Source organism: Liolophura sinensis, chromosome 3, assembly GCF_032854445.1.
Source record: "Liolophura sinensis isolate JHLJ2023 chromosome 3, CUHK_Ljap_v2, whole genome shotgun sequence".
NCBI classification, from domain to species: Eukaryota; Metazoa; Mollusca; class Polyplacophora; order Chitonida; family Chitonidae; genus Liolophura; species Liolophura sinensis.
The window spans coordinates 22,897,508-23,027,663 of NC_088297.1; the positions used below are offsets into that span (position 1 = coordinate 22,897,508).

Below are 130,156 nucleotides of genomic sequence, written 5' to 3' on the forward strand. Positions count from 1 at the left end.
TTCATCGTAAGTGTTCGTGACAAAAAAAAAAACAAAAAAAAAACAACAAAGACGAAATGGGTCAATGGAGTTTTGTGAAAGTAGTCTTTAGTTTGTAAACGCGAATGGGATTGTGTCATCAAATCATTGTGGTCTTTTATCACGCGTGGTGTCTAAATGCGAATGTTTTGATAACAATTTTAAGACTGCTCCGAACAATCAAAGAATAATAAAACCATATCTGAGACAAAATATCTTCCTGTGGACACACTGAGAGCTCTCCTTATTATTCTTGTAAGAAGAAAGTTTTTTCTATCAAGTAATTTGCTCGGTGAAAGTTCATTGGCTCTTCTTCAACAAATATCGCATTGTGCTATCTTAATCAGGGTTTATATGGATGCTCAGCCGGGTTTGAACGATTTAAGCCGATTGATTGATTGATTGATGGCGGTGATTTAGTATGAACGCATCAGTCGACAGGGGGAAAGCAACTGAAAAACAACAAAACATGTTTTTTTGCGATTTTCACATTTCTACGGTGGTATCACATTCGGGGTGTCCTGCTACGGCAGACCGCTCTCAAAGTCAACGCTTACAACCCCGCCACCAGACGATCACGCTTAGGACACCAGACTTGACACCTATCCCAATCACATGACACAGACACTGGGTTGAACAGCAGGCCTATCTGGCCTAACTCCTTTGATATCTGATATCTGTGATAAATTGCTGTAGCGCTAGGCTTCAAAATAACCAGTACTCACTGTTGAAATAGGGCTGAGGTAGCGGTAGCTCTGCATGGAAACTGAGCATGCTTGACAGGGCGTAAATGCTGTAGTTATTCGCTGTTATTTTGTTGAGGTTAGCCTTTCTTTGCGTATGGTCACTGATAGCGTCCATCTTGTCCATCTTAGTGACCCCATCAAGGGTGCGAATGAAATTAAAGATGGAATCTGCGGAGTGCGCCGAGGGCGCAGAAGTCACGGTTTAAATAAAACCGCGTCCTTCATTACCTCCGCGGCCCCAGTAAACGCGTGGAGCATGAAAGGGACGCGGATCCACAGGGTCGCTAAGGTCGCGGTGTAAAATGGACGCTATCAGCCACTATATTTAACATGAAAGGGACGCGGATCCGAGGGGTCGCTCAGGTCGCGGTCAAAAATCGACGCTATCAGCCACTATATTTAACATGAAAGGGACGCGGAACCGGGGGGTCGCTCAGGTCGCGGTCAAAAATCGACGCTATCAGTCACTATATTTAACATGAAAGGGACGCGGATCCACGAGGTCGCTAAGGTCCCGGTGTAAAATGGACGCTATCAGTCACTATATTTAACATGAAAGGGACGCGGATCCACGAGGTCGCTAAGGTCCCGGTGTAAAATGGACGCTATCAGTCACTATATTTAACATGAAAGGGACGCGGATCCACGAGGTCGCTCAGGTCGCGGTCAAAAATGGACGCTATCAGCCACTATATTTAACATGAAAGGGACGCGGATCCACGAGGTCGCCAAGGTCCCGGTGTAAAATGGACGCTATCAGTCACTATATTTAACATGAAAGGGACGCGGAACCGGGGGGTCGCTCAGGTCGCGGTCAAAAATCGACGCTATCAGCCACTATATTTAACATGAAAGGGACGCGGAACCGGGGGGTCGCTCAGGTCGCGGTCAAAAATCGACGCTATCAGTCACTATATTTAACATGAAAGGGACGCGGATCCACGAGGTCGCTAAGGTCCCGGTGTAAAATGGACGCTATCAGTCACTATATTTAACATGAAAGGGACGCGGATCCACGAGGTCGCTAAGGTCCCGGTGTAAAATGGACGCTATCAGTCACTATATTTAACATGAAAGGGACGCGGATCCACGAGGTCGCTAAGGTCGCGGTCAAAAATGGACGCTATCAGCCACTATATTTAACATGAAAGGGACGCGGATCCACGAGGTCGCTAAGGTCCCGGTGTAAAATGGACGCTATCAGTCACTATATTTAACATGAAAGGGACGCGGATCCACGAGGTCGCTAAGGTCCCGGTGTAAAATGGACGCTATCAGTCACTATATTTGCGGGAGCGGAGAACTAGTTGGTCAGTCCTATCCTTTGTATGACGGTTTGAGCGCTGATATGTGACCATTTGCAAACAATATGGTTCAGGAGCTGATGTAATATTGTGTCCTAGGTAACTTTTTAAACATATTTTGAGAATTTTGCTGCATAATTGTACATTTGGAACAATTTTCTCATGATTATTGTATGTCAGTGTTTTATCATTTTAAGGGTATATTTTAGAACGGTGGGGGGGGGGGGGGGGGGCTGACTGGTCATTACATTTACCTGAGTATTGCGTCAGATTTCTGTCAATTTAGGCATATGGACCTGTGTTCACTGGGTTCTATTTTCTTGACATTCTCAGGAAAACGGTACCATATGGAGAAAACCCTAAAGATCACTCGCTATTCTCCCGTAGTCGCGGGCTGTTGCCTCGTGAACGTGGGGTTTTGTGATTGTCACGATGTGGGATAGTATTTTGTAATTGTCACGACGTAGGATAGTATTTTCTGATTGTCACGACGTGGGATAGTATTTTCTGATTGTCATGACGTGGGATAGTATTTTTGTGATTGTCACGACGTAGAATAGTATTTTCTAATTGTCACGACTTGGGACAGTATTTTCTGATTGTCACGACGTGGGATAATATTTTCTGATTGTCACGAAGTGGGATAATATTTTCTGATTGTCAAGACGTGGGATAGTATTTTCTGATTGTTCACGTTATTTTTCACGTTCACTGTCATTCATCACTCCACCATTCCATATCCTCGGCATTCATCACTCCACCATTCCATACCTCTGTCATTCATCACTCCACCCTTTCATAGCTCCGTCATTCATCATTCCTCCACTTCATACCTCTGCCATTCATCACTCCACCATTCCATACCTCTGTCATTCATCACTCCACCCTTTCATAGCTCCGTCATTCATCATTCCTCCACTTCATACCTCTGTCATTCATCACTCCACCATTCCATATCCTTGGCATTCATCAATCCGCCATTCCATAGCCCCATCATCCAACATTCCTCCATTCCACATATAGCTCCTTCTCTCATCACTCTATCACTCGGCTGATCAAGTGCTTCATCAATCGCATCAAACCTGGAGTCACAGCTTACTCTGGGAAACGTGCCAGACGTGATAAGACAGCTGTAATTAATACCTACTTAAAAACAGCCTAGGTCACCTTTGCACATGTGCGATGTCGTCCATCCGATGTTCCCTGACAAATCCAGAACGCATGTGACAGATGTTATTAACACTCTGGTTTCAGTCATCTTGCCCCGTGTAAACAGCAGAGAGTTCGACAACCTGCATGTTCCACGAGCCCGGATAATGTTTAGTCAGGTCACCTACATAATAACTCGCGGACAGATGATTCAACAAAACAAAGCAAACTTCTCAAGAGGTCATTATGGATATAATCACGTCATTTTAGTTATGTTAACATGAGGACACGTGTGTGTTATTGATTTCGTTTATATGAAAAATGCTGTATGTATATAACGCGAATTTGAAACACACACATAGCTTTATCATCTGAAGACAATCAAGGATGTGGCTGACGATAGCTCTGTTGATTGGATCAGGTTCGTTCATTTACGAAGTATCAGTGTAAGATAAAGAATAATTTCAATGCGGTGTCTAAATTTCCCGCCCATCCAAAATACAACTCGGGTTCAAGCTGGAATGGCCAATCTTATGAGTTTAATATCAAAAAGCCCTTTCGACAGTCAAAATTTGAATTAGGATTTTGCGGCTTTTGGGTCCAAAGAATTAAAATTTTAAGAATTTCATCAATGCTATTTTAAGACAAATGTGTCAAAATTTAAGTTCCCATTACCCAAAACTAAGTATTATGACATGGTTCACGTTGGCTTCCTCTAGGGTCGAAGATGTACTTTACTTTAGCCAGGAAGGGTTCGTCACTCACTACATTTATTCGAATTCTTTAATTCCAAAATGTGGGTATTTATATCTTTCCATGAGACATGCCATCCTTTTTAAGCGGGAAATCCAATCGGTGTTCAATCCCGATTCCTGTCTTGACTAAGACATCAAATACTGGTAATCTTCGCACTGCCTTGCCTTGGTGTTCTTGCCTTGGGGTATAGGGCAAATACTAGATGGGGCCTCCATGGCCGAGAGGATTATCACGTCAGCGCGAGGTAATGACCCAGGAGCCTCCCACCAATGAGGTAGTTCTGAGTTCAAGGTTAGCTCATGTTGGTTTCCTCTCTGGCCTTACGTGGGAAGGTCTGGCAGCAACCTGCGGATGGTAGTTGTAATTTTGGTAAAGATAAGTGGTCGGCGGTGCTCTCCATTCTGGTCTCACCAATATGACATACATGTACACTGTGAGAACGTTTCCCAGTGACTTGACAACAGTCAGTGGTTTACTCCGTGCACAGACCGCCACCGTGTAAATCAAATGAGTATTTGAGTATTGCGAAAGAATCGCCCTTCATCGGATATCTGACAAACTTCTTGCAATCAAACTGGGTAGAGTTTTAATCGTCTGAACCGACAAAGTGACTCAAAAGATTGTTATAAATTAGGGGCATGATATTATGTGACGGTAACAGAGTTTATGTTTAGTAGCCAGTGAATTCAAGCTCTCGGATAGAAAGGCAAACGTTACTAGGTCTATTGCTTCCCGGATGTTTGACAATTCATTGTATTCTCTCACACGATTATTTAGAAATGGATAGAGATGTGACTAGTTAACTCTTCTACACAATTGGGTCTTTTAACGTGGCTTTTAATTTCAGCGTTAGTTCGGTCACATTACGACCATGCTTCTTTGTAGAAGACTAGTTCCGGAAACAGATAAGGTCATAGAACGTTGGGATTGAAACCAAGAAGACTACACCATTAAAAGGCGATTGATATCCCGCTAGCAAAGGAGTCGCGAAAATTGGAAAATGCTGTACAAGCGAATCGGCCCGTTATATCTGTGGTAATTCCTACATTATGATCCTAATAATTCTCGCACAATGAGGTGATATTAATTCAGAATTACACCTATTTAGTATCACGAGAAACTTTCGTCGCGTACACCTTTTGCACTTCGAGGACAGCACAGACGATCCAGACTGGTTAAGATAACCATTCAGAGCGGATGTGGAGGCTGAGCCGGTAAGATTGTCAACCGGTTTCAGACCACATAACTCTTACAGCGCATGTGCCGCTCTCTACGCTCGCTTTACATCACTGCCACCAATACTGTAATAGACAAGCTTGACCTTTGAAGTTTATATGACACACGCGGGCTTGCTTAGGCTTATCCTCATCACTGTGTCCTCGCGCGGATTTATTTAATTAACTTTCATAATTAAAATTGTTTCAAATGTCGGCTAGAATCATGTTGTACATACTATATATAAAGAGAATGTATTCCTGTCACTTCCTGTCTCATCACCGTGACCCTAATTATGTCTGGTCAAAATTTGCTGTTGGTGGCACTGATGTGATGCGATCGTAGAGAACGATGGATGTAAAGAGTATGCTCAGAGCTAAGTAGAGGTCTATGGATAATATGCTGACAAATGCATCGTCGAGGAGAGATTGCAAATATCACTCATAAGACTGACAGTATTCTGATAGTACGTTTAAACACTGGACAATTTCATGACGATGACTACAAGCTTGTATTTTGTTTTACTTCTAATACATTTTTGGTTGCGATGAGCAGAACTGTTGGAGGCTTTGTTCTTGTTTGTTCTTTCTGGTGGTGATGGTGGGAATGATATACATGTTGATCTTGAGCGTGGGGTGCAGTTTTGAAATGTGCATGCGTCTTACGTTTTGATCGCACACTGGTGATTTTTTTTTGTCGCTTGAGCATTTTTATGCGCTTATTTTGTCGTTCTCCGCAAGTGTCCAGTCTTCTACACTAGACGTCTCTGCGTATACCCGTTGACAGAGAACGCAATTTTCGCTTTATGCCATTGTGTAAAAATGGAATGTTTACACTAGAGAATACGTCGAGAATCGATGCACTGCGCGATATGTGGTTGAGATTCAGACGAGACTTGGTGGAGAAATGATCAACGAGGCGAGATTCGAGTGAGGGCGAGAGATTTAGTGGAGCACACGAGATTTAGACGCAAACGCGAGATTTGCATGGAATTCTCGACTGAATGTAACTGTAGCCTGGTTGGAATCTCGTTACGATGTCTTGTTGTCCTTATGTCGACATAGTCTCGACTAAACCTGGCAGTGTCGTTCGAATATCGTTGTTACTCGTTTAGGGTAAGTATGTGAAAGACAATATGCCAGCATCCAACTTCCATACCAGACAGCTATATTGTTGACGTTTTTCTGAACCAAGTATGTGTTTTTATCAAAGTGTTGTATTTCAGGATGTCTGGCTGGGGCCCAGCACAGCACCAACTGTCCCCCGGGGCGTCACGTGATCGCTCACCTGTTTGAGTGGCGGTGGACGGACATAGCGGTGGAGTGCGAACGGTTCCTGGGACCCACAGGTTACTGCGGGGTGCAAGTAAGATGATCAAACAATTAAGCGGATCAATAATTTTTGAGAAATCAATCGATTGATACTTTAACCGAACAAGCACAGTTCATGCTTGAATTTGAACCACACAAGAAATTCTCTTTTTATATTTCTTCATAGTACGTGGGAAGATCTGCAGCAACCTGCGGATGGTCGTGGGTTTTCCCCAGGCTCTGCCCGGTTTCCTCCCACCATAATGCTGGCCGTCATTGTATAGGTAAAATATTCTGGAGTACGACGTAAAACACCAATCAAATAAATAAATATTTCATCATATATTTTCAAGCCATGAAAATATATGTGTTAGAGAAGTTACAATATATTATTGTATATCTATACAGACTTTATACAGTATTCAACGCTCTTTACTTCAGCTTACAGCATATCGTGAAATTACAGAAATCTTGAACAACGCCGAGGATACTGCGGTCACAGTGATAAGGCAGGAAGTGATGTCAGAAAATACAGACAATCCGTCTCAACTGTCTCTAATAATAATTTATACACATGCATTCTCTTTATCCAGAGGGGACATCCGTGGCTTGGTCGCTGTGACTTAAAGTCCAGCTCATGGCGGCTTCCTCTCACACCGTACGTGTGAAGGTCTGCCAGCAGCCTGCGGATGGTCATGGGTTTGTCTCAGTCTCTTGCGAGTTTCCTCCCATCATAATGCTGGCCGCCGTCATATAAGTGAAATATTCTAGAGTACGGCGAAAAACATCAAATAAATAAATGGATAAAACATTATGTAGAGTATCAACAACACAATTCTAACCAAAACCTTAAACAATTTTATCGATGAATCCTGATTAAACAAGTCCGCGTGAGGAGAAAAGTGATGCGGCTAAGCCTTAACAAGTGCGTCTCACAGGCTCCTAAGTCTCAGAGGCTTTCGCAGACGATCTGTCACTGTGAGCAGGTTGGCAATCGACCTTGGGGACAGGGGGACCTTTTCCCATCCAGTTGCAATTGGCCCTTTATGAAAAAAAATTAAGTTCTACACGGAATTGCAATTAATAACCACTGTCGCCCAATCATTCAGTCCAATCAGCCTGTTTATGTGTCTGTTATTACCGCCCATGTTGATTGTTTCGTTAACTGCCTTATTCCTGGAGTTCTATGGAATAACTTCAAATAACCGTGATCTTGTAGGTCTGAAATGGTTTTTGCTGAAAGTTTAAACCATTTATGTGGCTTATATGGCGGTTGAAATCTGAAAGATGTTATATTTAACAGCAACTGAAAGAAAGTTAATAGATAGGGGGGAAAAAACTGGGCCGGATATGATTACGAAGAAATGTATACTGGCAGGCCAGTATGACATTCGATGACAAACAATAAGGATTAACAACGACAACAATGAACCAGGATAATAACATTTTCGTGACATACCGGAACCAAAGGCTTAACATAGCCCAAAGTACAGATGTTTAAAATAATGAAAATTTATTTCATAGATGTCATGGACAGATAGAACAATTTATTCAGTTTATGACTGAAAAAACCGGGTCGTCGATGGTTAAGTTAAAGCCGTTAACCAGGTAAAAGAATAACACACACTTTTAACCTCCACAATAAGAGGTCAGGGATGGGTCTGCTACGCCTTTTTATATAGAGACCCTCCTCCTGCTCAGGAGATATTATGATAATACATGCGTATAATCAAACGTCTTTGAAAAAAAATAAAACAGCCTTGATTTTTTCTTAAAGGAGAAGAAAATTTAAATATCAATCAAATATCATTGAAAACAGTATGCATTTCCTTGCAGGTGCAGACCATAAAATTTCGAATATGTACCTCAAGTTAATAAATTATAAATAAAGTCAGCGCCAAAATCCGATGTCAGCGACTCCATTTTGGCCTGAGAACTAGTCCTGAAGTCTTCTGTGTTAGGGGAGAATTGCTGTCGGAAACAGCCGAAGTGCAGTTCGTACATTTCCGGTGGAACTCTTCTCCCCAGAGGGTAGCGAACAGTACAGTTCGTTTTCCACTTGGCGATCGGGAAATCGGAATGTTGGGTGTGGGTGTCGAGTCTACACAGCAAGCCGGCAGTTTTAACGGCTACCATTGGCTGAGAGGCAACACACCCCAAGCATAAAATATAGGGTGTTAAAGATGGAGGACGCGATGGACACAGCGATTTATGCCAGCTTTGCCGTTTTCAGGCTTTACGTGTATGGCGAGGAAAAATCGCAAAATGATGCAGCAGGCACCACCAGATAGAAAAAATGTGTCATGTTTTTAAGTTTTCTTCCCTTTTAAATGTTCATTGATAGTTGTTAGCCATCTATACAACATTGTATGTTTCAAACATATACGGACAAATAGTAAATATAAATCTCACCATCTTGGAATGGTGTAAGGCTTGTTTTATGTATTACACATTCTGTGTTCAACTTTTTATGTATAGGATTGTGCTAAATAGACTTGTATTTCTTATTTGTGTTTGTATTTATGAGCCGTGTCTTCTAATAACCGTTATCTTTCATGTGTTTATGACATACATGTATTTGTCACAATACTGAGGCGCGTTGGCCACTGGAATGAAAAGTGCTAATATTATGTATATAACTGCATTGCATCGATTCCATGAACGAGACAACGTATAGGGCCGATTATGAAAGGGGGTTGTGCCCATTTCACTTCCCCAGCATCTGACTGGTCTATCTCTCGGAAACATATGATGTCAGTCTTTGGCTCCGCCCTCAGAAACTATAATCTGGTCATGTGATCATGCTATAACTATTGCGTAATATGTTCAGTGTCTCGTTTCATCCAGCACTTACAAAATTTGCTAGGTGAGGTTTCGAAAGGTATGAACTGTGGAGTATAGAGATATTCCCGCTACATAAATACATAATGAAATTAATATCTCCTTGGCTTACGGCGCATGGCATGACGTAATTGGACAAATTTTCTCGCTTGTTGCAGATCTCTCCCCCTAATGAACACCGGATAATTCCGGAAATTAATTTTGATATCCCGTTCAGCCGCTTCACCCCCATAACCCGACCCTGGTACGAGAGATACCAGCCCGTCAGCTACAAACTTACCAGTAGAAGCGGCACCGAGGAGGAACTCAGGGATATGATCAGACGCTGTAACGACGTCAACGTCAGGTATGTGACGTCATTAGGACGATAGACAGGTACGCACTATGTGGACGCCAGGTACATTACGTCAACGTCAAACACATGACGACACAAAGACGATAGACTACAGCAATGTCAGATACATTACATCAACGTCAGGTACACCACGTTATGGTCAGGTACATGACGTCACAAGTCGGTAGACTTCACTAGTTACACTACATATACGTCGTTCCGCGCCGGTTCTTTCCTCGCTCTGAAAACAGCATGACACTATTATTGAGTATTATGCAAGCTGTGGACGCTTGTTTTCAGTTCAGGGCGGTTGCGTTGTATTTTGCAACGAGCGGTGTGTATTTTGCAATGTGCGGTGTGGTGTGTATTTTGCAACGTGCGGTGTGTATTTTGCAGCGTGCGGTGTGTATTTTGCAACGTGCGGTGTGTATCTTGCAGCGTGCGGTGTTTTCCTCCAACTTTTGCTCAGTTTCGTCTTCTCATAATCATGACTACTGTGATAAATTATGGGAAATAATCGAGACAATGGCGTCAAATACCAGACAAATATATAGACACTACTTTGAGCCGAAAGCAAAATTAATCGGAATACATCAATGTTGGCAGAATCTACGTGGACGCCGTCATTAATCATATGGCCGGTGAGAACGCTTATGGAACCGGAAGTGCCGGAAGTATTTGGAACTCTGCATCTCTCAGCTTTCCTGGCGTGCCCTTTTCAGAGCACGATTTCCACAGCGGGTGTGGAATCGAGAATTATGGTGACGCGTACCAAGTGCAAAACTGCCGGTTGGTCGGATTGGTCGACCTTGACCTTGGCAAAGATTACGTCCGTGGGAAAATCGCCGATTACCTAAACAAGTTGACGGCCATGGGCGTGGCCGGCTTTCGCCTTGACGCATCAAAGCACATGCATCCAAACGATTTGATGGCAATACGAGCCAAACTGCACAACCTGAACACCACTTACTTCCCGGCGGACAGTAAACCTTTCATATACCAGGAGGTTATCGACATGGGTGGGGAGGGTATATCGTCTAGCCAATACGTGGGTGTGGGTCGGGTGACGGAGTTTAAGTATGGTAAAGAGCTGGCACGGTTTTTTCGCGGTAACGTTCAGCTGAAACACTTGTCTGGCTTCGGGGAGTCCTGGGGCATGGTGCATTCCAATAACGCTGTAGTGTTCGTGGATAACCATGACAACCAGCGTGGGCACGGAGGGGGAGGCAACATCCTGACGTTCAGAGACTCACGCCTTTACAAAATGGCGAACGCCTTTATGCTGGCCTGGCCGTACGGCTTCACCAGGGTTATGAGCAGCTACTCGTGGCCAACACACTGGGAGCGCGGAAAGGACAAGAACGACTGGATCGGCCCACCGGCGTCTGGAAACCGCGTTCAAAATACCCTGGCTGTGACCATAACCGCGCAGGGCGAGTGCACCGGGGACTGGATCTGTGAACATCGTTGGCGTCAAATTGCAAATATGGTCGCTTTCCGGAACAGCGTGACGGGCCAAGGAGTCGACAATTGGTGGGACAACGGCGCGAACCAGGTGGCTTTTGGGCGAGGCGATAAGGGCTTCCTGGCCATTAATAACGACGGTTTCTGCATGGTTACCGAACTTGACACAGGGCTTCCGGCTGGCACTTATTGTGACGTCATATCCGGTGAGTTCAGAAGAACGCACTGTACCGGAAGAGTGGTACGCGTAGGGCATGATGGGAAAGCGTTGATGGATGTGGCCAACTGGTTGCCAGATCCCGTCCTAGCTATTCATGCAGGTGAGTAAATAATTTGTCAAGTTAAAACTGTATTTACTTATTTATTTCTGGGGTTTTTACCGACAGCGCGCGATACAGATTGATGGATGCCTCAGTGCGTTGTACATAGCTTTGTTCAGTGGCTTCGAAGCCGTAAAAGTGACATGGTGGAAAAAAAATATTTTGGACGAGAAAAAAAATTACATAGTGAAAAAAACAATTTTGGGAGAGGAAATTGTTTTTCATAACCCCTAACCTCAAGGCCCCGACTTTTAAACAAATTTTATTTTCACCATGTCATTTTTCACTGCTCCGTAGGTGCCTAACTATGTCCGGCTATCTTCTGTCTTTTGGCTGATAAACCTAGTGTTCAGTGTTCAGTACATATGTAAGATTTTTCCTTTGGGTCCAGGGGCTTAAAAATTCCTGCTATACGCCAATATTTAATTTTGCACACAATAACGTCCTGTACAAACATACTTATAGATTCAGCCAGTAACTCTGTGGGTATATTCTTAGCATTATGTGAAGTTCTGTGAAGGACTGTGTGTGTGTGTGGGATGGTGGGGGGGGGGAAGGGGTCATTTGTTAGACCTGAATGTTTCCTCTATTTGCTGATTGAATCTTATTTGTATTTGTATCATCTGGTTTGTTGAGGAGAGCCTCTGTAGTGGCCACTGGATATGGGCTTTCCTCGATATAAATATATGAAGCTGTGAACTAAAACATACACCGATAAATACGACAGCTGACAAAATAATAAGCGAAGTGGCAAATTCTTGAGTAAAATTAACTGAATAAATAAGTAAATTAAAATCACTAACACCGCTGTTTTTATGATAGTATTACGGTTGGTCAAGTAAACCTTCCTGGCCAAGGACAGTGGTATATTCCCGTCATTTATGTGTCCATTAGCCATAAATCTGGCCTCTATCAAAGACACGTATTTTGTGACATTATGCAGCTGTAACTACTCGGCACTGCTTGCCTGCTGAACAAATATGCTTCAGCCGGTATGCATACCGTATGGCTAATCTTATAGTCCTTTAGAATTACTCTGGTTCTCCAGCTATTGTAAACCACTAAAATCAGGCGTCTTTTTGTAGTTGTATTTTGTATACATTTGCAGGATCGCGGATCAGTGACTCTGTTAGCCACGGCGCCGAGGCGGGTACACCTGACCTAAGACGTACGGTGATCCTCATAGAGAAGCAGACAACCCCCGGGCAGGACATCTTCATGAGGGGCGGGATTGACCACGCCCGGCGCCCAGGTGAATATCATTGTCCGTCCGCCTTAATCTCGCGATATTACAGTTTCACGCGGTTTGGCTACGTCACACTTTGCATGGTTTAGGTTTTGAGAAGAAACTATGGAGGTGAAATGAGCCGGTCTCATTAAACAGCCGCGTTATTACAGAGGTGAAATGGGTAGATCTCAGTAAATAGGTACGTTACTATGGAGGTGAAATGGGTATATTCATTAAATAGCTACGTTACTATCGAGGTGAAATGGGTACATTTCATTAAACAGCTACGTTACTATAGAGATCAACCGGGTAGATCTCATTAAATTGCTGTTACTGCGAATATTATCAATCAAGAGCTTTCCGCTTGAACTGATAAGTCATCACTGAACTATTCACAAAGTGAGCCACCAAGGACCAACCCTCCGTCGATCAGGTGGCAGACTCCAACACAGCGACTTGAAGTGGGAACGCTCATCCGTACAGGGTTAATGATTTATCAAAGCCTTTTAGGACTTTCTGCGATAGCGCAGCTCGCGGTTAACGCGCATTTAACCCGCTGTATTTGTAAGGAAAACATGAATCTAAGATTAAGAGTAAGTTGCACCTCGATACAAAGCTCTAACTCAAACACAGAACTAAGTCTCACCTTTAACTTAAGGCCCAAAACAAACTTTTTAGTTAAAAATGGATACATTTTTAATTTCTGACTTGTGCCAAAGGACGTAAAGTTTACTCTGTTCTACCACTTGGGGATAATTTTAATTGCTGTTTTTTTATGCACGAATCGGTCGTGATCACTTATTTTATACACTCTCTTCGTTCTTTGGTACGTGATGTTGAACGTGTTTTGGAAATTGATTTTGAGATTATTGACCCGGAATGTCCAGTTTGACAGAAATACCAATTTCTGTTTCGACGCCTAAATTCACAAAACTTTGTGCGGCAAGTTTTCGTTGTAAATGACTTTGTCGTACGACACTTTAAAGATAGCACGACGTCATTTAGCCTCATTTGACTCAAATTTGATCATTATGACGAGGCTTTACTGTACATGTGTCGTTTGTGTAGTCTGCAAGCAGAACCCAGTTGAGTGTGCGATCCCAGTGAGGTATCGACCTATTGGAACGGGTAGCCATTACCAGAAATACATCGACTGGTGCAAGGGGGACCAGATGCTCGACTGGGAAGGAGCGGAATCCGGACAAGGCAAATACGAGAACATGTCACCCCACGGGTCCCCCCTGGTCTGGACAACAAATGACGTCACTAGCTCTGCTTATCAAAGCGTGAACAGGTGAGTTAGAGATGGCTTTAAATAATGACATTCTAGGTTCATTTATAATGAACATTTTAGATGTTAACAGCTACCGGAAACTAACTGTAAACGCAGATGTGAAGTGATATCCAGCATATTTGCCTTAACGATGTATATAAATGCTCCTAACAACATATGACAGAGGGGTAGGGGTTAGGTGGACGGGAGGGGGGGATTTTGAACTTGAATTGAAAACTTCATCAGAAGTTCAGATAATGATAGATTTGTTTTAACGAAAATAGTCTTTTAGGATATATTCAAAGGAAAAGAAAACACTAAACAGATGAAAGACCATTTAACACTGTGTACATTTGATTTTTTTTAGAATTTGTCTAACTGACTTAACTGCATTTAAAACATGGGATTGTATGGTGGTCTGTTTGGGACCCCGGGGTATCAGTAACGTCACAGTAATATTTTTGGCTTGAAATAGTTCGTTTCCAGGACAGAATGTTGAATGCATTCATAGCTTTAAATGAAGATGCGTTTTGAATGATGACATATAGCAATTTATGTGTGTAAAGTTGTAAATAGCTGAAGTGACATCGCTGGTCCCAGTATAGTCAGAAAAGGCCACCATAAAATCCAACGTTTTAAATGCATTTTACTAGGTCGAAAACTATTCTAATAAATAAATCATAAATTCCCGGACAATATTTAATGGTCTTTCGTCTTACACGTTCTTCATGCTAGTGTGTTCTTTGTCTTTAAGGCAAATGCAAATCAGCCTGCGGGGCACCTATTGTCACCTGCTTATTTTTTACCCAATTTTGTTACCCCTGCTGCACAATGATCGACGGATAGCTTTCAAACTTTGGGTCGACTAGGTCGCGGCTGTGAACGTTTGCGAGCGGCAAAGCTGGTTTTTGTGGGTCATGTGCTTCGTTGGCCATAATGAATTTCGTGCAAAACATTTAAACATTTTCTTCTTACGAAGCAATGGACGGATTGCATAAAAAATTGGACTGGCCCAAGTTACAATAAGTTTGAAAGTAAGCATTCTCTTACGGTAAAAACTCTGGAAGTTCGTCGTAGGTGGAATATATGACGTCAAAGATAGTACCCAATTAGAAGATAACTTTTGTGTATTCTGGTGTATTTTGGGCCGATGATTCTGAACTTGGTTTTGTTTTTTGTTTTGTTTACATAATTTATTTGACTTTTAATTACACAAATGTAAAACCCAGAAAGGTGAAACTTGCACCAAACTGTAGCCCGAGATGTATTCTTTTCTAAGTAACACTGATTTGAGCCACGACAGTTTTCTACCTAGAACTGACTGCACACCACTGTCCCTGGATCTTTGATGAATACTGTTCATATGGCCCAGATCAATGAATTAACCTGTTTAATATAGGACAATTTGACATGGACTTTGTTTGTACTCAAAGGGATTTGACCTGACAGTCAACCTAGAGGTGCGAATTGCCGTATTAAAGGAAAATAGCCTACAATTTGTAAACGTTACCTATCTTATAGTACACAAAATGGCCAAAATGTCAACCCAATTCAAATGTGGAAGTTGACCAGACAGCTCTAACTGTAGTTACAACAGAAACTACCCGCTGCTCGGCGTTTGCATACGCGCATTTGTAGTTATGAAGGCTCAATGACCTAGGAGCCTCTCACCAATGCGGTCGCTATGAGTTCAAGTCCAGCTCATGCTGACTTCCTCTTCGGTCGTACAACCAAAATATATGAGTAAAATAATAATTGAATTTTCTCATATGAAATAATGATATTAATGTGGCTGAACATGCATACCACTGAATGAATGTATGTAACCTAAAAAATATATATGCCCTAAATTTCGCTTGGTACAATGTCATACCACCACCTGCATCTTGCACTTTTCTGGACAACACATCAAAAAATCAACCTAGCATAACCCCCATTTTCTGTGGTTGCTGGAAATGAAGTCATGTTGACAAAATTGTCATATATTTTGACCAGGTGCAAAATAAAAGTGCAGAAATTTACAGTGCGTCAACAAGCTAAAAATGTCTGCATGGCAATATTATCAAGCCAGAGCTCCTTCACTCTTCAGTTCGGAGACAAATCTTGGACCCATTTGCCTGAATTGCGCATGTGAAAGGGGGCCGGGATAAAGCTGAGCAAATGGAGAAGAACATCAGTGTGCCTCAGAGTTCCGTGTATATTCTGTCAACCTTGGACCGTGTAGCGAATACAAAAATAGCATTCATTACAGACAACGTACTCAGGAATGTACAGAAGTAAATACCTGTTATGAGTATAGCAGGTTATTACAATATTTTACATATGAACTCACAAATAACCATAAACAAGCAACTATAGGAATATCGTCTTTCGTACTCTATCAGTGCCGTGACACACACTAAAAGCCTCAATAGTGGTATATTTACATTTAATACTCCTCAAACCGGTTTTACATTTCGCTGTGTGCCTTTATTATGAACAATTGCAGTTGTGTCGGCTTGTGACAATGTTACCTATAGAAAGCTTACAAGTTATTGTCTTATTGTGCTCCATCCATCAAACACATTGCCTAAACCACAGCTCGTGAAATACGCAACCCAGTTCGTGAACACTGTTTACCGCAAACAATGAAACTGATGTCGTACCCACCGAAGAAAATATTTGCGCCACTTCGAAAATCAGCATAGAAGGCACAAGTTGCAGCACATCCTTTATGGTTTTAAAACATCCCAGATTTACTCCGACTTTATAAAACTATATATCCGCTCCAGGAGATATGTCACAATAAAACCGGTCAAGTCACCTGAGCAAACTTGGCGGTTACACTTCCCACGCCGCACGAAATGCACGGCCACCGGGCAAGGGCCGCTAACCACACCACACGACCAAGGGCCGATAACCAAGCACATGACCAAGGGCCGATAACTCATCCACTTTGCCCACATCATGCAGTCAAACGACGACCAGTCACACATGTGTAACCTTAACAATTTTTCAGTCACATGACAACGAGGAGCCATTAGGCGTCTTCATGCAGCAGAGGTAGCCCATGCCGCCAAGGTGCTCAAGTGTCATGCCGAAGACACCAAACATGGCACTCCACCCCACATTATACTGACACCGGGCCGACCAGTTATGTTTCCTTGCTCTAACTTCTCAGTGTTCAGGGAAACATGACACAGCAACAAGTCCTATTTGTACCGGTAAACCCCAACCAGGGTTTCATCCCGGGTCTCCCGGCTTCGAGGCGGAGGCTCAAACCATTAGGCCACCGAAGCCGTTTGTATCCTCCTGTATACACAATCTGATAACATACCAGTATGTATCAGCTTGTTTTCTTGACCACGAAACGATATATTTAGTTAACAGTTACACGAAGTGTACGATATCAGTATTAATATAAAGCAAAATCAAAACAATTTAACAGCTGTAGAGTGCACCTACCAAGGGGACACAACTCTGCACTGGTCTTGAAGCATTCTGAAATGTACCTACTGCCACCGTTGAGTTTACATCTCAAATATGCTAGAGATCCATGCTTTTTATAACAGTGACGTCGAAAGCGAGGCTCGTGCATTACATCACCTGATCTCGGATGACTACATGTACTTTCGCCTTGTCTAAACAACTGATGAACGTACCAAACTGTTGAGCAGTGCGCTATTTACAGGCATTTGTGGGTGTTATTATCATCTCCGTCAGGGCTCAAGCTGACCCATAGCAATTTAAATATATTTACACACTTAACACTTGATTTTGGATAATAAAATTCAAAGGGGATACAACAACAGTTAACGTGGGTTCGTCACTGTTCTCGACGCCGGATGACCCGTGGCATAAGCTGATATAGGCCTATAAGACTTTTACCATACCCAGTCGATTAGACTGCAATGACATCTCTTTTCTCACCTTCTGCGGTTACTTCTTCGAACTGTCTTTCGTGAGTGCCGCCATGTTGAATAACTTAATATTCCTTGTCTAATACGTGAGTAAATAGTTCTTTTTTATTGTGGATGTTTTTGATTAATTCGGATACAGGTAGGTGCTTGATTTTTATACCATTAGTAGAGATTTAGAAACAAGGAACTGAAAATACTTTTTAAATGTCTGTTACTCAACTATCAACCATTATCTCCAAATTGTGGCGGGAAATCACCCCGCTGATGGTGCAGATCTACAAACGATCCTTGTCTAGGTACCGTAGGATTACGTGGAAAGGCGCGTGAATTCGAATGGGCTTTAAGGATAAGGAGTATTCAATCGGACAGAACAAGGGAAATAACTCTTTGGTAGTGAAACAGTAAAATAACTCACTCACTCACTCCATTTACACAGTTTCCACAATATAAGTGCAAACTAGTTTCTGCAAAACGTCAGAAGTTAACACTGATTAACCTGCAGCATGTTGCGAGTGACAACAATCTTACGAGACGTACTCAATAAGTTTGAGAATTACTTCTTCTTCGCGCGACAAACAATATGGCGTCTTGGCGGGATTACATAATGCCGGGTAACAGAGTAGACTTGTCAAACGCAGTTACAAAAATATATCTCTTTACAACAGTAAATCATGTCCACTAAATATAAGTATTTTGAGAGAATATTGGTCACATATTTAGCAATCAGACATCAGGCAAAGTGTGACAGTACATACACTCGGCTATTACCTTAAATACTCGGAAGAATAAACAGACTCGTGTCCCTTGCCTATTTGTAGTTATAACTGAGATTACTGGCTACATAATGTTGCTATGCATTGCTCTGTTTCTACTTATAACTCAGATTACTGGCTACTTGATGTTGCCATGCATTGCTCTGTTTGCGTGTATGACGGAGAGCAGCCTTCTATCAAACAGGTGTTTACCTGTAGAGCCTACTGATGTATTGGTAGTTATAGAGGAATTTATCAAATATTTAATGTTGAAATGAATTGCTCTATTTCTAATTATTGTAAAAATTACCACTTGATGTTGAGACATGATACTCTATCGTAGTTGTGATGGAAATTACTGCCTATTTGATTTTAAGACAGGATACTCTGTCATTGTTATGGTGGAAATTACTGCCTACCTAATACTGACACGAAGTGCTCTATTTGTAATTATGTCGAAAACTACTGCCTACTTGATGTTGAGAGAGGATACCCTATTGTAGTTATGGAGATTACTGGCTACTTGATGTTTAAGATGACGCCGAAACTCTTGTGACGCCAGCCGCCATGTTAGTCGCCGTTATTGTTAGATGGTGGATCCCTATAGGCTGGCGACAACGATGTTTCCGCATAATCGTAAGCGCCAGTGGATTGTTCCATTTCTAGGTATGGTGACAATTACTGGCAAATTGGTGTTGACACGGATTCCTCTGTGTGTAGTTACAGTGGCAATTACGGGTACTTGATATTGACATGGATTGCTCTGTTTTCAGCTATGGTGACAATTACTGGCTTCTTGATGGCTTCACGTAGTTTTTGCTCTATTTGCAGATATGGCCGCAGTTACTTGTACTTGATGTTGACATGGATTGCTCTGTTTGTAGTTATGGTGGTAGTTGCTGGCTCCTTAATGGATACTTGCTTTTTTTTTGCTCTGCTTGTAGTTATAGTGGTAATTATTGGGTACTTGATGTTGATGTTGATTACTCTTCTTGCAGTTATGGTGGCAGTTACTGGCTTCTTGACGTTGACATGGATTGCTCTAAGACGGAAAACGGATGGTTTGAGGTGAAGGCTGTCATAGCGAGTAGGAATGGAACTGAAGTCACGTGGGAGAGTAATCTCGTGCATAGCTCTGCAAATCCCGCAGGATCTGCCAGAGAGACACTTCCAGGCTGTTCGGCAAATCACATTGTAAAGTGTGGTAAGATAAATGTGTTAAAATTCGGAAGACCCGACATCAAGATCAACAATTTCAGCTGATTGTTGCAAACAAAAGCGAGAAAAAAGGAAATTAAACAAAAAGACACCGCTTGAAAACTACAACGTTTTTATAACTTTATTGTTAAAACGCGTTTTAGGGTTGTCGAATGAAGATGACCCATTTTAAACATATAAGAGCATAGATGGTAAGTCCACCAATATTCGTGTATGTATATTGATTTATTTAATTAATGTTTAATTCCTTAGACAAGAACTGTTCTTATACGATAGCCGGAAGTAAACCACCAGATTTTGGTGAGGGAACCGGCAGATTTTCTTTTCACAAAAGGTGGCGCTAGTGTGACCTAGGACTTGCACGTCACATGTCTTTCGTTGCGCGACACAAGACATGTTGAGTACTGCGGTTTCATCTTCGATGTACATGTATTTGGTTTACCCACTGTGACGTCATCGCGCTGTTGACGCTCTTGACGTGGAAAGTCCAGCGTCACTGAAATGACGCAAAACGCCCCACTTCGGACATCTGCCGCTATCTCATTCTTCTTACTTAAATATAATAAAAGACTTCCAGCACAGAGAGTAAACCCTGAACAGCGACAACAGTGTGATAATTGGCAACTGGTCACACGTAACGGGTATAATACAGCCTCTTAATTGTCAGTTTACCTCAGTTAGATATTATTCTAACTTTTAATGTAAATGCTTAAACAGAAAATTACACACCTCCTAGCAGAAAACCACTGCCTGTCGTTTTTCGCAGGATACTGTCACCCACAAGTATCCTGTCATTTACGGAGTTTTCAAGTAAAATGACGGCAAAAAAAAAATGACATAAAGCAAGGATAGTTAACAGTTTTGTGTGGAAGTGTCACGAGAGAAACAAATGGCTGAACAAATGTTCAGTATCACATCAGTGTGTGCGGGCATATGCGGTTTTCTCTCAATTTACGATAATGGCTGGATAGTCCAGCTATATATTACTTCAAATGCAAACGAAAAAGGGAAATAAAACTAAAAAAAAAAAACTGGGAACAAGACGCTCCCCATTCTTCCAGAGACGTACTGAGTAATTTCAAGGACAGGAGTTACGCTGTCGATTGGTTCATATCGCGCCCTTTTTGCCCGCCATATTTGACGAAGAAAGAACCGTCGTCGTTGAACGTGACTGAGTCGGGTTCCCCGTAGTCATCCAGGCTGTCAGTGTCGCCACCTAGTGGTGAATCTTCAGCAAGAGACATATGTTCCGGGTTTCCGTAAAGCCTCTTCTCGTCAGGGGCATCACTGAAGAAGAAATTTTAAACGAGTCTCAATTATCAAAAAAGAAAGATCCAAACAAATGCCGTAATAATGCCTTTTGAAAGAATCGCCCTCAAGCATATGAATTATTTGTTTGCCAACATTTAGCCAAGACATTCTGGATGAAATCAGCATGAATGACAGATATTTGAGCAGATTAACTGTCTTAAATGACTCAGTTGTTCTAAATAGTTCAGCTACACAGGTGTGACTCAGCTGCTCTAACAGGTGTACTTACACCCTGAGAAAGATTGACTCAGCTCTTTCAACTAGTGTATCTACATCCTGGACAGGCCTGACCCAGCTGCTCTAACTGGTGTACTTACACCCTGGCCAAGGATGACTCTTTCAACTAGTGTACACCCTGGACAGGTCTGACTCGGCTGCTTTAACTAATGTACTTACACCCTGGGCAGGGTTGACTCAGCTGTTCTAACTAGTTTACTTACACAGTTTTGACCAAGCTGTTCTAACTAGTTTACTTCACAGGTAAGACTCAGCTGCTCTAACTGGTGTACTTACACCCTGGGCAAGGCAGACTTTTTCCACTAGTGTACACCCTGGACAGGTCTGACAGTTGCTCTATACTTACACCCTGAGCAAGGTTGACTCTTTCATCTAGTGTACACTCTGGACAGGTCTGACAGCTGCTCTATACGTACACCCTGAGCAAGGTTGACTCTTTCATCTAGTGTACACCCTGGACAGGTCTGACAGCTCCTCTATACTTACACCCTGAGCAAGGTTGACTCTTTCAACAAGTGTACACCCTGGACAGGTCTGACTCAGCTGCTCTATACTTACACCCTGAGCAAGGTTGACTCTTTCAACTAGTGTACACCCTGGACAGGCCTGACCCAGCTGCTCTAACTGTTGTCCTTACACCCTGGGCAAGGATGACTCTTTCAGCTAGTGTACACCCTGGACACCCTATACCCAGGTAAGATTCAGCTGCTCTAACTAGTGTACAGGCAAGGTTGACCCAGCTGCTCTAAGTAGTGTACTTACACCCTGGGCAGGGTTGACTCAGCTGCACTAACTAGTTTACCTACACAGTTCTTACCCAGCTGTTCTAACTAGTTTACCTACATAGGTCTGACTCAGTTCTAACTAGATAATTTACACCTTGGACATGCATGACTCAACAGCTCTAACCAGTGTACCTCCACCCTGGACAGGTTACTGAGCTGTTCTAACTAGTGTACTTACACGCTAGGAAGGTCTGGGTTTTTTTTTTGTTTTTTGGGGTTTTTTATTCCATAGGTGGTTTACGCTTTGCTCAACAATATTTCACTTATACAACAACGGTCAGCATCATGGTGGGAGGAAGTCGGACAGAGCACGGGGGAAACTCAAGGCTAACCGCAGGTTGCTGTCAGACATTCCCACGTACAGCCAGAGGCGAAGCCAGCATGAGCTGGACTTGGTACTCACAACAACGGCATTTGGAGAGAAGCTCCTGGGTCATTTCGCCGCACTGGCACGCTAATCATCTCGGCCATGGAGTCCCCTGCAGTACCTACACACTGAGCCCGTGTGCCCACACCCTACACACATCTATCTGAAAAGTGTACTTACGCCCTGGATAGGTCCTGGAAGCCACTGTTGGCTAGCTCTTTCTCGGGATCATGACCCATCTGGCGTTCCTTCGTATCCACTAAATTACAACAAAACACAATTTTGAGACAAATTGGCTAAAATTTCCTAAGAACTTCTGAACTGTTTGCTTTGTTAAATTATTAACCATTAGAATCTCTGTTTTAATGCAAATTGTGCAAATACGCTTAAACCGCTATGACAAAATCAAATGGTAGTGCTTAAACGCGAACCTAAAACCGGAAATAATAAAATAATTATAAATAAATAATTATTACCGTGTGGGACATTTTTAATAATGATTACCGTGTTGATTCATTTATTTATTTATTTGATTGCTGTTTTACGCCCTACTCAACAATATTTCACTTATACGATGGCGACCAGCATTATGGTGGGTGGAAACCCACGACCATCCACAGGTTCCTAGCAGACCTTCCCACGTACGGGTTACCGTGTTGAATATTTACTAATTATTATAGTGTGGGACATTTAATAATGTTTATCGTGTTGATTCATTTATTTATTTATTTGATTGTTGTTTTACGCTGTACTCAACAATATTTCACTTATACGATGGCGACCAGCATTATAGTGGGTGGAAACCCACGACCATCCACAGGTTCCTGGCCTTCCCACGTACGGATTACCGTGTTGAACATTTACTAATTATTATCGTGTGGGACATTTAATAATGATTATCGTGAGGGACATTTACTAAAGATTACCGAGTGATACATTGGTATTACTAAAGATTACCATCTGGAACCTTTGTATATTCGCTATCATCAGCACACTCTACTGTAGGTGACCATCTAGAGCTTTTTCTATTGCTTACCATATGGAACCTTTAGAACTGGTTACAATCTGAAACCTTTACTAATGGTTACCAGCTGGGATTATTATAGCAACCATCATTTGGTATTCCTTTGCTTTACCTTTACTATTCTTTAACATCTGGAACCTTTACTAGTGGTCACAATCTGGAGCCTTTATTTTTCTGATTACCATCTGGAACCTTTACTATTTGTTATAATCTGAAACCTTTAATCGTAGCCACCATTTGGAACCTTTACTATCTGTTACCATCTGGTACATTTACTAGTCGTTACCATCTCAAACCTTTATTAGTGACCACCATCTGGAATACTTACTATTGCTATTATCAGAACCCTTTACTATTTCTTATCATCTGGAATCTTTACTAGTGGTCACCTTCTAAAACCTACCACTGGTTACCATCTGGAACTTTTTCTATTTGTTATCATCTGGAAACTTTACTAATGGTCACCATCAGAAACCTTTTACTATTGGTTACCATCTGGAACTTTTTCTATTTGTTATCATCTGGAAACTTTACTAATGGTCACCATCAGAAACCTTTTACTATTGGTTACCATCTGGAACTTTTTCTATTGGTTATCATCTGGAACCTTTACTAGTGATCACCATCTGGAACCATTACTATTTGTTATCTGAAACCCTTACTAGTGGTCAGCATCTGAAACCTACTACTAGTTACCATCTGGAAATTTTTCTTTCTATATCATCTGGAAATTGTACTACTGGTCATCATCTGAAAACTTTACTGTTGGTTATCATCTTGAACTTTTTCTATTGGTTATCATCTGGAACCTTTACTAGTGGTTACCATCTGCGACGGTTACCATCTGGAATCATTATAGCAACCATCATTTGGTGCTCCCTTACTTTACCTTTATTAGTGGTTACCATCTGGAATTATTACCATATGCAATCATTATAGTAACCATCATTTGCTGCTCATTTAGTCAAAGACAAGTGTAATGTCCAATTTACACTTGGTTCAGAGTAATTTAACATTTCAGTGGCGCATGTAACCTGTTTTAGGGTAGATTCTGTCCACTCAGTAACTTACCCGGGTAGGTTTCGCCACGGTTCCGGTAGAGCAAGCAGCAGATGAAGATAATGAGGAGGATAAGCACGATAACAACAAAGATGATACCGATCCACCACAGCTCCATGGGCCGTTTTGTGTCTGTGGAACAGAACACATCACATGTTAGAGCCGAAACCTTCTGACTGATGTGTGTTTAGGTCTCCTTACATTCATTTATTTGATCGTTGCTTAGCAAAACATTTTTCATGTATACCAATGCTGTCGGTTTTTATGGGTGGAAAAAACACGGAGTGCTCGGCGTAACCTGTTCACATTTGGCAAGTTACAACAAACTTTCCCACACCATTATGTTGGTCCAAGTCGAATAAGTGAAATATTCATGGGTTTTGTGTAAAACAACGATCAAATAAATAAAAAAATAAACTTTTCTACTTGTGATCCACAGATATACAGATCATATATGTTAGTGGAAGACAAGATTTATTTATTTCATTGGTATTTTACGTCTTACTCAAGAATATTTCCCTCGTACGACAGTGGCCATCATTAAGGTGGGAGGAAACAAGTTCACAGGTAGACTACTTTAGAGCACAATAATTGGTTTTTTTTCATTCTGCTGACATGTTCTTCACGATAGTCAGTAATTTGCAAATTTATACAACAGTTAGTTTTATCAGTGAGAGGGCAAAACATCCAGGACATTGGTTTGCATGTGAAATGGTTGAACAGCCTGAGACACGAAACAAAGCATTTACCCTTAAAAATTGTCAAAATAAGTGCAATTTAGAGGTAATGAAATATTTCTTTGGGTGTTAAAACTGTCATTTTTCCGGCGGAATATAAGCCACAGGTGTGTTAATTCTTCCGCTTGCCATAACAGATGCTTACATTCGATATTAAACCAATCGTACCTATATTTCACTTATGTAATACCAGTGTGGTTCATGGTATGAAGGAAAAGTCTTGTTATCTTGGCAGGCACCTGGCAAACCATCAAACCATTGATATTTATGTATTAATTTCTATCGGGGTATTAACCCATTGTGGACAATGTTTACATGAAATTTCTTCAATTCTTCAAGTGGCCGTGCAGCGTGGAATATAATTTCCGTTAAGAATTCTTGAAGTATGTTTAAATTCTTTAAGCCTTCCTCACTGTGGAATGAATGGGTCGAATACAAAATTCTCCATTTACACTTCTTCAAGAATGCTTAAGCCTTCATCTCTATGGGATAAAACCCCAAAGTATATACATGAACCGTTAACATTAAACATTACCATTCCTCCCACTCACCAGGCTTAATTAATGGTTCGGAGGCAATCTGCATATAGATGACCACGTCACCCTCGCCTTTCTCCAGCCCAATCGACACCAGACAGCTGTAATTGCCCAGGATATCCAGGAAGGCCTGATCTCGATCAAACCCCGTCGCGTTGACGATCAGGGTGTTCGACACATCCACGTGAACAGCATCAGCGGTGTTTTTACTGACCGCCTGACCATCCTTGTACCACCTGTAGGTGAGACGCCTGTTATAGAGAGGGTCGGCCTCCGCTCTTATAGGCAACTCCAGCAGACTGCCAGGGTCAACAAGATATCTTCGCTCGGGCCTCTCAACAAGGGTGGTTTCATCTGAAATTGAAAGAACACAACCGGTACATGTATCGCCTCCACCACAGGAACTTACATTTTTTGCGGACGTTTAACTGTCTGTTTGTCTGTTCGTCTGTCTGTCCGTCTGTTTGTCTGTCAATCCTTCGGTCGGTATACCTGTCTGTATGTTTGTTTGTCCATCTGTCTGGATCCGGATTCACGGATAAAAGTTATACAATGTAGTAAACCCCATCGTCTTATCATTAAACTATCCTTCATCCAAGGCTTTTTTTTTCTTTGTTAATAATAAAATGTAAATATCATTAAACATTTGTCCCTGCCGATTAGTACCTAATTATGTTTTGATGGTCACATAGGGAATCATTCACATAGATTAGTACCTAATTATGTCTTAGTTGATGGTCAGACCACAGGATCATTCGCATAGAGTAGTTAGTATTTAAGTTTTTTAGTGTAGTCCAGAGACGTCACCTACTTTCAGGCAGATCTATCGTTATACCGGCTCACTATAAAGATTAAATGTCTTCTTTGCATTCTTTCTCTTTCACTGAGAAGGCACTTCAGGTCTGGCTTTATTGAAGGTCATGTGAATTGTCTGTTTTTGGTAAGTCTCGCCTGTACACAAGAACTCAAGAATATTTCACTTATACGACGGTGGCCATCATTACGCTGGGAGTAAACCGGACAGGGAACGGGGGAAATCCATGAAAACCCGCATGTTACTGGCAAAGCTTCCCACTTATAACCGGAGAGGAAACCAGCATGAGCTGGACTTGACATTCAACATGTTATTTATTTGATTACTCAAGAAAATTGCACTTATACAACAGCGGCCAGCTTGATGGTTGGAGGAAACCGGGCAGAGCCCGGGGAAACCCATGTTGCAAGGCTTTCCTACTTACGGCCGGCCAGAACATTCAACATGTTAACCATCACACGTAAAATTATACGACTAAATACGACCACAACATAAAATGTACACTTTTCCTCATATTGTTATCCTTTTCTGCTGGACATATTTCATACAATTCTTATGGCCTAGGGCTGAACCCATCTTTTCCTGTACATTTTTTATGTCCTAAGCGTAAAACATCCGCCAGCTGATTGTCAATGCTGTTAGACACGCTAATGTCTTACATATAACTTTACGGAGAGCACCCGCCAGTTGATAGCCAGTTCTGTTAGACACGTTATTGTCTTACCTATGATGTTAAGGAGAACATCCGCCAGCTGATTGTCAATGCTGTTAGACACGCTAATGTCTTACATATAACCTTACGGAGAGCATCCGCCAGCTAATAACCAATGCTGATAGACACGTTAGTGTCTTACCAAAGACGGAAAGGAAAGCAACCGCCAACAGACAGCCAATGCTGTTAGACAGGTTAATGTCTTACGTATGACGTTATGGAAAGCATCCGTCAGCTGACAGTCAATGCTGTTAGACAAGTTAATGTCTTACCTATGACGTTCAGGAAAGCATCCGCCAACTGATAGCCCATGCTGTTAGAAACGTTACACTGAATATTCATGAGATCTTCAGGTTTACGGACGTTGGTGACACTAAGCGTTGTTCCAGACACAGTTATTTTGTCCGTATGTCCAGCTGAAAGTGAAAAGAGCGAAGACATTAAACACAATACTGAAACTGTTTACGACATAAATTTGAGGTTGTTTCATGAAACAAGTGGTCTTTCAATAGTGACGTCATTACGGAGAGCCTATTTTATAGTCTAATCTGAGTAAATCAACATCTTCATGAAGTCGTCTTTGAATGCGCATCTCCATGTGTTTAATCAAATAAGTTGCCTTGAGATGCCAGAGGGTCACGCGTGACAGACTTATAAGCGCAACAAACTACATGTGGTGTCACATGAAGTTCAGCGGAGACGAATTGTCCTCACCTCATATTACAGTGCACCACCAGCTTAAAAAGAAAGTTAGGGATGTTTGTTATCATGTTTTGAAAAGTTCATCGGTTACATGTGCTTGCCATCAGTAGGCGGTTTATTCCAGGGAGGTCGACGACCTAAAAATGAACTAATCTTGAGAATGGCGTTAAACATCATCTTGTCACTTAATTATATTCACTCGCCATAGAACTTTCATTTTTATTAAAAAAAAAAATAAAAAAACCATTTTAAGATGACACTTTGAGAGTTCTCTCTATAGATTCCCTGTGCAAGGTCAGTGAATATGACAAGTTGTAAAGGAGAGCTAGGCGTACAGTCCATTGTAAAATAGGATGCACCGGTTAGAACAAATAGTTCACATGACTGCCCTGTCTCCCAGTATAAGGGGATCAGCTGAAAAGGTACGGCATATATTAAACAACTTCAAATGTCGGTCCTACGATTTTGCTTATGCTTGGTCAAATCCAGACTTGTCCTGTAAATTGAATGTTCTATATTTTCTATAATCGGTAAGTTTTCATTCCATACATCATGCTATAGAATTGTTTTGTTTTCTTGTGTTTCTTTTGTTAATTTTTTGTTTGTTGTTTGCTTGCTTAGAGATACATGTACATGTATGTCGATGTGACTCACTATGCGCGTGGCTCACAAATGGACTGCACCACTTACTGTTTATAGGTTTGCCATTCCGGAACCATTCTACTAGTACATTGTCTACCTCTCCTACAGCCGACCTCGCCACACACTTGAACTCGGCAGACTTCCCGGTCGTCACGATCACAGATTTCAGCTTCTCCACCCAAATAGGCTGCGCTAGAAGAAGGCGAAAAATTAAAACAAATCTGTTGTTACCCCCATTGGACAAAGAGAGAAACAGAACCAGTAAGCTAGTAACTAGAACTTTTTTTCGAAAACGTAGTAAACTAAACTTGTGTGTCAGGCTGTACCACATGTAGCTGTTCCGTTCACCACCCTCGTTCACACAGGAAAGTTAAATCAATGTAACATTGATGGAATCGCCAAAAGTGTAAGCAATTTGTGAACAGAAACAAATCTAAATGAGGTCCATAAGAATAATTCACAATCACAAAAATGAGATCGATGAGACGATTTCACATTCAGAGATGGATAAAAACATTTCACATCCACAGAGATGAAATCGATGAGAACATTTCACATCCACAGAGATGACATCGATGAGAACATTTCACATCCACAGAGATGAAATCGATGAGAACATTTCACATCCACAGAGATGACATCGATCAGAAGATTTCACATCCACAGAGATGACATCGATGAGAACATTTCACATCCACAGAGATGATATCGATGAGAACATTTCACATCCACAGAGATGAAATTGATGAGAACATTTCACATCCACAGAGATGAAATTGATGAGAACATTTCACATCGACAGAAATGCGATCAGTGAGAACATTTCACATCCCCAGAGATGAAATCGATTAGAAAATATCGCATCCTCAGAGATCACACCTAATGAATGAATGAATGAAGGCTTGGGGATTAACGTCGTACTTAGCAATTTTTCAGTCATATAACGACGAGGAGTATGACGTTAGGTGTGTGTATATATATAGTGTTTTTGTGACATGGCAAGTCCATGTCACCAAAGCGCTGCCGCCACTAAAGTATCATACCGAAGACACCAGATATGACCACCAGATGCCCAACCCAGTCACATTATACTGACACTGGGCCAGTCAGCTCTGTTTCCTTGCTCTAATCTCTAAGTGCTGAGCGCCAAGTGAGGCAGCAACAAGTACCATTTTTGATATTTCTTTGATATCACCCAACCCGAGTTTGATCCCGGGCCTCCCGATTGAGATGGCATCGATGAGAACATTTCACATCCACAGAGATGACATCGATGAGAACATTTTACATTTACAGAGATCATATCAGAAAATTTCACATCCATATAGAAGAGATCGATAGGAACATTTCACACCCACAGAGATCACATGGATCAGACCATTTCACACCCACAGATATGAAATCGATGAGAACATTTCACACCCACAGAGATGACATCGATCAGAAGATTTCACATCCACAGAGATGACATCGATGAGAACATTTCACATCCACAGAGATGACATCGATGAGAACATTTCACATCCACAGAGATGACATCGATCAGAAGATTTCACATCCACAGAGATGACATCGATGAGAACATTTCACATCCACAGAGATGACATCGATGAGAACATTTCACATCCACAGAGATGACATCGATGGAACATTTATATCCACAGAGATGACATCGATTAGAACATTTCGCAACCAGAAAGGTTATCTAATCAACATTAGTTTTTGACATAGTCTTTTATAATTTCCATCTACCAACCACTAAGTAGCTTTAGGAACCTTGATTTGTCATACAATGAGGTCTTTTATGTGCACAACATTGTTTTGATCACTTACATTTCAAATTCAAAGGGATCGTTTGATCAATTACCAAAGTTATATTGATCACTTACATTTCACATTCACAAAGATGTTCTGAGCGGACTTCTGGCTTCCATGTACAGCTGTACAGATGTACATTCCTTCATCCGCCTCCGTCACGTTTGAGATCTCCAATGTGTACTTGTCGTCATTGATAATGTGACGCCCCACAGGCAGTGACCCAACAGTTCTTGTCCATTTCTATCTTTGGTAATGGGCTGAAAGCAAGATGCTGTTAAACTAACTGTGAATAACTCCGTTTGCCATTAGCAGGCGAAAAAATGAATTGTTAAACTTAACAGAGATAGATTCTAAATTGACATGCAAAAAAAAAAAATACAGTGGAACAAATCAATAGAACTTGTAACGAGGAGGATTAATATACAACCGTATTCACCGCCTAACTGTAGTTTTATGCAAATTTCCAGATTCGAATATGAAAACGTATTTAAATTGTTAGCATCCCTGGCCGCCTGTGGGTAATTTTGTCAGCAACGGACATGTGAAAAGTTTTAAACAACTAACAAAAGTTGAAACAACAACAAGCGCTGTCGAATTCTGTGATTTGGCTTCCTTTAATGAATGGCGTAATTTATATCTGTATTTAACTATTTTGATGTTGTTTTATACCAAACTCAGCTGTATACCTTGGCATGGCTTGTCTTAGACACTTTCTGCTTCATTAATATCAGAGAAATGTGGAGTACTTGACACGGAAGGAAACCAGCCATGGCGCTTCGTTAGTAAGCCCAGTTGATGGCAAGTGTATTAGCTAATACTGGTATTTTACATTTAAATTTTAGAGGAACTCTGCAGCCAGTGCATTTCTCCAAAGTCAAAGTAAATGAGCAGCAGTTTTAGTTCGTATTTAATATAATGTTACACAATTTGTTTTAAGCTAAGTACAATATATCTAAGTACTTCTAAGGCAAGAAGTCTTAAAACAGTTTTGAGCAAACCCGGCCATGATACACCTCCTCATTCGCATATATCAGGCAAATATGTATTGTGTGAAACGGAAGGAATTCAAGATGGCACCTCATTAAGCCTCTGATACACCTCCTGATTCGCTTATATCGGGCAAATATGTAGTGTGTGAAACAAAAGGAAACCAGCCATGGCACCTCCCTAAGTCTGTAATAGACCTCCTGATTCGCTTATATCGGGAAATGTGTGATGCGTGAAACGAAAGGAAACCAGCTATGGCACCTCGTTTAGCCTCTGATACACCTCCTTATTCGCTTATATCGGGCAAACGTGTGGTGTGTGAAACCAGTAATGGCACTTCGTTAAGGCTCTAATAGATCTCTTCATTCGCTTATATCGGGAAATGTGTGGTGTGTGAAACGGAGGAAAACCAGCCATGGCACCTGGTCAAGCCTCTGACACACCTCCTGGTTCGCTTGTATCGGGCAAATGTGTGGTTTGAGAAACCATCCATGGCACCTCGTTAAGCCTCTGATACACCTCCTGTTTCGCTTGTATCGGGCAAATGTGTGGTGTGTAAATCCAGCCATGGCGCCTCCTTAAGTCTGTGATAGACCTCCTCATTTGCTTGTATCGGGCAAATGTGTGGTGTGAGAAACCATCCATGGCGCCTCGTTAAGCCTCCGATACACCTCCTGTTTCGCTTGTATCGGGCAAATGTGTGGTGTGTAAATCCAGCCATGGCACCTCCTTAAGTCTGTGATAGACCTCCTCATTCGCTTATATCGGGCAAATGTGTGGTGTGTGAAACGGAAGGAAACCATCCATGGCACCCCGTTAAGTCTCTGATAAACCTCCTGATTTGCTTATAGTGGGCAAATGTGTGGTCTGTGAAACGGAAGGAATCAGCCATGGCACCTGGTTAAGCCTCTGATAGACGCCCTGGTTCGCTTATATCGGGCAAGTGTGTGGTTTGAGAAACCAGCCATGGCACCTCGTTTAGTCTCTGATAGACCTCCTGATTCGCTTATATCAGGCAAATGTGTGAAACCATCACACATCAAGCAAGGCACCTGGTTAAGCCTCTGATAGACCTCCTGATTATCTTGAATTAGGAAAAATGTGCGGTAAGTGAAACCGAAAGAAACCATGCTTCACACCTCCTTAGTTAGGACTCTGATGCATCTCCTAATTCACTTATGTCTAAGAAATGTTTTTTAATGGAAAGTGGAGTAAAGCGAACCCGGACCCCCGCCAGGCAATTGACATAACTCCTGGCGCAAGCCTAAGTTTATTACTATTATTTTGAGTGAGTGAGTACTTGGAGTTTAACGTCGTACTTAACAATTTTCCAGTCATATAACGACGAAGGAATACTTGCAGCGCTTGTAATGTGCCTCCTTGTTGCAATACGGATTTTCACTGCTGTTTTATGTAGTGCTGCTTCACTGAGACGCCCTCCTGAAGGCAGGTAAGCCGCACCGCCCGAGCCATCATACTGATACAGGTCAACCAGTGGTTGCACCATTCCCTTCATGCTGAACGCCAAGCAAGGAAGTCACAACTTCTTCTTTTAAGCTCCTAGGTGTGACTCGACCCAGGATTGACCCTGGACCTACCGCTACCGAAGCAGACGCTCTACCTATCGGGATGGGGGGGGGGGGGGGGGGGGGGCGGTCCGATCTTTAGATGATTCGAACATACAAACGGACAGGTCATTTCAAGATGCAATGACCTGAATTTGAACATGCGTGACCGCGTGGCCAGTGTTGGTCAAAAAAGGACACCTGAATGGTTTAAAACCCCGGAATTGCCTGATACATTCAAAATACAACTTACTAGCCATCAGGTATACATTGCAGGGTGAGTGTTTTCCCGAGTAAAGCGACAGAGCTCTCCTTGTCTGTAAACCATACCACAGCTGGGTTCCTCGGGACGGGTGCGACTACAACAAACACATAAAACCGTGAATTTGACAGACTGCTTTCTTTTGAAGGCGTGGGAATAAGTTCTTGCTTGATTGTTTTGAAAGTCAGTTTCCTTAACACTTTTCATTAAGATGTTCACGTGACATGATTTAAATGGCCTTGCGATTCTCTGTTGACAAACTGGAACCTTAGGTTATATGACCGGGCAGAAACTGACCGCGACCATTCAAACAAGCGTTCAGGAATTGCCACATCGGAAATATTTCAGCCATATCGTGGCGACAGAAGAATGGTTTTTCGATCTATTTAACATTTAAAATCCTACCACTTTAAGCCTCCAGAAACCATACCTGGGTTAACTTTGAATTTGGTGGGGCTACCGTAGACTCTAAGGTGAAGAACGTCATTGTAGAGAGAGCAGTTGTACGTCTTGTCCTCAGCAAGTTCATCGCCCAGTTCCACATTGATGAAATGTAAATCTCCTATAATGGCAACATCACAATTCAGTCTGCATTACTGTTTTAATAAGTTGTTTTTCCTTATGGATGATGCAAAGAAAGAGGTATTTACATGTTTGTAAACAATATTTTATCTATAATACCAAATTTTGGGTTCAATATCATCCTAGGTACAGGAAATTTTTGTCATTCCTTTGTTTCCAGTATGCTCAAGGAGTTGATGTCACTATCCTGGTGAACAGTTGGGCAGACTAGCTTGACTAGCTTTTAGTGAAACTCTCACATGGTCATAAAAATCTTGGGTAAAAAGAAAACTTGTCCTCGAGTAACCTGTATGCGGTTGTCTGACTGAGAGAACATCTTATCCCCCATCAGAGAAAGCACTCTGCTTTTCATTGGACAACAAGGGTCACGTGTATGTTCGCGAATTATGCAGACGACGTCAAGTGTGTCTGCTGAGTACCTTATCTCTTTTTGTAGGTTTGTGAATACAATGGTCACATATCTGAAGCGATTCACTTATACATCGGTCTTCTGCACTGAATTGATGGGACTTTGTGTGGTAAAATTCATTACATGGTCACTCAGTAACCATCTAACTAATAATATCAATCTGTTGATAGTTGCCTACAAATTGTTTTATGATGATTTTTGATTTTGATAGCTTATACGAAGAGACGTGAGTACATGTAGATGACAGGTGTAGATCTACTGAGACGATCTAGTCAAGGAGGGACAAATATATATATATATATATATATATATATCTATATATATATATATATATATATATATATATATATATATATATATATATATATATATATATTATATATATATGGCGCGTACATTGCCAGATGTGAATATATACAGATATGGTAGACAGACTAGAAAGACAGAGAAGATACTGACCAACTTGGTCAATGACGACTCGATCTCCACTGGTGATAACATCTGACTTGCCAATGTACCAGTCGTAAATAGCAGTGGGCACGCTCATTGGTTGATCACGACAGGTCAAGGTCACGTGAGAACCCACATCATACGTCCCAATGTTAGCAACCGGAAGTGTTTTATAGCCGAGTAACTCTGCAAAGACGAGAAGAAAATATGGCTAAATTACTGAAAAAGAATGAACATCATTAGCAAAAACATAAGCATTATTAAAGTCTTTGGTATGACCCGACAAGAGTTTACTCCCACGTCTCCCTACATCGAAGATTCCACTTACGAGATTTTCGCATTTCCACGACAGTAGACACGGATGTCCCGTGAGAGTTGTTAGCGAAGCACTGATAGAACCCCTCGTCGTTGAGGGTGGGCTTCAACAGCTGTAGCCTCCCGTCACTGACTTCTACAGTACCGGGCTGTTCAATGATCTTCACACCATTCCGACGCCACTCATATCTGGAGCACAAACATGCATGAGATTGGTATACATAGTTTTAAACACCTACGCCAACTTAAACCGGTAATTTTATTTTAGAGATTTGTGACCATATTCTTTACAGCGGACGTGTCGTTCTCAACGTTCGCTTTACATCATTGCCACCACTAGCAAATTTTGTGCAGAAATCTTGATCAACGCTGAGTTGACAGGGTCACGGTGACGAGACAGCAAGTGATCACATCAGACAACACAAGGACTTTCGTCATTTCTTTCTGATCATACTTGATACAAATGCATTCTCTTTATCTAAAGTATTTATACCACTTCTACGTGTACCACCTGTACGTGTACCACAGGTACATGTAACATCTGTACACGTACGTGGGAAGATCTGCAACATTCTTCCCGGCTCTGCCCGGTTTCCTCCTACCATATTTCATAGATGTGAAATATTCTTGAGTACAGCATAAAACACCAATCAAAAAAAAATAAATAAATTAGATTCATCCAGGACGATTATACTATTTTTTCACCACTGAATATTCATGGCCAGTATAACATATCCATTCAAAAATGCTCTTAAAAAGCAACATTTTAATTACATACTTGGGGTCTAGATAATGCGATAATATAGCCACACGAAGAATATTTCAGCCCAAATTATTCAGTTCGAACTTCCTTTTCGTGTATAATGTTGCCAGTTTGTTTTCGAATCACTTGTCACCTTGGACAAAATGACTCACTCCTTCACCACTAAGCTACATGTTGTAAGCGTAAACGGCACATTTTATGGACATAGCTAATATTCATTTCGGTTGCAGCTCAAAGCTTGCAATAACCCTCTTACCAGGAGAGTCTCTTACCAATGCGATCGCTGTGAGTCAAGATCACACTGGTTTCCTCTCCGGCCGTACGTAGGAAGGTCTGCAAGAAACCACTGGATGGTAGTTGGTTTCACACATACGGGCTCTGCGTGCATCGTTTTCTCCCACCACAGTGCTGGAGCCGTCATATAAGTGAACAATATTCTTGACAAAGCGTAAAATTCCAATCAAATAAAGTAATGCATTCAGAACTACGTCAACAGGTGTTCTTAGCATATTATTCGGTCATATTCCCAACAGAGCATGCGCCGCTCTCTATGTTGTCTGCATTAAAATTAAACTCACTCAACATCTGGAATTCCTTCAGCTCTACAATCTAACGTTTGTGGATCGGCGAAATCCCGAAAAAATCTCTTCCTTACTAATCCACTGTTAATTTTAGGAGGCTGTGCTTCTGTGAAATAAAAAGACAAGAAAGCATTTATTAGCTTTTGAAAACATTTGCTAACATTTGAAAAAAATTGTTAATATCTGAAAAATTTGTCAACAGTTGCTAACATTTGACAAAATTTGTTAATATCTGAAATCATTGTTAACATGTGAAAACATTTGTTAACATTTGAAAACATTTGTTAACATTTGAAAACATTTGTTATTATTTGTTAACGTGCCTGTATGTATAGTTGTAATCTGAAATTAAGAAATGGGTTTGTTCTTTAAAGTGATTTTACTTGCACGATGTCGGTCTGGAAGGAGGAATTTTAAGTGCCTGTTTTAAACCACGCATCTTTGGCACGTTACACTCTCCACTTTTTCACATATGTGGCCTCCACCGAAACGGTCTTTCCGTATCACCAAGGTCCCATGAGCATTCAAAGCGAAAAAATCTACAAGGCTAATTCAAAACCCCGTCCCCTCATATGTCCAATCCTTTAACCTTGGCCAGCTCCACAGATCTGGATTTAAGATCACCGTGAAGTTGTTGTCTTAATTTTATTACAAACATGTTATTTTTAATTCCAGATAACCACAAACTGTGATATGACTGTCACATGTTCTCTGATGTGGTAGAAGATACATGTTATATATGTATATTCTGTACAATGTTAAACCCCAAGCACTTACTCACTCGAATCCTTCAGACGATGTCAAAAGTGTCTGCTTGAGTAGGTTATCTCCCTTTTTGGGTTGTGAATGCAATGGTAACAGAGCTGAAGCGATTCACACATACATGTACATGGGTCTTCTGAATTGATTATTTATTTATTTGCTTGGTGTTTTACACCATACTCGTGAATAATTCACTTATACGTCGGCGGCCAGCATTTTGGTCGGAGGAACCCGGGCAGAGCCTGGGGGAAACCCACGACCATCAGCAGGTTGCTGCAGACCTTCCCACTTACGGTCAGAGAGGATGCCAGCATGAGCTGGACTTGAACTCACAGCGACTGCATTGGTGAGAGGCTACTGGGTCATTACGCTTCGCTAGCGCGCTAACCAACCCAGCCACGGAGGCCCCTGCTCTGATTAGATGGTTCTTCTGTAGGATAGGTCACAAATTAGCTTGTAGGCCTATGATTCTGACGACAAAGCATCTTTCGCCAATGAACTATAAGAGGCCTGAAACCACATCGCTAGAAGATTTAGAAGTCTCTACTTGTAAAAGCGTTCACTGATAGTCTCACATCCTCACCCAAGGAGCGCTTACGCCACCCATGGCAGATATAGTATTAGCGCTTCAGCTATATTTGTACTGGATAATATTAACATATTATTGTGATTAACTGATTAGCAATTAAAAAATACACGAAATGATCGGTTTTTATTTGTTAATATGGAGTATATGATGTGACCTAACAGATGAAAATACAAGAAAGCTGATTAACTTTCTTGTGGGGCGTAAAAATGGCTTCAAACTACCGTTTCTTTAAGCCCTCAGCGGCCCGCCTGGAAAGTACGTAGCCTGCTGTGGTGACATCAACGGTAATAGCGGTCAGAGCAACTTTGTTGAAGAAGGAGTTTGGGGGGTTTGGATGGGGGTTAGGGGAGAGATCACACTGGACTCGTGAATCCTGTATATTCATCAGTGACGTCATTTCCGAATATTTCCGATCACTGGCGGAAAATATGCATAAAAAAGATGGGTTATTAAGAAATCAATTTCAAATTTCAAAAAAAAATTACACCTTGTTGTAAGGTACACTTGGACTCAGACGTTATCTGTTCAATTTTTTGGAAAGACGAGGCACAAATTAATCCTTGGTATGTCTTTCAGCAGGAATCTTTTCAAAGCCCCATCACCAAAACCGGCGCTAATTTTGTGCGCGTTATTGGTGGTGTACTTACAGTTAATTTAATTTTCATGAAGTATTTTAAAATTACACGATGTTTAAACGAGAAAGGCGTGCATTCTTGAGGACTTGCGACGTGGTGTTCGAGATAAACATAGCAGTTGAGCTGATGATACGGAGCTGATCGTTTGGTTTTTTAAATTTTTTTAAACCCGCGACCATCCGCAGGTCTATGCAAGGCCTTCTCACGTACGGCCGGAGAGGAAGCCAGCATCAGCTGGACTTGAACTCACAGGGACCACATTGGTGAGAGGCTCCTAAGTCATTACGCTACGCTAGCGCGCTAACCAACTGAGCAACGGAGGCTCCTTGATCGTTTGAGGTACTGATTTTAAAGGCAAAGAAAATTTAGTTCGGTCTTCTTTTCTCCAAGCAAGTTATATTTTATATATTTTATTTTTTTATAAAATGCAGTAAAATTACACCAGTGCGGTATACTACGAGACACGGCCTATGTTGCTTTCTATGAGATCCATTGAGAGAGAGTTCATGCTTATAGATAGCGGCAGAGTATATTTCTTTTCCTAACAGGCTGAAATTCTATAGTGAGAATTATACATGAATCAAAATGGTTTCTACGGTGTCTGAGACCATATATGATGTTGTGCAGGTCTACCATCGCAAATCTCATACCCGTAATTCTTATGGCAATTCGTGTCACGGTATGGCCATTCGTGTTACGGCATGGCCATTCGTGTCATGGGTATGGCCATTCGTGTCGTCTAGTGGGCTCGCCTGGTTTAGGGAACATCTATTCTTTTCTTGATGTCTGGGCCTTGTATGAGATAGATTACTATCGTAGGTAACACATGTCGGGACCACTGGTTTTCAATTTGAAAAATTACCTCACTTCGTCGCGGTTTTGGGGTTTTTTTTTCGACACATGTTTACCTTGTCAGCACTGATTACAACGAAACTAACGACTGCAAAGGTTTACATGCTACTCATTCACGAGTGCCCACTAAAATTACCGACATAAAACCAGTAGAAAGAAAATCAACATTCTAACCTATGCACGTTGAAAACATCTAAATTCAATGGAGTATGACATTAGTTAGAGCAAGTGATGGATGGGTTAGCGGGGCTCTTTCTAATTGTCCCCAGATTTATATTTATTTCATTTATTTCACTTTATTTCATTTTGAGTTTCTATTTTATAGATTTTAAATTCCTCATATTTATAAGGTTGACACCAATGCTGCATTGTAAGGAAAGTCACGCTAATTATGCATTTGAAACTTAAAACAGAAATTTGTGGCGAAAAGGTGACATAGAAAAAACACTAATATTCCATCAGTTTTCAGTTATAGGTGCTTTGTCAATTGATCTAGAATAAAAGATCATTCGGTACAAATTGACATTTGACCTTGTTTCCAGTAAATGTTGAATGTTGCTATTTACGCCATGCTGAACATCTCACAACAAGGCTGTGAGATCGGATCGTATATATACTTACTTTGTGCAGCGCAGTAGGCCACTAGGCAGGCTATCACTAACACATCCCTCAACATCCTGCAACCTGTCCTATACCCTGTGCAGGAGTCACACCCTAATCCTTCCGATTACCTGAAACAAAAAGCAAATACTGAAGGGAGCGAGATTAACGTCAACCAAACCACGTAGCTTAGGTCGTTTCTTTAATAGAAAAGAAAACACAAAAATGATGCCAATATCAGATGAAAACTTATTTGCCAATATGATCTTCAATATTTTTTCGAATTTTTCTTTCGGGTGAAAAGGGTATTTCAAAAATTTTTCCCAAAAAGCCCCACATACAAAACTTATTTTCAAGAGTCTTTTTCTCTTTCAAGAAAAATGGTTAGTCTGCTGGTGAATCCTTACTGAGACCCCACATACATCCTATCACATGACATTGATCAGCTTTTTGAGGTTAGCCTGCTGGTGAATCCTTACTGAGACCCCACATACATCCTATCACTTGACATTGATCAGCTTTTTGGGGTTAGCCTGCTGGTGAATCCTTACTGAGACCCCACATACACTTGACATTGATCAGCTTTATGATGCCACCTGAATAAGAGGAATATATGGTTTTGGATGTGTTCCACGAAAAAACACTTGTGCATACCAGCCCTTAACGCTCGGCGAACACTAAACTCCACGTCGAGTTTCAAAAGTTATGGTTTAAATGGTACTTTGCGTTGTTTTTATGCAAATATTAATGAATGCGCTGACAAGACAGCATTCCAAGTAATTCTATCTTTATTTGTTTCTATAATTCTGCTTATGCCATGGTGATTTATTGATTTGATTGGTGTTTTAAGCTATATCTCAGGGATATTTTGATTTAGTATAGCAACCAGTAAAATGTTGGGAGGATGCATGCCGGACAGAGCCCGTGGGTGACACAAAACCATCCACACGTTACTGCCAGACCTCCTCACAGCATGCCGGACACAGCCGGAGGGTGACCCACAACCATCCACAGGTTACTGACAGACCTCCTCACAGCATGGCGGACAGAGCCCGTGGGTGACCCAAAACCATCCACACGTTACCGGGAGACATCCTCACAGCATGCCAGACAGAACCCGTGGGTGACCCAAAACCATCTACATGTTACTAACAGACCTTCTCACAACATGCCAGACAGAGCCCGTGGGGGACCCAAAACCATCTACATGTTACTAACAGACCTTCTCACAACATGCCAGACAGAGCCCGTGGGGGACCCAAAACCATCCACACGTTACTGCCAGACCTCCTCACAACATGCCGGACAGAGCCCTTGGGTGACCCACAACCATCCACACGTTACTGCCAGACCTTCTCACAGCATGCCGGACACAGCCCGAGGGTGACCCACAACCATCCACACGTTACTGCCAGACCTTCTCACAGCATGCCGGACACAGCCCGAGGGTGACCCACAACCATCCACACGTTACTGACAGACTTCCTCACAGCATGCCGGACAGGAGCCCGTGGGTGACCCACAACCATCCACACGTTACCGGGAGACCTCCTCACAGCATGCCGGACAGAACCCATGGGTAACCCACAACCATCCACACGTTACTAGCAGGCCTCCTCACAACATGCCAGACAGAGCCCGTGGGTGACCCAAAACCATCTACATGTTACTAGCAGACCTTCTCACAACATGCCAGACAGAGCCCGTGGGGGACTCAAAACCATTCACAAGTTACTGGCAGATTTTCTCACAGCATGCCGGACACAGCTCGAGGGTGACCCGCAACCATCCACACGTTACTGCCAGACCTCCTCACAGCATGCCGGACAGAGCCCGTGGGTGACCCACAACCATCCACACGTTACTGACAGACCTCCTCACAGCATGCCGGACAGAGCCCGTGGGTGACCCAAAACCATCCACACGTTACTGCCAGACCTCCTCACAGCATGCCGGACAGAACCCGTAGGTAACCCACAACCATTCATATGTTACTAGCAGACCTCCTCACAACATGCCAGACAGAGCCCGTGGGTGACCCAAAACCATCTACATGTTACTAGCAGACCTTCTCACAGCATGCCGGATAGATGCCGTGGGTGACCCAAACCATCCACACGTTACTGGCAGACTTTCTCACATATTCTTCTTCTTTTTATTATTATTATTATTATTATTATTATTATTATTATTATTATTATTATTACTACTATTATTACTACTATTAATATTATTTTTATGAGCTCATAACCATGGCTGAAGTATGTGCTAAAGTTACATACGCGTGTACAGTTTGCAAAGGTGCAGCTCAGAGAACATTTTTCAATGAGTTTTAGTTTTCAATGAGGTGCCCGCCCGTGTATGTTTTCAGCCTCTCTAGGTGTCATGTGCGTGCATACCTGTATTGTGAATGATGAGCGCGACATCCTGTTCCTTAACACAGCTTTAAATAAGAAAGTTTAAACGGGATATGACAGGTTCATATCCACAAAAAGGACTACGCCTACAATGAACATCCAAACTAGGTCATCAATAGTGGAGTTTCGAGTGTTAATTCTTATATCGTTGAAGGTAGAAAAAGTCATAAAATAAATCAGAGTTGACTAATGATAGAGAAAACTGTGAAGATGAACGTTTGTGATCTTGAAGTTTCTAAACGAATGGGGTGTCATTTGTGCCTCTAGAAAAAGGTGAGAAAGGTTATTAGTAAGTCAGTTTCAACGAAAGTTGCCTAACATTTTTTACCAGTCACATGACACATGAGGACTGTTTTTACCTCTGACCACAAAGATTTCCAAATTGAAACTGCCCTATTCACAGCCAGTGTCAGTAACATCACCCTTTTGTTAAAGATGTTTTAAGCCTGGGCAAAGGTTTAAAAAGTATATAAAATATAATCAGTTAAACATGAACAATAAAATGAGGTGGTTCAACCATAGCTTCTGTAAACTCTTTCCTTTCATAAAAATGGCATATCATATTTAACATTTGAGAGATTAAGAGTAAAATACATGGTAAGAGTAAAAGACATGGTATGAGTAAAAGACATGGTATGAGTAAAAGACATGGTAACAGTGAAAGATATTGTATGAGTAAAAGACATGGCATGAATAAAAGACACGGTAAGAGTAAAAGACATGATGTGAGTAAAAGACACGGTATGAGTAAAAGACACGGTATGAGTAAAAGACATGGTAACAGTGAAAGATATTGTATGAGTAAAAGACATGGCATGAATAAAAGACACGGTAAGAGTAAAAGACATGATATGAGTAAAGACGTGGTAAGAGTAAAAGACATGGTAACAGTAAAAGACATGGTAACAGTAAAAGACATGGCATGAGTAAAAGACATGGCATAAGTAAAAGACATGGTATGAATAAGAGACATGATATGAGTAAAAGACGTGGTAAGAGTAAAAGGCATGGTAAGAGTAAAAACATGGTAAGGGTAAAAAACATGATATGAGTAAAAGCCAAGGCATGAATAAGAGACATGGTATGAGTATAAGACGTGGTAAGAGTAAAAGACATGGTATGAGTAAAAGACATGGTAAGAGTAAAAGACAGGATAAGAGTGAAAGACATAGAAAAGAAACCATATTTTGGGTATGTTTTTCACGTGAAAATAGTTTTCTCGGATGAGCTAGGGAAATAATATTAATAATTACATATTATATACTATAACTATAATTACGTAAAATATATTTAGGCGTACAAACTTGAAGAAAATTGCATCAGATTGCTTCACTAAAAAGGCTATATATAGTGTTTGACTACCATAGAACTGAACAATCTGTAGCCAGTATGAAAACTAATTTAGAAACATTTACTGTTTGAAACAATGTTGAAACGGAGTTTGCTAGTGGTGAGGTTTATTAAACTTAACTTGATTCAATTTACATGAAATGATGCAAACACTATATATTAGTTCAGCAAAGAAAGGACACAAAAATGAATATTATTGTTTAATAAATATGTGACCTAATGAAGTCCAAACAAATGTAATTCTCAAAAAAAATAATCTGTTCGATTTCACAGAAAGTGAAACATTATTCTTTTAAACATAATACATATATTCTATTTATCCAACATAAACATTCCATTAGCCTAACAGGATATTATGTTGAATATGACACAACGCTGTCTTCTAATAGCAGAATACATTCTAGCATCACTAAAACAGCAGCCTCTCCGTTAAAATGAACAGGCTATTTTTGGGGTGTACCTGATGCATGTACTTGCACATATTACATCATTACTTTGTACTAAACAAATCAAGACACGGAATTTTTCTTATGAGGGGTTCTAGTATTAACTGTAAAAAGAACATGACATTTTACAAAGACAGGCTAAAGATTTATTTATTTATTTGTTTGTTTGTTTATTTGTTTATTGTTTTATTGTTTTGTTTATTTATTTGATTGGTGTTTTACGCCGTACTCAAGAATATTTCACATATACGACGGCATTATGGTGTGAGGAAACCAAACACAGCCCGGGGGAATCCTACGACCAGCAGTTCAAAGAAGCTACATACACTTGTCCAATTAACTATGTAATTAATTAATTAATGATACACAACATTAATTGCTTCAGCTGCATAATACACACCTTGCGGACAGACCTCAAGCGGGTCACTCATGACACAAATATGTACAGCTAGCAGCCGAACATCACCCACACACACCTCAACAGCCAATAATATACCGGAAGTCTTCTTCTCCGATCGCACCTAGGAAGGTCTTCCAGAACCTTACGGATGGTCGTGGGCCTGCCCGGTTTCCTCCTACCATACTGATGGCCGCCGTCGTATAAATCTTCTTGAGAACGACGTAAAACACCAATCAAATAAATGATTAAATAAATCACACCGGTAATCCAAGGCTTTCATCATAAGGAGATATTTCTGCCCCCAATGGTTATGTTACATTTTTTGTAGCACCTGAACACAGTGTTAAGCAGGTAGTCTCTCCCTAGTCGTGGTAAAAACTGCTGTTAGGCTTCTAATGGACACATTACCCATCATGCTATATACCGTCCTCTCTAAGCTCACAAACAGACTTTTCCCACTGTTAATGTTCCTGGACAGGCTCGCATAACACTTGGTATCCTTCGTAAGATCCACAGTGTTCTATAATGTACATGTACTCACTAATTATATACAATGTACATGTACTTACTAATTATATATACGAGGTACATTAACTTACTAAATATATATACAATGTACATTAACTTACTAAATATATATACAATGTTCATGTACTTACTAATTATATACATACAATATACATGTACTTACTAAATATATATGCAATGTACACTAATTTACTAATTATATATACAATGCACATGTACTTACTAAAACTTACTAAATATGTATAAAATGTACGTGTACTAAATATACTAATTATATATATACAATGTACATGTACTTACTAATTATGTATACAATGTACATGTATATCAGTTTTTGTATTATTCATATCTGTCAGTTGTAAATGTATACCTACCTTTGCGTGACAACACGTTAATTTTGAAGTCTCATTTACACTACGTGATCAGTTAAGTCTGCCCTGTAAACGACACGTAGGTTCCTCACATCTGGAGACTGTTAGGAACCGTCTAAACTTTCGTTTATCAAACAGTACCGTCACCTTTACGCGCAAAATGGACTGGACAGGTGATTTAAACAGGTGATGTCCTCCAGACAGGTAGGTCTACAATTTCATCAACGACATAGAGTACAGCGATGCTTATTTACGGTACAGTTTGAAGGTAATGGCCCTGCTTGTTGTTAATACCGGGCTGTACTGGCTGTATCTATATTGTATCAACAATGTGCATTCAGTAGACATGAAGTGTTATGTCCATCATAGTCCCTGCTCCTTTAGTACGACTCTCAGGTCACGCAGAACTACGGATATCCACTCGGTGACATCTACAATACACTGAATAGTCTGTTCTGAAACCGACGCTTCATAACTGGAACAGTCAGTACAGCTGGGTGCTAATGTTGCATACACATGAACAGCCTGCGGAGTGGGGTTAGTTAGACACTGGGAATGTCAGTCTGACTCAGTTGTGCGGAGCGGGGACATCCTGAATCTCGCTGACTCAGTACCCCAAACAGGACACATGTACCCACATGTAAACGCCGCAGGAAGGTTAGCCCTTGCCCCGACATTGCGTAATCGTTTTAGGTGGCCGAAAATGAGTACCATATATCGGGCCCAAACAGAACTGTCGCATATAGAAGTGAAGAAGGATTATCAAAATCGGAGCTTTATCCCATATAGGAGCAAAGGAGGCATGCTAGACTATAAGAGGGCGGAGCTTTTATCCATATATGGACATTAAGGTCCAAACAGTATACTAACCACAGCTATGCACGCGCCGTATTTCACAGGAAAGCTATTAATCAGCAAAAACGTATCGGCGGGGCTTCAGTACTGAACTTAGACAGGGAATTTGTTGATTCTATCGCTTTCACTGCTTTTATGGTTGCCCCACATAATAAGTCATCGACAGTGCTCTTGAGGTCGTTTGCGCAGGTATTATGTTCGTAGAAAGCCTTTTATATCGTCTAATATAGTATGGATATGGGCAAGTCGCATTTGAAAAAGTTTGTCAATAATTTGCAAAAAGTCAACGGTTTATCCCTGGACACACTGCTTTCCTCCACCCAGTGTCCAAGCCGCCATCCTATAAAGTGAAGAGTACGTATGACGTGCAAGAACAATCAAGTTAAAATAAATAAATCGAATAACTCAATAACAACTACGATGTCGTGTTTATCTCCCACGGTGTACGTACACTCAAAAAATAATCCGTTCAATTTAACAGAAAGTCTGTTGTCTGAGTGTTGCTAAAATGTATTCTGCCGTTCCAACAGATTATTCCGTTAAATATAGCACTAATATTCTCTTAATTCAACAGAGAATTCTGTGCCATTACTTTATGGCACTTTGTTATGTTATAACAACATAATACATTCTGGTATCAACAGTTTTTCGGTTAAAATTAACATATTAATTTTGTGAGTGTAACTTTTTTTCCTGTTCATATATTGTAGCCAACGCATTCTCTCTCTGCTGATCACGGAGTTGAACACCAGGTCCAATGTCATTTTCAGCAGTTTGTCTTTCTACAGTACAATTTCCTTTTTTCTTTTCTCTTGAAATCACAATCGCAAATTTCGGGATCACTTTCCTCGTCACAGTCACATGTCTTTGTATGAAGTTTGGCTGCGATTTTTCGACAAAAAACAATTCTGCTGAACCCTTTCCATGCAGTTACAAGTGCGAAATACCGAGATAAGCTAACAAAATTCAAAAAGTCAAAATGAATTCCTTTCTCCAGTTTATATAGCCACTGTGCGTGACGATGCTGTTTCTTTTAAACGATCGCCCATTTTCAGCTCTCTTTAAAAAATCAGTCATATTCGTTACAAAAATTACCTTTAGTCAGTGACACGTAACACCACAGCCTCTACACATGAATATGCTGAAAGTTCATACTCTTGCAAAGAAAATGCAATTAGAACAGTTTTCTAATTCATAATGATAAATTGTACAAGCTCGGTTTCGACGGCAAGAACTCACTTGTCGCGGGTGCATGACGTCATAATGTATGCACTTCGAAAACGAACGGTATTCTGGATATTGGGCGGAGTTCAACACGTTTTGACGGAGAACGACACCAGTTACCCAAACTGCTATATGGATTTACCTGTAAATCCTGGTTCTGACAATGCCATATTTGAAATTGTTTACATGTTATAGTACAGTATTTCCTTAACAAATGAATTTTATGTTATATCTTTCCTATGATCTCACGGCAGTATGATTTTAGAGTTGGATGGAAAAATCAAAAACAATTTAGTCTATTCGCTGATACAGTGTAGGCTATGTTACTTTGTAGAATTTGCTCGGTATCCGATTGCTGGTAAAACAAATTAATCAATCAACAAACTGCTTGCTACAAGGTTTGTTTTTGTCTTTCTTCTTCATCTTTCACTTGCTGTCATAATGGAGTAACTGATTTATGTACCGCTTTCATTTCATACATGCACGTTCTATCCGCGCGCTGAGGGTTTCGTACGTCGTCGATAGATCGATTCTAGCTGGGTTTGCTATCAGTGATGAGTTCAATCGGCTTAGCGAACATGTACATCTGAAATTTTCCGCACGCCTATAGTCTATAGCTAAAGCCTCGTTTTCTTTGGTTGTAAAATAGTGTCGCTCAAAACCGGACTAACGTACTACGACTTGCGTCTGCCAGCTACTACACGGAATTCCTCGCAAGAAGGGTGCCAAGACTCACTCGACTTGCGTCTGCAATTAATCGTGTTCGGACTCTTTTGTCATGGAATGCCAGAGTTTTACCATGACTTAAGCCACGTCAAGACTATCCAACATCGTTCAACGTTTGTTGACTCAACAGCAAGTTGAATGCTGTTTTTTAAACAAACTTTTGAAATAAATTTGAGGGAAATTTCCATCTTTCTCTCCAATGCATGAGACACAGTGAGTTCTTTTCTTTATGTATTTATAATCTTCAGAGAGAGTGTTGCACAGGCAATGGTATTTTTCCATACTCCTGTATCAACGAAACTGTCTCATCGTCAGACCAGTTTCTCTCTTTCACCTTTGGTGCACCATTTTTCTCAGATCACATGCCTTACGATGGTCACGTTATTTCTACACGACCGCTGATTGGCTACTTTCACTAAACTTGACTCAACTCGTTGACAAAAAATATACATGCGGACTTCGATTCAAAAAAGTTAGATGTTGTTGAGTGTTGTTGAACCAAGCTAAAGAACCCGTTCAGGCTACTCAACATGGCTCAACTTGTTGACTGAACTTCAAGTTGACTCTTGTTGAGTCAACAAAGGTTGAGTGATGTTGGATAATCTGTACGGGGCTTTAACCTTCTTAGCGGTTCGGTAACGGTTGATAATTCTGGTTTTCTGTTTCTGGAGTAAAACTACGCCTACATATATTACACAGATAGTGCCTGCCGTTGGGTGAGACATCAGGAATTGTCAGCTCCAGAATACCACTTCTCTCAAGCTGACAATTCCTGATGTCCCACCCCGCTGCATACACCTTATGTTTTATTATACCGAATAAAGAGTACCTTTACTAGTTGTAATTTAAATCGCCGAATTTGTACGTCTAAAAGGGAGCTATAACCACCGCCTGCTTGTTTACTTTACGAACAAGCAGACGCCAACGACCTCTCTAAGGGAGATAACTGCTGTGGAATAAACACACGTGATCGTTGGATATTAGCACGAGATTGTTGGATATTGCCTCATGAGCGTGGGATGATACTTTGTGAGAGTGACGCTGCATTCCTTGGCGCTCGTGATCGTTGAACATCAGGTTTTGCGGAATATCATGTGGCCGTCTCTCGACGGAAACCGAGAATTACCCTATTAAGGTATAATAATATTTACTGTTCATTGTGATAGAAATTCTGGGTCAATCACCAAAAAAAAAGAAACAAATCAATTAAACAAATCGAACAATTCAATGAATGACCCATTCCCAACTCCATGATAAGAGAAAAAGTATTACACCGCCCTTCAAACAAAATTGTTCCACTTTCATTGGACAGCAACGGTCATGTGTATATTCCTATAACCCACAGCCAAAGCCATGCGTTCTGTTGAGTAGGTTATCTCCCTTAGCCCCGTTGTGAAACTAGTGACGTAGCTGAAGAGATTCGCCAATACATAAGCCTGGAGCTGAATTTGATTGCTCTTTAGCAGGAGAAATTCGTTACACGTTTACTCAGTGAACATGTAACTAATAATAACACTGTGTCAAAATAATCAACGTATTTGAGGCAAATTTCGTAGTGTGATAGCAGGCAAATGGTCACACGTGACGATTGAACTCGGCATCAGTTCAGGTTATATTTTCTCAAACTTGGATCCATCTAGTTGGCCTTAAAAACGAAGAGCCAGATTCACGGTCCTTCGCAGGAATCACTTTGGGCACTGTGGTGACACGGTAGGTGATGTTGTTGGTGGATATATAACTGTTCACAGGGTCTTCATGTCAAAAAAAGTGTCCGCATCGCTCATAGGGCCGTTTGTGTGGTCTGCCATGAAGTTCACTGGACATCACTTCCAACAGTATACGTATACAGCACGCTCTGTATACGATGGGTGACTTACACCGTACCCTCTGATGCATGTCTCTATTTATTTTTAATTTGATTGGTGTTCATATATAAGAAATTTCACTTATACGATGGCAGCCAGCATTATGGTGGCAGGAAACTGGGCATAGCCCTGGGGACCTACGACCATCCACTGGTTGTTGGCAGACCTTTCCACGCTTCACCGAGAATGAAGCAAGCATGAGCTGGACTTGAGATCAGATATAAAGCTGTTCTCGTATGGTACATTTATAAAGCATATATATAAATATGTCCTGCCAAATATGTCAGTTGTCAAAATGACATTTTTTGACCTCATTTCGAGTTTTACGCACCACCAAACCCCTTCTAAATTTAACCCAAACAAGTTCCCATGACATGCTCACATGCTTTTGCGCCAGGGCTAGTTCCTTTGCAGACAAACCAAATGTACTTGTCAGGCAAAGATGAAGTCCGTTCAACAGGAAACACACTACTCTAATTCCCTAAACCTTTTCGCATGTGAAAGATCAACTTTTAGTGCAATTTGTGCACATTCACCTGTATAATTTGATTTTGAAGGTAAAACTACATTGGTTAGATAGATCAAGTGTAATTGTATCTATATAGAATAATGCCTTTAAAATATGTATGAATAAACACCCTTGCAAACATGCGAAACAGTTTGAGAATTACAGAATATGCCATAAAGGACAGAAGGAAATCACAAAAACTCCGAAACTAAGAGTTCTATGTTAGTTTATTTTTTCATCTTTAAAACTGTCAAAGGTGAATCAACAGTCTATACTGTTATATATTGGTAGATTAAAAAACAAACAAAAAAAAAAAAAAACAAAGTGTGCTACTGCCCGCAAGGCATGTTTCTATTTACAATCGTACGCTGTCATCCCGTCTTATTTCTATCAAAATAGAGCTCTGAATTTTAACAGCACGGCACTGTATCTAACGCAGCACTAAAGGTACATATTTAATACAATTTCAAATCGAAGTAAAACGCAATAATTCCAACTTGCCAATGTATGTGACGAGGCGATGACAAAATGGTAGATGTTATATACACTTTCATTTACATGTCTGCATGACCACTCACTGAGCTTGGACCTGTGAACGTGTCGCGGTGATTGGCTAATTCAAATGACAAATAAAACTTTAACAATTCATGCCAATCACGGCTCACGTTCAGTGCGACCAATCAGGCGGGGCCTTGCACGTAGAAAAACGTCAATTACACAGTCAAACTGGTAATGATTGGTTAACTTCATAGTTCGGGGAAATCTGAGAATGGCAGCGTACACTATATGCAGCCAATGACAACACTCTACAAGCTTATAGTGTAACAAAATATGAACAGCATATTATAATGAAGACAAAACATAGATTCTATACAAAAATGCTAAAATATCCGTGTCAGGTCCCACCTTTCGCACGTGTATAAAATAAATACATCACCTAGAACATAGACTATATATATAAATACACGGAGGGCATATAAAACGACCTGACTCCAGACACGCAATGAGCAGAAACATTAAAAACCATCTATAATAGACAATAACTAAAGCCACGAGTTTGATCTCCAGGACTAGGGACAAACATATATAAGAGTATAGGTGTATATGTTGTCGCCCTGAGGCAATCACCCTCTCCATGAAAAAGGTAACGTTTTTTTTTTTTGTCAAATTCAACACAGATTACAATGGGCTCCATTTTTGTCTGTCATCGTCACGTTTAGTCATTTGATGACACGAGACGAATGAACTAAAAAAAAAAATTAAAAAATAACAAAAAGAGGCTAACATTATTTAACTACTACACACATGGGACACAAGCCACTATACATGCAACATGACATCCTCATGGAAACAGGTGAATGCACATTGCACTAAGACAAAGATGATGTCTGCTTCATCTGCCACTAGGAGGCATGGCTGTGCAGCGCCCCCTGGTGAGAGCTTACTGCTACGGGACAAAAAAAAGCACAGCGCAACATAAAGAGACCACAAGCTGTCACTAACGTAGCAACTGCTCCAATTCATTATGACAAGTGTAATTATTCATAAAAAAAGACAATCAACATGGAATGAATAGTTAAAAGAAATGTAAAAAAAAATATATTGAAACACAGAGAGTTAAACATCCTCAAATTCATGGGAAAATGAAAAAGTGAAAAAAAAATGAAAAAAAAAAAACATAACAAAGTAGAAAATACCACAGTATGAAATTTGTGGTAGTTACATTTAGTCCTTGTATTCTGAAGCATCAAATCGTTTAGATGTGGACAGACACATTGCCACATCAAATGTACGATCCACATTCAGAGGGGTTGGAGATGGTAATTCATGGAGAAATGTACATATGATGAGCAGAAGTGAACAATGGTCAGAAAATTATCAAGGAATTTACAGATAACCTTGATTGGTTTACAATACTCGAGACTCTCTATCCAGCTGAGATTGAAAAGAGAAGCTCCTCAAGAGTTAGCAAAACTTTCAAACTGGTGGCCATATGTACAGGATCCCTTGGAAACCCATACCTGTGCCCACAACCTAATACAAGTCTGGGGGTACAATATTCGATGATGTGCCACGTACCAGACCAGGTTAGCTGTTGGAAGAGCCAGCTTCCTCCCCGACAGATTCCAGAGATCACATCTCGCCACATCTCAGATGCTGCCAGGGTAAGTTCTGCAGCAGCATATCAAATGACTTTTCTTTAGAGAATGCAATAATTAAAAAAAAAAAAAAAAAGACACTAAAGGCCTACTGTTTATCAGGAATGTAGAAAAAGACAGGGTAGGTCAATGCTGGACTGACCTTGTAGACGGCTGAAAACCTGAGGAGTTTTACAGTATTTGTGATTAATAAATGAATGCAGGGGAGGACAATCCAGTCATTTCCCTACACGCACGCACCTTATTCATGCATGAAAAAAACTTGTGCATTTATCAATTTCATTAGTCCTTAACGCCGTAGTCAGTTTCAAGAGTGGTTGCCACTCACTTTGAGGACAGTAGTCACCTTCACTGGGGTACAAAATCCATTCTCATTTAGTGAGAGTTGTTTTTTCTGCATACAGCATAATGAATTTATTGCTTGGCCATTTCGGGTTTAAAACGTTTATAGGTATTGGCCATTTGGGGTTTTGAACGTTTATAGCTATTGGCCATTTGGGGTTTTATAGGTATTGGCCATTTGGGGTTTTGAACGTTTACAGGTATTGGGGGAAATCCCCATAATGTGAATGATTAAAGCTTATGTTCTCAATCAGAAGCACATATGGCTCGTCCATTTGTGAAGAAAAGCATATTTATGCTATCTGAAGATACAGTATTTATGACAACACAAGTTAAGTGTGGAATGATTCGAGCAACAATGTGACATTGTTTAAAGACAAGGCATTCAATTTATCATTATCATCAAGAGTTCTCTCCCTTTTGCATTGAATATTAACATTCCTCAGAACAGGTGAAAAAAACGTCACTCACCAATGTGAGATGTTTATGTGTATATGAGCAGATACTGAGAGCTATGGAATTACACAAAACATCATTCATTTTGTCTGTCCAAACATCATCCACAGACATTAAAAGATCAGACTTTATCATCCCATAGCTCACAAAGATAGTCTTCAGACAAGGTTTGAGATTTAACATGAACCATTCAAAGTTACACATATTTGTACATGTAATCTAAACTTTTCTTCTTCACTACCATATATCTCCAAATGCATGAATGAACAAAATAAATGCTTAAACAATTCATTAGTTAAATGTTTTTTCTGGACACTTGATGAAAACTAGCTGTGGGTCTGGTTGAGAAAACTGCATAGCCTTAGGATACAGACAAAATGACGTGATGAGCTCTAAACTTCTTACCAGTTCTCATGAATATGTATGATCTACATGCATGGATAAAAACTGTTCTCACTTGTCACACACAATGTAAAAATCTCACTTGATACAATCACCAACATTGTGACGAGCAGATGTAAAGGAATTTGGTTTTGCCACAACTCTCTTACAAATATCGCACATTGTACGTGAATGATTTGAAATACAGTATATCATCTTAGGATCAAAATTCTGGTGTAATATACAACTGCTAGTGATGATGTTCTATCTACCTGTGGGTTTATCTTGGATTTACACACAAGCCCACCTGAACATCCATATCCACTCATGTTTTCCTTCAAAAACATTTGGTTTTGAACAACTGTGAAAACCCACTCATTTCTTTAATTATCCTAAACATGTCAGTACTTTGACAAAGCAAATTTTTTTCAATCCACAACACACTCATCGCAAGAAAAAAAAAAAAAAAAAACACAGAACAGAGAAACCAAACCCCTGGAGCAAAAATGCTCGTCATTCTTCCAAAAAACAGGTTACAGCTGTTTGAGAATATTAAGGCAGCTTCCAGAGAAGTATTGAGCAAGGTCAAGGGCGGATATTACACTGTCGACTGGTTCATATCCCGTCCTTTCCGCCCGCCATAGTTGCCAATAAAAGAACCGTCTTCGTTGAACTTGCTAGAGTCGGGTTCCCCATACTCATCCAGACTGTCAGTGTCGCCCCCTAGTGGTGGGTCATTGGTAAGAGATACCTGATCCGGGTTTCCGTAAGGCTTTTTCTCGTCGGGGGCATCACTAAAGAGAAAAAAATTAATAAATTACTATAAAAAATAAAAAATCTAAGTAAAAACAACAAAAGAACATGCAATTCCATTATGACTCAGCAAGGGCTAGTGATTCGACAGCCACTTGTCTATTCATTTGGCTGCTTCCTTATACATCATTCTGGATAAAATTAACACACCAAAATATTCAGCTCCTTTCATTTGTGTTCTTACACTCTGGACAGGTCTGACTTGGCTATTCTAACTAGATTACATACATCCAGGACAGATCTGACTTGGCTGTTCTAACTAGATTACATACATCCAGGACAGGTCTGACTCAGCTGTTCTAACTAGATTACATACATCCAGGACAGGTCTGACTCAGCTGTTCTAACTAGATTACATACATCCAGGACAGGTTTGACTTAGCTGTTCTAACTAGATTACATACATCCAGGACAGGTCTGACTCAGCTGTTCTAACTAGATTACATACATCCAGGACAGGTCTGACTTGGCTGTTCTAACTAGATTACATACATCCAGGACAGGTCTGACTTGGCTGTTCTCACTAGATTACATACATCCAGGACAGGTCTGACTCAGCTGTTCTAACTAGATTACATACATCCAGGACAGGTTTGACTTAGCTGTTCTAACTAGATTACATACATCCAGGACAGGTCTGACTCAGCCGTTCTAACTAGATTACATACATCCAGGACAGGTCTGACTCAGCTGTTCTAACTAGATTACATACATCCAGGACAGGTCTGACTTGGCTGTTCTAACTAGATTACATACATCCAGGACAGGTCTGACTTGGCTGTTTTAACTAGATTACATACATCCAGGACAGGTTTGACTTGGCTGTTCTAACTAGATTACATACATCCAGGACAGGTCTGACTTGGGTGTTCTAACTAGATTACATACATCCAGGACAGGTCTGACTTGGCTGTTCTAACTAGATTACATACATCCAGGACAGGTCTGACTTGGCTGTTCTAACTAGATTACATACATCCAGGACAGGTCTGACTTGGCTGTTCTAACTAGATTACATACATCCAGGACAGGTCTGACTTAGCTGTTCTAACTAGATTACATACATCCAGGACAGGTTTGACTTGGCTGTTCTAACTAGATTACATACATCCAGGACAGGTCTGACTCAGCTGTTCTAACTAGATTACATACATCCAGGACAGGTCTGACTTGGCTGTTCTAACTAGATTACATACATCCAGGACAGATCTGACTCAGCTGTTCTAACAAGATTACATACATCCAGGACAGGTCTGACTAGGCTGTTCTAACTAGATTACCCACACCCTGGACAGGTCTGATTTAATTGTTGAAACTGGTGTACCTACACCTTGAACAAGTCTGATTCGGCTGTTCTAATTAGATTACTTACACCCTGGGCAGGAGTGACTCCACTCTTGTAATAAATTTACCTCCACAGGATTGACTCAGCTGTTCTAACTAGTTTACCTACACAGGTCTGACTCAGCTGTTCTCACAGATGTGCTTACACCCTGCACAGGTTAACTTGGCTGATCTAACGTGTGTACTTACGCCCTGGACAGATCCTGGAAGCCACTGTCAGCTAGCTCTTTCTCGGGATCGTGACCTGCCCTACGTTCCTTCTCATCCACTGCAAAGATATCAATAAAACACTGGTTTGAGACAAATCTGGCAAAACCTTGCTTAACCAAGACTTAAATCTAAATAGGTATAAATCCTAGTATAATGATTATGAAAATGAAGTTAACTAAAGCTTAGCCTATACACTTCCGCTTAACTTCAGTACTGTTGGTCAAATCAGTAACCACGGGAATATTTATTTTAACAAAAAAGGTTCACATAGGGGTTAACAATCCTGACAAAAATGAAAATTCGTGCTTAAACTCAAACGCAAGAGCAGGAATAAGGGCACACAAAAACACAAAGCTTAAGACTTTATTGTCACCCTAGGACATAGGACCATCATCATAATCAAGTACCATCATCATGATCAAGTACTGTCATCGTGATCAAGTACTGTCATCGTAACCAAGTCCCATTATCATGATTAAGTACCGTCATCGAAATCAAGTACCATCATCGTGATCAAATACCGTAAAGGGATTCATTATGGGTTATCAACTCAAAACATTTCCCAGTGATTACGATCTGGAACCTTTACTGCAGGCTGCTATCCGGAAACTTTACTGGAGGCTACTATCCAGAAACTTTACTGGAGGCTACTATCCGGAAACTTTACTGCAGGCTGCTATCCGGAAACTTTACTGAGGGCTACTATCCAGAAACTTTACTGCAGGCTACTGTCCGGAAACTTTACTGCAGGCTACTATCCGGAAACTTTACTGCAGGCTACTATCTGGAAACTTTACTGCAGGCTACTATCCGGAAACTTTACTGCAGGCTGCCATCCAGAAACTTTATTGCAGGCTGCTATCCGGAAACTTTACTGCAGGCTGCTATCCAGAAACTTTACTGCAGGCTGCTATCTGGAAACTTTACTGGAGGAAACTTTACTGCAGGCTACTATCCGGAAACTTTACTGCAGGCTACTATCCGGAAACTTTACTGCAGGCTGCCATCCAGAAACTTTACTGCAGGCTGCTATCCGGAAACTTTACTGCAGGCTGCTATCCGGAAACTTTACTGGAAGAAACTTTACTGGAGGCTACTATCCAGAAACTTTACTGGAGGCTACTATCCAGAAACTTTACTGCAGGCTGCTATCCAGAAACTTTACGAGTAGATACAAACTTGGACAATTTACTGGGGTTTACCATCCACAAACTTTATTGGCATTAATATCTAGAACCTATAAACCTATAGGTCCTATCTAGTAAAGACTTGTGCCACTCAGTGACTTACCAGGGTAGGTTCCGCCACGGTTCCGGTAGAGCAAGCAGCAGATGAGTATGATAATGAGGATAAGCACAATAACAGCAATGACGATAGCGATCCACCACAGCTCCATGGCAGCCTCGGCTATGACTGAAAGAGAGTCACATCACGGCTTAGAAACAAATCTTCCCAAATTCCTTGAGGGAGATAAAGTTTTAAAGATTACATACACTTAACACCCGCTGACAATGCTCATTTTTGCCCAACTTTTTGTATGTTTGATTAGGGCAAACAGCAGTGTGGTTTGTGAATGGAGGGAATGATTTTGTGCCCTGGCAGGTAACTGCTAAACATTCTGACCTTTACATTGTAAAGATTACGGTAAATGACCTAGTTTCGCCCATGACTACCCTATTTCTTCTAAGTTTTGGGACACTTGGTCTGCTCATTTTTATCAAATATATATGTAATTCTAGCAGGAATGTAAAGTTTCTTTTTTTTCACATGGTTAGACCACCTAATGAACAACATACTCATATCTCTACTTTTCCAAAAGGTTGGTAGAGAAATGCAATATTCTACTCTCAACACTACTAACATCTGTCCCAAAAATTAGAAGAATTGCAGTAAGTTGGACATCTTGCCTGATTCTGAGAGATCAATTCATCATAGGGAAACTGATTTGAGGTAGTATGTAGCTTCTGCCCCAAAGTTAATATTTTATGGCATAATATTTTCGGTCATTTGCTGAAACTGTATTGGAAACACCTTAGGGGTTTCTGGGGAAATTTAAATTCTTGATTACGCGGTTAAACTCCAAATGCGAAAAAAAAAAGACATCATGCAACTCACTTGCTTCTTCCTCATCAGACGAGATGTGGGTATAGACTACCACATCGCCTTCGCCTTTCTCCAGCCCCATCGACACCAGACAGCTGTAATTGCCCAGGATATCCAGGAAGGCCTGATCTCGATCCAACCGCGTTGCGTTGATGATCAGTGTGTTTGACACATCCACGTAGACAGGATCAGCAGGGTTTTTACTAACTGCCTGACCATCCTTCACCGTAGACCATCTGTAGGTAAGAAGCCTGTGATAGAGAGGGTCGGCGACAGCCATAATATGCACCTCCAACACCTTGCCAGGGTCAATGAGATACTTTGGTTCGGGCCTCACATCCAGTTTGGTTTGGTCTGAAATTGGAAAAACACAGAGGGTTTATGTAGCGCCTAAACAAGAAACACACAGGATGGAGATGGAGGAGTTGTCTGTCCAGGAGCTGACCTAATGTCATCACTCAGTGAGCTTCTGGGGCCGATTCCATGACTTGAGTCATTTATGACTTGAGTCAAACATTAAAACTTAAGCACAAGGCTTAGTTTTCAGTTGTGGAAGTTGAAATTTGGACACATTTGTTTCAAGATAATATTGATGAGGTGGACAAAATTTTAATTTCTGAAGCCGAAAAATGAACTTTACGATAACCTTTATGCTAGTTTTATGTGGTCTAATCAGTGATGGCTGCTTCCATTTAAAGAGGTCTTTTCCTTTGAAATAAAATAATAAAGACAAAATGGTGTGTCTAAATTTCATCGTCCCGGCATCCTCATCATTCTTGTGACATCCAGTTTTACGGTGTAAATATTACAAAAAGTTCTTACCTGTACCTCTGTTTTAACAATTACATCTTTTAGTGAGCTCACTCAAATTTTGACGTCTTATTGTTTTCTTTCTCTTACTGTGAGAGAGTATATCATCACACATCAGTATCTTCACATTTTCCCCTATCTCTCTTACAAAACCTTCTTTTGTAACAAGAACATACGTACAATTTCTCTTCTTCACCTATTTGTTATGTCTGCAGCCTTACGGCCTTTGATCTCGATTTGACCTCGACCTGGAGTTTAAATGTCTTACCTATGACTTTAAGGAAATCATCTGCCAGCTGATAGCCAATGCTGATAGACACGTTAATGTCTTACCTATGACGTTAAGGAAAGCATCTGCCAGCTGATAACCAATGCTGATAGAGACGTTAATGTCTTACCTATGACGTTAAGGAAAGCATCTGCCAGCTGATAGCCAATGCTGATAGAGACGTTAATGTCTTACCTATGACGTTAAGGAAAGCATCTGCCAGCTGATAACCAATGCTGTTGGACACGTTACACTGGATATTCATGAGATCGTATGGTTTACTGACGCCACTGACAGTAAGTTTTGTTCCAGACACTTCTATTTTGCCTGTTATTCCAGCTGAAAGGAAAAGGGAGACATTAGACAAAGTACTCCATGTTCCATTGCCAAGTTCTTTGAAGAAACTGAACGACAATATTTTTTCAGTATCAATGTGGAAATAAAGATGCTGAAGGGAGGAAACCGGACAAAGACTGGGACAAACCCATGGCCATCAGCAGGTTGCTGCTACACCCTCTCACATAGGGCCAGAGAGGAAGCCAGCATAAGCTGGAGATCAGTTGGGCTTGAACTCACAACGATTTCATTGGTGAGAGGCTCCTGTGTCACTGCGCTGCATAGGCGTGCTGGGCTCCTCAGCCACAGAGGCCTCTCGAACTGAATAAATCAAAAGTATAATAGAGTCCTCCTGTCAACACACAATGCACCTTTGGGGTGTCTACTAGGGTAAGTTGGTTAGGAGATGTTGGAAGGTTGTGCTGTGCATAAACAAAATTGGCATATTTCTTGATGAATGAAACTCAAGCCATGCATATGACTGGCTGAATATGATTGGTGTTTCACCCCCATTTACTCAGGAACATTTTACTTGTACAACAGCTATATGCCCAGAGTACACCACTGACCATTGGCAATCAAATAACAATCTTTCTAAAATGTGATGCTCTGGGTTTATTGTTACGTGCATATTGGCACAAAGTAATGAGCTTCGAACATTGAGCGCTGTAATCCATATATTACCATAAGGGTCTTCAGAACAGAGGAAACAAAGTGGTCTCCCAAAAATTCCTCTATCCACTGAGAGCGTATAAACAAGAAGTTGTGAAGGCAAGCTAGGCCTACAGTTTATCATAAAACAGGGGCAACCCACCGTTCGTTCAGATAGCAACCCTAACATTCTACCGTGTTAACATTTTGCATCGTCGTATAAGGAGTCCCCATGAATAGTCACTTAATACGTTCACTGCTTTCAAATTTAAATCATGTGAGCCTGCATTGTATGTGTCAAATACACACCCAAAACACAGCTCACTTTGTTTCTGCTATTGTTGATTTTCCTCTCTATGATGCATCTTTACAACCACGTTTTCTTTTTATGAATTTGTGACCTAAAAGACAACCACAACTGTGCTGAACATCAATAAGATGGCCAGTGAACATGACAAGTCCAGATATACATGACAAGTCCAGATATACATGTACATGTCAATCTTCAACCTTTGCAGCCATTAAAGCCCTTTTGTCATTGGAATCTATACACTGACTTATTATGAAAATGATGGTAAATTAAACTGATATACAGCACCTGACTAATGTTTACGTCCACCAAAAGACTAGTACTCAACGTATCCTAAACCAGCATTGAAGTTTTTTATGATTTTTTTCAACCCAGTAAAAGTTTAGTAAACCTTCGTCTTGGAAGAGTATTTCTTCCACTATTTGCACTGCAGGCCAACCATATCATTTGCAAGGAACTTGAGTGACCCTGTTTACATAGCCTAGCATCAGATGGATGGCCTAAAATTAAAATAGGATTGTTGTACAACTGGATTCATGCTCAATTCCAAAACAAAATGAAATAAATCTAAGCCTCACTGAGGCTGGTCTATGTATCCGACTGTCGTTGGATTTAATGCTTCAATTCTGTAGCCATGGCTTCTAAGATGAGAGCAGCGCTGACCTAGTTATCGTTGAGGTCAGCTGACCTAGTTATTGCGGACGTCACAGAAAGTACCTCAGCTTGAACATGACGTTTCAATTATATTACAGTATCTTATACCATGAAACAAAAAAAGCAGCCCTTGTATGCAAGAAAGACGAAGGAGGTAAATTTAAATTTAAAACTAAGCCCTATATCATAAGATTTAATTAATTTTAAGCGTTGTCTGGTGAGCTGCCGTCTTCCCATTCCTATAAACCTTCGGCATCCCTAATGAATTTTGCACTGACTCTGATATTTGTTATATAAAAACTGCCGATTACAAACTAAAATGAACAACATAAAATGTATTTGGGGAGACGAATGTAGTTTGCACCGAGACGGTATGCTACTGTCTGACTTAATATGTGATACCATTGTTGAATATTACAAGGCTTGCAGGCCTAAATCAACTGATTTTGTAAACGATGTCAAAATGATGTCTTATGCAGCAGTTCTGTGTTACCATGTGTCACTTCATGGAGTGAGTGGGTAAAGGCTACGTCACAGTTTAGGCCGCGCAATCTTATAGCAACTTGTTTGATTGGGTAAAATTCTCAAGATGGCTGCCTCGACTCACACCAGCCATTTGTACAGTATTGTTATTTTGTTCTACATGTTATTCGGTGAAATCCCATTAAAATAATAAAGTGTGATACTTTTTAGAAAACTAGAGTATCCTGCTTTCCACTGAAATATATTTTAGTCAGGTGTTGTCTTGTCCTTTAAAATGAAAGCTTCATACAACTGCGTGAATTATATCTAGACACCCCGCAGTTCTCTCAGAATGTTTCAAAATATTGGATGCAAAGGCGGCTGAAAAGGTTGAAAAATTAGGGTAAATATATGGGAATGTGATTTGCTAGGTGCATGGTTGACAAGATGGACTGTAAGTCTCACCGCTTAGAGGTTTGCCGTTCTGGAACCACTGTACCAGTGGATTGTCCTGCTCCCCTACAGCCGATCTTGCCACACACTTGAACTCAACAGTCTTTCCTGTCGTCACTATCATAGATTTCAGCTTCTCCACCCAAATAGGCTCCGCTGCAAGAAGGCAAAAATAAAACAAATCATTTAACCTCCACAGGGTAAACACAAAACAAAAACAAGGCAGTCACAGGATAGAGCAGTTTGTAAAACTGCATGAAGTTCAAGTCATGTGATACATTCAAATACTGACCTCTAAACCAAATAAAAGTAGAATGATTGACACTGACATACATAGATATAATCCTCTAATTATACAGTGCTAAGAACCTGCCATTAAATCAATGAGAAAGACCAGAATTATTACACTGTCACAACTATGACTGTTTATCATATGCATAAGGATTGCAGAGCAGTAAGTCTGTGTGTTTATGTAGTTGTAAATCATTGTGGTGGTAAAGGACACTGTGGGGAGTTAGTGCCTAAGTTCACTACAGAGGTATTTGATATGCAAATCGAAAACTGCATTTGGCAATCTATGTATTATTGGAGGCAACAGCAACCCTGTGAATAGGTGAGCAAAATGTTGAGCTATGAAAGACTTCTTTGGTCTTTGATATGCAAATCGCCACTGATAATTGGCTATCTGTGTACTATGGGTGGCCGCTGTAATCCTATGATTGGCTTTCTGTGTACTATGGGTGACCACTGTAACCCTACGATTGGCTATCTGTGTACTATGGGTGACTACTGTAACCCTATGATTGCCTATCTGTGTACTATGGGTGACCACTGTAGCCCTATGATTGCCTAGCTGTGTACTATGGGTGACCACTGTAATCCTATGATTGGCTATCTGTGTACTATGGGTGGCCACTGTAATCCTATAATTGCCTATCTGTGTACTATAGGTGACCACTGTAATCCTATGATTGGCTATCTGTGTACTATGGGTGACCACTGTAACCCTATGATTGGGCATAAACTTTGTACTAAGAGCCGAAAATTATGGATAGAGGAAACCGGAGTACCCAAGATAAACCGACCACTCGGTAGTTGGTGACAAACTATACCACGTGACGCACACCATATTTGTGGAAGGCAAGTGGCCTTAACAAACCCTAGAATGTCAATACGGTGACATGAACACTGTTCACTGATTATCATCCCTAAGGCCCTCACAAGCAGTGACAGCGCGGAATCTACAAATTCCCTATTTTAAGCACTTGCATTTCACATCCACTAAGATATTTTGATCACTTACAGTTCACATCCAGAGAAATATTTTGATCACTTACAGTTTAGACATACAGATATGTTTGACCCTTCATATGTCAAAAAGCTTTGATCACTTACATTTCACATCCACAAAGATGTTCTGAACAGACCTCTGGCTTCCGTGTACAGCTGTACAGGTGTAGGTTCCTTCATCCGCCTCCGTCACATTTGAGATCTCCAATGTGTACTTGTCGTCACTGATAATGTGACGCCCCACAGGCAGTGAGCCGCCTGTTCTGGCCCACTCTATCTTGGGTAATGGGCTGAAAGCAAGATGCAGTTCAGGTTTAGTACCTACAAATATCTCCATTTGTGAATAGAACACGTCCAGGAGAGAAAATAAAAAAAACATGCTAGATATTAAACAATGACACAGAAAACTGAATAATTTTGATTCTATATTGACATCTAAAAATACAAGCAAAATAAAAAGAACAATCAGTGGAATATGTATAAAAGAAGAATCAATAATCATTTATTTACTGTTTAACTGTAATTTGTGAAAATCTGACCTGGATCTGAAAGGGCAAATTACAGACTGGCAGAAAGCTACTGGCACGAATTTAGGCATACCGGAGCCCTTGGTCAATGTTGGTCAAGAAATGACCCCTGGGTGATAGTAAGCCTTAAACACAGGATAATGTGATTCATTCAAAATTCAACTTACTATCCATCAGGTATACATTGCAGGGTGAGTGTTTTCCCAAGTAAGGCGACAGAGCTTTCCCTGTCTGTAAACCATACCACAGCTGGGTCCCTTGGGGCGGGTGTAACTACAACAAACACATAAAACCGTGAATTTGACATACTAATGTCTTCTGAAGGCCTGGGAATAAATTCTTGCTTGATTGTTCCCACAAAGGCATTGTTTTGAAAATTAAATTTCACTACAGTTCCTTTTGGCCTGTATGTAGTGTCCATTGTGATAGCATGTATATACGCTAAATGACCTAAGGTTTCGCCCTGGGACTCGGAAAGTGTATCCCAGGATTCATTGTTACGGACTGAGGGTCTCGGGAGAGCATCAGGGGTGGTCAGGGGATTATACTGAGAGTTTAAGATTGTTATAAAAATTTAGTCTATGCTCCTATGACCAACAGTTCATGTTTTCCTCAGTTTTAATCTAAATAATTTTAGTACACGCACTTTGTAACAGGTTGAGTGTTTTATTATCGTTATTTTGTGATAAATGGGAATTTGTGTTAAAACTCGGGGCGATTCAGCGTCACTTCCCAATGCCTTTCCGTAAGTAGAGTGTCATGTCAAATATCCATTTTTAACCTGAAACACTTTCCGTATGCAAAACTATAGCAGAATTTAGCACAGTGAACCCATACTTGCAAACTAAGCCTACCAGCAAACGAGATGAAGTTGTCAAATTGCCATCAAAGCGACACTTCCACACATGTGTTTGCACCCCTGCAGTTCATTCAGTCGTAATTTGAAAGACTGTTAACTTCCACCCATATTTCATAAACATGGATACTTAATTTACTTAATATAATATCGAGTCCCCTCAGAAGAAATTTCAGTCATGCAGACTGGTTTTATCTACACTTACAACCACAGGACTCTGATATTCCACCTGTATTGTCTGTCGCCGGCGACACATAATTCACGTCTAAGCAAAACTGTATACAAGAAATCATAAACCATAGAGATATTTCTCAGTGAAATTCGTTTTTAGGCAAAATACATTTTAACACATATCCGTTTCAAAATGAGGCCTCTAAGCAGACAACCGTTCACCAGATAACGGTGTGAGGTGACTTCCACATATGCCTAGCCGGAGTAATCGATTCGTCTGCAGTGTTTCTAAAACATAGCCTGTCTTAATACTTTCTCCAGTTTCATTCATGAGTATATTTAGAGATATACATGTAGGCCTACTGGTCGAAAGACCTGCACCCCTCACTGTCAGTGACTTGACCCCATGCGGCGAGGATAAGTAACCAGAGCTGCTAAGTGCCATGGAGGGTAATGAAGCAGGTGGAGGCTAATCGCTCTCTTCTGACATCTTGCCGCCAACTCGTGCAAAAGTAAACCACAGTAACTCACGTGCGAAACTTTAGGTATATATGTATATTTTAGTTCAATGAAAAATATGGACCCTAGATAAAACTTTAGATTTGGTAGCAAGCCTAATACAAAGCTTGCCAGATGGTCAAATTTGGTAATTTATGGTAATTAATAGACCACCGTTGAGGGAACATCTCCACCGTGTCATTGTGCTTATATCCCATTTTTATGAGTTTTACAGCTCCATACATGCAGTACTTTTTCAGTTCCCACTCCTAGATAAACCTATAATTTACTTTAACACTGATTCTAAAACACAATACACTAAGTCAGGAATTTTACCATTTACAGTAATTAATATGTTCCTAGCGAATCAACAATGGAATATCCCTCTCATGTTATTGCGCTCTACATGTCGAAAACCTGAGCTCAATACAAACGGTACTTTTTCAGATTCCACCTAAGGGTATGACATAAGCTTCGGTCTAAAAACGGCATAACGTAGAACGAAGGTGCTTGAGAATACGAACGTCGTGTGGCCTTAATTCTAGGCACACATTCTATTTTGTGCAGAAACCATACCTGGGTTGACTTTAAATTTGGTGGGGCTACCATAGACCCTGAGCTGAGCAACCACATTGTAGAGGGAGCAGTTGTACGTCTTTTCTCCAGCCAACTCATCACCCATTTCCACACTGATGAAATGTAGATCTCCTGTAATGACAACAAAACGGTAAAACGGTGCATGGTAAATTTTCCATGAAACTCTCACACAGTAATTCAGAGAAAAATCCATGAGAAAAGAAAAATTCAAAAAATTGTTTTACCGGGCCACTCCATGTTGGAGATTTCCTTGACTGAAGAGAACCGTATTACAATCTGATGACACTACAAACCGTTTCATAACCACAGACTGGAAGACAGAGAAGATACTGACCTACTTGATCAATGACGATTCGACCTCCAGTTATGATAGCTTCAGACTTGCCAATGAACCAATCATAGACGGCAGTGGGCACGCTCATTGGTTGGTCACGACAGGTTAAGGTCACGTGAGAACCAACATCATGCGTCCCAATATTCGCAACCGGAAGTGTTTTATAGCCGAGTAACTCTGCAACAAAGGGGACAAAATATTGATACAATACTGAAAAATGAAAAAATGTACAGCTAACGTACACCAAATGGATTTTATTTATTTATTTATTTATTTCATTGGTGTTTTACGCCGTACCCAACAATATTTCACTTATATGACAGCGGCCAGTATTATTGTGGAAGGAAACCAGGCAGAGCCAGGGGGAAACCCATGACCATCCGCAGGTGGCTGACAGAAAATTCCCAGAGAGGAAGCCTGAGAGGAATCCAGCATGAACTGGACTTGATCTCACAGCGACCGCATTGGTGAGAGGCTCCTGGGTCATTGAGCTGTGCTAGCGCACTAACCAACTGAGCCACAAAGGTTCCCCAGATGGATTTTAAACAACATGGCAGCCACACAACATACAACATGTAATGCCAACTTACAAGCCTTCTGAATTTCCACGACAGTAGACATGGATTTTCCGTGCGAATTACTGGCGAAGCACTGATAAAAGCCCTCATCATTGAGAGTGGGCCTCAACAGCTGTAGCCTCCCGCCACTGACTTCTACAGAACCGGGCTGTTCAATGATCTTCACACCATTCCGATGCCACTCATACCTGGAACACAAACATGCACGAATTAACACAGGTGTGCACACCATATTCTTAGTGTTTCATCAATCAACTTACAAATCAACATTGCTATTGTGGGCTCCATAAATCTGTTTACTGGACTGGTGTTTTGTCAAAATGATTGACACCATGGCAGGATTTAATTATTTATCTGATTGGTGTTAGACGTTGTATTCCGTTATGGTTGAAGGAAGCACATAATTTGTAGTAATGTAACATAAGACAATAACAAAAAACATTCTCCAGAGCAAGATGTAAGAGTTAGGCTTTTGGATTCAATATTTTCTCTATTTATTTATTTGATTGGTGTACTCAAGAATATTTCACTTATATGACGGTGGCCAGCATTATGGTGAGAGGAAACCAAGAAGAGCTCAGGGAGAAACCCACCACCATCCGCAGGTTGCTGGCCACACTATGGCTGACCTTCTGAAACACAAACACAGTGCATAACCTGCATAAACTGACCGCACCAAACTATCCCCGCTCTCTCACAACACCTCAGTTTTCAAAATGACCATCAATAGATGAACTTACTCTACAGCAGGGATTCCATCAGCTGTACAATCTAATGTTTTTGAATCGGTTACATCCCGAAAAAATATCTTCTTTAAAAATCCACTGTTGATTTTAGGAGGTTCTGCTTCTGTAAAACAAAAAAGACGAGAAAACATTCTTTAACATTGGAAAATGTTTGTGTATGCAACTGTAACTACATGCTTGCTGAAATGTCACAAAATAAACCACAGAAAATCTATGAATAGAAAAACATACCTGAAAATAATGAAGTGGACTTTTGGATCAGTGTGGACTTGCAATATACTTAGAAGGTAATGGCAAACATTACATACACTCACTTGTTTTCCTCAACATTATACTTTTTTCATCAAAAAACTTAAGCAGCTTTTCCAGCAGATTTGACCACCGATAGTAACCAAGTCAGGTACATCAGCTTGCTAAACACACTATTCTTACAAACCATTTCTACCTTGCCACTTTTGCTATTCCTCCTGACAATCAAAGTTTACATGTATGCAAGAACAACTTCTGAATTTCACTGAACATAACAAAAGTAAAAATATGTAACATGCACATGTATCAAAAGTCAAAATTTAACAGGAACTAAATTGTTGGTGTCAATCACATTACTTGGCTGGTAGAAACGGCATTCTGCTTATGGTATTTTCATATTCACTGACGCTTTGAATAAAGCAAAAATTTACACGTATAAAAAGGAGAGCACAAACTCTCTTTATAGGCTTAGGTTGAAGTGAATAAGCCAGTGCTTCCCGCAGAATGCCTTTCCTTATTATCAATTCCCTTATTTAAAACAATTATTTGTGTCTTTACTGGCCGGGAGAAAACTGTAATGAGACAAAAAAAAAAACCATGCAAAGTTAATGGGGTCTGCAACATGCCAATGGCAGCTCGTGCTATTACTAACCTAGCATGAATAAATAATTTAGTCACAGAAATTTTCCTGCATTTTGATTAAAAGAGTTTAAGAGTTATTAATAAGGATTTACGGATTTGATTATTGTCTCCCACTAATCTAAGGAACATAAATGTACAACTCATAAGACCTATCGAGTTTGTGTTCAAAGTGGAGGAAACCTGGAAGTGCCCATAGAAAACAATGTAGCGGGAGAGTAACTTCCCTTCCATACAGCAGAGTGATGTCCCCTTTATCATCTGAGGGATTTATGGCATTTGATTGGAATAACTTCCACTGCTGTGTACATCTGATCAGTGGCCTTACATGCATGTACCATAACACAACCTGACAACATCACTGCACAGAGGACATTAATTGAAAGCTGCACAAGTCAGTCTCAGACATTTACAATTAAATATGTACTGATGTGACTGGTGGTTAATGGTGAACTGAAATCTCTTGTCAATAAATCAACATTGCTGTCAAGATGATCAAACAGGAGCAAAACTGTAACAAAATAGAGCATCATTCCAAAAAAAAGGTGTTGGATGCATGCTAATCATCCGAGCAGGGTTAAAGAGAAGGTGGTGGGGTATAAACAAAGTCCACAAAACATAAAATACTTGGAGAGGTCACTCCACTGGTAACATTATGGCTGTTGGCATCAGCTGTAGTCGTGACATTCTGAGATCTGGTCAGAGTGTTATTTGTGCCTAAAAATTCATCAATATATCCATCAGAATAAATGTTAAAAATTAACTAATAAAGAGAACAAAAAGAAAAGAAAAACATTAAGACCAATTATTTAAAAAAAAAAACAATAATAAAAGGAACACATCTTGCTAATGATTCTAGTCACTTTTAAAACACAATGAATAAATTGTCCAACTTGCAGAGAAATATATTTTAATTTTATACAGTTAATACAATAAAAAAAATATAAAAGTGGAGACAACTCTCATGGACACAGTGTACAAAATTCTACGTCATTGGAATAGACTTACAAGTGCAAACAAAAGGCACATTGCACTAAGTCACTAACCCATAATCTGACAGTGCTGATAGCTAAACCACTCGATCATGTACACTCTGGAACAGAGAGTCAGTAATATGATTTTGTGAGCTACATGTAAACAAGCCATGACCCACATCTCTAGCAAGTTCTGACACGCCCCGATTGTACAGTTGGTAGAGTGTCCACTTCGGGAGCGGTAGATCCAGGGTCAATCCTGAGTCGAGTCACATTGGCAACAGGAAAAGTGTATATGTACAAGCAACAGCGGTAAACTTAGCAACCACTCATTGACCCGTATCAGTATAATGGCTCGGGCAAGGCAGCTTACTTGCCTTCAGTCAGGTATCTCAATGAAGCAGCTCTAGATAAAAAGAGCAGTGGAAAAACAGCGGCAAACTTAGCACCCAAATTCCTTTACATGTGCAAAATGGTCACTAAGACAGGGTCATGCCCATTACTGGTCAACAACAATGTACTGTACAGACATGTTCACGTCAATTCTTCAGTGAACTAACTTAATGCTAACTGCTATACTTATATGTAACTCAAAGTTCAGAGATCCACCACTTCCAAATCTGAGCCAAAAAGAAAAGACTTGTTCGTTCTAATGTCTTTGAAGTCATATGTGATATTATTTATGCCATTAGTGTTTTGCACTTTTGCGTTTTTCAATTATATTTGGTGCTTTACAGGCTAGCTGACACTAAATCCACAAATGGAATAACTATAAAACTCAAAAACCATCTCTATATCTCATCCGATCTTAAAGTTTTTATTAACTTTCTGTTACACAGGAAAATGGAGGTGATATATAATGTACATGTATCAAGATGCCCCGATTCCAAATACTTTTTTTATACCTCTGCCTTGGAGGAGGTGAATCTCTTTTCAGTGCACCTGCTTTACCAACTACTTATATGACACATTAGATCTAGGCTCACAAACAAGCATGCCAGCAGCGCGATAGTCCTAAAATCAAGGTAATAAAATATACTACATGCAGATTTACTGTGGGAGTTCATTTCTCAACAGTGCCCAATGTCACAAAACTGCACAATGAATCTTTGAAAACACATTTTTTGCAGTACATGTAATTCTGCAGTACATGTAAAGCACATTGCCCTATGGCATTACATCCCAAGGGTTTGTTTGTTTATTTTTTTGCTTTTTAGGGCTTTTTTGTGTGTTTTGGGGATTATTTTTTATTATTTTTCAAAAAAGTCATGACAAAATGGGTACATGAAGATTTGTGAAAGTGGCTCCAGGATAGCAAGATGAGGTTCCCAAAACACAAATTTTACTACTCCTTGCCACCTTGAGTTTTCCCTTTTTAGATGTCTGAAGAGAATGTCTCCGCACAGCCTGCAGATTTGTTATCCATGAGGATTTTAACAACACACATGTAGGCCTTGACCAATGAAAATGATGCAATGAAAGCAAATGAATAGAAAACAGGTTCACAAAAGAGTTACAACAGGGGAGACAACAAGATACATACCCACTTGGCCTGAGGAGAGGTGAAAAAAGGAAGATTACACAGATAACATAAAAGCAGATTAACAGGATAAAATGAATGATGATTGAATGGATTTAAATGAATTCAAAGAGTTAAGCCGGCAAGGAAGAAACACCCATCGGCTTACACGAAGAAATTTTAAGTATCTACATGAAAAGCAGTGCGATGAAGATGTGCACACTTGAACGTGTTTAATATCCATGCATATCTGTGATATTATGTCATGTAATCAGTATTACATATTCGATTTATATTTTATTTATACTGATTTCTAATATCAAGGATATGCATATGCACATTACATGCTGCACTTGACAGTAAACCCTTTTCCATGACTTACTACTGATTTTAAGAGTTTTGAAAACTAAAAGTGTTTTGAGGTTTGTTTGGAAGGTTTTGAGGTTTGTTTGTCTAAATGACCTAAAATTTCGCCCACAAAAGTGTCCTCTAAGAGGCAAATAAATGTCAGAAAATATATATTTTTGGTGCTGAAACTTACATCTTACAACTTTCATGTTCCAAGCAAACCTCAAACACCTTTTCAAAATCAATAGAGCTTTCAGAATGAGGAAAAATTTAGGGTCAATCCTAAATGATATCCTAATGGAAAAATGTGAATTTCGAAACCAAAATTAATATTTTACGTCCTCTTTTGCCTCATCACATGTGTGACAATCCATGCTGGTTGTGTGAGATCAGACGGTAGATTGATGTACTTACTCTGTGCAGCGCAGTTGGCCACAAGGCAGACAGCTATCACTAACACACCCCTCAACATCCTGGAATCTGTCCTCTATCCTGTGCTGAAGTCACACCCTAATCCTCCTGAATTCTGACCACCTGAAACAAATTCAAAAAATAAACATTTCGGTAAACTGAAAAAAGGCATTTAACAATCTCAATATCCTCATGTAATATTTAAATATCTTATAAAACATATTAAAGCCAATGGACTTATATTTTAGAAAATTCTAATCCCGATGTCCTTATCAAAGGCAGCTCCAAATAAATGGAGGAAAGGAAAGAATTTTAAACCATATTTCTCTTAAATATTACATGTACATGAATTCTTTTTGCAGAGCAACATTTGCATGTTTAAGCAAGTTGAAAAGTTCAATACCTAAGCTGAGGGACACTTTACATTATTTATCATAGACAACATGACAGTGTAGACTGACATGATCACTGCACTGGCAAGTCTGGCAATTACAGGCCAATTATGATCATCATTCATATGAGTAATACGTGCCGGCGAAACAATTAAGATGAAATAGAGCTATTACACCAACCAAATAACTCTTATTAAATTCACATGTTTTGTGAAATCGGTGTGTCTAGCTTAAATTACACCATCAAAGCAAATAACTGCACAAAAAGCTTCCGTGTTTGAGGGACAGATTTGCACCCAGGTAGTTTTAATACATGTACCATCACCAATTACAAACCCGACCCCTGTCAGCAAAATATGAGTCAACTAAAACATAAAATAAACAAAAACATTCTGAAATGAATACAGTATATTACATTGTCCAGTGCAATGGCTTATTTCATTATTATTGTCACTTATTTTGAACTATTGATTTAATTCAGTGAGTACAACAGTGGTCTATAAAACCTGATAAACCGAAACAGGGTCCACTTTCGCAAAACCTTAAAAATACATATATCAATTTTTTTAAAAACTTTTCTAAGAAATATCTATGGCGCCATAATCTAGACAGCACCTTTTACTAAAAATTAAGAGAAAGTTGATCACATGCAAGTCTGAGGCCCTCAATTCACCAAATATGATCATATGCGACGTTAGAGTGACCTCAAACACAAGTCTGAGGCCCTCAATTCACCATATAATACATGATGTCCCCTCCTGGAAAAAGTCCATGTATACATGGGAAGCACCTTGGGCTTGGCCATTACCTACTAATAAGGTATCCACGGAGAACCTATACACCGCTGAGCCAGTATTTGTATGAACTTTTCATAAGACTGTATTCTGCACACACCCTGATTCTTCAACCTTTTCAATCTCCTCTGTAACTAATATTTAAAAGATTCTGAAAGAATTATGGGGTGTAGAGAAATAATTCGCAAGGTTTTATAAAGCTTACAAACAAATCATTTTTCGCATCATTTTGATAATAATTGTATGCGTACATGTAACTTCCACTGAAAAAAGTGCTTTAGTGGTTGAACAGTTTGAAGATTTACAGTATACAATGTGCACAAGTCCTGCCGCACATGTGGAAGGCAGGGTCACACACATTATGTACGTGTCAGGCAACAGTGTACTTCTCTAGTATAACTAACAATGATGTACCGGTAAATGAGTTATTCTGCCAACAAACTACTCCATGTAAACCATGATGTGCAAAAACAACAACAGACTTCATATGTAGCTTTTCAAATTCATATTATCAAGAGGGTCAGGTTTGTTTTGTTTGGCAGTTATGTGATTATTCTGATTTGACAAATGTTTCTTGTTGATTCTGACCATTTGGGGGCCGCAATACAAAACTATGGGCATGTCCAATGTACACTGGCTCCCAAAACATACAGTTTATACATGGACAGGTACATGGGTATGCGCATGAGAGTTTGCTTACTCTGATGTTTGTCACATTTATCTTTTCAACATTCTACTGAATCAAGGGCTACACTGTACAGCATCTATACATAATATACCAGTATACATGTGTACATAATGGGAGACTCCAGGACGAATCACACAGAAGGTCCAAATAACTGTAGAATGCATCATTTTTTTCTCTGACGTTGAAGTGCGTGTGTAATGCAAATAAGTTTTAGGAGCACACATACACCGATAATTACATGTACCTGAAAATTAAAGAAACAAGAAATGAGTTTACAGCCTTGGATCATCTTGATACAGGCAGGCCCCCATTGTATATATTGATTTTCCAGCATTCAAAAAATTTCAGGTAAAATTTGGTACACATGCACATGGATAAAAAAATGCGGAAACACATAATGATGGTATTGATGCCAACACTCAAGCTTTTCTGAGTCAGAAATGAATCAAACTTCACAAAAACTCCTTAAATGACCCTATACAGGGGAGGAATCAATCAGAATCAAGGATAATATTCCACCGGAAAACTTTCAGGTGAAATACAGAACCCATGAAAACATGACATGAGCTATTCTCGTTGGACAAAAGTATGCAAAATGTATGCATGTGCACGTAGCTAGTCTGGAGTTAACCGAGTAGTCTTCAAATGAAATCTACTCAGAAAACGGAATGGCTACCAGCGTTCATATACATGTAGATGGGAATTTACATAAACATTTTGACGTATATCACATGTACCTTTTAGGTTGCATAAACACGAAGACATAAATAGCTGTCACTGTCACACATGCGAGTGGCGTGCTGACAAACACAAAAGGAAGACAATGTGAGTCTTTCATATGCTTGGCGACAGGTGACTGGATGCCTTCAGGACTATAACAATTAGAAAATCCAAGACTTTCTGCTGGTAAGGTAAAACTTTCCTTTCAAACGCTGGGTCATGCAAGGCATGGATTCAGTACGGTAATTAGACAGGAATTTTCTAAAATTCACCTTGATCAAGGCTCTTTGGCAGGGAGTCAAAAGCAAAATTACATGAAGTTTCTCCGAGATAATTTGCCTTTCACCAATATATGTAATGCGTGATCTACATGTACAGGGAAATCAACCATCAAAAGATCGCCAAATACTGATGGCTTAGTCTAATTTCCTCCAATCATGATATTCTGATCTTCAATATATGTGTTTTAAATAAAATTTTATTCACAATGGTAATAAAACAATGAAACATAAATTACACAAAATATCGGACTACTGTTACCTGTTCTAAACTACACACCAAAGCCTAATGTGATAACAGCATCATCATTACAGTGAAAATTATAGCCATCATCTAAATCGGAATCTGAATTTGGCAATGCTTTTCATCACACATATTCTAACACGCAAATGTACTCTGCACGTACCTGGTGTTCATTAGGTATTTGAAGTGAACACAGATGCCACTTACCCAAGCGTTCATGCACTGCGATATATATACAAGGTGAAGTCATAAAAACTAACACCTGATCTGTGTAAACATACAGACATAAACAGGTGTAACTGATTGTACTATTGTTTACACTACCAGGTTAAGGCAGCCCAGAGGCTGGCATGTGTATTCACAACATCCATATGAGGAATGGGAATGATGCCTACAAATATGTATGTTTATGCTTGAGGTTTTACCTGTCACACAATAACAACAGGGAGTCCTTATTAGGCGTTTCCTGTAGCAAGAGATCCATGTCCGAGGGGGTTAGCAAGCCAGCACGGCACAATGATCCAGGAGCCTCACACCAATGGGATCACTGTGAGTTCAGGCTTCCTCTCTGGCCATATGAGGGAAAGTCTGCCAGCGACCGTTGTGGGTTTCCTCTGGGGCTCTGCTCTGTTTCCTCCGACCATAATGCTGGCCGCCATCATATTTATAAGTAAAATATTCTTGAGTACGACATAAAACATCACTCAAATATATAAAGAAATTATACATATATATACCAGTACCTGTATGTATTATTACAGGTGTGGTATGAGGCTTAATCAGGACAATGCACACTCCAGTTCTCAAGAAGATGTCCATATACATGTATTCATAGCTTCAAGCAGCCGGGATGTTCGCAAAGAGCAGGAGGTGATATATAACACGGAGCTAAATTGGGGAAATGCTGACTTTTAGGTCATTCCTAAAGTACTACACGATACTGAAACTATCATACCTCAAGGCTAGATTCTGATCACTTTCCCAAAAAGACTTTCTTATTCAATAACTATGTTTTATCATTTTTTATGCTACAATTTTCTTCAATGCCTATCTCACATGGGTTAAATCCACTTTGTTCTCTCATCCAGTACACTAGTCACATGATCAAAGAGTATGCTGATGATTGGCTCAGAATAGCTATGACATGATTGCAAAACTATGAATAAATGTATTTATATGAGATTTAAATGCATTTCATACACACACAGGACGGATGTTTATGCCAGATACATCATGTACAGTTTTAAATAAAGCAAGTCTCATTTGGTACTTCCTGCAAAAAGATCATTTCGCACAGACAGGTCGATGAACCTATATAAGTATACTGTACCTGTCCAGTTAATTAAATCATGGCATTGTGAAGCCTTCAGGTGTAAAATACACAACAGATCAATACTCTCTAATGCATATATACGCACAGACTACAAGCTGATCACAAATAACACAGACAGCTAGCAATTGGACTTTTCACACCCTCCCACAGCCAATAACATAGACAGTCCAAGGTTTTGATGCTACATTTGTGTAAGGTAACAGTGTCTGCCTCCCTTGGCACTGTTCAAACTCTCCTTCTAGTACAGTTATCTCTATGCAGGTACATGTAGTTTCTGTATAGCTTTAGTATACCTTCAATGACCATAAATTCTATCCATGACCAACATCCTCATTTTTAATGATTCTGAGAGTTCTGTTGATTTAGAAAGGTGTTTTGAGGTTTGCTTGGAAGATGGGATGATATTCTCCGGGAAAAATGTAAAGTTTCAGCATCAAAATTGATATTTCGTAATATTTATTTGCCTATAAAAATGCCCTTTTGCGGGCGAAATTTTAGTTCATTTTGAATACTGTACAATGCTGTGGGCTTTAGTAAACACGTCTGTAGCTTATCAATGCCGGTTACAGATGTGTATTTCTCTCCACACGTACACTGTAACCATTCCCTGATATTAACATTATATGACACACTCACGTAACACCTTTCTATCCTTCGAGAGGTTAGTTGAGGAATGTAGCTCTCTGTGTCAAGCAACACAAAATGTCGGCAGAGTTAAAGGGAATAACTGCTTCTAATATGTCGGCTCAATGGTAAGCCACATTTACCGCATCTTTACACACTCATTAAATCTCCCCTAGTGTAAATCGCTGTCAACCAAGTGATCCCCATAATCAACTAACCTGTTCTTAGTCTGGCTGAACCAAAAAGGATCCATCAAGCTAGCAGCATGGGCTTCAGTGTATTCATTTTGTATTCTATGGCCTATAAAAGTTGCTAAATGTTATTGTAAAATACATATTTAAAAATTAATTCTGGACTTTCTGGACTTCTGGAAGTTTGTAAAGTGATTGCAAGTAAAGATGATTGTTGTTGTATAGAGAAATGAACATGGCGACCTGTTGTGGACATGATATTTCTGACAAAGATTACACAGTTAGACCTACTGACATTTGTCATGTACTTCCAAAAATAACTAAGCTTAAAGGGACGCGTACATGACACTCGCTGATTAACCAATGTTGTTGTTGTTGTTGTAGGTCATTAATAGCACACGCGTTGGGACTCCTTACATTTAGGTAGCGGGTGTTAAGGCAGAAGGCATTCTTGCTAGAGGGCGTTTTGACCTGATCCCATATCTACTATAAACTAGTCAGCTCTAAAGGCATATGTGTACCTACCTGCGGAATATATAGAATTCCTTTTGAAGTCCGTATTACTGGACGACTTCAATTATGCACATGAATATGAAGTAATACATGTACATCCACTTTCTTATGTTCACGTATCCTGTACACGTACACCCAATCTCAGAGCGTCACCACACAACGTACGGTATAAACTGTACTACAGACCCAGACTGTATAAACACAGACTAATTTGTCCAGGTAAGTCAGGCAGGTGCAACCCGGCTGAGACGTCAACCCTAAGCTTCACAATAAATCCTTATTTATGACCCTAGCCAACACATGTGACAGTCCCAATCAGTTCTAATGTTGACTCTGTTATATATCTCCTATTGGGGCATAGCGGTATATGTTTGACAATCCAGGTACATGTACACTCCTCCATCAGGTAGACTCCTCAGTCAGATAGAATCCTCAGTCAGGTAGACTCCTCAGTCAGGTAGACTCCTCAGTCAGATAGACTCCTCAGTCGGGCAGAATCCTGCTTCTACAATAGGTTTCACTTGTCATCCCTGTAAATACTTGCTCGGGCTTAATAGTGACTGTTACAATGCATGTGGACCTTAGTCTTGGCTGAGTGTCAATCCTACATACTCACAGCTCACAGAGTGATGATAGCTACACACTGAATGTGTCAGTCTGACTCAGCTCTAGCTGTGTTGGGGGAGGGGATGTCCTGTTAAGCAGGGCTGACTCAATGCCCCCAGCAGGACAGATTTAAACACTACAATAGAACAGAGGTTTCATCTATGTATGGACTTGGCGGTGACAGCCCAAATACTACTGACCACAGCTATGCACACCTGCCAATGTCACATGCTGAGCAGCTAACTAGAGACACAAAATTATCCTCCATGTAGCCGACACACATGCCTGCATGGTTAGATCCAACAATCTACTTATTTATTTATTTAATTATTTTTTATTCATTTATGTACATGCTTTTTTTAAAACCCCATACTCAGGAATTCATGCCTGGGTCCTTTTTTGCTTGAAGAAGGCATTTACATATCCTTACTAAACACCTAATGCTCTTTAGAAACACAATATCAGAACCTAAATGAAAATCTTAATTTTGTACAACATGTCAGTCCAGGAGATGTGCAGTGTAAATTCTGAAGGCATTATTCTGTGCTGACTGATAATATTATACTTTTTATGAAGCCCTTAAATTGGCATATCCAACCAACATGTTCATCTCCAAAATCAAATTAGAAATGTGCATAAATTACACTGAAAGTTGCTCTTTCATTTGCGAAAAGGTTGAGGAATTAGATATCTGTACATGTACCCTATGTGTTTGGTACATGTAATTCTGGTTTGTGTTTTGTTGAGTCAAGAGACAACCTTAGCTGATCTGTTCCTGGCCAGCCAGCCAGCCATCACACTGCCAGCCTACTATCCCCATGCCGAGAAGGTCCACATACATGTAGACACACATGTACCTATTATGACATTTCCATGATCCCCCCCCCACTCCTCGCCCCACAACATTATTGCTCCCCATGTCACGGTTCATTATTTAGTTACACATGTGTGACTATATCAGCTACTGAGTGAATGGCTTTTGTCACTCTGTACACTTGTCTCTTGTATGAAACAGACAATGTACAAACAATGTGACACAAAATACATGTACAAGGTGCAGACAATGTGACACGAAATACCTGTACAGTGTGCAGACAATGGGACACAAAATACATGTCCAATGTACAAACAATGTGACACAAAATACATGTTCAAGGTGCAGACAATGGGACACAAAATACCTGTACAGTGTGCAGACAATGGGACACAAAAACAAGTACACGTTAAATCTATGTACATGTACATGGAATGCATCTGTGGATTACCCTAAATGACCATAAATTTCATCCATGTCAAACTTGCCCATTTATCCCGACTCTGAGAGTCCTATTTTTTGTTAGAAATGTGTTGTAAGGTTTGCTTGGAACATGGGATGATATTCTACGGCAAAATTACAAGTTTCGGCACCAAAATAATATTTTTGACATAAAAAATGCTCTTAGGTGGGATAAAATTTTAAACTGATACTTCAGAAGCCAACCATCAAGTTCTTCTGCTAAGAAATTAAATTTGACATATTTCATTCTAAGTGACCTTATAATATGAATGAATCAACCAGAATACAGCAAAATGTGTCACATGATAGACATAAAACTTAAGGCGGAATGTACTGAACAGCTGTGTTACAATTCAGGCATATAATCAGCAAAAACAAAATGACTGACACTTAAGACTGGGGCTGAGGGAAGAATGCTAGCAAATAATCAGAATGTAGTGAAAGACACCCCTGGAGAGCAGAAGAATCTAATTGGCAAGCTTGGGAAATGTCAGGACCTAGGTCAAGTCTACTCGCTAACAGTGGGGGAGAGAGGTGTCAACCTTGCCAGCCCCCACCTTAGGGTGGAATGTCACCTATAGGTCATGATGTCAACATGTAGAGACAGCTATGAGCCACTCAGTCCTTAGATATCCCAACAGCACAGGGGTGTGAAATAGTTCATGACTCATGAATATTCAACAGAACTACGTGTGGCTGATTAAGTGCTCTGGTTTGTTACCAATGAAAAGTAGGCCCTTGTGAATTCAGGCAATGGCACGTTTTATAAGGATACAATGTAGACAAAAATGTAGATAAATATACCTGTACGTTAAACATGTTACACGCAATCATTGTTTAGGCACCTACAGCACATGTACATGTACATCTGTACAGTATGTATTTGCATACTCATGTATAAAAGGGTTCTTTTACATGTACGCCAATGAAAACTTTTGTTTTTTTTTTAACAGGAATGTGTGGATGGTTAAGTTAACACCATGAATCACAGGTGTGCAGTGAGTACCACAAAAATTCAGAATTAGTCTACATGTAAATGTGCATATATATATACATATATATATACAACCTACATACATGTACATGTATATACATGCATGTTTTTACAGTAACATACATGTGTCTAGCTACCTTATGATATCATGTTACATACAGCTATGAAAATAAGTGTATTTACCTAGAGCTCATGTTGAAGTTTTAAGTACTGTGCTGTGACTCAGAGATCATCTAGCTCAGTTACCACAACCAGATCAAACATTAAATAGTTTCAATATCTATTCACATACATGTACAAAAATAACATGTACATCCGAGAGCAGTTTTAGTTAATCCTTTAAAAACAATTACAAGGTACACTAAATATATCTGTGGTTAAATCCGAAATACATTTAAGCTAAATATCCTGGTAGATGTCATTTATCAGAAAGTACACAAAGCTTTCCTACACAAGACAGGGAAATTCTATTTTTATATGCATGTATATGATTTCTGGTAACTCTAGCGTTATTCTTACAATTGCTGTCAGGCTATAAAGTGGTGGAAAGAATCTCGACACTTCCCAAGGTACATGAAAGAAATCTACAATCTGGCAAATATAGTAGAATATACATTTTCTTTATTAATGATCGGTATTTAACAGAGTACTCGAGAAGTTTTTCACTTACATGTACGTACATGTACAACGGCTGTCAAGTTTTATGAACATGAGCTCACCACCCTTTTTCGCAGTACACATTCATGTAAAAACCTCCTGACTTAAGCTGCTGCCAAACCAACAAAACCTGAATTCAATTTATTTATCCGACTGGTGTTTTGTGCCGTACTCAAGTATTTTCACCCCACATGCTTAGGAGGCTGATTTAACTGTGGTGACAATACTGTTTTTGTAGACTATGCCACTGAAGGCCATGTAGCACGAAAGCTTGACGGATAAAGTGAGGAACAACCCTTGTGCATCTCTGCTCCCTTGGATGCCTGCCTGGCTGTATATATATATATATATATATATATATATATATATATATATATATATATATATAATACACATACCACAATGGCAGAGCTGTGGCTCAATTAAGACGCATTTATATTGTTTTTAACTTGCTGCGGAACAGACTTGGTGTATATGTAAATTAAAACTAGAAACATACACAGGTGTATGTGTAAATTAAAACTAAAAACATACACATACATAGCACACATGTATACAGTATCTCCACGGAATTTACCCCTTCTCCCCGACCTCCCCATATAAAACCATAAATAAAAAATTGAATCACACATGCAATTCTAATAAGCTGCAGGCTAGGTTCAAATAGTACACCTGAAATGAGGTCATCTAATTACAGGCTATTTAATACGCTCTTAAGTGATGACAGGTAAATGACAATCACAGGTGTGCAGCTATGTCCCAGACCTACATGGATATACATACTCTACCAGTATTAGCAAATTATGCAAATTAGAATATATCATTCAGTGGTCATGTTTCATTACTGTAAGGTGCAGAGCTGTACATGTACACCTGCTACGTATAAGTATATATATGCACATCAATGCACATGTATTAGTTTTCTAATTGTGTATGGAAGATGGACAAATCCAGCCAGGTATAGGTGTCTTCAGTTGCTCCCTTTTACACATGCGATGCCATGCCAAGTCCTCCAGCGGGAAAAGTTATCTTTGTGGACCTAAAGCCGTGTTACCAATGAACTCTTTGGGGGGTAGATAGAAGAGACCGGTGCTATTTTATTATTTACTTATTTGTTTGGCGTTTTATGCTGTACTTTCATTTCAATTATATGATGGCGGCCAACATTATAGTGGAGGGAATCCCACGGCCATCTAAAGGCATACCACCACAGAGCAAGCCAGTCGGAGCTCAAGGAACGAAGCTATAGCAATAGTGACAGACTTTCTGAATCGTGCATGAATTTCACTTTTTTCATTGATTCACTGTAATGTTTTGAGTTTCTGTTGTCATGTTTTGAACTTTGTTGTGACAAAAAATGGCTAAAAAAAATTCTGACCAGTATGGCCACTTTGGCCTTATGGTTGAAACTGCATTGAGCAATAATAAAAACATAGTGTTCTCAGAAATCAGAATCTACAAAGTGATCAGGCAAAAGGATAACTGATGATTATGCGAAAGAACACAGGGCTATGTCTTGATCCAGCACTGGCAAAAAAAACCATCTGATCATGCTGTCTTGAAACTACATGTAATGACATGAACAAAGGTAGAATGGTTTATAAATGAAAATGTAAAATTTCACACATTTAGAAGTTCTTGAAAAGCATGATTTTGATTTGCATTTTATAAATTATTTTATACATGATCACAACATCACATTTAAAGTTTGAAATCAGAACTTTTGATATTCATTCTTCATATGGCCCTGGTAGACAGTGCATGTCATGCTTCACTGAGCCCACAGACATCTATTGTTAAAATCCGTAGGCGTAGAATTTATTGTCAATCATCTAACACCAGGATTTGGTTATTTTAGGACAATTTGTCGAGTGGAGTGATCCAGTGGCAGCTTCCTCCTGTTACAGCTCACATCAATATTATCACCAGAACCATCTGAACATCATTAGTAAGCTTTTTATGTACACTCAAGTACATACATGTACATTTTAATTATACATTTCTTTAATTTAAAGTATATCTAATACATTAATTGTTACATAGTAAGAATTAACAATACCACTTTCACAACAGTTAACATATTGCTCATGTTATAGCCTACACGTACATCACAAAAGAGACCACAAAGGGTGTTAACTTGTCCGGGGATTTAATCCAGTCATTTCTCTTGCGGACCTGTACAATATACCCCCTTCACAATGGCCACTGAGCAGTACACATCTACACTACTTGTAATGCAAAAGGTCTTCATTTCTTCTCCAGGAAAATTACAATTTCCTCAGTCAAAGGTCACAGGGGTCAAATCTGACCATAATAGGTCGCCAAGGCTGCACCTTATATGTCAGGGTCATTGATATGTGATAGCTATTGTGGGAAATCAGGTACATATCAGGGTGCGCTTGACAAAAAAATGTTGTGGTTTCAACTCAGAGGATCAAGAAATTTGACAGTGAGACTGTGAGAAATGACAAGGGCCTTACCCTAAATGATCATAAATTTTGTCCATGACTAACATGCCCAAATTTCCTGATTCTGAGAGTTCTGTTGAGTTTAGAAAGAGGTATTGAAGTTTGCTTGGAACATGGGATGATATTCTACTGTAAGTTTCAGTACCAAAAATAACATTTTGTGACATTTATTTTACCTCCAAAAACACACTTTTGTGGATGAAGTTTTAGGTCATTTAGGTTAACTGACACAAATACCAGTAGATGTAACCATGGTTCATGTATATCCACAGCACACATGTACACACAAACATCCACAGCATACATGTACACACAAACATCCACAGCATACATGTACACACAAACATCCACAGCACACATGTACACACAAACATCCACAGCACACATGTACACACAAACATCTACAGCATACATGTACACACAAACATCTACAGCATACATGTACACACAAACATCCACAGCACACATGCACACACAAACATCCACAGCACACATGTACACACAAACATCTACAGCATACATGTACACACAAACATCTACAGCATACATGTACACACAAACATCTACAGCACACATGTACACACAAACATCTACAGCACACATGTACACACAAACATCCACAGCATACATGTACACACAAACATCTACAGCACACATGTACACACAAACATCCACAGCACACATGTACACACAAACATCTACAGCACACATGTACACACAAACATCTACAGCATACATGTACACACAAACATCTACAGCACACATGTACACACAAACATCTACAGCACACATGTGCACACAAACATCCACAGCACACATGTACACACAAACATCTACAGCACACATGTACACACAAACATCCACAGCACACATGTACACACAAACATCTACAGCACACATGTACACACAAACATCTACAGCACACAAGTACACACAAACATCTACAGCATACATGTACACACAAACATCTACAGCACACATGTACACACAAACATCCACAGCACACATGTACACACAAACATCCACAGCACACATGTACACACAAACATCCACAGCACACATGTACACACAAACATCTACAGCACACATGTACACACAAACATCTACAGCACACATGTACACACAAACATCTACAGCACACATGTACACACAAACATCTACAGCACACATGTACACACAAACATCTACAGCACACATGTACACACAAACATCTACAGCACACATGTACACACAAACATCTACAGCACACATGTACACACAAACATCTACAGCACACATGTACACACAAACATCTACAGCATACATGTACACACAAACATCTACAGCACACATGTACACACAAACATCCACAGCACACATGTACACACAAACATCTACAGCACACATGTACACACAAACATCCACAGCACACATGTACACACAAACATCTACAGCATACATGTACACACAAACAAGGAGGATCACTCCAGTTCTATTATTTCAGAAAATACAAACAGCATTCACATTTTTAAGGTCCTGACCTCAACTCAAAGCTTTGTAAAGTTTTATTTTTGGTTTGCCTTTTAGTTAAAACGTTGTTTATGAATTACAACTGCCACAGATTAAATGTTGTAGGAAAATGAAAAGAAACATTATCCAGACAATGTTAAAACTTTTTCCTCCATCTTTTTGAAACAACACATTAGCTTACACATCACCCCTTACCTGTTTACATGGCTGTACCATATTTCACCTGAAGTTTGTTGTGTCAGAAAGTGCTTTCAGAAGTACATAAAGGCCTTAAAATGATACTTTTAATTACAACACTTTCTGAATTTTTCTGATAACAAATTAATCAAATTTCACAAAAAAATCTTAATTGGAACAAAAGGAGGATGAATCCATCAGAATCAAGAAAATATGTCACTTGAAAAATTTTTCTGGACATCCGGGACTAACTTGCCCATTTCTCCTGATTATGAGAGTTCTACTGAGTTTAGGAAGGTGTTTTGACATTTCCTTGGAACATGAGATGATATTCTACTGGAAACTTGTAAGTTTCAGCACAAAAAGTGATATTTATTTGCCTCTAAAAATGTACTTTTGTGGGCAAAATTTTAGGTCATTTAGGGTATCTATCCATGTAAGTACATCCACATGTATATGTACGAATGGTACTATCTTATTTCTTTTAAAATTTGGGACACATGATCTGCTCATTTCAGACAATATATACGTACCTGTAGCCGAAATACTGAGTATTCCTTTTGTTCTCACATGATTAGACCATCTAATGAACTCATATCTTTACTTTTTCAAAAGGCTGGTAAAGAAATGTTTTACTTTCAACACTGCTAGCATCTGTTGCAAAAAATTAGAAGATTTAGGGTACATTGTTCCTTAACATCTAATTGAATAATCTGCACTTACATGAAGTTCATGTTCCTTCTCACATGTATAATCTGCACTTACATGCACATGAAGTTCAGGTTCCTTTTCACACGTAAAATCAATGAGTTCTTCCCTTTATTTTCATAGCAAACAGTTGAGGACAACACTTTGGGTTTTTCTGTGTATCTAGATGATTCGGAAGACTTTTTGCCAGCCTTCCGGCACAGATTATGTGATAAAGCCACTATTGAGTCTAAAAGCGCCCTAAAAACATTGAACCCTACAATTTGCACCTTTAACTTGAGAACCGAGTTTGCCCTTACCACTCTGTGTTCATTAAATTATTTACACTTGGTAATCGGAGACTTTTTCAGGTTGATGATGCTCAAGTTGTTTTAAAGGAAAAACGGACAAACAGTAAACCTTGCCAAACGCCAGACTTCTGACTGTAAACGTGACCTGTGCTTTCCTGTAAGTCTTCACTTAGCAGCAATGTCTGTGTAAAGATGAGGCCCCACTAAGGCGTTGATGTCATTACAGCACGATTAAGTTACCGACAATGTTTAATGATGGATGTGACAAAGATCCATAAAAAGATAAATAAAATGTTCATTCCACAAATCTGAACGTTCAGAGTTTCAACTGTACATGTATATGAAACAGCTAAAATGCAGTAATCTGTACCCAAAACACTTAAAATCTTTCCCCCGCCAATGAAAAATATCAGGGTAAATGTGAGTGCACATCTACAATAAAAAATCATTATGGCCTCTTTCAGAGGTTATTCTGAACAAGTTCAGTGCTTCCCAGAGAGACTTCAAAAATAACCCTGTGTACAAGTGCCCTGCATGCATATGAACAGTATACCAAAACTGTGATAACTAATTTATTTCACCTAAAGTTTGGTTTATAAAAATGCCCATTTCAGAAGCACAGAGCCTTAAAATAATACCTCCGATACCCACACTTCCGACAGGAAGGGGTGCAGTGGTGGGGACGGATCAAATAAATCAAACTTCACAATGATGAATGAATCAACCATAATCAATAAAAAGGCAGAATTACTTGTTACAGAACAAATAAATTACAGTGCTGTAAATCTTCAACCTTTTTGCACGTTTGCAAGATGTTTATTCAAGCATATTTTCAAGGTATTATTCTCGGTTGACTGATATAATCTTACTTTTTGTGAAGCAGTTGGTGAGAATGCCCAATTCGACCAACGTAGTTCTATCTCCAAGGTCAAATTAAAAATGCCCCTCAATGGCTTTGAAAGTCGCTCTTTCATATGTGAAAAGGTTGAGGAATTAGGGTACGAATATGAACATGCCATATCAAAAAATATGTAGTCATATAAGTCAATATACTGTAAACACATGCAGGCACAAATACTGACTACAGACCGGTTAATGCTCTTGAAACATGTTTACGTTCAGACTTATCCAAATGAAACACCATACCTATGATGAATGATTTCTTTCGTAATAGTGTGTAGTGGGTAAAATCTAGTCACAAATCCACCAGCAATTAAACAGCTGAAAACCATACCTATGCAGGTACACGTACCATCATATACCTGATTCATAGTCTGAAACATGACATTAGCAAACCCTGAATTTACTATAGTTTACACACAATCCCATGCCGTCTTGACCATGATTCTGGTGAGTGGCACCACGTCCAAAACTACAACAATGGAAATTTCTTTTAATGTTAAGCTTTTTCTTCCCACGAGGCATATGAGGCACCGAGTCCAAAATTATAAATGATATTTCCTTCCCCTTTTCTAAACATGTACAAGTATTTCTTTCCCATAAGCTCCTAATCCACACGAGGCATGAGGCACAACGATAGTGCATTATACCTGAATGTAAAAATGCACTTTCAAAACCACGTAAAGCCATTACAATGACATTTTTGTTGTAAACACTTACCTTTCTCTGATAAGAAATTTATCAAACTCCACAACAAACTATTATCAACCAGTCAAGCAAAATTTGTCACACCAAAAATGCTAATCTTCAGGTGCTATACATTATTTCCTTCGCCCTTTTTTTTTAACCTCTACCTCTTTCCCATGTGCTCTCAATTCCCACAAAAGTTTATGCTTAAGTGTATTTGTGTGGTGTTAAACTACTGCAGTTGCTCTCCCATTTTGAGGTCAGATGTCTACCACATGGCTGTGAGGTGGTTGCAAGGAAAAAGTGGCATGGAAAACATCTGGAAACCATTTGGAATAGAATCCATAATAAAACAACACTACTAAATGTAATTCTTCAACAACCTTTTCCCCTTCAACAGTAAATGTCCAACAGTAACAGGCAAGTGCATTCATTATTCCTGCTTTTTTTTTTTCTCTCACTCTCTCTCTCTCTTTGGCTGAGACCATGCATTCAGGTTTTGAACACGTTTCAAACACTTTTCATGTAATGGACTGGTGTACTGTTTAAGTTTTTAGTGCCAGTGCAAGGTTAAAACCACTGGCCTAATCACAGTGGGTACTTCCTGATCTAGTCACAAGAATAGCAGAACACCCTCTGAGTTCAGGGCAGACTGGTCTAAGACCCAGTCCAAAGGGTTTCACCCCCTGGGTGTAACTAACTCATTGTTACAGGTACGCTCCACTGGGACAACATATGGGGACAGTCTGCCATCAGCAGGTGCTGGTACAAAGTGAAAGGGCAAGTCTGGACAACTACAGTCTACTCCAGCAGTGCCTCAGAATTAAGAGCCAACACCTTTGAGACCTTTTTATGAATGACGTAGTGGATTGGTCGAATGAGTAATATTAACACTAGTCCGTTGGATTCTTGAATTTCGAATTTCCGCAAATTTCTAGTGGCATACATACGAGTTAACATGCATGTACATGTATTGTAAATCTTCCACCTTTTCGCATGTTTGCAAGGTGCTATTCGAGCATATTCTGAAGGCATTGTTTTGTGTAGATTGATTAACTTATACTTTTTGCGATGCCCTGAAATAGGTCAATCCTACCAATGTAGCTTTGTCTCCAAATTCTAACTACAAACGTGCATAACTGCACTGAAAGTTGCTCTTTTCACGTTAAAAGTTTGATTAATTCGGGTACATATACATGATAAGCAAGGTCATGGGCAGATGGGAAGACCCTGGCCACTTCTACCCCTACACTGGCCTGCAGAAATAGGGAGGGGTGGTCTCTAGGGTTATACTTTACCGATTATACAGTAACTGTCAATAATGACACAAAATATGTTTTCTTTTGGTGAGAATTTTTTTCTGCAAAAGGAACCAGAATGTGCCTTAAGTTCAAATATAATAGTTTCACTGTCCTGTGGTACTTCAAACTTTAGAAATTGACAAAAATGTTAGCTCATTTAGCTCCATGTTATTTATCACCTCCTGAGGAACCCAGATTCTCAAAGCTATGAAACGTGTCAGTTCTAATATGCCTTACAAACCATCTTTTGGCCGACATGTATTGCCATCCCCCTGAAATATGTTCTCTATCATAGTACGCTTGCACTACAGGTACACGTAGCCAGCAGATCTTGTGCACTAAATAATCCATCAGGTAAGATAAGTTCGTGCAATGAACAAAAATATTTGATTCACATTTTGCTGCACATACATACAGTACACCAGAATCATGGCAGATCTGGTTGGACTTATTACACAGTTAGTAAACAAAAAGACTGGATGATATGAACCACCTTACCTGCTCTAGAATTCTATCCCCCAGCTGTGTTAGTATTATCCCTGGTGAGTTAAGCTTTTATGCCAACATAAAAATCCCAATGTAACATAACGTTCCCACGAAGAGTAGCAGAAGCTGTGGGTATTTGCGCTATGCCAGAAGGTGTCGGCGTAAGAGTGATCACACGCAAACTGATGCACATGTACTGTACGTAACTTGCAAAACCGTACACAGATGTGCTAATTCCACGTAATTCCCACTACAGCCAGATGAAGGTGCTAACGGGAAAATCTGTTACGTGTACAATGTGTTCACAGCTAGTGCTGGGAGAGAGAGATAGACATGGTCGTTGTCACGAGAGGCCCTTTGATACTGAATAGGGAAGGAACGATCCCCGTCACTTCCTATGAGTCCTCTTGTCAAGCCTACACAGGGGCTGGTGGGTGGATGAGAGAGAATGAGAGAGAAAGAGAGAGAAAGAGAGAGAGGGAGAATGCAGAAACACCACAATACGGGCCTGACCTGTAATCCGTTAAGCTGAAGAGTTCCTGTGATAGAGGGAGACAACAACAGGATCAATACATGTACGGGATTGCAACTCGCAAAAGGGCTACGGCACAATAAACATCGAGTCACAGACTGGTCCAAAATTGGGGTGTATCACAGGACGTGTACATGCTCACAGAAACTGTAACCTCTGTGCAGACTGACCTCTTTAAGAAAAGGTCAATGCAGGGAATGAGGTTTTACAGGTAATAGACCCAGCTGGTTTGGAGGGGAAGGGGTGGGGTGGGAGTAAACAATGATGCCGGGGGGGGGGGGGGGGAGAGACTTAATGTCTAATCAAAGGCTACCACTGTACACAAACTACACTTCCTTTACTTTAATCTGCTTCCTTGGTGACAGTGAACCCTGGAGATATGTGGGTGGGTTTGAAGCGTATTATGCTGGGGGGGGGGGGGGGCCTGCACATTTTCAGTCATTTCAGACTGCAGCCATGTTTTGCCCCAAATAATCACCAGATCTTGCAGTACACAGGAGCCGGGTGCTAATTTCTACCTGTATGTGTATAGCTTAACCTAATGTACTACGTTAAATATACTTGTCATTAAAATTCCACATCGCAAATTTGTATTCCCATTCACACTACTGTAGCAAAAACAATGGACAGAAAGTGAAAAAAGAAAGCAGAAAGTGTTACTATGAAATGTCTTTTAACTAGGCATAGAAAACAACTCCAGCCACTGTCCATTGTTAATTTGACCATGACTGCCCTGTTATGGTGAGTAAAGTAGCCCACAGCCTGAGATGCGAATGTGGCCAATTAAATATACTACCATAGATGGTGTGAGGCTACCACATAAAGCTGCATTCAAACAATGCCCTAAGGCATCACTGCATGTTCCTTCCACAATGTCAGAACATAAATGTATCAGTCCTCTTCAACCAACCCTGGCCCAAACACTTCTACAGACCACTGATGTGTTCAAGCTGCTGTTCCTCACCTGTTCTTTCATCCAATCCCTTCCCACAAGACAATGTGTTGAATAATGTCATTCAGTGGGACTCCATCCTTTCTGAGGATGATCAACCAACTCTGTTCTTTATAAGTAAACATGTACTATAAGCCTTCAACCATCTGGCATGTTTTCCAGGTGTTTATTCAAGCATATTCTGAAGGTATTATCCTGTGTTGACTGATAAAATTATACTTTTTGAGTGCCCTGAAATTTGCAAACTTTACCAATGTAGTTTTGTCTCCAAAATCAAAAGAAGTCAAGTGTAAAAAAAAAGTGACATCAAGTTGCACTTACATATGCAAAAAGGTTGAGGAATAAAGGTACATGTGTATGAAAAGATGTAGAAAGACAGGTCCTAGTTAATTTGATTGCTTTTTACTTCATGGCTTTTGTGTTAAGTAATTAGACAACTGATACTGAGGTCATGACCCCAAAGCCTTACTTTGGCCTTGCATTGTAACAGAAAGGGTTAGAGGGGAAATGGGGGTAGGTTATGTAGAGAGGGGGAGCCTGAGAGAGGAGAGCTATCATTATCATCAGCTCTGACACAGCATGTCAAATTAGATAAAATCTAGTTTCAATGCTTGTCACTATGGCAGGCTAGGGCATAACTGGGTCAAAATGTCAGCCTAAAATATGTGACCCACAGCAAATAGATTGATAAGTGAATTTTCATATCATAAACACAGTGTATAGGAGTACCATCTTTTTGTGAAAGATTACATTAGTACAGTATGTAGACCTACAGTGATGATTTACATGTACACTGTTAACATACTAGAACATTGTTGACACACTAGTAAGTGTACATATATACATTGTTGACATACTAGTACATGTACATATACATTGTTGACACACTAGTACATGTACATATATACATTGTTGACATACTAGTACATATATACATTGTTGACACACTAGTACATGTACATATATACATTGTTGACACACTAGTACATGTACATATATACACTGTTGACATACCAGTACATGTACAATGTTTGTACTTAGAGCCTTTGTACCAACATTCATTTAGCACTACCTATACTGGTACATTTACATGTATGTATGTATGTATGTATGTCAGAGGTGCAAATGTTTGGTCATTCGCTTACCTGTAAGAGCTGAAAATAAAACTGAGCTCTTTTCACAATATACACAAATCATCCAATGTTCATAACTTGCAAGCATTAACTGACATTTTGCTGTATTTTACTCAATTCCATGTTGTTTAACACTGATGTATTAAAATGGAATCTTCCATAACTCATACTGCAAATCACATTGGATGACCTCAAACTTTGTCAAGGTCATCAGTGTAAACATTTTGTCTGCTGTATGTAAATACAGGTATGATATGTGGATAGTGTCCTGTGTAACCATCCACAGCATATATGTACAGACACAGTGAACATGAGCTGTCAACACAGTCCATGTATATCAACAACAGAGTTCTGCCAACACCACAGAGGTATACTGTAAATCTTCAACCTTTGAAACCATTAAAGCGCTTTCTGCATTGGACTTTATGCTTACAATCATTGTGAAAATGATGCTAAAAATGATTTGTTTGTGTCATTCAAGACACAAGCTTCATGAAACTGTGCAAATTATTTCTCTACACTCCAGAGTTCTCTCAGAATGTTTCAAAATATTGGCCGCAGAGACAGTTGAAAGGCTTGAAGAATTAGGTAATGTAGACCTGAGCACGTATTTGTCTAACGCCTCAGGACTAAAGCCAACAGTCTAAACAATCACAATTAAAATGTTTGGCTCCAGAAAGTTTTAATATTTGTATACTGATTCCTTACTGTAGGACAAGATACACTTAACTCCACTTTGAGTTCTTTTCTGTTCTGAGTATGTCCTTTAATGAAGAATTGTGATTTATGACCAGATGTCCTTAAGTTGCTTGATATATATATGAATCTGGAATAAAACAACATAGAGAATGACAAAACTGGTCAAGAATCCCTGCACTATTATACATCTCCCATAACTGTGATAACTTTGATACAGATCACAGCTTAACGCTAAAGCCATTCTGCATGTTCTGACACAGGACTCATCACAGAGGCGTGTGATTACACAGCCGAGTCCGGAGCTAAGACTGATCATGTAAAAAGCAAACTCTTGTACAAGATCACAGGAAGTATTTTTAAAATCCTACGCCGGAAAGAAACCAAATACATGCTTAAAACTGACAAATCCTTACTTGATTGGTCTTTCATGCCGTAACTAAAGATTAAAACTGAAGCCGAATGTTCATCTGCCCTCGTAGTACATGAATTCAAATTTTGCCCGTGACTACATGTGTTATGTGGAACATTTTGCCTCATTTGCAGAGTTTGGAAGGACGATACTGCCAACATGATATCCTGCTAGGAAAATTAAGTTTAAGAACCAAATGCAATATTTTATGACGTTTATTTGCTGTTAAAATGACACTTTTTTCAGTGGTGGGGGGTGGAAGGTGGAGGAATTTTAGATAATTCACCATACAGGGGTTAATGGCCAGCAGAAAACAAACAGTCAATGGGTGTGTGAGTGTCAGGAAGAACTTCGTGACGAGACTAGGGTTTGAGAACACACAACACAGAAACACTCACACGAAAAAACCCTCGGGAAGTGAGGACAGTTTAGAGAGTGTAATCAATAAGTTAACGGCCCGCCACAAAACTCCTCGTTCCCTCAAACAGCGTAATTAGGGGAATATTCATTCAAGTTAGAAAACGCGGATGCGTGTGTGCGTGCGACAGTGTGGTGTGAGATGCACTGGCCGCGGCCGCTTTGCTGAGCTCCTCCCATTCCCAAGGGAGACAGATGTGGAGAGGGGTGAGTGAATTTGTAGACAACTAGTCCGTCGTTGGTGTAATGGACTGTCCAAACTCCACCTGTCCATCCCTAGGGATGCAGTTTCGCATTCGCGATCTACTCTATTAGCTTTAGTAGGACATGGACATGACACTGTGATCTATTGTATCAAGTCTCCCGATAAAGCACAGCCATGATTTAATGTAAAGAAAACTGCTACATGAAAATGGGATCTAGATCTGGAATAACAATGAAATCTCCGGGGAAACTTATTAGTGCTAACGATACAATCTACCAATTTACTGAAGCTCATGGTCATACATGCATACAGTACGTGGAGCACATAGAGAAAGGGCTTTAGGATATCCCAATTCAATTTTCTCCCTCAATGGGGTATCATACACTATTGAAGAAGCTTAACTTTAACAAAAGGCCAAATAACCCCCTAACACACTGTCATCAAGGTCCATCTTAAAGTGTACAAGCCAAATAATCACGCATTTCTATCAGGGCACAATTTACCCTGATTTTTTACCCTGCGTAGTTCTTACCAAATGGCCTTGGCTGTACAAAGTACATGTACTTGTTAATACAACCAACGAAAAACACAATCTTTTAATTCACCCAAAAAAAAACTTCATGTGAAAAATAAAAATCTTTCTTATTTTTTGCACTGCCATATCTGTAGAACCTGTGAGAACGGCTCTATGAGTATTTCATTTACCGCTGCCGAATGTCATGGGATTTACTCTCTTCATACCATGGTGACAAAAACTTCTCTTATGTTACGAAAACTCTATCAATAATTAATGAAAAACCGCTTGCAGTATCAGAGATGATCATACATAAAACAAGTCCAGACGGACAGAAAACGTTCTCCAGGGCATAACAGCTAATGGCAGATTCATCATTTACACCAGATTTTCATGTCGGCAAATGTTACTTGTACTCGCGTTTATAAATCTATATTCACCTCTTCTGTTTCATTAAAATATAGAAATGCACCAGTCACACAGTTCTCAACACATACGTGTAGCACAATCACAATCTACGGGTATCGAATGTAGATTTTGATGTTTACACACACATATCTTGTACTTGGCTCTTCACATTCCGTCCATGACTAAGTTAGACATTTTGCCAGATTCTGAGCCAGATTTCTGTTGATCACAGAAAGGAAAGCTTTGAGGCTTCTTTGGAAGTACATGTAGGTTAGACTGCTCACTAAAAGTAATACTTTACTACAAAGTAAAGGTAAACAAAGTTACAAAGACACGAAGCACTTACAACTTTCACTAGGTTTTTAAATTCTGTGTATGAATACAAATACAGGCTCAGAATCCTCTTTGTGGCACACAGGTGTCACTTCTGACTGAAGGCAAAGTCGCAAGAGCAATAACATATATAAGATGGAATGCGAAATATCATAGCACATGTAACAAAAATAACAGACAATACACATTGTAAATCGTCAACCTCTTCAACCACCAGAGCGCTTTTTGTTTCCTCAGTGGAATTTGTTCGTATAATTATTATCAAATTGACGCTAAAATCGTTTGTTGTGTCGCTAAAGATGCGAGCTTCACAGAACAGTGTAAAGTAGTTCTCTACACCTCAGGGCTTTGAAAAAATGGCTCAAAGTATTGGTTGTAGAAACGGTCGAAAGTTGAAGAATTGGGGTATACGTATACTGAGCACTGGAAGATGAGAAATGCCAGTCATACATACATGTAGACTGTACCTGTCAATCTGGTCAACAGACTGGACAGTGCAGACCTGTGGATTTAGCAATGTGGTCACTTCAGTCCAGTCAACACACTGCCAGTGGTCATCTGTGTACTCTTTACATCACACTGTTGACCTTATTCATCCCCAATGCCACGTGGAATCATATTTGAAGCGGATCAATTCATGCAGAGATGTGTGAAGTGTGGATTAAGAGGAGAAGATTATAGATCAGGGGATACTGTACATGTATACAAGTTTGAGATCAAAGAGCCGTTTGTCTGTTCAACAGGCCAATGAGGCCAGCCACAAGTATATCCTCACTTCTGATAAGAGCTGTAAAGGTTTGAGGAAATGCGAATAAAATGGAAACATTTGGGAACAATGAAAACACTACATTACAATCCTATCAGTCAAAAGTCAAACACATACGTATGCTTGGGGCTTAACGTCATACTTAACAATGTTTCAGTCATATGACAACAAGGAGTCATTCAGTATTGTGTCTTCTTGTTGCAGGATGAGTCTATGCTGCCACCACTGAAGCATCATGCCGAAGACACCAGACATGACACCCTACCAAGTCACATTATACTGACAGCGGGCCAACCAGTTTCCTTGCTCTATGACCTGCCAGTGCTTAGTGTCAAGCAGCAAGTACCATTTTTAAAATCTTTAGTATGACGTGACCTGGGTTTGATCCCAGGGTCAAACACATAGTTGTAGTAGTACCCTATCCTGTACTTGACAGTGTTGATGCTACAATTGTTTAAGATACATTTAAATTAGGAGTACTACTGTTATTGTTCAACTTTTTCGCATGTTTACAAGCTGTTTATTCAAGTGCACTCTGAAGACATTATTCTGGGCAGACTGATAAAATTATACTTTTGGTGAAGACCTGAAATTGACCAATTTAACCAGTGTTGTTTCGTTTCCAAAATTTAATGATAAATGTACATAAATAAAGTTGTTCTTTTCACATACCGCCGTCGTATAAGTGAAATATTCTTGAGTACGGCGTAAAACACCAATCAAATAAATAAATCTTTTCACATGTGAAAATGTTGAGGGATTCGGGTATTAAGGGACTTCTTCAACCAAGCTGATAACTTTGTTTTTGTTTTTCACAACACATCTTTAATACCCGTTTTATTTAGCAATTGTGTCTTTTCTTCAGCAGCACACACTGGCACTTTTTCAAATCATTCCGCTTACAGTGGTTATTGCTTCACAGGATGCCCACTTCACCTGAGGTGGGCATGTACTTTACACAGTCTCGCCCTTAAGTTACAACATGTACAAGGGTTTCAGCTTCGGCTACAGGATAGTCCCTTTGCCTCAATGGCACACCCTTTACAGTGTCCATGTTACACAATGTGTGCCTTCAACAAGGAACTCGCCTAAAACTGAACTGGTACCCACTTTCAACATTGTACACCGTAAACAATGTGCCCAGTTTTAGTCAAAGAAAATTATCTGCAAAAGCACAAACTGGAAAAATAAGTATTATTCAGGATGGCCTAACACAGTTACAGTGTACACACAGTATATATATAAATGAAGGGCTGAATGAAGTCAATGGATGGACTGTCGCAGTGTGATGGCCAACGACTGTCGCAAGATCTATAATATTTGCCCTTGACCCAGGTAAATAATGTCATCTTGTAGATCAACAAAAGGCCTGACAGTGTCCCCTGCCGAATATTCCAACTTCTGTCAACATACAGGCCTTTGTTGATTTTGTCTAAAATGTGCCTCTCTTCGCAAACTTTGAACAAATCCTTGCCACAAGAGAAAGGATGGATGGAAAACCTGGGCCACTGAACTCTGAACGCTCACAATGGGTGTTTGCAGAGAGGGCCTCCGCGGATGTGAAGTCAATCGTCATGGATACAAAGTGATCAGGCTGATATCACAATTACAGGAACTTATGTGGTGCAGAGATAAACATTATAGCCAGGTCTCCAAATTGATGTTTGTGCAATCAACAGTCCCACCTCCCTCCCACAGATTTAGCCAGAACTTGAAATCAGGCCGTCTCATTTCTAATTTTCTCCTACTCTCCCTATCTCTACTATGTTAATTTTTTGTCAGAATTGGGCGTCTCAAAGACACCGAGACACCCGCATGGCTAAGCCTATGCCCCTCGTCCTTAACAGCGATGCCACCCACTCACCCACTGGATGAAGCTCTCCATGGAGGATAGACAGGTTGATTCAACCACCTCTACGTGAAACTCCCAATTGCCTGAACCTTCCAGCACAAACCTCTGCACTGAACTGTACTACCCATATGTTGAATGTTCCTACAGTACCCAAACCCCCAAAAACATACTGCAGGCTTACATTTCATAGATTAAAATTTGTCCACCGATTTTACATTTGACTGTTTCAGGAGTATATATTTCTTAATTTTTTTTTTAATGTAGTTTTTGAATTCTTCAACATTTTTGCATTTGCAAGGTGTTTATTTAAGCACATTCTGAAAAGCATACCGCAGGTTTATATTTCAAAGTTTAAAATTTGTTTACTGATTTTATTTTTGCCTTTTCATGCATACAGATTTCTTAAATTTTTTTTAAATGTAGTTTTTGAACTGACCTATACAAACTTTCCCATCAATTCACTGAAGTGTACAATATACATGTATGTAAAGGCACAGCTACATGTATGAGTATATTTGGAAATATCAGGTGATATCTCAATACCCAGTTCCTCAACATTTTCGAACCTGAAAGAACAACTTTCAGTGCACATTATGCATACTTTTAATATGATACTGGAGAAAATACTACATGGGTAGGATGGGTCATTTTCAGGGCTTCACAAAAAGTACAATCTTATCAGTGTAATAATGCCTTCATCAGAATATGCTTGAATAAAGAGCTTGCAAACAGGCGAAAAGGCTGAAGTACACATAATCTGGAGATTATAGCAAATGACTTTCTACTTGTGGACCAAACGTATATTTGAAGGAATACTGAGTGACCGGGAATGGCTTAATACCACTTGGGCAAAAGTCCAACAAAATCATGGTGAGAGAACATCTTTGGGGCCCTAATGCTACACCTTCACAAGCTATTAGATCAAAGTCCTGATTCAGGTCAGTACATCAGGCACAGAATGCATACACATCACACACTATTGATAGAAGCTGCCAATAAATTCACCTCCACCAGAGAAGAGCTCCCAGTGGATCTCCCAGAATAAGGATCCAAGCTCACCTGGGACGACACGATTCAGAAGAGCACTTTGTACAGCTTATTGATTTTTGTCAACATTTCTGATACGTACACACATGTTCAAATTAAACATACATATTCAGATGTGCCGGATAACGTAACATTTTTCACACATGACAGCTTCCAGAGGAGGTGATTGATTGCAGTTTGGGTACTCATGGCCTCCAAATGCTCAGACATTGATCTGTGGCATATTGGAGCCATGTACATACATGTACATTCATGGCCAGAGATCTAGTATGAGGAGAAAATTTGACAACTCTCTTTATAATCAATCAATCGTTTTGTTTTGATATAAAAAGCTAAAATGCAATGGATGATATGTACTAGAAAACACTAGACAAATGATTTGTGTTGGTCAAGTCCACTGCACGTACATGTGCACAAATGACTGTATGATAGATGTGTATATATGAGATATTTATTTATTTATTTATTTGATTAGTGTTTTATCAAACACAGCCATACTCAACAATACATGTATCTCATGTATCTGACTTATACAATGGCAGTCAGCATTATAATAGGAGGAAACCGGGCAGAGAGGCATCAGACTGAATACTCTGCCTTTCATTGGACAACAAGGGTCACGTGGGGTACAGACATACATGTATTCTTGAATCCTGCAAATGACATCAAATGTGTCTGCTGAGCAGGTTATCTCTCCTTTGATGGGGTCCATCAACGGTTACATCGCTGAAGCGATTCACCTATAAAAAGGTCTGCACTGAATTGATGGGTCTTTGCAGGATAAATTCGTTACATGGCGACACAGTGGCAGGATACGCAAATATATGGAGTCAATAATATGAGGATTACTGACACCATGACACCATATATTTACGTATCCTATCAACGAGTAACCATGTAATTAATAATACATGTACATACGATAGCATACATGTATGTCATGTTAGAGACACATCTGGCACCATAAAGATGACCAACTCAATGCTAAGTAAACACAGCAAAAATTGCAGCTCAAATACATAAACAACTGCGTCAGATATATAAAAACAAAAAGCCACGATATTAAATGACTCGAGATGAACCTGTCATGTTTTGGATTAACTCTACTTGAGTTCAGCACATAAGAAGTTAGGCAAGTCATTTTAAGAGAGGAACACTGAGAAGTAAACTCTGGAATGCAACAGATCAAGACGACAAGAAAGTTCAACAATCATGTCACTTGTGCACGTAATTTAGTGAAGGCTCTTAGTGTAGGACATTCATCACATATACGGTAAATCTTGAAGATACTCTAGATCTATCAGATGTACAGAACATGTGTATTACTTCCTGATTGTACACAGCATTTCAGCATCAGTACAGTATAAAAACTAACACCGGTCCATGCATCAAGAAGGTAGAGCAGCAAGCTCGGACATTTATGTAACCTCAGAAATGATGGATGGCAAAGCTCAGGAAAATTGCTGGCAAACAAATTTAAAGTGACCAAGTCACTACAAATTGAACTGTGTCTGCAGGCATTTTGAAAAGTTAACTTTGCAGCAAATACTCTCCAATATCAGGATTCTCAATCGTATTCAATCATATTTAATGTGGCTATTTCCATTGTCTGTCAATATAAAATGCAGAAAGATCTATGATTGCCATTTCAGAGTTTTGACATAAAATTTATTGTTCGCTCAAAATTCAGTGAACATTGCCAGCATCAAATGATGTACATGGTAGTCATCAAAATTCCAACCTAAACAGAGCATTTAGGATGTGGTAACTGCATGAAGTATTCATACAAGAAATACTACTGAAATATTTACAACAACAGAGGGTTTGAGCTCGAACTCTTTTATCGCTAAGGTAAAGAAGTAATACTCTATCAGATGGCATGTTAAAAATGTAAGACAACTTTTGTGGCATCACATTTACTAAGGTATGGGTATCTGAAAAAAGGTTCACAAACAGCTATTTAGAGCAGACAAACAATAGAGAAAATTGAGGAGCTGAATGTTTGTGAACTTGAGAAGTTTCTAAAGGAAAGGTGTACTATATGCCTCTGGAACACGGCGAGACAGGTGATCAGTAAATTAATGTCTACAAAGGTTGCCTAAAAATTTTTCAAAACTCACAGGATACAGAAAGACTTTTTACCTTCAACGACAAAATGACAAAAGAGTTCGAACTTGAATCTCCACTTACATGTAGTTGCATTACAAAAAATATCGCCATCTAAAGACAAAGAGTATGCTGACGAGAAAAGACTAGTGTTAGCAGACACTGGTAAAGGATTAACCTTCAATCTTCCACACGAGCATGTGTCCACACGCCTGAGTACGGCTGTCTCTGAACTCATCGTAACATCAGATGAAGCTACATTTCATATCAGCTTGATGAGGCATACCATCATCTGACTCCTTCACGTTTCGCTGAGGTCATGACTAACATATGAGAGAGCCATCAGCCATTTTGGACCCCTCAAAACAAACAAAAAATATAAATGGAGGCAGATGATTTGTTAAAAATTGCATATTTCCTGGTGAATCACGTTCCAACTTGAGCGTGGTTTATGGGGATAATTGTTGACGGTGTTATTATTTTACTTTTTTTTTCTGTTTGACATGTCAAACCGATGATCTAACAGCGGTAATTTGTCAGCTCGATTAAAACCAGATCACACTGAGTCATCCTGCTGCAAGCTTTGCCATGACAAACCATTCCAAAAACATTACGGCTGTCAAAATTCCCAGACACTGAAATAGCTCACAAAGCTCTTGACTGACATGTGTAATCAAATAAAAATAAATTTCTACAGCCATCATGTCCTTCTAAAGTGTCAACTGCAAACTGGTGCTTTTAAAGCTGAATAACTCTATGATGCATATATGCGAAAATGCTAAAGACAGCTTAGGGAAGGCTGCTAGTTCATTGTACATGTACTGGGACACGGAAACTAAAATATCATCAGGGTCTCAAATCCTGCCACCAAGCTAGCGTGGTACATGTACGTGCTCACCTGACCATTAACGGTAAAAAAACTCAAAGCATTCTTAGTTTTCCAGTTAAAAAACCATCCTGTCCAGTTTTTCTATAACTTAGAAGGAAACAATCTGGATTCATTGTCTATTTATTTGAAGTCCTGATGTTGACTTCTAATATGATGCAATTTCACAAACATGTCAGCAGAATCAAAAGTTAGTAAAATAGTTCAGTTTTTACAAGTTTTACAACATAGATAATGTTAATCTAACAAAAACCATGCAGCTACAAGTAACAGGTAGGCAGAGTGAATCACTTTATTCATTTTTTCACAATAAGACGCTTTTTAACAAAAGTAATGACACAATTATTACGATTTGTGGCTTTTGTGACGTATCATGTGCCATACTGCATCATCATAAACACACATCTTCAGAATCAATGATTCTGTCAGGGTATATTCAGTCCCGATGATTGTACATTCCGTAGGCATAATCTCTATTCATGTACAGTATGGTGTTCTGGGCTCTCAGAACACAGGAAGAGCTCCATATATGTTTAAACTGTACCAGCACCTAAACTCCTCACCTTCCACCCAGGCCACACTAATCCATCAAACCCATTGACAGATTTTCCATCTTCATATCCGAACCGAATACTCATAATGATCCCTACCGACTGGAAAGTCTTCGCTTCTCTGAACACAATAATAGATTTCAAGCCTGCCACTAATTAACTGGTTCTGAGACTCCACCAGCACATGGTGATAAATTTTCAGCCTTCGGACATCTTATTAGTTTGTTATATGTACATGTACACATATGTACATTATGTAAATGTATGTCTCATCTCTGAATTTAACTTGCCAGATTTTTCCAGTCTTTTGGAGTGTGTGAAAGAATTAGAACATTCGAACTGTCGTCAATAACTTTACCCCAGTTTTTTCAACCTCTAAATACCATATATTAGCTGAACGAAAGCCATATCAAACCAGAGATCCCAGCGTAAATGGCTGAGCATTGGCAAGTTACTGACTAAGCCTCTGACATTCCTAAGCCTAGGATTGAACCCTGGATTCTCTCATACATTTACAAGACGGAAGTCCATCACTGCAGCCTTCTGCACCCTCTCTGTTCCGAGTTAATGAACAAATAAGTGGCTGGTTGACCTAGGGGATGACAGACCATCCCCGCCCCCGCAGATTAGCGGGCATTGTTTAGGAGATCAGCCGCAGGGAAATCCCACATAAACCCTAGCTGCCTTTATGAGCCGTGTAGATACAATGCTCTTCAAGTTCAACCAGCCTCAAGCTGAGGCTCACTGTCAACAACTGATCGTCCAGTGCGCTCAGTCCAGACGGATGCTAATTTTCATGTGTACATTGCAATATCCAACCCCAGCCATGTCACTGGCAAGTGTATAATAAGCCAATGTACAGGTACGCAATATTGGCATCATCAGCATTCAAATTTGAATAATCCATAATTCTACAGGAAAAATGGACAATCCTCAAGAAAATCCAAGCACGGAGGGATCTTGGATCATTGCAATAGACATTTACTGCCAAGACGTAGTTCTGTCCGGAAAGGCCATCTACATAATCCTCTCAATGTCAGACTAATTAACAATATAATATTCAAAAATTTCTGAATCTTTTTTTTTTTTTAACAATGAAGTGAAAACTGACGATTCCTTGTTCCCACCCCGATTAATTGTTTCTGAAGTGAGTCAGTCACAACTAACAGGACATAACAAACTAACTAACAAACAAAATTCACATGTATAACATATTACTTTGACGCAATGAATAATTATTACTAACTTAATAACTAACCTGATAGTTTTCCATGTAGCATATATATATATATATATATATATATATATATATATATATATATATATACATACACATACATACATACATACATGTATGTTTGTACAACATGGAAAAGAGTTTGTGTGTCAAAAGTTTGGCAAAATATTACAGAAAGAGTAGAGTTTGTACAGCTATGGCTAAAATTACGGACAATTCAGGCTGACAACGCCGTTCACTAGCTTCATTACCATATTTAAAATACAAAATGGCAAGTAATGACAAGCATTTACAGGCTTATGCCTGTGTCCCAATGACAGCCTACGGGTTGCTCAATTAAGCGCTCATTTCATCTTTATACTGGTGCATAAATAGTTTTGACATAAGTATGATAACTGGCTTGCTTGGGCCCTGGGAATATCTGGAGAATGAGACATTCACCTACTCCATCTGTTAATAATGAATAATTATAATGCTGAATATAGAGGACACTATCATATTAAATGATTGTACAGCTTGTGGTAAATCACCTTAAATTTTGCCCCTAAAAATGTGCATGTATTTTTTCAAGGCAAATAATGTTACAAATACAATGTATTACTTTTGCTACTGAAATCTATATTTCCCCACTAGGGTACCTTCCTACATATCAAACTTTCTACTGTGCTTTCCTTTTTGTGTGCTTGTCAGAACTTTCAAAATCTGCCAAAATGTGCAAGATGGCAAAATTTTAGGTCGTTTACAACTCTAAATGTACATGTAGAAGTCTTACATGAGAATATCACACATTTAATTTACCTGTCAAATGCCAATGGTTGCATCCATTTTATCCAAGAGGGTGGAAAGGTGATTCCATCCAACCATTCCTTGGTGTTTGTTCCATCTATATATTACATGGGTACAAAACCCCTATTATGTACGCAAAGTTCATCTGCAGTGTAAAGTGCTCACAATTTACCTCTGGCTGACAGACCCCATTATGGATATTCATCCACTGTGAACTTGTGCACACTGTGAAGGTACATTCACACCGCGATATGAAAGGTACATTCACACGGCGATATGAAAGGCTGTTGCTTTGACAAAGATCCCACAGAAGTAGGGAAAGGTACATTCATACAGTGATCTGAAAGGCTGTTGCTTTGATAATGGTGCCACAGGTGTAGGGATTCCTGCATGAATGTCCTCATATCGAAAGGTCTTAAGCGTAGCTTCCTTTAAAAGATGATGTATAAAAGAACAGCAAATGACCTAAAATATTGTACATCACTACAAAAACTACATTTTTCACCTGATTCTGAGCTTTTTTTTTTTGATCTTACAATGGTGTTTTTTTTTTTACTTATTTATCTGATTGGTGTTTTTGTGCTGTACTCAAGGATATTTCACTCAGCATTATGGTGAGAGGAAACCGGCCATACATGTACATACCCCAATTCCTCAACATTTTCGCATATGAAAGACCATATCATTGTTATTCATGCACCCTTTTTCACCGGATTTTGAAGACGAAACTACATTAGTTCGGTTGACCAATTTCAAGCCTTCACAAAAAGTGTAATTTTATGAGTCTACACAAACTAATGCCCTCCGAATATGGTTCAATAACTCTCGTGCAAACAAGAGAAAAAAGTTGAAGAAGGACACTGTTTGATACGGCTCTGCTCGCTACAGTTTAACCAAGGTTCCCATACTCTCTCAGACATCTCTAGTTAGTACTCATACATGTAGGCCAGAGTAAATGCTTCTGTCCGCCCTACACAGGCCTTCTGGTTGAGACATAATAAATGTCCTATCAAGTCATATAAATAGGGCGCTAACCCCTGGGTACCAGCAGGATGTACATAACAATAACAAGGCGATGAATGGTATTAATGGGCAGGAGACAGTTCCCCTCTGCTGCCTTGGGTGACTATGGAAGATAAAGGCAGACATTGGGTAGGGTACTGAGCTGGGCAGTGAGGACAAACTAGAGTATGTTCTGAGCTTATTAAAGTCCTACAGGTTAAACTAAATAGCTACGGTTCAGACATCTGGCTATATACATCATGTATGTACAATAACAGATATACATACTTGTACACAACTGTCGGATACATTGCCTTTTTGTTTAGATAAAAAATTACTTTTGTGGTAGAGGTCAGTTGTGCTAGGTTGATGGCATCAGCGGGAGTAACCATATTGACATTTATGCCTTAGTTCAACACTTTTAAAAATGGCAAAAAATCTGGTTTTGTTCATTGTTGACATCAGAGTGATATATAATATTCACTTCATATGTATGAACATGATAATTATGCTGTTATTTACGTACCTACTTGAGTTTTGCTTGATTACCTGCTTTGTGAGTTAGTTTTACAATAGATGAAGTATGACTGGATTCTCCGGATTCACATAAAAACTGGCACCTATACTGAAAGTTCTAGCCCTGATCACCCTGACAGAGTTAAGGCTTGTTAAGGCCAAGCTGAATATACAATATGACTTCCAAAACTTAGCATCTACATGTACAAGAATAGTACCATAATTCTTCTCAAATTTGGGACAGATATCAGTAGTATTGAAGGTAGAATATTACATTTCTTTACCAGGTTTTTGAACAAGTAAAGACATGAGTGTGTTGTTCATTAGATGGTCAAACCATGTGAGAAAAATGAATCCGATATATATACTGACTAAAATGACCAGACCTGGTGTCCGAAATTTTACAGCATTTTTTTTAACAAAGTTATCAAGTCAGAAAGAGGCAGACAAAATACAAGAAGAAATGGAACTGGCCCATGAAACATAATAAAGCAAAAGCAGGAAAGACAGCAGTAGCCTCTAGTCAAGGAGTGTGGAAAATCAGACAACGTCCTACAGCTGGTACACCTCAATTCTGAAGCGTATCATACAGCAAAGCACTTGAACGACCGCAGAGCAGCCACCATCACACAAATCAATGCGGTAATTGTTAGGAAATACAACCTCCACAGCTGTGCCGCACAGTTGACTGTATAACTATATCTAAGCTAGCCAGGCCACTGCATGGATCATTGAACAGAGGCAAACTATTGTCACATCCATATATCCACCCAATAGCTTCAAATACAGGGTATAAATATATAGAGTTCCGCAAAGAGATCAGAGTGGATAATCATAGTGAATAATGCTTGTGGCCCCAGGGGTGGATTTATACAGTCTATACAGTATCAGGTTGTGGGTAGATCATGGGAATGAACAACAACAACAACAACAAAGCATACTATGTGTCATAGAGCAACAATGTACATGGATTTATAAGCTGTACCATTAACATGCATGGGCACTACCAGGAGTTACATGTACTGTAAATCTTCAACTTTTTTGACCTCTTTAGAGAAAGCAATTTTTGTCAGTGGAATTTATGGACACAATTATCAGGAAAATGACACCAAAGATGATTTGTTTGCTTCACTAAAAAGCTTCATTTAACTGTACAGATTATTTCTCTACACCCCATAGTTCTCTCAAAAAGTTTCAAAACACAGGTCACAGTAGTTGTGCAAAATTTTAAAAACTTAGGGAAATCTAGTTGTTGCACTTTAAAAGGTAGAAAGGTCTATTTTTACCTCACTTTTTGTCAGTAAAATGTAATTTGAAAAGAAGCACCATCCAGGTATAAGGACTCTCAATTAAGGAAGACTAGGCCCAGGCTACAATAGAACACCTGTACACATCGACAACCCTCACCTGGAATGAATCGTGAATAGCGCACAATAATTCAGTTTACAGGAATTTTGCTCCATGGAAAGAGGCCATTACAATTTAAAAATGATCTTCTCTTATCTCAACTAAATAATTCTAGCCAATCAGATTGTGTATGCCTTCAGTATCAGAAAATTTATACCCCGTCTCCCCAAAAGGCATACATGTATATGATAAACTTACAGGTGAGCAGAGGTCTTTGCAATGCTTTGCTATAGTTCTGAAATAGGCCTGACCTCCCTTGCCGGGGCTCGACTGGAAACCTCTATTATCAAGTTTTCAATGGGAAATAACAGCCTCTGCTCTGCAGGTAAATGTGATCAAATTAATTCACCACTGACAAGGTAAAATGAAAGAGAATCAGTTCTTCAGCCGTGGAGAGGACAGTTTGGTGGAAGGAGGGGGTGGAGGGGACAGGAGCTTGGTTGTAAAGTCTGTCAGGCTCCAGTACACACGTCTTATAAACAGCAGTATGAGGACAGCCCCCTGCAGCACATAGGAAAACACATCAGCCCAGGTATGCTACCAACGTATAGTCAAATATGAAAAACCGGTTTCTGGCCTCTCGATCATTTCAGCTCATTTTCAATAGCAAAGGTCAGGTATAAAGCTAACACAGGTATGTGCAGTGCTAAAATAGAACGAATGAGTTTGGTCACGATGACATATACATGTCAATGCACTGTGCATCCATGTATACAGACTCATACCAAGATCAAAATATGCATTTAAATGTAACTCCTTGGTGGCATAAAACAAATGTTTAACAATGGCTGTCTGAAAATAAGCATATATGCATACATGTATCTGATGGGCAGTCATGGCCTCATTTTACAATTTTTTTTTTTTTTTTTAACATCTTATCTTTTAACACGGGCCTCCTATCCTTGTATCACGCTTCTCAGTGTGATGCAAGGTGATGCAAGGTGATGCAAAATCTTATATGGACGGTAAAGCTCTGTGGCAGTTATTAGAAATTTGTGCTTGTTCACCGATAGAGAAGCAGTCAGTGGGTCAGGTGGGGCCGTTGCCAGGGCAACCAGGGTAAATCTCTGCCTTCACTAATTATTTGCCAAACTTAAATCAAGGCATACGGTGTAAATCTGATGATTTATTTATTTACTTGATTGTTGTGTTACACTATACTCAAGATGACTTCACTCATACTACAGTAGCCAACATTATGATGGGAGGAATCGGGGCAGAGCCCGGGGAAAATCCACGCCAATCCGCAGCTTGCTGTTTTACTACTGCTTGATTTATTTATTTGATTGCTGTTTTATGCCGTACTCAAGAATATTTGACTTGTCCGACGGTGGCCAGCATTATGGTGGGAGGAAACCGGGCAGAGCCAGGGGAAACCCACGACCTTCCGCAGGTTGCTGTATACCTTCCCACGTACTGCCGGAGAGGAAGCCAGCATGAGCTGGACTTGAACTCACCGCGACCGCATTGGTGAGAGACTCCATGGGTCATTACGTTGCGCTAGCGTGCTAACCAACTGAGCCATGGTGACCCCCTACTACTCCATGAATACAGTCAGTCTCACCAATGTTGATAACACCCTCTTCTGTACATTAAACACATGCATATGTTTAGGAGTGCATTTGTTGGAATAGCCTCATATCAGGCTTTATAGATACATGTATAAAATGTCAGACAGCGGAAGTGATCTGAAAGCCATTAATTCCACTATCAGTCTGAAGATCATGAAACCTTTCCTAACTAAACCTGCCATCTGTGATCTATTGCAGATTTAAACTGCACGTTGCCTAGTTCAAACAAACACATATAGAAGCTTTTATATGGTTTCTTGACACATTTTATTCTGCTGTCTGTTTCATGCATGCACCCCCTAAAAGTCTAAAGGATCTCAGTGAACATGTAGCTGTAAATCCTCAACTTTTTCAATCACCAAAGCAGTTTTTCCCCTGGAATTTATGCATGCAATTCTTCTGAAAATTTCCTAAAAATGACTGGTGTCATTTTAAAGATGCAAGCTTCATATAAGTGTGCAAATTACTTCTCTACACCTCGTAGTTCTCTCAGAATGTTTCAGAGGTGGTTGAACAGATTGAAGAATCAGGGTGGTTCAGCTGAAGTTATATAAATCTACAAGTCTATGTTAACTGTAGCCGTCACCATCTTCACTTCCTGTGATGAATACTGGTCTAACATCATTCATTAAAAATAAATAAATAACCAATAGAAGAAACGCACAAAACGATTGAATCTCACAATATATGTGATAGAAACTAATTCTCACTTATCAATTTATTTATTTATTTATTTGACTGGTGTTTTACGCCGTACTCAAGAATATTTCACTTATACAATGGCGGCCAGCATTATGGTGGATGGAAACCGGGCACAGCCCAAGGGAAACCCACGACCATCCGCAGGTTGCTGCCAGACCTTCCTACTTACGGCCAGAGATGAACTCACTCATCAAAGTTGGATTTTGAGAAATATCAACTCTGATAACATGGCTGTTAATTTCACAGTGAAAGTCATTTGAGTTATTCGGCAGTTGAACTGATCAGGTAAATATTAACATAATTTCTATTAGCACCTCGACCTTAGATTACTTTGCTGGCTTCTGGTTCCAGCACTAATAAAAGTCCATTTCAATACTGTCTTACACGGAAAGTTAGGTTAGCTTTCAAGATCTGTACATAGTACCTGTCTATTTGGGTAATAGAAAGAAAAGTAATCTCAAAAATTTAATATCAAGCAATATGTAGGTTATTTATTTATTTATCAATAATTGTTTAACCGCATACCCAAGAATGTAGGCCTATGCATATTAAACACCTTTCGTATAAGCAGTCCTAGACGTCAGACGAAAGACGATGAGCAGATATCGTGTACACTGTATATCGGAAATTCCTTACACACCCAGCTATATTCCTGTCCTTTCAGTCACGAAAGCTAAAAGGACCTCAAAAGATCTTAACTGTTACTAAAGACGATTTCGGTTGTAATGTAATTTGACTCTTAAACAGAAAATACGTGGGCAGACGGCCGTGAGTCATCCAACTCCACGGCTACTTTCACAAACATTTCAAAGCAAATTCAACGCAATCAAACTAGGTCAGTTCTCTTTATCAGCAAACGCTTCACTCTGTCGCGATGTCGCCTGCGCTTGCCTGGGTTAGAACGGCTTTGTACGTTACAACACAACGTGGTGTTCTCATTTCTCCCCACAAGTTCATCCTACCCAGGAGATCGTGTACAGACAACAGATTGAACAGTGACAATCAAAATTAAACAGCACTTACCTGTAGGTTTGAACGGAATTCCGAGTTCGTAAATACAAAGCCTAGTTTAGGCGGCCACTCAAACCACCTTCCGCTCTTCTCTGCAGGTAATATCATACGGGCACCTTACAACCGGATGTGCACAAAGAATCGTGACGTAGTACGCATGGTTGTCACCGCCGAGGTTTTCCTTTTTTCAGCGCGTTGCGCCATTATTTGTATAGCTACGGTAAAGACGTACACGCTTGCACATGTAGCACATGTTACCCTCTTAAAATACCGTACATTATTTATCTAACCGGAGACATTGTACAAATATTCCATGGTACATACACTGTGTACAGCGGTGACTTACAAGACTTTGTATTTATTTTTAAAGCAGGGCCTATGAGCAATAGAAATTCTCTCAAAAAGAAAAAAAAAATCATAATTTTTTGGTGCATTTTAAAATCAGTTTTTTTTCTTTTGAGTGCTTTTATATTTTATTTAAATGTATTTCTTTATTGCAGAAATTGTAAAGTTGTTTTTTTATGTAGTGCGTGAAAATTAGGTAGGCCTAATGCTTCATTCTGGAGTGGTTTTGTCTTTTTATTTGATTTGTGTATAACGCCGTATTCTGTTTATAGCTGCATAGATTATATAACAAAAATCGTGTAAAAACGCACGTCAGCTATCTTCCGGGACATAAACGGCCCCTGGCCCCGGGATCACAAAGCGACCTTTGTCCAAATTTCCATCATTAAACTTGATATCTTCCTGTCCTTTGTTTAGGCGGAAATTTGTGTACAATAACTTGCCCGGAATTTATACTGTCAAGGAATATTTTTGACCTTGTTACGTAAGAAGTAACAATTTTCAAGTAATTTCAAATTTTGACTTAAGTCTCAGATATCTTGGTGATCCCAGGGCCTGAGCCACCTCAAGGACCTAAGTCTAGATTTCAGCGGCTTCCTACAATTTTAGCCACCACAAATTATCTAAAGCCGCGTCCCAGGTTACATGTACATCTCAGAACACAGGACTTCCACTATTATCTTCCCCTAGATTCCCATTTGCAGCTATACAGCCAAGGTCCGCTTACATATATGTAGCATCTCCAGCTTACACCATATTCCTCCTAATTATCATCCAAAAGTGGCATAAAAAACGCACATCTGGCTAGCAGAAAGGCCAGAATTTCCGGGGCCTATGAGGCCCCTAGACACGGTTATTTAGTTTTGATCACGCCTAATTACCATCCAAAAGTGGCATAAAAAACGCACATCTGGCTAGCAGAAAGGCCAGAATTTCCGGGGCCTATGAGGCCCCTAGACACGGTTATTTAAGTTTTCTTCCTGAAGACCCCAAAAGGCTTGTGTATCTTGCCCTTATTTTAGTATACAGTATAGTGTACTTCGTCTCTGCAGCCGCCCCCCCCCCCCCACCCCACAACCACCTGAGCCATCCACCCAACCACGTCAAACAACATCCAGATAAATCTTATTTATTGGCGTTAACGGTGTTTCACGCAACAATGGAGAATATATCTGGTATATAATGGTGAAAGGAAACCGGACAGAGCCCAAGGGAAACCACCTGAAATAATTTATTGTTTCACACTTTGCTGGTCATCATAATTTTCAGCAATACTTGTAATCTCGCCTTACAGAGTCTTAAGCACTCGTCCATTGCTTATATTAGCAAACCCTGATCACGTGTTACATGGTTATACCATTTCCCGATATTTACTTATGAACGATATAAAATCCGGGTTTATTACCTGCCAATAAAAAAAATTGGGGCGTATAAAGTGGTGTAGGCCTATAAATCGGCCGTGATCAGTTTGGGATAATACCGCATGACTAATTTATTCCATAATATTGGATGAGGTGTTAGGCCAAATACTTCCCAGATTAGACGACGGCAAAGCACTGCCGGGGTTTACGACCTGTTGGAATAATAAAGACGACTACGTGTAATGTGGAGAGTAAAGTCACACCTATTTAGAAGAGTGACACCTAATTACAGGATGAGGAGTAAAATCAAATCTATTTATACCAGTGACACCTAGCCTACATGCAGGATGGAAAATAAAATAAGATCTACTTACAGCAGTGACTCCTACATACAGGGTGGAGAGTACAATAAGATCTACTTACAGCAGTGACATATACATACAGGATGGAGAGTAAAATAAGATCTACTTACAACAGTGACACCTACATACAGGGTGGAGAGTAAAATAAGATCTACTTAGAGCAGTGACACCTACATACAGGATGGAGAGTAAAATCAGATCTACTTACAGCAGCGACACCTGCATACAGGGTGGATAGTGAAATCAAGCCTACTTACACCAGTGACACCTACATACTTGGTGGAGAGTAAAATAAGATCTACTTATACCAGTGACCCCTACATACAGGGTGGAGAGTACAACAACATCTACTTACAGCAGTGACTCCTACATACAGGGTTGAGAATGAAATCAGATCTACTTACAGCAGTGACACCTACATACAGGGTTGAGAGTAAAATCAGATCTACTTATACCAGTGACACCTACATAGAGGGTGGAGAGTAAAATCATATCTACTTACAGCAGTGACACATACATACAGGGTGGAGAGTAAAATCAGATCTATTTACAGCAGTGACACCTACATACAGGGTTGAGAGTAAAATCAGATCTACTTATACCAGTGACACCTACATACAGGGTTGAGAGTAAAATCAGATCTACTTATACCAGTGACACCTACATACAGGGTGGAGAGAAAAATCAGACCTACTTACACCAGTGACACCTACATTCAGGGTGGAGAGTAAAATCAGATCTACTTACACCAGTGACACCTACATATAGGGGAGGGAGAAAAATCAGACCTGTGGATAGGCGTGGGCCTGGCTTCCTTCCACCATAATGACATCTATATGCAGAATCTAGAGTAAAATCAGGCCTATTTATAGCAGTGACACCTGCATACAGGGTGGAGAGTAAAATCAGATCTACGTATACTAATGAAATCTACATACAGGGTGGAGGGTAAAATAAGATCTGCTTGTACCAGTGACACCTATATGAACGGTGAAGAGTAAAATCAGATCTACTTACAGCAGTGACACCTACACACAGGGTGGAGAGTGAAAACAGATCTGCTTGTACCAGTGACACCTATATAAACGGTGGAGAGTAAAATCAGATCTACTTACACCAGTGACACATACATACAGGGTGGTGAGTAAAATAAGATCTACTTACACCAGTGACACATACATACAGGGTGGAGAGTAAAATCAGATCTACTTACACCAGTGACACCTACATACAAGGTTGAGAGTAAAATCAGATCTACTGATACCAGTGACACCTACATACAGGGTTGAGAGTAAAATTAGATCTACTTATACCAGTGACACCTACATACAGGGTGAAGAGTAAAATCATAACTACTTATACCAGTGACACCTACATACAGGGTTGAGAGTAAAATTAGATCTATTTATACCAGTGACACCTACATACAGGGTTGAGAGTAAAATTAGATCTATTCATACCAGTAACACCTACATACAGGGTTGAGAGTAAAATTAGATCTATTCATACCAGTGACACCTACATACAGGGTTGAGAGTAAAATTAGATCTAGTTATACCAGTGACACCTACATACAGGGTGGAGAGTAAAATCAGATCTACTGATACCAGTGACACCTAGATACAGGGTTGAGAGTAAAATTAGATCTACTTATACCAGTGACACCTACATACAGGGTGGAGAGTAAAATCAGACCTTCTCATACCAGTGACACCTAGATACAGGGTTGAGAGTAAAATTAGATCTACTTATACCAGTGACACCTACATACAGGGTTGAGAGTAAAATTAGATCTATTCATACCAGTGACACCTACATACAGGGTGGAGATTAAAATCAGACCTACTTATACCAGTGACACCTATATACAGGGTAGAGAGTAAAATCAGATCTACTTATACCAGTGACACCTATATAAAGGGTGGAGAGTAAAATCAGATCTACGTACACCAGCAACATCTGTATACAGGGTGGAGGGTAAAATCAGACGTACGTATACCAGTGACACCTACATACAGGGTTGAGAGTAAAATCAGACCTACTTATACCAGTGACACCTACATACAGGGTTGAGAGTAAAATTAGATCTACTTACACCAGTGACACCTACATACAGGGTGGAGAGTAAAATCAGGCATACTTACAGCAGTGACACCTACATACATGGTTGAGAGTAAAATCAGATCTACTTACACCAGTGACACCTACATACAGGGTTGAGAGTAAAATCAGATCTATTTACAGCAGTGACACCTACATACAGGGTGGAGAGTAAAATCAGATCTACTTATACCAGTGACACCTACATACAGGGTTGAGAGTGAAATCAGATCTACTTACAGCAGTGACACCTACATACAGGGTTGAGAGTGAAATCAGATCTACTTACACCAGTGACACCTACATACAGGGTTGAGAGTAAAATCAGATCTATTTACACCAGTGACACATACATACAGGGTTGAGAATGAAATCAGATCTACTTACAGCAGTGACACCTACATACAGGGTTGAGAGTAAAATCAGATCTACTTATACCAGTGACACCTACATAGAGGGTGGAGAGTAAAATCATATCTACTTACAGCAGTGACACATGCATACAGGGTTGAGAGTAAAATTAGATCTACTTACAGCAGTGACACCTACATACAGGGTTGAGAGTAAAATCAGATCTGCTTATACCAGTGACACCTACATACAGGGTGGAGAGAAAAATCAGACCTACTTACAGCAGTGACACCTACATTCAGGGTGGAGAGTAAAATCAGATCTACTTACACCAGTGACACATACATACAGGGTTGAGAGTAAAATCATAACTACTTACACCAGTGACACCTACATACAGGGTGGAGAGTAAAATCAGATCTATTTACAGCAGTGACACCTACATACAGGGTGGAGAGTAAAATTAGACCTATTTACAGCAGTGACACCTACATACAGGGTGGATAGTAAAATTAGATCTACTTACAGCAGTGACACCTACATACAGGGTGGAGAGTAAAATCAGATCTACTTTCAGCAGTGACACATACATACAGGGTGGAGAGTAAAATCATATCTACTTACAGCAGTGATACCTACATACAGGGTGGAGAGTAAAATCAGACCTACTTACCCCAGTGGCACCTGCGTACAGGCTACAGAGTAAAATCAGATCTGCTTGTAAACAATGAAAACAATGCAAAGTAAGCAGACCCCAGGACACATAGTCCACCAGCATAGTTCTGCGGATATGTACACCTGCTCACCACAAAAGGCCACAGTATGCAGAATAATTTATTTTTAATTGAATTATACAAATGTGTCTTGGGATATTTGTAAACTGAGATGGAGATCGGTGTGAACAGCCGAATCTCCGTATTTTGTCCGTGTACAAGCTTACGGCATAAGATTCTTCGTGAAAACGCACAAGTTATATTATTACAAAAACTAGTGCAAATATAGGGATTCGTATTACACCGAAATATTTCTCACAGCTTGCATAAATTCACATAAGTTAAAGAAATGCTCATGTTTGAACTAAGCTAAAAGCATTCCTCAAAACATGGAGCTAAATGAGCCAAAGGCTTATTTTTGCATATTCCTAAAGTTAAAAACATTGCAGGACATTGAAACTGTCACACCTGAAGGCTAAATACACTTTGATTACTTTTCCAGAAAGAATTTCTTACCTATAAGCTATATTTCTCATTTTTTATTTTTAAATCGTCTCAAATGCCTATCTGTTTGGGGTTAAATCCAGTTTGTTTTCACCGCCAGTACTCTAATCACGTGACCAAAGAGTTTACTGATGATTGGCTCAGAGGAGATTATGAATAGGCACAAGGACGCACAGGAGTAATTGGTGTCCAAGAGAATGAGGACCTATTAAACGTCCGGCAGCAGGAAGTTGACGTCATTTCCCAGCCCATCATGATGACGTCACATTAAAGACAGTATGACATTACGACAGAAATTGATACACTGCAATGTTGTAGACACTACAATCTATTCTTGATGTAACGATGACTCGAGGTCCTGTTTCACACTAGCGCCACCTCACGGGATTAAAAATTATGCCGCCTCCCCATTAGTGTTTAAAATGGTTTATAGAAACGTATGAGGGTTCTTGTAATTCATATATATCTGCACGAGGATGAGAATGACGTTTAAAATGAGAACAATGCAATCTGAGCACTTTGGGATAATGTACAGAAACCATTTTCTTCTTTTCCAAACACATTGACGTTACTGATCGCTTGTTATCGAGATCTTCTGGACCATGTCCGGGATTTACTTATCTATCTGATTGTTGTTTAACCCCATATAACACAAAATTCTTTGAGCAATATTCTATCAGACATTAAGCCTCAAAATTCTTTTGGCACACTAATGCTTTCAGCTATACCCATGAATGCAAAATTCTGTTGGCACACTAATGCTGTCAGCTATACCCATGCATGCAAAATTCTGTTGGCACACTAATGCTATCAGCTATACCCATGGATGCAAAATTCTGTTGGCACACTAATGCTGTCAGCTATACCCATGGATACAAAATTCTGTTGGCACACTAATGCTGTCAGCTATACCCATGGATGCAAAATTATTTTGACACCCTAGTGCCGTCAGCCAGACCTATATATCTTCAAATTGTTTTGTAGAGCGTCCTCTTCGGGACCGGTAGATCCAGGATCAATCCTTGATTGAGTCACACCTAGTCACACCTAAGACTTTAAAAGAGGAACTTTCTCGCTTGGCGTTCAGCATGAAGGGGATAGTGCAACGACTGGTTGATCCGTATCAGTATAATGGCTCGGGCGGGGCGGCTCACTTGCCTTCGGTAAGTCGTCTTAGTGAAGCAGCACTAAATAAAAGAGCGGTGGAAATCCGTCCTGCAACAAGGAGGCACATTACACGTACATGCACCCTAATGATTCCTTCGTCGTCATATGACTGAAAAATTGTTGAGTACGACGTTAAACCCCAAGCACTCACTCACTCAAATTGTTTTTGTAATATATTGCTCTTTAATATAGTTTTTACCGCGTAAGTCCATCGCAATTGATTAAAGCTTCGAGTTTCTTTCACAGTATCACTGTAAGACATACCTGATCAACATTCTTTTGACACAATAACACGTCAAGCACAAAGCTTCAAGGTTCTTTTAAAACAGAACACATTGACTGGTTTGATTTCAGAAGATTATTTAGTCACAGTAACACTGCCAAATATATTAGGCAACTCAAAGGATTTCTTCTGGACACGGTGAGACTGTAAGATAAACATATATAGTGCATTTAAGATTCCTTTGACACACAGATACCGTCAAACATATCAAGTCAAGTTCCCTTGATACATTCATAATGCCAAAAATTATGTTTCAAGGTTCTACTGACATAACAGCGCTAAGAGATAGAGCTCCAGTGTTCTTTTGCAGTAAGAATCTCTTCAACATTCTAAAAGTTGGGCGCAGTAACATCAAAAGACATAAGCTGATCTGCAGCGTTGGGAGTGTTTTTATACAGGAGCCAAAAATACATGGCAGATAAAAGATGCAATAATACTGTCAAAGAGCTTCGCCAGAAACCCCCAAAGTGTAAATAAAGTCAAATGAAATGTTTTTACAAAAGATATCTTCCGCGCAACTAATAAAGTTTTACAGGAAAATACGGGTAACTTCTCCGACACAACTACAACGTATTGTTTCCTTTATAGTTTCATATTCGGTGTGAAACTCTTTGGTGAAATTAATTTTATAAAGTCTGAAACCCCCATGGCGTGATGTAAAAAAGGGATTGTCTTTTACGATCGCCAATAGACATTCTGCGCCTTTGTGATAAACAAAATGTTTCTGAAAATTTGGTTGGATAAAACTGGACCAAAGATGCTAAAACCGCCTTTGTCCTCCAAATACTAATTTTTAAATGAGTGTTTTGCGCCATACGCAAGAATATTTTACTTATACTACGGCGTCCAGCATTATATTTGTAGGGCACCGGATAGAATCCCTGGGAAACTCACGAATATCCTCAGGTTGCCGAAATAATCCGTTGTTAATGTATTGGACTGAGGTCACCATATACACTGAATTCTATTTACCATTTGCTCCTCTCAGTATACGATGATGTACGTTTTTATGTCATGTTACACTTGTCCTCATTCTTAATGACATTTAATCATGCAAATATTCTCCGTCTGCAAGAAACTCAAAGTCACAAAGGTACAAATGTACCACGGAAATAGGTTTATCTAAACAGTCTAACCGTGTTGTTTAAACAGGGGAACTAACTCTGATGGTGGTTGGCCTCAGCACTTGATAGGCGTGTGTGTGTCTTGCTCGTCATGTAGTGTTCATCAGGACTCTTTTTCCAGTCCAGGATGCTGCTGACCAATAGTGATCAGTTATCCACTAAAACCTAAAATCTTACAGGTTTTAGGAAAACTCAAAAATGAAGTATACATAAGATGGAAAGTCGGAGAAAGTTAATTGTAAACATCGTCTTAAACATTTTTCCCATTTTTCTTTACCTACTATACGGTAGGTATTCGGGACCACCTTCTGGTATGCTAGTGTATCGTCTTTGCATAAAAAAGTCCTAAATAGGGATGTGATTTATGTCCAATAAATATATTTGAGCTTGAATTTTGTGTTTTCTCCTGACAAACGTTTAAAAGGCGTATTTTAATCATATTTATAATATATTCCTTACTAATATCCTGATTCAGATTTAACGCGTGCGTTTAGATATAAACAACAATTTTACATTCCAAACAATCTATTAGACCAGCATCACATCATAAAATGGAACTTTCCTATGCACTAAAAGGTGGTCCCAAATACCCCCCATACAAACAATATTTTAAAATGTTCCTTTCTCTGTAATGAAAAATTTAAAAAATATTTAAGACCAAGCTTACAAAGAACTTTTCACACCTTTTCAACCGAAATTTGCATGATTTTTAATAAATTCAACGACAGATACATGTAATGGATTTTATGCCATGTCACAACAATGCATATTATCTAATCTGTACAGGTTATGCCATGTCACAAGAATGCATATTACCTTATCTGTACAGGTTACGCCATGTCACAAGAATGTATGTTATCTGATCTGTATAGGTTACGCCATGTCACAAAAATGTATGTTATCTGATCTGTACATGCTACGCGATTTCACAAGAATGTGTGTTATTTGATCTGTATATTTTATGCCATGTCACAAGAATGCATGTTATCTGATCTGTATATTTTATGCCATGTCACAAGAATGCACGTTATTTGATCTGTATATTTTATGCAATGTCACAAGAATGCATGTTATCTGATCTGTACATTTTATGCCATGTCACAAGAATGCATGTTATCTGATCTGTGCAGGTTATGCCATGTCACAGAAAGGCATGCTATCTGATTTGTACAGATTATGCCATGTCATAGATAGGCATGTTATCTGATCTGTAAAGGTTAAGCCATTTCACAAGAATGCATGTTATCTGATCTGTACAGGTTATGCCATGTCACAAAAATGCATGTTATCTGTTCTGTACATTTTATGACATGTCACAAGAATGCATGTTATCTGATCTGCACAGGTTATGACATGTCACAAGAATGCACGTTATTTGATCTGTATAGGTTATACCTTGTCACAAGAATGCATGTTATCTGATCTGTACCGGTTACGCCATGTCACAAGAATGCATGTTATCTGATCTGTACAGGTTACGCCATGTCACAAGAATGCATGTTATCTGATCTGTGCAGGTTACGCCATGTCACAAGAATGCATGTTATCTAATCTGTACAGGTTACGCCATTTCACAAGAATGCATGTTATCGGATCTGTACATTTTATGCCATGTCACAAGAATGCAAGTTATCTGATCTGTACATTTTTTGCCATCTCACAAAAATGCATGTTATCTCACTGTACAGGTTATTTTATAACTTCTCCCCACAACTCGTGCTAGTCCTTAAAGTCTTATAAATTATGGTTTCAAACCGCATCTAAAATTATACATTGCTGCTCGAGGATGTTGAGGATTTCGAATGTGTTAAATATATCTCAAACCGAAAGCCCAGTAAATAATACATATAATGCAGTACGCAAATAGTAAATCGTGGTACCACTTGGACAAAATAAAATAATATACTTTCTACCTTGTTAGCACAAATTGGACACACCAAAGCATATGTGCTGCCTACCTGGTTAGCACAAAATGGACACACCAAGTATATGTACTATCTACCTGGTTAGCACAAATTGGACACACCACGTATATGCATTTTCTACCTGGTTAGCACAAATTGGACACACCAAAGCATATGCACTGCCTACCTGGTTAGCACAAATTGAACACACTAAGTATATGTACTACCTACCTGCTTAGCACAAAGTGGACACACCAAAGCATATGTGCTGCCTACCTCGTTAGCACACACTGAACACACCAAGTATATGTCCTATCCACCTGGTTAGCATAAACTGGACACACCAAAGTATATGTACTATCTATCTGGTTAGCACAAATTGGACACACCAAAGCATATGTGCTGCCTACCTCTTTAGCACACACTGAACACACAAAGTATATGTCCTATCTACCTGGTTAGCATAAACTGGACACACCAAAGTAAATGTACTATCTATCTGGTTAGCACAAATTGGACACACGAAGTATATGTACTATCTACCTGGTTAGCACAAATTGGACACACCACATATATGCACTTTCTACCTGGTTAGCACAAATTGGACACACCACGTATATGCACTTTCTACCTGGTTAGCACAAATTAGACACACCAAAGCATATGTGCTGCCTACCTGGTTAGCACAAACTGAACACACCAAGTATATGTCCTATCTACCTGGTTAGCACAAATTGGACACACTAAGTATATGTATTATCTACCTCGTTAGCACAAACTGAACACACCAAGTATATGTCCTATCTACCTGGTTACCACAAACTGGACACACCAAAGTATATGTACTATCTACCTCGTTAGCACAAATTGGACACACTAAGTATATGTACTATCTACCTCGTGAGCACAAAGTGGACACACCAAAAGTATATGCACTATCTACCTGGTTAGCACAAATTGGACACACCAAAGCATATGTGCTGCCTACCTCGTTAGCACAAACTGAACACACCAAGTATATATCCTATCTACCTGGTTAGCACAAATCGGACACACCAAAGTATATGTACTATCTACCTGGTTAGCACAAGTTGGACACACCAAGTATATGTACTATCTACCTGGTTAGCACAAATTGGACACACCAAATATATGTACCATCTACCTCGTGAGCACAAAGTGGACACACCAAATTATATGTACTATCTACCTGGTTAGCACAAACTGGACACACCAAAGTATATGTCTTATCTACCTGGTTAGCACAAACTGGACACACCAAAGTATGTGTACTATCTACCTGGTTATCACAAATTGGACACAGCAAGTATATGTGCTGCTTACCTGGTTAGAACAAATTGGACACCAGAAGTACATGTACTATCTACCTGGTTAGCACAAACTGGACATGCCAAGTATATGTACTGTCTATCTCGTTAGCACAAATTGGACACACCAAATTATATGCACTATCCACCTCGTTAGCACAAATTGGACACACCAAAGCATATGTGCTGCCTACCTCGTTAGCACAAACTGAACACACCATGTATATGTACTATCTACCTGGTTAGCACAAATTAGACACACCAAAGTATAAGCACTATCTACCTGGTTAGCACAAATTAGACACACCAAAGCATATGTGCTGCCTACCTGGTTAGCACAAATTGGACACACCAAGTATATGTACTATCTACCTGGTTAGCACAAATTGGACACACCAAACCATATGTGCTGCCTACCTCGTTAGCACAAACTGAACACATCAAGTATATGTTCTATCTACCTGGTTAGCACAAATCGGACACACCAAAGTATATGTACTATCTACCTCGTTAGCACAAATCGGACACACCAAGTATATGTACAATCTACCTGGTTAGCACAAACTGGACACACCAAGTATATGCACTATCTACTTGGTCAGCACAAACTGGACACACCAAGTATATGTATTATCTTCCTGTTTAGTACTAACTGAACACACTAAGTATATGTACTATCTAACTGGTAGGCACAAATTGGGCACACCACGCACCATGTAGCATGTTGGTATAGACACACACCTAGTATCTTCTAGAGTGATGACTCAGACTGGAAACACGATATTCTCATTTAAAGCGTAAGCGGAGGCCTCCATGACCCAGGTGGGTAGTGTGCAAGCACGACCCAATGACCCATGCTTTTCACTAGCTCATGCTGGCTTTCTCTCCGACAGTACGTGGGAAGATCTGTGAGGAACTTGGGGATGGTGGTGGTTTTCCCCAGGGGTTCTGCTCGGATTCCTCTCAGCATAACGCTGGCGGCCGTCGTATAAGTGAAATATTCTTGAGGACGGCATAAAACACCAAACAAATAAATAAATAAATAGCTAAAACAAATCGAATGCAAAAACCACAAACGCATATCTTCAAAATGCCGTGGATTAAAACTTCACAAATCACTATATAACCCACGTAGAATTAAGGATAGTCTGCTCGCTCTCTTATTAAACATGTGACATTTGGAGACATTTTGTTTCTGAACATTGGCATGACTGGAGTTAATAATTATCTTTTGGGCGTTATTTTGCTCCATTGACCTCCTATAACCTCAGATTTTCAGTTTTCCCAACAATGCCTACACTTTCATGTATGCATTTCAAGTTCGGTTATTTCCAGCTGATAGAGACATAAAACTTGACACCACTATAGCCCTTGGTTGATAAGATCCCTAGTTCGTATCCAGCAGCAGGGATTAGTCAAACGAAGGCTTTTGTCAAGAGGTTCTATTGTATACCAAAAACCCCTTAATATTCTTTAGTGCCTAAACTAAAACAGCCCTCAATCACGTAAATAAATATTAATTTAAAAAAGTCACTAAAGTACAGGAAATATGATCCCAGTTGCAGATTCTTACACTCAAACAATTAATCTGTTAATTTTAACAAAAAGTCTGTTGTCTGAGTGATGCTAGATTGTGTTCTGTTATTATGGCACAATATTCTCTCAAATTCAACACAACATCCTGTTAGTCTAATACAATTATTTTGCTGAACTGATAGAATGTGTGTATTCTATTCAACAGAACAATCTACTTCAATAATAGAAAACATTCTAGCATCACTCAGGCATCAGACGTTCTGTTAAATTAACAGAATAATTTTGGATGGTACATTACCGAATCGTTAGACTCAATAAATCTTACTGTAAATAAACATCGTATCACCAGACAGTTTAAAAGACAGCTTTACGCGTCTTTGATAATAGACTGCGGAAGATATCATTGACTTTTTAATGTGCGATTGTTAGCTCTATATGCTGCACAAACAAACCCTGGGATTAATCCGCAGGTGAGGGGACTTCTTTGTGGCATCTTGTGACAGCTAAATGGTTTCTCATCATTAAGGTGTTTGATCAGGTTACTTCGGCTGTGTGTACAGTAACATCATCTAGTAGCCTATAAAACACCAGCTTAACACCCTATCCTCTCATCACTCCATCATGAAGACTCTCATCGCTGTTGTGTTAGCTCTGACCGTTCTGCAGGCGACCGCTGTGGTAAGATTCCTTATCGGTTGTTTGCTTTGGTTGTGAAATTGGTATATTTTTTTTTATATATATTCAAGGGGACTATGTGACCAGTGGTCTAAGACGTTCGTGTGACCAATTACTCAGTCTTTAAGCTCGCCAATGACCCCTTATTCATTCCGCCAATATATATGATACGCATATCTGTACGTCACACGTCTTCAGTGAGCAAGGCCGTTTACGCACTCTTGACGCTCTTTAACGACTCATGAGTTCAACCAATATCATCTGCACATCTGTACGTAACACGTGGGAAAGTTCGTCAGTAACCTGACAAAGGTTCATCGTTTATTCCGGGCACTTAAGTTTCAACCACCCATGTATGCATGAAAATGACCGCCATCGGGCTAAACAACAATAAAATAAGTAAAACAAAAAAATAATATAAAACAATAGCTCTTAATGTAACTCTTTACTACAGCGCATGTAAAGATGCACTGATTTCTTCTTGACGTGTGTTTTTTGTTTGACGGGTACGTTCTCAAACGTTCATGAACGTCCTCGTGCGTGTAGTGCTTGCACCAGGACGGCCGTTCACCTATTGGATTCCATGCTGACTGCACTTTTCATGACGATGTGTTTGCATAATTATCTTGTCCGATTTCACTCTTTTGTGAAGCCCAAGCAACTCCAGATTCTTTCCTACAATGAAGTCCGTTATCAGTCTTCATTGATGTTCTGGATCTGCCGCCTGTCACGCTTGCATCATCACGTAGTCAGGATTCTGTTGCACCGAAAGAAGTCTGGTAACCCCGTCAGCCTGATTTCCTCCTCCCTTCAGACAGTTCACTATTGTATATGCGAAATGCGTAATTTGACTTACAGAAGTGAGCTTTGCAATTATACTTTAATGTTTGTCATTTATCACCTGCTTCCAGTTGGAGTCCTGTATGTAGCTGAGCGCTTTAGTTAGCACCTGGTTAGTGTGCTTGTGCGTCACAATGACCCAGAAGCCTATCATCAGCGCGGTCGTTGTGAGATAAAGTTCAGCTGATGCTAGCTTCCTCTTCGGTCGCGCGTGGGAAGGCGTAAATAGGCCTAAGTAAATAAATAAATAAATGAATAAATAAAATGCTCTCAATTGGGATTACAGCCTTAACCCCGATAAGGCCTCATTCTGCTCATACTCTTCAAGTGTAAAATAAACCTATCCTTACTAAACATCGATCAATTAAGCACATAAATAAATTACTGCATGTTAGACAGCAACTAATGAATTATTTCCTATTTCATGTGATGTTCTGCTTTTCCCTTGTATTCCCTTGTTCCCCGAATACAACGCCAGCCTCTGGACGTGAATGAAGCGGAAGTTGACAGACCTGGTAGGGCTATTTACACTTTTTTTTTAGAATCTTTCACTTCTTGACCTTTTTTGTTTCACCTTGGATTTGAATTTTCAAGGCAAAACCTTCTTTACAGGGATGTTGCATTTGCTTTGTTTCCAGATAAAAGATTCATGTAGGCCTATATATACTATAACTATGGATACAGACTACCTTAACATTTTGAACCGCTATTTGTTGCACTGAAGTTTATGCAAATGAAAATCTAGAAAATTAAATAGATTCTTTTTTCTGATGTATCATCATACCGGAAAACCTCTTTTAGACGCGTTCGCTGGTTATAAAAATAACTCACGCCTGACTGGGTAAAAGTGATAACATGGCGGCGCTTTAGATTTTTTGCTTTCTTTGAACCGGTGATATCAGGGTTATACGACATCACAAAAATAAACGGCATACTATATGGATGCATATATACATTGGGTCTAGTGATGTCTTTTCTCTTGTTGGGAGCGGAAGACCCAGGATCAACCCTGGGTCGAGTCACACCTAAGACTTTAAAAGAGGAAGTTGTAACTTCCTCGCTTGGCGTTCAGCATGAAGGGGATAGTGCAACGACTGGTTGACAATTATCAGCATAATGGCTCGGGCGGTGCGGCTTACTTGCCTTCGGTAAGGCGTCTCAGTGAAGCAGCACTAAATAAAAGAGCGGTGGAAATCCGTCCAGCAACAAGGAGGCACATTACACGCACTCTAAGGATTCCTTCGTCGTCATATGACTGAAAAATTAAGTACGACGTTCAACCTCAATCACTCACTCACTTAAGAGCTTAGGCCAGAAAATTTTAATCAAATACATATATCATAAGTCAAGAGCTCCGTCCCACTCATCTGAACAACTCAGTACATAACATCAATATTAGATAGGAAAATTAGGCAGACTAGATGTGAGTTCATTAATGTTTTCAATTTTCTTCTGTAACCAGCTCGCTGGGGGAGATACTGCGACCAGTCCTATTACAACAACAGCGGTGTGATAACAAGTCCTAACTACCCTCAGAATTATGATAACAACCTAGACTGCGATTACGTCATCAACCCGACGCTGTACGGACGCTATGAGATGCGATTTTACCTCTGTGACTTCGATGTGGAAGCGTCTGTATTTGGCGGATGCTCAGACTGGGTGGACTTCAACGGGACGCAGCGGATTTGTGGGATTCAATTGGGCGAGATGAAGTGTGAGTGTGGCGACCATATCGTTATCATTTGCGCGGTGGCAGTGCTATCCTGGTCGTCAGTTGGCAAGGAAGTTTTAGATTCTGATAGCTGACTGCCCGTGAAGGCTTGGTGAAAGTAAACGAAAAGCTTCGCTCATTCAGGCGTTTAAAAGCCACTTGCCATACACGGGTATGGTGTGCATGGTTGTCTGTATGTCATGATTGTCTATACGTCATGAATGTCTGTACGTCATGGTTGTCTTTACTTCATGATTGTCTGTACGTCATGGTTATCTGTACGCCATGGTTGTATATGTGTCATGGTTGTCTGTACGTCATGGTTGTCTGTGCATCGTGGTTGTCTGTACGTCATGAATGTCTGTACGTCATAATTGTCAGTATGTCATGCTTGTCTGTATGTCATGATTGTCTGTATGTCATGGTTGTCTGTACTTCATGATTGTCTGTACGTCATGGTTATCTGTACTTCATGATTGTCTGGACGTCATGGTTATCCGTACGTCATGATTGTCTGTACGCCATGGTTGTATGTTCGTCATGGTTGTCTGGACGTCATGGTTGTCTTACGTCATGGTTGTCTGTACGTCATGGTTCTCTGTACGCCATAATTGTCAGTATGTCATGGTTGTCTGTACGTCATGATTGTCTGTACCTCATGGTTGTATGTGCGTCACGATTGTTTGTACATCATGCACAGGTCATGAAGGAACGTTTGTCTCTAGCATTGTTTGTACATATATAGAAGCTGACAAAGAAGTTTCTGTATGGCGTTAAAAGTCAATCACTATTAAATAAACGTGTAAAATACAATCCAATACAAGCCAGCAAATCAAGATTTCCCCATAAGTGATGGACAATACAGCAAAGACATTACCTAGATACATACGAAACGTTTGACAAACTTAGCCACACTATTTTACTTAAATCGTACTTAGTTCAATTTTTTTTACGCTAAATTCGTTTAACATCATTTCAGTTTTGGGCACTGGGTTTTTCGAGTTGAAATTTCACACAGATTGGCGTACGACACGACGTGGCTTTAGGATTGCATATTGTGCCGGCTGTTATAACTGGAACGCTGTGTCGGCAATGTGCAGGAACAGGCATTCCCGTTTGGCGAATACAGGCTGGCAAAACGGATACTTCCCGAACGGTTCCTTCGGAAATGGATGGCCGAACATCACTCGCTACAACCAGTCCCAGCATTGGGGATGGCCTAGCCAGTAAACCGAAACTTTGAATACATAGCTTCTCTTAATGATACACATCATTTGACAAATAATTAATAAAATACGTAACCGTGGATGAATCTGCATCAAATCAATTAAAAATACAAAGTCTGAGACCTTTGTTTATTCAAATAAATAAAACTTGTTCTGATGCTATCACATTCATGATTTCAGCTTACTTAATTGTCGACTAATTAAGGATTGGTTTTCAGTAGTGATAGGTACATGCTGAATGCGTATAACCGGTTCTGGACTCATCACATATTCACATCAATGTGGTAAATGGATTACCTTTACGTTACCTTTATGGCCTTTGCCTTTTAGGAGCGGTCTGACTTTTTGTCATACTGTTCAGGTAGCAAATCTGTCAGCTTTATTTAAAAACCATATACATAGAGATTATCACAACAATGTGTGATCGGCGATGATGTACCAGTTGTCTGAGGTCGGCATGTCGTAACAGCCGAACTCGAAGATGGAAAGCTATGATTATTTCTGACCAGTAAAATTTTACCTGCAATCTTTGCTTTCCATAATGACAAAGCTGACAAATAAAGTAACATACTGATCTCATATTAGGAACGTTGTCATTTTTGTTTGCATGAATGGGTTGTAAAGGATGCCGTATATGATAAGGTGCTCCAAAACGAAGAGTATGTGGTTGTAAGGAAAATGAAGAAATATGTACCAAACCATCAGACAAACAACTTTCGTTTTCGTGGGATATTTCTTATTTCTTAACACCCCTGTATTTTATGCATACTTTCTGTCAGTGTTGGGAAATATTCGAAGATGACGTCATCGATGAACACACTGGGAACGCGTGACGAGCTTAGCGCCTGAAGTCCGGAATTTGTCCAGAGTTGATTAGACAGTTACCAACGATTAAGGTTACAGCAGCAGGTTACTTAATTTCACGACTGACCACTGGAGAATGTGATTCATTTATTTACTTATTTGATTGGTGTTTTACGCCGTACTCAAGAATATTTCACTTATATGACGGCGGCCAGCATTATTGTGGGAGGAAACAGGGAACAACCTGGGAGAAACCCACGACTATTCGCAGGTTGCTGGCAGACTTTCCCACGTACGGCCGGAGAGAAAAAAAGCATGAGCTGGACTTGAATTCACAGCGACCACACTGGTGGGAACCGGAGAATGTGGTCTTAAACCATTTTCACGCCACGTGTTCAAATCCCCAAGGTTTCTATCCATGGCAGAGGGTGTTTTCCAACGTTTTCAAGGACAAATTATTTTCAGTGCAAACTTTCACAAAAAGATTTATAGACACTATCTGGATAATTGGTTTGGTATTAGCATGAAGGAAAGACAGGTCTACATTCAATGGCATCCAAAACATTAAAAGAAAGTCTTTAAAAGGACTTTCATGCATCATCTTGAAAAATTTTCAAAATAATTCAGGGAGTTTATCACCTGTTGGCTCAGAAGTTTCCATACATCAGGAGGTTTGTCAGATCAATGATGCGGTGGCATTAACCTGGCTCTTTCTGTTCTTTCTACCTGTAAATAATGGACCCAGGAACAACGTGTTGGCGGAATATCTGCGGATGATCGTGGGTTTTCCCCAGGCTCAGCACGGTTTCCATCCACCAAAATGCTGACCGCCGTCGTAC

General features: G+C 39.8%; 4 protein-coding genes across 6 annotated transcripts; 2 read left to right on the forward strand and 2 right to left on the reverse strand.

The window, feature by feature from the left end:
* The first annotated feature begins 3,490 nt into the window (after positions 1–3,490).
* On the forward strand, positions 3,491–19,886 carry LOC135464232 (pancreatic alpha-amylase-like). Its single transcript, XM_064741737.1, has 7 exons — positions 3,491–3,638; positions 6,414–6,553; positions 9,498–9,685; positions 10,280–11,457; positions 12,566–12,709; positions 13,754–13,979; positions 19,608–19,886. The coding sequence occupies exons 1-7, from the start codon at positions 3,605–3,607 to the stop codon at positions 19,870–19,872; spliced, it is 2,175 nt and encodes a 724-aa protein (XP_064597807.1). The 5' UTR covers positions 3,491–3,604; the 3' UTR covers positions 19,873–19,886.
* A 36-nt stretch (positions 19,887–19,922) lies between these two features.
* Positions 19,923–33,481, reverse strand: LOC135464234 (neurofascin-like). Its single transcript, XM_064741738.1, has 8 exons — positions 33,377–33,481; positions 30,643–30,828; positions 28,802–28,945; positions 27,682–27,825; positions 25,899–26,237; positions 24,623–24,742; positions 22,708–22,786; positions 19,923–21,114 (listed from the first exon to the last, which is right to left on the reverse strand). Exons 2-8 carry the CDS (start codon positions 30,707–30,709, stop codon positions 20,919–20,921), a joined length of 1,089 nt encoding a protein of 362 aa, XP_064597808.1. The 5' UTR covers positions 30,710–30,828; positions 33,377–33,481; the 3' UTR covers positions 19,923–20,918.
* Positions 33,482–52,052: 18,571 nt separating this feature from the next.
* On the reverse strand, positions 52,053–111,086 carry LOC135463615 (neural cell adhesion molecule L1-like). 3 transcript variants are annotated; one of them, XM_064740951.1, is made up of 14 exons: positions 110,993–111,086; positions 72,106–72,225; positions 67,957–68,065; positions 67,229–67,404; positions 66,639–66,815; positions 66,284–66,415; positions 64,350–64,455; positions 63,761–63,945; positions 62,378–62,521; positions 59,695–59,838; positions 58,434–58,775; positions 57,609–57,731; positions 56,298–56,376; positions 52,053–54,745 (listed from the first exon to the last, which is right to left on the reverse strand). In XM_064740951.1, the coding sequence occupies exons 5-14, from the start codon at positions 66,724–66,726 to the stop codon at positions 54,550–54,552; spliced, it is 1,539 nt and encodes a 512-aa protein (XP_064597021.1). In that variant the 5' UTR covers positions 66,727–66,815; positions 67,229–67,404; positions 67,957–68,065; positions 72,106–72,225; positions 110,993–111,086; the 3' UTR covers positions 52,053–54,549. The 3 variants fall into 3 exon arrangements, with proteins under 3 accessions (XP_064597021.1, XP_064597022.1, XP_064597023.1); XM_064740952.1 differs by lacking the exon at positions 110,993–111,086 and adding an exon at positions 77,892–78,131; XM_064740953.1 differs by lacking the exons at positions 72,106–72,225; positions 110,993–111,086 and adding an exon at positions 69,478–69,586.
* A 13,593-nt stretch (positions 111,087–124,679) lies between these two features.
* Positions 124,680–128,940, forward strand: LOC135463474 (deleted in malignant brain tumors 1 protein-like). The gene is made up of 4 exons (XM_064740731.1): positions 124,680–124,736; positions 126,052–126,088; positions 127,036–127,290; positions 128,267–128,940. Exons 1-4 carry the CDS (start codon positions 124,680–124,682, stop codon positions 128,515–128,517), a joined length of 600 nt encoding a protein of 199 aa, XP_064596801.1. The 3' UTR covers positions 128,518–128,940.
* The last annotated feature ends 1,216 nt before the right edge of the window (positions 128,941–130,156 follow it).

Excerpts from the sequence above, each read along its gene's own strand:
- LOC135463474 (XM_064740731.1), top strand. The coding sequence starts at position 124,680 with ATGAAGACTCTCATCGCTGTTGTGTTAGCTCTGACCGTTCTGCAGGCG. Across the intron at positions 126,089-127,035 it reads AGCGGAAGTTGACAGACCTG|CTCGCTGGGGGAGATACTGC; the intron begins GTAGGGCTATTT and ends TTCTGTAACCAG. Across the intron at positions 127,291-128,266 it reads TCAATTGGGCGAGATGAAGT|TTTTGGGCACTGGGTTTTTC; the intron begins GTGAGTGTGGCG and ends ACATCATTTCAG.
- LOC135463615 (XM_064740951.1), bottom strand. The coding sequence starts at position 66,726 with ATGAGCGTGCCCACTGCCGTCTATGATTGGTTCATTGGCAAGTCTGAA. Across the intron at positions 63,946-64,349 it reads CAATGTATACCTGATGGATA|CCCATTACCCAAGATAGAGT; the intron begins GTAAGTTGAATT and ends TCTTGCTTTCAG. Across the intron at positions 57,732-58,433 it reads GTCTGATGAGGAAGAAGCAA|TCATAGCCGAGGCTGCCATG; the intron begins GTGAGTTGCATG and ends ACTCTCTTTCAG.
- LOC135464232 (XM_064741737.1), top strand. The coding sequence starts at position 3,605 with ATGTGGCTGACGATAGCTCTGTTGATTGGATCAG. Across the intron at positions 9,686-10,279 it reads TGTAACGACGTCAACGTCAG|AATCTACGTGGACGCCGTCA; the intron begins GTATGTGACGTC and ends CAATGTTGGCAG. Across the intron at positions 12,710-13,753 it reads TGACCACGCCCGGCGCCCAG|TCTGCAAGCAGAACCCAGTT; the intron begins GTGAATATCATT and ends TCGTTTGTGTAG.
- LOC135464234 (XM_064741738.1), bottom strand. The coding sequence starts at position 30,709 with ATGTACATCTGTACAGCTGTACATGGAAGCCAGAAGTCCGCTCAGAAC. Across the intron at positions 27,826-28,801 it reads GAATGGCAAACCTATAAACA|CTGGACATACGGACAAAATA; the intron begins GTAAGTGGTGCA and ends TTTCACTTTCAG. Across the intron at positions 24,743-25,898 it reads CGAACCATTAATTAAGCCTG|ACACAAAACGGCCCATGGAG; the intron begins GTGAGTGGGAGG and ends TCTGTTCCACAG.